Source organism: Peromyscus leucopus, chromosome 4 (genome assembly GCF_004664715.2).
Source record: "Peromyscus leucopus breed LL Stock chromosome 4, UCI_PerLeu_2.1, whole genome shotgun sequence".
NCBI classification, from domain to species: domain Eukaryota; kingdom Metazoa; phylum Chordata; class Mammalia; order Rodentia; family Cricetidae; genus Peromyscus; species Peromyscus leucopus.
Window position 1 is genome coordinate 143122678 of NC_051066.1, and position 133643 is coordinate 143256320.

At 41.3% G+C, this 133643-nt stretch overlaps 4 protein-coding genes across 11 annotated transcripts in view; 2 read left to right on the plus strand and 2 right to left on the minus strand.

The window, feature by feature from the left end:
* The window catches only part of Phactr3 (phosphatase and actin regulator 3), a 232203-nt gene extending 195598 nt beyond the window's left edge, over window positions 1–36605 (plus strand). For all 5 annotated transcript variants that reach the window (XM_028857283.2, XM_028857282.2, XM_028857284.2 and 2 more), the window contains exons 8-13: window positions 4210–4363; window positions 28083–28138; window positions 31336–31397; window positions 32320–32460; window positions 33525–33601; window positions 35841–36605. In XM_028857283.2, the coding sequence (XP_028713116.1) occupies window positions 4210–4363; window positions 28083–28138; window positions 31336–31397; window positions 32320–32460; window positions 33525–33601; window positions 35841–35856 (506 nt within the window). In that variant the 3' untranslated portion in view covers window positions 35857–36605. The remainder of the gene's footprint in view (window positions 1–4209; window positions 4364–28082; window positions 28139–31335; window positions 31398–32319; window positions 32461–33524; window positions 33602–35840) is intronic.
* A 16038-nt stretch (window positions 36606–52643) lies between these two features.
* Sycp2 (synaptonemal complex protein 2) lies at window positions 52644–111069 on the minus strand. 3 transcript variants are annotated; one of them, XM_037205450.1, is made up of 44 exons: window positions 110980–111069; window positions 108049–108110; window positions 106942–107085; window positions 105984–106112; window positions 105186–105290; window positions 104914–104938; window positions 100003–100088; window positions 99370–99455; window positions 99079–99113; window positions 97861–98003; window positions 97725–97777; window positions 95945–95990; window positions 94952–95047; window positions 92845–92905; window positions 86107–86255; window positions 84970–85044; window positions 84437–84580; window positions 83071–83170; window positions 81579–81733; window positions 80382–80448; window positions 79850–79907; window positions 79260–79393; window positions 78708–79126; window positions 74630–74757; window positions 73814–73850; window positions 72644–72708; window positions 72499–72556; window positions 71202–71257; window positions 70727–70784; window positions 67927–68083; window positions 65526–65563; window positions 64471–64647; window positions 62525–62723; window positions 60977–61182; window positions 58563–58748; window positions 57730–57820; window positions 57144–57299; window positions 56512–56621; window positions 55376–55470; window positions 55177–55276; window positions 54749–54807; window positions 54555–54636; window positions 54396–54452; window positions 52644–53307 (listed from the first exon to the last, which is right to left on the minus strand). In XM_037205450.1, exons 2-44 carry the CDS (start codon window positions 108070–108072, stop codon window positions 53233–53235), a joined length of 4524 nt encoding a protein of 1507 aa, XP_037061345.1. In that variant the 5' UTR covers window positions 108073–108110; window positions 110980–111069; the 3' UTR covers window positions 52644–53232. The 3 variants fall into 3 exon arrangements, with proteins under 3 accessions (XP_037061345.1, XP_028713122.2, XP_037061346.1); XM_028857289.2 differs by having other exon boundaries at window positions 80382–80451; XM_037205451.1 differs by lacking the exon at window positions 84970–85044 and having other exon boundaries at window positions 80382–80451.
* Window positions 111070–114892: 3823 nt separating this feature from the next.
* On the minus strand, window positions 114893–118210 carry Ppp1r3d (protein phosphatase 1 regulatory subunit 3D). The gene has a single exon (XM_028857288.2). The coding sequence runs from the start codon at window positions 117891–117893 to the stop codon at window positions 117054–117056; it is 840 nt and encodes a 279-aa protein (XP_028713121.1). The 5' UTR covers window positions 117894–118210; the 3' UTR covers window positions 114893–117053.
* Window positions 118211–118285: 75 nt separating this feature from the next.
* Window positions 118286–125835, plus strand: Fam217b (family with sequence similarity 217 member B). 2 transcript variants are annotated; one of them, XM_028857286.2, is made up of 4 exons: window positions 118286–118367; window positions 120204–120315; window positions 121053–121138; window positions 123782–125835. In XM_028857286.2, exons 3-4 carry the CDS (start codon window positions 121113–121115, stop codon window positions 124902–124904), a joined length of 1149 nt encoding a protein of 382 aa, XP_028713119.1. In that variant the 5' UTR covers window positions 118286–118367; window positions 120204–120315; window positions 121053–121112; the 3' UTR covers window positions 124905–125835. The 2 variants fall into 2 exon arrangements, with proteins under 2 accessions (XP_028713119.1, XP_037061347.1); XM_037205452.1 differs by having other exon boundaries at window positions 123785–125835.
* Window positions 125836–133643: the final 7808 nt, after the last annotated feature.

The following is a 133643-nucleotide window of genomic DNA, read 5'->3' on the forward strand; positions in this document are numbered from 1 at the left end:
CAGGCAGCAGCTGAGGGTGTCTGTGCTTCTGTGACGTCAGGGTGGTGGAGGCAGAGGCTGTCCAGAACCCACCATCTCCCCTCTGGGGTGGATCATGGAGGCTAACGAGGCTTAGGACTTGGGGGGGGGTGCTGAATCTCACACAGTATGCAGCATGTATGGAGTGTGGAAGGCCAGGTGCAGCCCTGTGCAATAGTCATGCATGGAGTGTGGAAGGCCAGGTGAGTCCTATGCAGCATGCATGGAGTGTGGAAATCCAGGTGAGTCCTATGCAGCATGCATGGAGTGTGGAAACCAGGTGAGTCCTATGCAGCATGTATGGAGTGTAGAAGCCAGGTGAGTCCTATGCAGCATGCATGGAGTATGGAAATCCAGGTGCAGCCCTGTGCAACAGTCATGCAAGGATTGTAGAAGGTCAGGTGCAGCCCTGTGCAGTCATACAGCCTATGCAGCATGCATGGAGTGTGGAATCCAGGTGCAGCCCTGTGCAGCATGCATGGAGAGTGGAAGGCCAGGTGCAGCCCTGTGCTGCAGTCAGTTGATGGCTGGTCCACTCTGGTACCCAGAAAGGAGCCAGCATCCCATCTTCCTTCCCAACACTTAGACTTTCAGCCCATGTTTCTTGAATAAACACTTCTACATTGTGGAAATATTTAGGTTAATTCCCAGAGTTCTAAAAATGCCGGTTCTGGAAATTTGTGAATGAAACTAAGTTTCCTTGTTTTATGGAGGAGAAACTTTCCCCAGCATCCTTATCAAAACCACTCAGACACATTCTTCACCTTAGGCCCTTATTTACTTGACACCAGGAGAGTGTATTTATGTCAGGACAAACCTCCAATACAGAAAACAAAAATGAGTGAGAAAAATAATTCTTGACCTGCTTTCACCTTCAATTTTTAGTGAAATTATAAATATTTACAAAATTGGTCTCATGTTCATGTATCTCCATTATAATGTATTTCTCTTTTTCCTTGGTGATGTCATGAATGTTTTGTGTTTCAGTAACATATTTTCTTAGGGTTTCTATTGCTGTAGTGAAACACCATGACCAAAAAGCAACTTGGGGAGGAAAGGGTTTATTTGGCTTATACTTCCATATCATTGTTCATCACTGAAGGAAGTTGGGACAAGACCTCAAACAGGGCAGGATCCTGGAGGCAGGAGCTGATTCAGAGGCCCTGGAGGGGTGCTGCTTACTGGGTTACTAAGCTGCTTCCTTATAAACTCCAGAACCACTAGCCCAGGGAGGGTGCCAGCCACAATGTGCTGAGCCCTCCCCCACTGATCACTAAGACAATGCCCTGCAGGCCTGCCTACAGCCCTACCTTATGGAGGCATTTTCTCAATTGAGGCTCCCTTCTCTCTGAAGACTCTAGCTTGCATCATGTTGGCACAAAACTATACAGCACGTGTCTCTGCCATTTTGAATTGGCATAGAGGAACACAGATGGGAATATGTACCATGATTTCACAGGTGCCCAGCCATGGCTGCCTCCTACCTACCTTATTGGAGAGAAGCCTCCTTTTATGTTCTTGTGTAGATGGCAGGCAGAGTCCATGCTGCCTGTCACCAGGAAGCAGAAGCAGAGGCAGGAATTGAATCTGTAAGCTGTGCTTTATTCAGAGTTGGGTAACAGAGGGTTAACATTGCAAAGGTCTGCCACACTCATCAGCTAGGAAACTGAGTGGGAACTAAAACTGTTAGGCCCTTTTCCTCACTGTCCTCTGTCACTCCTGCCTAGGAGCCTCAAATTCCTCCTGAGGCACCCTCTGGGTTAGAGGTTAGCTCCAAGAAAACAAACCACCAGCAATGTGTGAGAAAGTCCCATCTGCAGCACAGACTACAGAAGTGTCCATAGAACATGAGAGTCCTGTCTGTTCCCTGTCACTTCTCTGATTTGTTTTGAGAGGGTTTGGGATGGCTCCTTAAAAGTAAGATTTCTAGATCAAAGATCAAAGACTAGGAAGAAGTACGTGTGGCCCTAAGTTCTTGGAGCTGTGGAGACAGAAGTCTTGCCTTGTTTTTCAACCCTCACTTTCTGCTCTCTAGTAGACAGTCTATTCTCCAGATACATTCCTGACGACCAACCCCGTCAGATAGAAGGCTCACTCAAATCCACGAGAAGTCCTTATTGTAGACTCTTTTTTCTGGAATATCCCTTTTGTTGTTATTGCCACTTGAGTGCTAAATAGCAAACTCTGGTAGCCTCCAGCTTAAACCTTGGTGAAGGTAGGCCAGAAGTTCTTGCTGTGGCCCTACTGTGTGTCCTGTGGTGGTCCTGGAGACCACGCATACACAGATAAGAACTACTTTCTAATTTGCAAAGATCTCATGCAGGGAAAATTTCTACTTCTGGCCAGAAGTATCAGTAAGAGGACCTCTCAGTTAAGAACAAATCTGATTACATCTGTAGTGATGATACTAAGACAATTATGGTGATATTTTATTTGTGCTGAGATGTGATTTTATTTGTATGTTAATAAATAAAAGTGCCTGTGGTTCAGAGCTAATAGCAAGCCATAGCAGAAGAAGGGTGGCAGTGGCGCATGCCTTTAATCCTAGCACTTGGGAGGCAGAGATCCATTCGGATCTCTGTGAGTTCAAAGCCACACTGGAAACGCTGGGCATGATGACACATGCCTTTAATCCAAGGAAGTGATGGCAGAAAGCAGAAAGGTATAAAAGACGTGAGGACCAGGAACTAGAGCTGGTTAAGCTTTCAGGCTTTTGAGAAGCAGTTCAGCTGAGATCCATTTGGATGAGGATTCAGAGGCTTTCAGTCTGAGGAAACAGGGTCAGCTGAGAAACTGGTGAGGTGAGGTGGCTGTGGCTTGTTCTGCTTCTCTGATCTTCCAGCATTGACCCCAGTACCTGGCTCCAGGTTTGTTTTTATTAATAAGACCTGTTAAGATTTGTGTTACAGACATTCACAGTGACTTTAAGACACACCTCACTAAATTTGAGGATGCCACACAGTCAGTGGAGTTTTGTGGTTGAACATGCTGCAGTGGCTAGAGAATGGCCATTTTTCCTTCACTAGGGAGCAGCCCCTGACATTCATGAAGGCTTCATCCCTAGATCCTTGAAATGTGTTAAGGTCATTAAGTCACTATAGCTTCTGCATCCTTAATAATGGGCAGAAACACCAACTAAAACTGTGTATGGCTTCTTCAGACTGTGAGAAATGAGACTGTGAGGATACCATCATTGGCAAAGCTGGTAAAGCAGACTCAGACTGGAATCCATGCCCAAGTGACTTGCAATAACTTTTTCTTTCTCTCTAAGGCATGTGATGAACAACTTCCCATTAGAAACTCAGGTCCAGCAGAGTTCTGTTTTGTGTTTTGTCTCCCGCATTCCTCCTAAAGGATCATGTTCTATGTATTTGCTTGTTTCGTGTTTCTGCTGCACAGTGTGTGCTGGCTCTGTCTCAGGCTGTTTATTTCTTAAGCGTTGTTTATGGTGTGCATGCGCATGTACAAATGCTAAGATGCAGCTCAACCAGGCAGACCCAGGGCCAGCCTGGTCATTCATGCACTTGCAATATTCTTCAGTGAGTGCCTCTGCTGTCCACATGTCTCTCTGAGGAGAGTGGCTTTCATTGAACCACAGTCTAGTTAGTGAAGGAGACAGACGATGACCAGCGGTTAACAGAGATGTTGGTCAAGGGAAGACAGACAAGGTGCTGGGTCATGATGGAGACTGACCCAGTGGTGTCCTCCGTCCAGAGAGAGGGCATCTATCGGCAGTGTCAGCAGGGCAGGGGGCAGGCAGAGGAGCTTGGGTGGCATGCTCTCAGTACCGAAAGTACACATATGCGGTTAGACAGTGGAAGGCACTGGGGTGAGAAGTCAGCTTTACCCAGGGCTGGAGTCACAGCCACCACAGGTAGAGATTCTCTGCAATTCATGGCCCGAGTGCAGATGGCTTTGAAAGGCAATGTGGGCCATGACCACCCAAGTGTCTAGTTCCTGAATAATCCCTACTGTGGAGCATGTAACCCCTGAATGGGGGCCTAATGACCCACCATGTGGCATCATGCACCTTGCCCTGCCCATTGAGCCTCTGGAAAGCAGCACAGTGTAGCATGTGTGGGCTTCCGGTTTCAGCCCCTGGTCCCCAGTCCAAACTCCTGACTGCATCCACTGAAGGCTACAGGAAGCCAGTCCTCTAAGATATGTTTCTCATCCTGGTGGGTCTCACAGGAACGTTGCCAAGGAAATGCAAGAAGGAGCTGCTGGCGGTGAAGCTGAGGAACCGGCCGAGCAAGCAGGAGCTGGAGGACCGGAACATCTTCCCCAGGAGGACTGATGAGGAGAGGCAGGAGATCCGACAGCAGATAGAAATGAAGCTATCCAAGTAAGTAGTTATATGCAGACTAATGCAGAGGCCTCTGCCCAGTGCTGGGCGGGGCATATAGATAGATGCAGGGTCTGCAGCAGGTCATTCAGCCCTTGACACTGCATGGGGACAAATATCTCTCTGATGGGGTTGCCCGTGTGCCTGTGGCTCAGCAGCATCCCTGGCCTCTGCCTTCATGTTCCCTGGGACAATCAAAACTTTCTCAGTTATCCCTAAAATACCCCAAGGTGAACCAGTGATCTGCATGAGTCAAGGGAGATGTGTGAAGGAGGGAGGGAGGGCCTGGACCAAATTGCTGAGGACATGTTTTCTGTGGTGAGACTGGCTACATACTACTCCACACAGCTTCCACCTAGTTATCTCCCTCTAAGAACATGGGTCCAGCCTTGCTAGATCATCTGAGTCTGTTGGAAAAGCTATACTTACATGAATGTCTACATACAGTGTCACACTTTGGGGGACAGAATGTGCATCACTTCCTATGTGCTACAAGATGAGGAATACACTAACAATCCCTGCACTAAGTCACAGATTGGGCCAGGCTCTCCTCCCCTTGCCTCAAAGTCTTGTCTGCGGTCCACAAGAAAAAGTGATGTCATACAGTCCCTGAAGGCCACCAGGTGACGGTTGCTCGGTAACCTGGTGGTCACTCGCCCTGGATGAGGACAGACTGTGCTGTGTATCGGGTCAGAGGGGAACTGCCTGGTCTTGGAGTACAGAAGGCAGGGTTGCAGGGTTATAGAGGGAGGAGCTATGGAGGGCGGGGCTGTCAATCACCTGCACCCAGTAGGGCTGCACAGCCCCTCAGGAGTGGGACTGTAGAGGGTGGGGCTGTCAATCACCTGCACCCAGTAGGGCTGCACAGCCCCTCAGGAGTGGGACTTTGGAGGGCGGGGCTGTCAATCACCTGCAGCCAGGAGGGCTGCACAGCCCCTCAGGAGTGGGACTGTGGAGGGTGGGGCTGTCAATCACCTGCAGCCAGTAGGGATGCACAGCCCCTCAGGAGTGGGACTGTGGAGGGTGGGCTGCAGAGAAGCTGCGAACAGCTTAGCTGGGAAGGGTGGGCCTGGAAGCTGTGGAGCTACTTGGTTTGGGAATTTCTAGGACCGGGATTCCCCTCTGCTCACAGAACTGGATACTAATTTTAGACTCTAGGATACTGTGTAGCTTTCTCAGTTGCTTGCCACTACATCTGAAAATGGAAAAGCATTCCAGAGTTAGATACAGAGAGCAGCAGACGGTGAGTCTCCCCTGGAGGTTAGAGGTGGCCTCTGGTGTCTCTGTATCTTCCCTGCAGGAACAGTCTAATTAGCCCTCTGCCTGTGTGCCATCTTAGGACCTTCCACATTCTACTGCTGAACAATCCAGCCTCTGGTTGCCATGGCAACACATCATCAATGGTATTCCCAAGAGTGTTTGGGGTTTCCATAGTGTTTTATTTTGCTATTTCAAAATCTTAAAATTTTTATCTTCTGTGTGCTCTGGGGTTTCCCTGAGTGACATGCTCCTTGCCTCCCATCCGTTCATATCCTCCAGGCCCGGTCTGGGTCCCACAGTGAGGTTGGGGTCCCCTCTGTAGGAGTTGAAGGTCTGTGATGATGCCCATCCCTTCCTTCAGGGTTGTTGAGCTTGCCCTTCAAATGCATGTGGGTGAGCGTGCAGGGTCCTGGTTTCACATGGCAGTGTGAAATCCCAGTGTGATTCCTGGGAATCACAAGCAAAGGCCTGTGTGCCCTAATGGAATTAATCCATGGAGATTAGTTATTTGGGGGAGATTTACTGTAGGGTCCAGGAAAGCTGAGCTATATCTCATCCTGAACAGCTCAGTCCAAGATCTCAGCATCCAAAACCACAAGGTATCCAAGAGAGAGGGCATACATGCATCCCGGGTCTTAAGGGTCCCTGGTGACCGTGCCCCAGGAGCAGGTACCTCAAGGTCATAGGCAGGTGTAAGAGCCGCAGCTGCCGCTCTAGGGGCGGTGCTTCAGGGCACGGCTCAGACAGCCACCCACTACAGTGCCCCCTTGGTCCTGTCCACACACCTTCCTCAAAAACATTAAGTATAAAGACACCACGGATAGGGTCTCATATTGTAGCTTGGGTTGTTCTCCAGACCCTCCTGCCTCAACTCCCCAGGCCTGGAGGCACAAGTGTGTGCTGGCTGTCACTCTCGGGTACTGCATGCTGCCAGTTAAGGTTATCTGCTTCCATCTAGGTAATCCTGGCAGCTCCGGAGTGACGGCGAGGTGCCCTCACTTCTTGTTCATTACACTTGGGGAGTGAGCGGGTGAAGTGTCTTGCCAGGGTGCTGTGGGAGGAGAAGTGGGCGTAGGAATCAGACAGTCGCGGAGTACCCAGCCAGCCTCCGGTGAAGCATGCTGGACAGTAAGGCATCGAGGTGTGCTGTCTGAGTCACCAGGTGGAGCTGTCTTCTGTGGGTTTCGGCTTCATGTGGGGTGTGCTCAGAGCCCTGGCCGAAACACTATGTCTGGAGCAAGGATGTCTACACCCCTAGGGGGCAGTAGAAGGGATGCGAACTTCCCCCACATAGGTTAGAGGTGGGAGATACTTTGTGAAAATATCCAGAAGTGAGCGTGTCCTCAGAAAGGTAGATTTAGATGGCAATGCCCTGTCTCAGCCATGGCCAGGGGTTCCCCCACTTTGTAAAGTGGGGACAGTGGGGGCTGGTAGCTTTTTTAAGATTCCAGGTCACTTAAGAGGAACAAGATCACATTCCTGGCAGGAGGTACTGACTGAGAACTGCTACTGTCATGGCCAGGTGTCCTCATGGGCTGCTTGTCATAGGCACAAGCTATAGAAGCCCCCAACAGGCTTCCTGAGAATTGAATAAACAGGGCCACAGGTGCCAGTAACCCAAGTGGCCTTAGAGCCCATGACGGCCTTGTGCCTAGACAGTTAGTGATGGCTTGCCTGGGACGAGACTCTGGACAGGCGCCTCTGGAGTGATACATTGTATGGCTTCTTGTTCAGCTCCCTGGGGGAGGCCTTTGTTCTGGGGCTGAGTGAGAGGCTGATTAGAGCTCAGTAGCCTCCTCCAGGGGTTGGCGCTTAGCACATTAGCACAGCAGTTAAATGATCCTAACTTCTCTCTGTACACTGTGTTCTGCTGCATCCAGAACAGACTGCTACCCCTGGGCCCAGGGAGAACGCAGGGGCTCAAGGAAAACAGTGCCAGGCACACTCGCACCACCAGCCAGCTGCCTCTCACCTTGTTCACCAGAACTCTGCAGCATTTTGGGGGTTGTGTGATGCAACCAAGGGTGGTGTGTAAACTGGGCACTGCTCCCTCGCCGGATGATGTGCTTCGTGGTCACACATTCTGCTGAGGTTGCAAAGGAGGCCAGGCATGGTGCAAGCTCTTGAGTCCGTGGACACAGGGCTTTGGAAATATGTAATCTAGACTTAACAGGAAAAACATCTGCTGCTTCTAGTTGCTCAAAAGCCAGTCCTGTCTGGAGTATGCACATCCACCGCATAGGCAGAGGTTACATTGTTAACAGACTTCAGAGGGTGTTCGCTTTGAGTCTCTCTCCTGCCCTGACGTTGAATGGGTGTGAGCCCAGTTCACCTTGGGTGCTTTAAATCCGGTCCTGTGAACATCAGCCTCGGAGACAGCCATGGTCATAAGGTAGCTGTTGCTCAGTCCATTTTGCTTGTTTGGTGCTGTGTACTCACAATCTCCTTGAAGGCTTGCACACGTGCCCTGGGGTGGGTACTCTGCATAGCTCCAGTTTTCTTATGAGGAAAATGAACACACCACCAAGCCAGGTGGCCAGTTGTGTTAACAAGCTTAAACTCAACACTGCTCCCACTGGAAGCAACTAGACTCATAGGAAAGGGTGTGGCCAAGCAATGTGGTCTCTGCCATCAGTCCGATGAGACAAGAAGCAATGTTGCTCTGAAACTCACTGCTACTTTGTGCTCTGTTGTTATCCCTTTATGTGGGGTGTGGGGTGTGCACCGAGGCCTTTAGCCACTCATCCCTTCACAGGGCAAGCCCCATGGTGCCTCCAGAAGTACATGGCAGGGACTTGGTGGGTAATTGTTCCTCCCATGCTTTCTGGTTCTCTTATCTGGTTCTCAGGAGGCTTGTGAAGTGCAGACCTCCAGAACCCCCTCTCATCTCCTAAGTGGGTAGGATGGGGGAGGGGGCTGGAGGGAGAGAGAGAGAGAGAGAGAGAGAGAGAGAGAGAGAGAGAGAGAGAGAGAGAGAGAGAAGAGAGTGTTTCTGTGAGTATGCACACACATGGAGGAAGCACGTGCCACAGTGCAAGTGTGGAGGTCTGAGGACAGCCTCAGGTGTTGTCCCCACCTTGTTTGATGCAGGGTCTCCTGTCATTGCTACCATTTACACCAGGCTAGCTGGTTTGAACCAGTCTTCGCCTCCCATCTCACTTCAGTGCTGGGGTTACTGATGTGCACCGTGTCTGGCTTTATGTGGGTTCTGAGGACTCTCAGGTCCGTGCCTGTTCAGGACATGCTTCACCCATTGAACCATCTCCCCAGGATCGGCACCTTAACAGGCTCTGCCCCCCCAGTGTCACTGCCACTTTGTGCTCTGTTGTGACCTCCCTAAGACCCCTGGAGACAATCCTCTGAGCTTTAGTATCAAAGTGCTCTGTGTTTCTGCTTAGCCTGTTGCTATTTGAAGGGTAATGCACATTTTATAATTAATTGTGTTAACCTTTATTGCTTTGTCCACAAGAAGTCCAGGGTGAAGTGCACAGCTGCCTGTGACTAATGTGTTCTATCCTGTGAAGTGTGTGCTGTGTTTAAGCTCCTGGTGTAGGCACTTTTTGCTTCTGTTTATTGCTATGGACACAGTTTTATGTATAGTTTCGAAGTCTATTTTTAGATTTGAAAATTTCGATAGGAACACCTCCTCTTTGATGGTGGCCATGTTGGTGTACTGGACACTCTGTTGTCCAGTGTCCTCTAGGCCAAGGCTTCCCTGTTACAGCCCTGCCCCTGGTGTCCATGGGCAACAGTGATGTGACATCATTGCATTGGATAGGAATGTCGGCGTATTTTCTCTCCCAGCATGAAGAGACTCTTGACTTCAAGAACCTCACAGTTCAGATAAGGCAGCAATGATGGTTTGGGAATATAACTGAGGCTTATATATTTTCTTTTTATGGATTGTTTGTGTCAAATGTAAAAATGTTTCAAAATGGTAATGCCAAGTGTTGAAAATATTTAAAACAACCAAAAAACATGTATTTTAAAAAAAGAAAAAAAATAAGAAAAAAAAGGGAGGAATAAGACCTAAATGTGAACTAATTGTCTGATACTACAGTGGACCCCAAGAGACCATGGATGGAGGGTGGTGAGGTTTCCTAAAGGTATGTGTGGAGGAGGCACCCGGGTAACAGTGTACATAAACATTATGTAACAACAAAGGGATTCTCCTGCCCACTTTACAAGACACTTACATAATAGATCTTTAAATGTAATGCTTGAGCAGTGCTGTGTGGACATATCAATTGTAAGAGGGGATTAAATAACAGTGCCCAGCCTAGCCAGGCTGTCAGCCTCCCTGGCTTGCCACTGAGCTGCATGGCCATCTGTGTTAATACATGTGAACTTACCTGTACCCCAGAAGCTGAGAACAGATGGGCAGGAGAGCGTGGAGAAGGGACAGGATTCCTCAGTCATTCATTCATTTTGAGTCTCCAAGGAGACAAAGGAATGTTGTTCATAGAACAAGCAACTTTGATCTTTCCCTGTGGGCTTTGGCCACTCTGTCCTTCACAGGCTAGTCCAGTATTGTCTCTGAGCCTTTCTGGATTTCTGACTTGTACTAAGGTCAATGCCAGGTGAAACCCGTAGTGATTTCTGTTGGGGGATGCATTCCCAGAGCAAGCCTACGAGGTTGACACCATCTTAGCCCTGAGCTGGGACAGCCAGTGTAGATGGGAGTGGTAGGGAACCCCAAGTCCAGGCTTGAAGAGAGAAGTGTCCTCAAGTCAAGTTGTCCTGGATCCTCTGGGTCCCCTTTCTCACTGCAGTGTGGACACCATCCATTCCTGCTTCCACATTGCATCCTCACAAGTGACATGTGTGTTGCATGTGTATAGAATGTGCAGCCCAGACACACGCTGGCTTCTCCTTTGACTTCTCCAGTGCTCCTTCTGCAGATCAATGTCCTATGGGAATAAAACATTGTCAGGAGGTGGCTTCACACCCCACAACTGTCCTTGTGCTCAGTAGGAGCAGGACATAGTGTGACAGCCATGCTCAATGCTTTCGCCTCAGTGCACATTAAGATCTCGAAACAGAACACACTGGAGACAGCCTCCCCCGAGGGTTTGTGATGAGAGACACTGCCTGTACTAGGCCAAGCGGGGGATGATCTGGGTCCTACCAGGGTACTGGTGCTGCTGGGGCTTGGTACGTGACCCTCTGTCCACAGCAGTACTCTTACAGGCTGGCATGGTGCCGGTGGCCTTCAGCTCTGACCACAGCCCTGTAGGGGAGCACCTCTCTTGCTCTGTGGAGGAAGAAAGGACTCGGGTCATGGCCACAACATCTCAGTAAGATCTCTGACCTCAGTGCCCAACTCCTAATCACCAAGCAGCTGCTGATGCTGAGGCTTCAGGAGCTCTGCACACACCCATGTTCAGGCAGCTGATGATGTCCTGTGTCTAAAATCCACAGTCTGATACAGCTATATTAATGGGATTGGTAACATCACATCCTTGTGTACTGGATAGTCTACCAGTGTCTGCAAGTCTGGGACCCCACTCTCAGTGCAGCATGGTGTGGGACATCGTACCTGTGCCCTTAATAATGTCACAGCATCCCATAACACTGTTTTGCCTCTTGCTGAGAAATGAGTGCGAGTCACAGGTGACAGCGTGCAATATGGCCTCACCGTGTCACCAGGCACTAAATGTCACCCTCATGGTGTCCTCCTTCCAGAGGCTGGTACCCTCGGTGGACCCATAGCGGCCAGCCAGAACGTGATGCTCACACTACGGAGAAGGTGAAGGCGCAGGAGAGTGGGCCCAGGTTACCCAACCGTTTCAAATGCCCTTGCATCTGAATGCCTGTCATGGTGTCCACCCAACTACAGAAAGTTCAAGTTCCTGCAATGTGCAGCTGATGGGTGCTAGTGGGCAGCATGAGCAGATCTATTCACAGAGATATCAGTAAGCCACTGCATGTGGGCCAGCTAGATGGACCAGCTGCCTGCAGAAGGCTCCAGGGGGTAAAGATTAGCCTGCAGGAATTGTCGCAGATAAAATATCACGACAGTGGGCATCAGAGGTAGGTGTGATACTCAGGCCTGACTTCAATGAATAGGAAGGTATATGGTCAAGTAATGGGCCTGTGGGCAGCAGGGCCTGTGCCTGCCTGGTCACGGGTAACTGCTGGAGGGTCCATAGGTGACCGTCTCCTGGGGCTCCAGGCATGCACATGCTGCTTCTGGTCAGCTTAACGTCACTGCCCCAGAGAGACCTGTTTTTTTAAAAAAAAAAAAAAAATTTATTTATTTTGTATTTTATGTGCACATTTGTCTCTGTGAGGGTGTTGGATCCCCTGGAACTAGACTTATAGACAGTTGTGAGCTGCCATGTGGGTGCTGGGAATTAAACCCAGGTCCTCTGGATGGAGTGCTCGTAACTGCTAAGTCTTCTCTCTAACCCTACAGATTCCACCCTCTACCCCAGTTGGCATGGCTCCACTCTGTCTCTATCACCTTGTCCCAGCTCCCTGTAACACCCTCAGTCTGAGCATCCTAGCTGGATTCTGCTCACTCTGTACTGCTGGGGACTTGGTACTCTAAGTAGGTCCCTGTAGCTGGTACATTGTTGTGAAACAAGGTCTGAGAAACATGACAGGTTACCCAAAGAGTCCTAACAGAATGCTCCTGGGAAGTGTATGTGTGTGTGTGTGTGTGTGTGTGTGTGTGTGTGTGTGTGTGTGTCCTGTACCTCCATCTTTCTCTCTCTCCTCAGCCATTGTCACTGCTGGTGTAACCCTCAGAAGGGGCCTTGTGGATCTTAGAAGTTTTAGCAGCTGCCTGAGACTTAGGAGCCTCTGTCTGGGAGGGAGCAGTTCAGTGTAGAGGCCGTAGCTACAGAATGAGAACTCAGAAGGAGTGGGAACAGTGGTGAGAGGAGAGGATCTTCCAGCTTGGGGACACGATGTGGCGTACGCCAGAGGAGAATGTAGGAAGGAGGAGGGAAGCTTGAGGGAGGTTGCATGAGGGACAGGAAAATAGGCCTGTGGGGGGCTCTGGCGTTTGGCATGGCTGGGGCGCTCCGTCCAAGTAAAATGAAGCTATGCAGGTGACTGAGCTGGAGATCAGGGCTCCGGGCCAGTCTGACATTTGTTAGATTTCTCATTTCCTCGCACACTTGGTGGGCTGACTCCCACCCCAGCATCTTCACTCTGGTCTAGCATAATTTCTTTGATGATGGACAGTGGGTGATGGCTGTTCATGATCATGACCAGAACCAGCTCCAGGGTGGTCTGGATACTAAACTGTCCATCTCCTGGAAATCATGGCATTTGGCTTCCTTTGAAAATACAGCCCCAGGAAATGCCTGTTGATTTGTCCTGGAAGCCTGTGTGATCCTATCAGGGGGCCTTCCTGAGAGAGTAGAGAGTTCAGGTTTTTCATGTGAGGAGCCATGTGCTTCTGTTTGCATGGCTGAGATGTCCTTCAGTGGTGGATGTGGGGATAGGGACTGAGTTCTCCAGGATCAAAGGCCCAGGGCTCACAAGTTTGACCTGATGCTATGCCAAAGGGTCCTTAGGGTCCTTGTTATTGTTTAGGCTTTAGCAGGGAAGGCATAATGTCCCCAGCATGGACCATAGCATGCAAGACACTCCTTGGAAGAGTGCATACAACTTCCTGATATTTGGATTTCGCATTTTCTAGGAGGATGGAGGCATCCAAGGGACTTTCAGACAGTGAATGAGTTGACAAATCAAGAACTCTCTATGCTCCAAGTAGCTCTTGGACAAACAGCTAACTCAACAGCAGAGTCCCACTAGTAGGAAGAAGTCAGGCAGGGTGAGGTGCTCTCAAGGGTTCACAGTGGCCCCAAAGCTGCAAGCAGCACTTTCCATGTCAAAGCTATGTGCTTGAGAATCTTCTAGGAGCCCCATGCATCCTGCGGGGGCAGCCGTTTCCTGTGCCTAAAGGAACTTCACCTCTCATGAGCCCTGTGTGGCCAGGGCACTTGGTTTATAACGAGGGCACAATGTGCATTACAGCATTCAGTTCCTGTATGATGGGCCTTGTAATCCTGGCTGTATGTGAGAACCTGGGAAAGACTTCTGATAGCCAGTCAGCAGCTGGGTACAGACAAGAGTAGAACCTGGTACCTATGGAGTCCATTTCCTTCATCTTCATGCAGCACCTGGTCTTGTCCCATCCCTGGCTGTCCTCTAGCTTACCTGATTTCCATGTGAGAAGTAGACTGCTGAAAGAAGGACCTTTCTCAGAGCCTAGAACAACATAGGCTCCCAGATAATCCCTGCCCAAAAGATGGGTGGGATAGACTATGCTTGGGAAATGGGATCAAAAGATGAGTTGGCTAGTTGGATGGTACCTGGATGGAAAAAATGGTGAGAGGATGGATGGGTGATGGATCATTGTACAGTTAGATGAAAGGGTAGATGGAAAGACAATTGGAAAAATTAACAGATGAGTAGATAATTTTTAAGTGGCTATATAGAGTGATGGATGGACAGATGAATGAGGATAGACAAATGGATGGATGAATGGGCAAATGGATGGAAGAATGGATGGATTGACAAATGGATAAGTAGACAGGTGAGTAGATATGTGATAGGTAGATGGACAGACATGAATAGTCAAGTGATTTTTGTACTTTTTTGAGGAAGAGGGATGAATTACTAGAATACATCAGTCAGAAGGGACAAGAATTGAGTTCTACAGAATGAATGTGCACTGGATGAATACCTTCCTCTGTGTGGCAGGTTTTCAGGCACATTGAGGTGTGAGGGTCCTGTTTACAGATTTGACATGTGACTGGTGTGTTCAGAAGTATACCTTGGGCTTTCAGTGGACACAGATAGTGGACACACACAGGACTCTAGGGGTGAGTTCAGTTGTAGTAGGTGCACCTAAATTGGAATGGGTATACTTCCTGTTAGACTGAAGTGGTCTTGGAGCTAGCTACACCTCAGAGCTGTGAACCTCAAGTCTTTGATGGGTATATACTTCTTATTTGTTAATATGGATATGTGGGCAACAGACCTAACTAGAAAGTTTTTGTTCTCTCTCTATGTCTCTCTCTGTGTGTGTGTGTGTGTGTGTGTGTGTGTGTGTGTGTGTACATGCACACATGCACACACTTATATGTGCATGTATGTGCATATGCATGCAGGTGCCCTTGCAGGCCAGAAGAAGGATCCCCTTTAATTACAGGTGGTTGTCAGCCACTCCATGCACAGCGTTGGGAACTGAACTCTGGTCTTCAAGAGCAGTAAGGGGTAAGCCCTCCTAACTGCTAAAACAGGGTTTATTGTTACTGAATTTTTAAGAATTTGGGAGTTCTTTATATAAACTGAAGAAACTTACATGGAACATCCTTCATTTAAATATTAAGATTCTGTGTGAATTTTCAAAAGCATTGTGTGGATACCACAGCACATATGGACTGTAGCTGGCCTGGGGTCACACATTGGAATCCATGGAGATGAGCTAGTGTGCATGTAAGTGAGTTTATTTGCATCTGTTAATGGCACAATTGCATGCATGTGTGTAATGCATTTGTTCATAGTCACACCCACCACAGTCTCCAGCCCCAGCCCCTTGCTGTTGCCTCCCTCTCTGTTTCTGAGTTTTCTAATTTTATTTTATTTTTTAAGATGGGCTCTCATTTAGCCCAAGGTAGCCTCACTTTCACTGGGGATGCTCTTGAACTTCTGGTCCTCCTGTCTGTACCTCCTGAGAGCTGGGGTCACAGCTGTGAGCTACCGTGCCCAGCTTGTGTTTCTGTTTTGAGCAGTGTGTTCTTGTCTGGGAGTGAGCAATCTACTCAGCGAATTCTGGAGCGTGGTTGACTCAGTGTGCGGCCTCACCTGGTCCCCACTCTCTTCCCTGAAAGGGGGTGCAGTGTGACTCCCCCTCCTTCAGATCCCAGTTTGCTGGGAGTCTGTGTGTGGTGCCGGGGAGTAGGGCTTGGCTCAGGCAACAAAAGCTGGTCAGCAATGTTGGTTCCTCCACAGCAGGTGCTCACTCCCTCCTTGTAAAGTGGGCCAGGCTGTGGGCAGGATTCTGGGGGACTCCTGCGGAAGAAAACCAGTAAGCGGAGGTGGTGAGAACAGGAGTCGGGCAGTCTGAGCTGCTTTCCTGAGATGCCATCCCTGTGTTGTCCTACTTGGCCTTGCCCTGCAGCCAAGGACAGTGCTGTCTTAGCTGGAGCCCTGTGTCTCGTGTGTCCAGGGCATTTGTGTCCATCCCCAGTCTGTCTGAGGATGTTTCCACTGTGACAGAGAGGAGTCTCTTGCTCCCTAGCTGGAATCCAACCCCCAGAGCAGCACCTAAGTCACACGGTTTCCCAGTTATTTGGAGTGAGTGTGGTGCCTTTGGCCGTCTTTGCCAAACCTTTATGACATCGTGAGCATCCTTGGTGATCATGGCCTTCAGCTTTGTTTCCATTGTCACAGTCTCAGTGTCCAATCCTCTCCCACATTGCCATCGTCTTCATCAATATCTTTATCACATCCTCTTCTTCCTCGTCACCATTGTCTCAGCAACAGCCTCACCCTCATCTTTACCGTACTCCCTCCTGGTGCATCTTCCTGGCAGAGAAAGCACCTGGGCAATGCTGGCTATTGATCTCAATATTGCTCTCAATGCTCAGGGTCCCACCTGTGAGGGGATGGAGCCCATATGTGAAGCCAAGTCAGGAAGCATGTGCTCACCCCTGCCTGGAGGGAAGGGGGCTCTTGGAATCAGTGGGGCAGAGGGGGGACATTGCAGACGCTGGTCTAATCAAGGGTGTAGTGGTGTGGTTGGGAAGCTAGCATCAAGCCATTGGCCACCCTGGGAGGGCTCTCTTCAGTACCTCCATTTTTGTATGTCAGAATGCAAAAAGGAAGTCTGGCTGACCTTTGATCCCAGGCAATCCTGAGCCTGGTTGCTGGGACTTCCAGTTGTTGATCAGCAATCTCCAGCAAACTGAGCTCAGGTCTGCTTCACCCAGGTGTCCTGCCATGGCCTTGGCTCCTTCTCCTGCTCCACCTCCAGGTCTGCAGGCAGGTCCAACCTTCTGACAGTGATGCAGATGTCTACACCGTTCGTGCTCAAAAACTGTGTAATGGCGTTACATGCCCAACCCCCAAAACTCTCATAAGATTTTATTGCAGAAACCCAAAGGAAGTCAGGAGACAAGAATCTTTCTCTTTGTGTGTATGCATGTATGTGTATGTATTAGTGAATATATGCTTGTGTATGAGCATGTGTACGAGTGCATGTATGTGTGTGTGTCTATGCATGCATGTCTGAGTATGTGTATATGCTTGTGTGTATATGTGTATGTGTGTGTGTGCATGTGTATATGTGTGTGTGTGTGCGGGGCAGAGGCAGGCAGCAGTCTGGAAGGACAGGTGAGTGGTGCAGTCTGGGAAGGCAGGACCGCCCGCCCGGGTCAGCAGAGCAGTGAGGGAGCTGGGAGGGTCTGACCTGTTCAGCTCTTGAATGGAGGGAAGCAAATGACAAAGAGCTTCAGGGGAAGAGTTTAGCTGGAGCATAAGCCTAGAACAGATGCAAAGCTTTATCCCTCTGAACAAGAGAGACAGCATGCAGAGAGGGGGAGCCTGCCTGTGCGTGGAGCTCAGGAGGTAGAGCCTGAGCATGTCCGAGCAGAGGAGAGGCCGAGAGCCTTGGTTCAGTATCTGTGCAGTGTCCATGTCCCCTGAGTCCTGCAGAAAAGCCACTTGCTATAGTTTTCCATGCAATTGGGAATCTAGAGGATGGCATAGTGTGTCTGGGAAAAGGGTATAGCATGCCACCAGCTGCCACTCATGTCTCTAAAGTGTGATTCCCAAACCCCAGGGACAGGCGACAGGTGTTTTGAGGCCACCTGTTTGCAAGTCCTGGATGGAGAGAACCCAGGTGAGGTCCCTTAACTAGCTGGAGCTGGCCATATGGGTAGGTGACCCCCACCTGTTGGGACTGACTTTAGCAAAGCCCTGCTCTCCTGGGCCTTGAGACTTAAACCTGTAGGTATGACCACTGTGGTCATGCTCTCAAGCTGACATTTGTTGAAGCCACATGTGCCTTCTCATTTCACTCAATGAGCAGGTGCAAATGCTATCATTAAGTGTTCACAGACAAGAAAGCAGGGGCTCAGAGACACAAAGGGAGGTGTGTGGTGTCTCACAGCTAGGGAGAAGCTGTTTCTACAGAGCTGGTTCTAGGAGGCCTGTGGGGTTTCTATAAATGCTCACCCTGATCTTCATGTACTGCCCAGGATGCGGGTGTCTGGGAGAAGCTGGGGAGGGAAGGAGATGTGGGAGCTCCGAGGACCCTGGACAGCTGGACCAGTGGTGCCTCTCCTCCTTTGAGACCCTTTCTCCATTACCACTGCAATTCGGTTTAGCCACAGAGACTTCCTCACTGTCCTTGTGTGGCCCTCTGTGGTGCATACGGCTACAGGGCAGAGCCCCACCTCAGCTCCAAGCCCTGAAGATCTGTCACTAGGTTGCTTAGGACATGAAATCACACATGGCTGTCCCTGCTTCAGATGCTTTACCCAGCCACACATCCAGTGTTCCAGGTAGGAGCTCCGAGTGGGAACAGCCTTGACACATCTTCCACAAGAGGTGTGAGAGCATGGCCACCCAGAGCAGTCTGCACAGATTGCCCCGGGCATTTATGACACCCCATCCTTACATTCAGCCCCACACTCACCCCACAGCAGCCTTGGAAGCTTCCTAGCCCTGGCTCCAGAGTGTTCCACTTGGCTTTCATAGAAATGACATGTTCCTTTTCTAACCATAGTAAATCAGGCAGTCAATGTACAGAAAGCTTAATTAAATTACCTAATTCCAGCACTAAGCACAGCTGGTACCGCAGGGCTGGGAACAGACGCTGCCACTTGTGGATGATGGGAAAGAGCTGTGGGATCCGTGGCGGGCAGGGATGGGCGTGTAGGACTGGACCTGGGAGAGGACAGGCCCTGAGCTCAGCGTGGCCTCTCAGGCATGTCTGCAGCTGCGTCCACAGATGGACTCCCTCCCCCTTCAGAGCTGTGTCTACGGGTAGACTCCCTTCCTCTTCAGGAACCCACTGGGGTTCCACACTAAGCTCACAGTTTGCTTTCCATTGAGGCAGCTGGTGTGGGCTGAATTGTAGCTATGGATCCTGCCCCTCAACTCTTTGAGTATCTGGTTGGGTAACTGGAGGTGACCACCTTTTCAGGTTGAGATCTCTAACTTGCTCAACTTTGACCTTCAGAGAGAGATGAGCAGGAATTCCGTTCAAGGACAGATAGGACTCTACCATTAATTCATGGAGAAGCCAGTTTTGAGGCAAAGGTTGGGTGGAGCCCAGGTTTCTTTGTGAGTTTGTGGGTAGGGTGGGGTGTGGCTGTGACCACGTGTGTGTACATGTGTAAAGTCAGAGGCCAAATTTGGGTGCCGCCCCCAGGAATGCTATCCATTCACCTCCTTTGAGACTGGTCTCTCATTGGCCTGGGCTTGCCAATGAGGCTAGGCTGGCAGGATGCCCCAGGGATCTTCCTGTCTCTGCCTCCCAGCAGATACCTGGGTAGTAAACAGACGAGCATACCTGGGTTCTGAGGATCTGAACTCAGGCCCTTGTGATTGAATGTCAGTGTTAGCAACTGAGCCATCTCCTGACAGATTTTTGCAGATGGTGTGAGCTTGCCATGACCACTCATTGTTATGCTCTTTTGTTTATTCTAGAGTCTGTCTGTCAAGCCTTCCACACCAGGGCCAACATAGAGGCTCTGGCTGTTTTCACACTGTACCTTCACCATAGTGGACATCGTGTGTGTGTGTGTGTGTGTGTGTGTGTGTGTGTGTGTGTGTGTTTGTGTGAAAGAGGGAGGAGAGTGAGTGCGCATGCATGTATGTGTGTATGTGTGTGATATTATTTGAGATGCTTGGAAAACATGTTCTTGGAATTGGGTCTGGTGATCTGAGAAGAGGTACTTGTATAAATTTTGTTGGTGTCTTTGAGACAGAATTTCACTATGTAGCCTTGGATAGCCTTGAACTCACAACACTTCTGTCTCAGCCTTCTAGATTTTAGGATGATAGGTGGGTGCGATACCTTGCCTGGTCACATTCATCATTTTTGACAAAAACTTACCATGAGAGAATGTACCTATATGGCCCATGTTACGGTCCCACCAGTGATGACTAGGATGTCCCCAGTAGGAAGGGACTAAGCAATGACAGTGGAAGGTCCCACCTCCACTCTTTGCAGCCATGATGGGGGCACCCTGTTGACACCCTCAAGCAGTGATGGTCGCAGGTCCCATCTCCACTCTCGTCAGCTGTGGCTGGGCACCCTGTCCCTCGCCTTGGCAGCACTACCGTACCAAGCTTGCTGCCCTCTGCCACTCGGCAAGTGCCTCTGCAGGACTTGATGAGAGCCCAGCTCCACAGGGCAGGCTGTCTGTGTCCCACGTGCCTGAGACCATGTGTGACAGCAGGGTCCTGGAGGATTCTCTAGTGCCCCTCTGGAGTTCATGTTTGTCTGGGGACTTGTGACCATTTCAGTGCTGTCCCTATTGGGAGCAGAGTGGGAAGGGCCCCAGGTGTTAAGGTCAGGTTGACGCCTCTCAGGCAGCCTGGGACTCGTCTAGAGAGGCAGGTGTTCTTGGCCTGCTGGCCTCTGCCTGGGTGCCACGTGACTGAAAGTGGGATCCTCCCAGTCCTAGCACCTCAGGGGCCTTGACTCCTGCTGCAAGGGGAGAGGGTGACCCAGGCTTCTGTGGGCAGCTTGGAAACACCCTTTTCTCACACAGGATGGCAGGGCCACTGTGTCGGGCAAATGGAAATAGCGAGCCTCACAGAAGCCATAGTACAGCTCAGAGGGCACCTGGGCCCCAACAGACTCCATCCTCCTCTGCCACCACCACTCCTCACTGAGGGCAGGGGTGCGTGGCAGCCATTGGCAGAGCCATCCCTCGGGCCTCTAGGGATTCTGGGATAGGGTCATGGAGGGTCAGTGCTGAGGGCTTTTCCGGTGATTCTGTCCTGATCCCTGGGGTAAGTGTTCTGCAGATGAAGGGCCAGCCCCTGAGCAGTGAAGACTTGCTCCTTCCACTTGAATGTCCCCTCTTGCTCCCAAGAATGTGGGCTGAGGCACATGGACAGACATGAAGCATCTTGTTGGAAAGGTGCTCAGACTGCTTCCTGGAAGACAAGGGCTCTGGATGGGAAGAAAGAGCCTCTTTCTGTCCAAATCCTTACCAAGAATCCTTTCTGTGTTTCAAGAAACATCTGCCCCGTGATGCGATGGCATCCCTCGGGGCCTGGTGCATTAGCTGCTGATGTCATCCTGATGACTGAGGAGGTGGAGCAATGCAGTTTTCATGCCGTCTCCTGATGAGGTCGTGTCTGAGCTCCTGCATAAATGTATTTCCTTTTCTCCATTTCTTCTCTGAATAGGACATTACATCGATGTGTGTGTGTGTGTGTGTGTGTGTGTGTGTGTGTGTGTGTGTGTGAAGGATTGAGGTCCATGGTGTCTTCCTCCATCTCTTTCCACTTTATTTTTTGGGTTTCACACTGGATTCAGAGCTCACTGACTCAGCTTGGCTGGCTGACCAGCAAGCCCCAGGGTCATCCTGTCTCCACAGGCATGACATGCTGTGACCTGTTTTGTTGTTGTTGTTTTTAACTTTTATTTTATATATTGTGCATAAAATTGTGCATTTTATGCACTTATTAGCCATCTGTGGTTTTATGAACTGCTTGTCAAAACATTTACCCATTTTGATATTATTTGTCTGACTAATTTATGTGTTTTTTTTAATGGGTGCTAGGGATCAGAACTCAGGTCCCCACGCTTCCATGGCAAGAACCTTACCAATGAGCTATTTCTCTACCCCTGATGTGTTTTAAAGTGAGCGTGAGGGCTGATTAGAGGTGAAGCTGGTGCGGGTCTGTGTTGTGCAGTGATATAGGTATATAATGTCTAGTAGGGTTGGGGACCCTGAGTTGGGAAGGGCATCCTGGCACCAGGAGCCATTTGAAGCCATTGCTTGTTGTGTTCTATGGCACAGGGCACAGAGCAGAAGCAGAAAGCGATGCAGGAGTCACCATGGACTGCCCAGCCTTGCTGAGGACATTTGGATTGAGTTCATCATGGGGTTTCGTGAAGGCCAGCCTATAGTGGAGCTAGAAGGGACAGAGACTCGGGGTGCCTGTCACTATGCTCAGACGTGGTGACCCCTGGGGTATTGGGAGGGAGTATAATTAGAAACAAAGGGTTGCTGGGTAGGAACAAACTCTAAGACAGGGCAGTGGACATGGAACAAGCCGGAGATATAGGGGTGACATGAGAGAGGTTGGCTTTGGACATGGAAATGGAGGCCTTGGGTCCACACCCACCCTTGTGTTCAGAAAGCTGGGGCAGGTAGCTGCTGGGACAGGATCACCCTAGAGGTTATGTGGGGGGGGGATAGCAGCTGGCATCTCCCTAGGTAAGCCTTCAGTGAGTGGATAGACCACTGCTCAGGTGTCTGTGATTCCGACGTGGGCACACTCTTTCCTCGTGGCAATGTGCCCTTGTCATGTGGGCTGTTCTCCTGGGACCCCTCTGCAGCAGACTGTCCTCTTGACCCCATTCTCTAGGTGTTCTCCTGTCACCCCGTGGTTTGTGTGGCCCGTGCACTGTCGCTTTGATGGCAGCAGGCAGCAGTGAAAGAAGTTTCCACTCGTCTGGATCTGAGCAGTGGTGTTGGCACCCCCTCACTGGGGAATCCCAGTTTCGTAGTGACTCATGGCTAGCTGGGGGGCAGGATCACCTCCCAAAATAGCCGCAGGATCCGGGGGTGCAGCGCTGCCGCCGCCGTCTGCTCTCCAGCTGCAGCCTGTCTCTAGGAGGCATCTGCCTCTTCTGGAAGGAATCTTTCAATGTTGGCCCAACACTTAGTTGATCTGGTGAAACCCTAAGTGGAGTCTAGGTTAGGGTGGCATTGAAACTGGCAGCTGGGAGTCGATGTTTATAGAGCTGTCGTTGGCATCCCTTTGTAAGCAGACCCACTGTGAGGTGAGCCTTTCAAAACTTCCGGTGAACCTATAGTCATCCAGCCCAGAGCATCAGGTCGTTAAGACCATGTGCCGAGCAGGACTTGGAGACTGCTGTCCTCTGAGAGCGTGATGCCTGCTGCCTCAAGCTCCTGTGCCTCAGCTGGTCCTGATGGCGAACCCGAGACATGGTGTAGCATCTGCCCACTGTTCAGAAGGGAAACCAAAACATCAGAGGGATCAGGTACCTTATCAACATCGTAGGTCTAGAGTCAGCTTTCAGGGCATTCATATCTGTCTCTGCCTTGAACCAAGGCCCTTCTCATATAGGATGGATGAGAGTAATGGAAACTGCAAGTTTATACAAGCCGAGGATACCCAGAGAGCTTAGTGCTAAGGTGAAGGGAAGCCATTGCCCAGAGAGGGACTGACAGTATATTAATTAGAATCCCAGGGTGGATTAAGGCTTGAACACAGTAACCTGGGGAAGGTATCCCAGGGAACCATGTGGGGATGACCGTGTCGGGAGGAAGGGCACGTAGGAGCATGGCTGCAGCAGAGAGAAAGAGATAGTAGGCTGTGTGTCCGTGTGCTCTCTGCATGGACCCTCCCAGGTCATCCTCATCTCTGAAGGTCCCTGCTGTGAGGAGAAGCAGTCGGGCTCAGAGATGATCAGGCCTCCTCCGGGGTCCTGGCTGGGCCTGAGCTGCCATGGCTGGGTGTGCACAAGGCTCTTTCCACAGAGTCAACCTTAGGGCTTGCCCTGTTTTCACAGGAAGGGTCCTGTCATTCTGATATGCACATATAATGCCATGGGATGTGTTATAGTAAGAAAAGCATCGAGACCTCTTTGCCCACAAAATCTGATTTCTTGTTTTTTGGATTGGTGATATATCTTGGGATGGTGTTCATGGGCAGACAACCGCTGTACATTTTGAGAGTGTGAAACATTAAGATGTTGTACGTAGGCCAACCCTGGGATTCTTGAGCTGCCAGCTATCATCTCAAACACTGAGTGTGTGTGTGCGTGTGTGTGTGTGCGTGTGCGTGTGCGTGTGCTGTGTGTGCGTGTGCATGTGTGTGCGTGCGCGCGTGCGTGTGTGTGTGTGTGTGTGTGTGTGTGTGTGTGTGTGTGTGTAGATTTTGAATTATACATGATATATACAAATGGCGTTGTCACTGTTCTCATCCTCGAAGGGACAGGGCACCAGGATTTGTTCTTTCATGATGGCTGTGGCTTTGTCCCTGGGCAGCAATCTCCTGTCTCCACTCTGTAGTTCTGTTAGCTCAGATGCTGTAGCTTGCACGTAAGAGTACCCTGACTCCAGGTGCTGACCCAGTGGAGCAAAAGCTCACCAGCCTTCCACAGACAGGAATGTTGAGGTGCAGGCACCCCCTTTATCTTCAGTACCCACCTGTGCATTCCACCCACTGTGTGCTGGCCGCCTCTACCTCCACACTCCATTCCACCTCTGCCACCTCTTCCTCCCTGTGCCCTTACTGCCCATTCCTGGCTGGATTCACAGTGCACGTCAGGGCTGTATGTGGTGGTGATATATTGTTTGTGATCTAACAAATCAAGTTTGCCTGAAGCTGAGAGACAAAAGAGCAAGCCACTACCACCACCTCTTACCTCGCCAACTCCCCCGTTTTTCTTTGCAAAACAAGAACTCATGACCCTGAGATAGTCGGGGATGTAAGAGGTGGTGGCTGTGGCTTGCTCTTTTGTCTCTCTGAGCCTTGGATCACAAACAGCATGTCACCACAGCAGGTGACTTTCAGACTGACAGTTCCAGAAAGCCACTGAGAGGTCACTGTCCTGTTAGTTCTCCTGCACCAGGACCTACAGGGACTCACAGACAGCTGGGATCTGTGATGTTCCTGGCAGTGGGTGAAGTAAGCTGCAGCCCACACTGTTTCCCCCAGCCTTCTGACACTCCCTCCTCTGTACACTGGATGCTATTGTGTCAGGATGCCTCTCTCCTTGGGGGGCAGGGACTTCTGCCCTGTGGTGATGTACTTGTCTACTACATCAAGCCTTACTGTGGGGAGTCAGCTCCAGATGGTAAGTCACTGTCACCAAATCATGGACAGGGCAGTGGCAATGAGAATCATGAGCCAGGCATCCCACTGGTCTGTGATGCTCCTGGCCTCCTTGGCTCCCAGAGCACTTCTTCTGAGGCAGGTTTTTGCTGTTTCCTGGCTCCTTGTCCCTGAGACAATGGCACTAAAGTAGTAGCACTGTCCAGACTGAATGTTACAGTCCAGGGAATGAGAAAAGACCCAGCCCTCATTCTGTCCATTCTTCACCAACATCTGTTGCTGCCCCTCTGGGCTCACTGGCAGCAAGGTGCGCCAATTCCACTATCAGGAAGTTCTAGGATCATAAGGGAGGTGTTCCTTCAGCCCAACCCTCCTTTCCAAGACTGCAGTTCTGACCATAAAATGTCCATGTCCTCATGGCCTGAGTAGCCAGTGCACCACCAGCCAAGGCCTGTGTGCCTCACTTTCCACCAGCCTCAGCCTGACCACCTGTCCTGAAGGTCAGGCTTGTCTGTTCCTGCCGTCTGCTGCCCACTGCTGCTGTGGCCCTCCCTGCTGGATCCAGCTGTGGGTTCTGGTTCCTGTTGCCAGGGCTCCTGTAGCCTGAGTTGAGACCAGGTGTCTGGCTTGTTTCGAATCTGCCACATGCAGACCTGGCAGGTGTTAGGCTCTGAGATGCTGGGGTAGGGTGGAGGCAGGGGTGATTCCTCATTAACTCAGGTGCAGGTCTGTTCCCTGAGCTCAGGTGGTCAGATGCCTCTGTGAACCATCTCTTTCCAGGGTTTTGTACTTGGAGTGGGAAGTCCTCCATCTCATTCCACAAACATTGGTTGAGAAGCTAACAACAGAGGTTGTCATTATAATGGTGACAGTGTTGAAGCAAAGCGGTGGGCTGCTCAGATGGGCTGTTCACCTGACCTAGGGCTGAGCTTTCTCATGTTATCCTAAGGGTACAGCATTGTGAGAAGGAAGAGTCCAACCTCCCACCCCTGGCTTGGCAGATGGCTTGTGACCTACCCAGGGCCAGAGGTGCTCGGTCCTATGAGATACTTAGACTAGCCAGTCAAGGGGCCGTGCGGCAGCACTGCCTTGGTGTGGTGGACCCCAGTGGATAGGGACACAGGTAAAGAGGGGAGAGTCTGAAGAGTCTGGCTGTTTCCAGGCCCAGGCCCATGAACTAATTCCCTATGGCCTCTGCTTCTCTTCTGCTGGGTAGTGAACTTGAAGAATGGCATTTGGGGCTAGGAGGAAGTGCCTGATACAGGTCACCACTTCACACAGATAACAAGAATAATCAGATATCATGGAACAATACCCTGCTAGGATTGCTTTTCTGAAGAAAACATTTACTTATAAATGTCAGGAAAAAAAAGTATGCATTGATGGCCCAAATCCTGATTTCACAAGGGTCATAGAGCCTTTGGGTATGGCCACCCTTGAGGTGTAGGAATTCTTGAGAGATTTCTTAACTCCAAGCAAATGTTATGAAACACCGTTTGGCATTGACTGCATGTACACAGCTCTTTGAAGACCTGTTTTGTTCTCCTTGCATGTGAGAAGTAAGGCTCAGAAAAGCCAAGTGCCCTCCTTACAGTTGCTCAGCTAGAAAATGACAAGCTCTGATCATCAGGGTGTGTCTTCCCTCTTCCAAAGCCCATCCTCTGCCCTGTCATACTGCCTGTGGTCCCACAGCCTGCTTGAGCAATCTCTGTCAATGGAGTGCTTCTTGAGCAGGTTGGAAAGAATGGGAGTACACCTTAGACCATGCCATTCTTCAGCCCCAGAACCGTCAAGATACAGTCTACACGCATATGTCCTCCAAGACCTTGTAGGCTTAACTGCAGCAGGTTGTCATGTGATCTCTCCTTCTTCCCTTAGTCTTCAAGCCCAGAAAGTGAGCAGTTAGGCCCCTTCCTGTCTCCAGGGGCTCAGTGCAACTGCACCTTGCCCAGATCCCCTTGTCCTGCTTGGTCCCTTATCCCTCACTTCATTTGTTCTGTGTGCAGGCCACTGGAAAATGGCTGCTGATTTATTTCTTGTTTATCTGCCTCTCCCTCTGGACAGCAAGCTCTCCCAGGCCTTGCAGGCCCAGCAGTGTGTCCATGGGGCTTGGAACAGTGTCTGATGCATAGCTGGTAGTCCAGGGTCATTTGAGAGGGTTTAGGGCCACAGCAGCAGGGAGCAGGGGCCAGGTTTGGCAGGCTTTACCTAGGGCAGATGGGGAGACTCTTGGCTCTGGTTGCCAGACAGAGGTTGTCAGGGTCCAGGTTCAAATCTCAGAGAACATTAGGAGTAGGACAGAGGCCATTCCCCAGCCCCGAAAGAGCTCACAGACAAAGCTCTGGGTGAGCCCAAAGCAAACTTGTGCTCCAGGGTAGAGGGAGGTGTGGAACAGACACACCACGCCCTGGTCTTTGTGCTGGGACAGGGGTTATAAATAGATACACATTTTCACAGGGGCAAAATGTTATGGCCCCCGACTCTGAGTATTCAGGGATTTGGCTCTGCTGTCTTGCTACAGTGGCTGAGGATCCGGAAGTAGGGAGGCTTCTGGCTCCAACCCAAAGCCATTATTTTAGATAAAAATAATTGGAGCTTGGCATTGATTTTGTCTAATTATGTCTCCCTCTCCTGACAAGCCCTTTGTTTATGTTTTGTGGGGTTTTGATGTTTTATTTTTTGGGCTGTGTTCTCCAACTCCCCGAGCCAGAGACCATCTGAAAAGGAAATAGTAATTTGTCTTCACACAGCACACTGGCACACTCATCTGGGCTGCGAGAGGGAGAAAGGGAGGCGGGAGGCGCATGTGTGGGCGGCTCCCTTCCTAGTTAGCTGGGAGATCCCCAGCTGTCATTGGTGTTAGAGCTGTGTGCTCACTGACAGGAGGCAAGGCCCCTCTGCTGGCCCTAGACACTCCCCCTGGGTGGGGCAGAGCAGAGAAGGCTCCTCTCAGCCTGGCAAGCAGGTGGCTGTATTCCTGGGCTGACTTCCTTGTGCTGAGGATGGAGGATGGAGCTGATGCCTGGAAGCAGGGATCTGGGGGCATGGCTGCAAGCAGAAGCCTGAAGCCCAGCAGTGGTGCCTGCCTCTTCCTAAGCTAATGGGCAGGAAGAAGACTTTCCTGAATGAAGCTCTGCACTGATTAAACATGCATGTGGCTGGGTGAACTGTGCACACCAGGCAGGGGGCAGGTGATGATGTGGAGTGGAACAAGGATTTCCTCAGCACTGGCTCTGTGGACCAGCTTTCCCTCCCATATGGAAGTCTGACTTGATTTTGCCAGCAAGAGGCTCTAGTGGTCCACTCTCGTCTCCCTTTTGGAAGGTGATCTGGAACTACAAGGGTGTATGCCAGGCACCTCTCATTGCACAGACCCTGGGTAGAACTTCCAGGCAGCCACCATGGTGCAAAACATAATCTTAGTGTTTTTCCGCAGAAGGCTGAGCCAGAGACCAGCCGTGGAGGAGCTGGAGAGAAGAAATATCCTGAAACGTGAGTAGCGGGTGATTCCTCTAGAGGTTTCCCTCACATGTGCTGAGGCTGCTTCAGGAATCTGAGCTCTAGTAGCCCAGCCCAGCTCTGCAGACTGAATATGATGGGTTCCCTTAAATCTGAGTAGCTAAGCAATTCTGAAAGAAAGGACTCAAAGTAGCTGCATTCAGAAAGCTCTTTGTAAAATGAAATAAAAATAGCTCTCTTCCTAGCATAATTAAAGATGCTCTTATCTTCAGGTTTATTAGATAGTCCTGTAGACCCAAGGGAAACAAATCATTAACCCTGCACATGTTGGATGCCAAGCAAAGCTTCTAGGGAATTGGCAGTGGGCGTCCTACAGGTGTTAGAAATCACAGACCCAGGCAGGAGTTGTCCCAGAGTATGGTACACCCCTTACTTGTTCCTCCTAGAAGACATAAATGACAGCTCACTAGAGCACTGAAACTTCTGTGGCTCAGAACTTTGGGTTTCAGCCTAGTTAGGTATGTAATTGTAATGTGCCGAATCCAGGTGTCTAACAATAATGTCCACTGTATGGAAGTTTCATGGTCTTTGATAGTGGAAGGTAGTCAAACCCTCCAAAGGTGTACCCTGAGTAGTGTTTCCCTGGCTAACAGACTAGTTTTTAAAGTATTTTCCACAAAAGTCAGTCCAGTAGCATGACTCTTAAGCTTTTCTCCTGCTGTGTGCTGCACACTCCACTTGCCTGCATCTTGTTTGTGAACACCTTTTTCAAAGTTGTAACAGTACCAAGACTGACCGGGTACTATCAGTGAGGCTGCAGAGTCTTGATTTGCACATGCAGCTCAATTCATTCTTCTCCTGTCTTTGCCTCAATACTGCCTTTAACCTTAAAGCTATCCCCTCCTTTGTAGACTGTTGGGGGAAAACATCTAAGATTAGGAATTCTGTTTTTAAACTTATGTGGTGAGTATTTTATGTTGCCTAGACTGTGGCCAATACCATGCTTGAGCTAGTCGACAGGAGTCAAGCTATTTTAGTTAGCAATTATTTGGATATTAAAATATAAAGCCACTTATTTAAAATTTATTCTTATGTCATTGATGCTATTCTAAGCTGTGGTCTAGATTTAGACAAAGCCGTTCTATATTTAGGTCATGCCATACTCTAGGTGTGCTATTGACACAGGAAGAGCCCCAGACCCACTCCCCCCATCCATAGCAAGTGTCTTCTCTTCCATGTGTGTAACCAGGTCCCCCCCAACCCCCACACCTGTGCTTCTAATTACTATATGAAATAAAGAGTGAAGTCTTAAAAATAGACTGTGCTCAGTGAGTGGAGCTAGCAAGCAGCTGGAACTTACTGCACTTACCTTCAGCACACAGAAGCAAAGTGGATTTTTCCTTGTGTTGACCATGGCAACACACTGTAAACACAGCACCTTCACCAGCAGGCCAGATTTATCCTTAGCCCAGAAGCCTTGTCAAGTGTCCTGAGTGGGAGGGTCTGAGGAACCCACTGTTTGATTTGTGAGGTTCTGTTTTGTCTATGGCAAGGATCGGGCTACCACACATGGAGTAAGAGTAGCACACCTAGCTGTGCACACTACATGCAGTTCCACTTGTGATTGAACTTTGTGCTTTCTTCTCTTCAAAGGGAGATGTATGAAATGGCAGTGCATCTGACACACACTCAGAATTCCATGTATTGGTGGCCTAATCAAATATGGTGACTGGGCTCGGTCTGTGCCAGACATGACCTGGAATGTGTTCCTTAATCCTTACCACAAATCTTAGAGCTGGCTGTTGTCCCCATTTTACTAGTGAAGCAGCTAAGGCCCCGAGGAAATGTGACATTTTAACACATGAATACTGTCTCACCGCTCTGGCTGTCCAAGTTCTTAGTCACCACATTAGAAGCAAGCACATAGTCCTGGATACTTACAGAAGATGCACATGGAGCTGTCCAACGTGCTGGTATAACTTCTCCAAACTGGGTTGTAGATGACATTTTCACGACTAAGGGGGAATGGGGGAATCCCGCTTTTCCTCAGTCTTTTCACAAGGAGACTATACTTGGGTTTTGTCCAGGGCCTTTGTTTGTCCAGAACAGCTTTCATGCCATAGCTCCAGCCTCTCAGGCCTGGTATGATGACATTTTCACTGTTTCCTGGTTGTTTCACTACTTTGTGACCATAGCTTACAACAGTGCTTCTTCTATTACCATATATGGCTGAAGAACTAAGCAAGCATATAACATGATTGTGTTTTTGTCTAAAATACTCTAGTCTAAGATAGATTTTTAAATGAAAAAGTATTGAGAAGCACATTCAGATGTATTAAACACCCACATACCCAGTTCCCCCAATACAGGAGTGTTTGAAATGCAACATTTAAATAAATGCAGATAATGTAAAATTAGGTTTGGTGTAGGTTTCAAGGGCTCCCTTCCCCAGACATCACTGCACTGCTATTCTGTGTGCTGGTGGGTGAGATCTTTTTCCTAGGCAGGAGTTCTGTTAAGGTTGGGGACCTGAGGCTTTATTTAGCAACCAGAATGCCAGAAATAGGACTACATTTTTCTTTTTGCATCCAAGGGCCAGGCTTACATTACTACAGTATTTCAACATGTTGGCCTACCTTTAACTCCCAAGTATCGTGTGAACACAACTCAAGAGGCAAAGCCAATTCTGAGGACCTTTGGCCCCTTAGAAGATACTGTCATATACAAGTAGTTATGCTTCAACAATGGAGAAGAAGCTGGGTTGTGAATATGTTCATATTTGATGCTATGTTGCCTAGAATCTGAAGTTCATGTTTTGTACAAGTTGTCTAAAAGGTGTACACATCTGTAAAATGGAAAGACAGAACACAAAATGTGATGAGCTGAGCATATGCTTGATTATTGTGCTATAGCAACTGTATGCTCTCTATGTTCCTAGATATTATAGACTGGTATTTGAGTGGACTGAAGACCAACAGATAGCTGTTCCCCAGAAGTAAGCAGCAACAACATGCTTCTGTATAGGGCAGAGGAGAATTAGATTAGGAAGGATAATCATGCATGACAGCTCAGGCCAGCATGTCCTGAGCAGCTTTTGGGAAAGTGACTCCAAACATAGAAACTATTATGTCAAAAGGTGCCATCTATAAAGCGGCTCTAGGAAACTTGGTGCTTGCTTGTGTGACAAGAAATGCTCAACCTACTTCTATTTCTGTTTTAATCTTTCACAGAAAGGAATGATCAGACAGAGCAGGAAGAAAGGAGAGAAATCAAGCAACGATTAACAAGAAAGGTATTGTCCTAGATTGCTTTATATTGCTGTGTTAAACACCGTGACCAAAAGCAACTTGGGAAGGGTTTGTTTATATTTCCAAGTCATAGTCCATCATTGAGAGAAATTGAGGCAGGAACTAAATCAGACCATGAGGAAGTGCTACTTTCTGGCTTGCTTATTTATACAACTCAGAGATACCTACCTAGGGGTGGCACCACCTCCAGTGGGCTCAGCCCTCCCACATCAGTCATCGGGAAAATGTCCACACAGACATACTCACAGGCCAGCTGGTGGAGGCAATTCCACAATTGGTATTCCCTCTTCCCAGATGACCCTAACTTATGTAGAGTGGACAAAACTAACCTGCACTGGATTATAATCAAAGCACTTCATTTTATAAATAGATAAGAACCAGGGAAAGCTTCTGCAGCATTTTGATGGGGAGTGTAAAGTAACCTGTGACTTTGTGCTTTCCGGGGCAACATGGTGTCAGTTGCTCCAAAAGCAAAGCCTTTTGCACATATCCCAGTGTCTACCTGCACCTAGGTGGCAAGGCCCTAGCAGCAATCAGCTGGGAAGGCAATGACACCCAAATACCACTTACGATTCCTTGACAGAAGGCAACGGAGCATTATTTTTTTACACTAAGAATCACATACCTTTTAGACTTGTCACTCTTAGTTGCCTTAGTTCTCTGATTACAGAATCAGCATCAAGGGTTTATATGACATCGAGTTAAATTTACAATGGCTGGTCTAGGAAGTAACTCCAAAAGCTCAAGTCTACCTTTCATCCTGCTTACTCTACTGCCTAGCTGACCCAGGCCCATGCTTTGTTGAACTTGGAGCTACCAGAACAGCCTTCCAGCTCTTCATGTCTTCTTACTACAAGAAAACAAGTGTGGCATATGATGCCTAACTATATTCATCTTTTATTTTAGCTTAACCAGAGACCCACTGTTGATGAATTGAGAGACAGAAAAATCCTGATCCGCTTCAGCGACTATGTGGAAGTAGCAAGAGCACAGGACTATGACAGGAGAGCAGACAAACCCTGGACAAGACTGTCAGCAGCAGATAAGGTTCGCTGCTTCTGTGCTGGCTGGGGAGTGGGCATCACATCTTATGTTCAGGCTGGGGCTTTCCAAGACAGTGTGAACCACTAGGTGAATTATGTCCCACACCCTGTTGGTTTCATGAAGATAATTTAGGGTGGAGTTGAGCTAGGGGACAGGGAACAGTTTTGTTCTGAAGGACACTTGGAAGTATCATTATACATTTGGGGTTGTCAATGCAAGTGGTACCTGGCATATCTAGTGGGTGGCCATCACAGAGTGTGCAAGCATTTTTCCTAAGAAATGGAATGGCAATTTCCAAGTGCCATGGAAGTGTGAACTGCAAATTTTTGCAAGGATGGTATAAAGGAAATAAAATGACCCAAGCATATAGAGTAAGTGACTGTCCATGTTTGAAATATATTATCTAGTAGGACATAAGCCCAGACGCATAGAGGAAGCTTTCAGAATACTTTTCTTGGAAAAGAAAACTTATACAACCACTGAATTAGTTATTTGTTCTTACACATGCTTAGAAATATTCAGTTATTGTAGCAACCTGGAAAAATGCTGTTACACTGGAGTTGAACATGCTTAGATGATCAAAGGGAGAGAATATCTTTAGCAGTCAATGTTATCTGAATATAGGAAAACAGCTCACCTCAAAGGCTTTCTATGCTTCCAATAGATACTTGTCTCACCTGGACCCTGAAGGGCTCATCTTTGAGACAGTCATGATAGAGTATTTAGGGAAACTAGAGGAGGGCCAGACTAGAGACCCTAAAACAGATGCTCACTCTACTTCTGCCACAGCATAAAACAGAAATATATGCTCAAAAGTTCCAGTGATGTGTGGGTTTTCTGATAGCCCAATAAAAAGATGCTCAAAAGCTGATCTTATTATTTACTGGTTCTCCAAGACTGTGTTAGGTTCATTAGTTAGGGTGGGAAGGGTTGTCTGCCCCATTACAATACAGCAAATTAATTCCTTCCTGATTATTGATCACAATATTTCTGCACATATTAATGGCTGACAATATGTAAAGGTAATAATTTGTTAACTTGAAAAATCTATCCTTTCTAAATTTCAGGCAGCAATTCGTAAAGAATTAAATGAGTATAAAAGTAATGAAATGGAGGTACACGCATCTAGCAAGCACTTGACAAGGTAATTTTCTGTTGTGTGAACTACATGATGTCTAGCCACAAGGAGCTTTATACTTAGTACCACCTCCTTGGGACAAACTGTTACTAAGGAGGGATTGGTGGTGAGAAGGGATACATAGTTGCTATGTTTAAGAAAATTGGTCTCAGATTAAAATATTCTTAGGTACTTAATTCCAATAATAAAAATTAACTTATAGAATTTGCCACATCTAGATTGCTGTGAGAACACTCTACATTTTCCTATCCTGTATCTATATTGATATTAACATTGTTCATCAAACGACAAAGCTCATTCATTTCTTTAGCACATATGTGACAATCTACCATGTGTAGCATAACCAGGTGCTGAGGCTGTGACAGTGTAATATACAAAGGAAGCACCTGCCCAACTTTCCCCATCAAGTTGAGCAGCACATTTTATGCCCACGCTGATGCATGGAAGAAGCTGGAGGAAAACTTTCCTTCTAGTGCTCTGCGTCCTTTCCAAGTCCTTTCTCAGGACTTACAGGCACATGAGAACTTAACCAATAACAATCCCATTGTCCTTTTCCTTGAAGGATGCTCAAACCCCAAATAGAAAAAGAAAAGCAACCCTGGCTCCTGTACACTGCCTTCAACTGCAGTGATGGATCCCAAGTGGCCACTACACTTATTTAAAAGATATGCTTTGCAATCTAACTGTGGCTATGGAACAGAAAGTAACTATGAAACTCCCCGACTTGTGTCAGGGTTGTAAGGAAAGAAAATTATGCAAACAAAAATTTTAAAGTTTCCTCTCATGCCAGACAGGTTAGCCTAGCCCTTATTAGTCTTAATCTAAGTTTAGGAAATAAAATTCTTCTTTACAACACATTTTAGTGCTTATTTTATTTTAAAGAAATAGACAAGCCTGTGTATGGAAATCAACCTTTGTTTCTGTCAAGTTTTTTTTTTATTAAATTTTTTTATTTATTTTACATACCAACCACAGTTTCCCCTTCCTCCTCCCCTCCAGTTTCCTCCTCCTACTGCCTTTCTACCCCCTCCTCCACTTCTCAGAGAAAGGGTGAGGCCTCCCATGGGAGTCAACAAAGCATGGCATACCAAATTGAGGCAGGACAAAGCTCCTCCCTTGCATCAAGGCTGGGCAAGGCAATCCAGCATGGGGAATAGGTTCCAAAAAGCCAGCTCTTTCACCAGGGACAAATCCTCATCCCACTGCTAGGGTCCCCACAAACAGACCAAGCTACACAACTGTCACACACATGCAGAGGACCTAGGTCAGTACCATGAAGGCTTCCTAGCTGTCGGTCTAGAGTCTGTGAGCTCCCAGGAGCTTGGATCATCTGTCTCTGATTTTCCCCATCATGATCTTGACCAGCACCACCCCTGCTCATAGAATCCCTCCTCCCTCTCTTCAACTTGACTCCAGAGCTCAGCCCAGTGCTTGGCTGTGGGTCTCTGCATCTGCTTCCATAAGTTACTGGATGTAGGTTCTATGATGACAATTAGGGTAGTCACCAATCTGATCACAGAAGGCCAGTTCAGATACCCTCTCCACTATTGCTAGGAGTCTTAGCTGGGGTCATCCTTGTGGATTCCTGGGAGTTTCCCTGGCACCAGGCCTCTCCCTTACCCCATAATGGCCCCTTCTATCAAGATATCTCTTTCATTGTTCTCCCTTTCCATCCCTCCCCCAACTCAGCCATCTTGATCCCTCATTCTCCCCCTCTACATATGCCCTTCCCCCCTGCCAGTTTACCCAGGGGACCTCATTTATTTCCCCTTCCCAGGCAATCCATGAGTCTCTCTTAGGGTCCTCCTTGTTTCCTAGCGTTTCTGTAAGTTCTTGATAGCTTTTTCAATGACAGAATTTTAAAGAATGAGCCTCCAAACCTAAAAGTGAGGAAATCATTCAGATTAGCACTTCATAGCAACTTTACAAAGTCAACACAGTATTTGAGCCTCGTGTAATTTTCTTGAATATATTAAGCATTATCATGAATTTAAAGATATTTTCAAGAGGAGGTGACCACCTAGACTGAGTCCTAAAGCTTCTGAGACCCTCACTGGCAGCTTTCACATGAAGTTGTTGATCATGAGGAACTCTGTGAGGCTATTCACCTACAGCAATTCCCTCCTTGAAGTCCTATACATAAATCTCAGAAACTTTGAGTAGCAGTAAATTTGTTTGTGGAAGTTTTTTTTTTTTTTCAGCTTTAACTGTTTTTAAATCATCTAATTTTAAAAATCATTTCTAGATTCCACAGGCCATAGAGATTTTCTTCTGAGAAGAATTTGTGTTTAATTTTTGATACCAACACTGAACATTCATCAGGGAACTTTCCTCAAGACTAACTGCTGTGTTTGTGAGAAGAGCAGAATCACACAGAGGAGCAATCCTGACCACTCACCTACAGAGGAGCAACCCAGAGGACACACTCACTCCCTTCTTTGGTGTATGAGGAGTGTGAACTGTTGGGGTCACTCAAGGCCCAGAGTAACTCTCCCAGAAGAAAACTTGTTTGCCTTCAACCTTGTTTTACAGTTCTGCAGCGTCATGGAGGATGGGCGACATGCATGTGCAGGCTCACATTCCCAGCCTCCGCCATGAGGGACATGTGACCCAGTGTCATTCAGTATTTTGTTGAAAAGACATTTTTATCCTGATGATTTGAAAACTAAGTTCATGTTATAGAGTGATTTACTGTATTATACTTTCTCTTTTTTATATGATGTCTAACAAAAAATACAGCTCCAACATTTTGATTCCTGTTAATTTTGTTCTTTAATTAAATGACTACTTATTGCAGGAAATGAACACAGGCTTTCATTTTCTTGGGGTTGGGATGAGGTATAGGTGGAAACTGTGAAAAAACAAGTCAATTCCTAAAACCTTTGAACCATCAGAATCTAAATACAAGAAAATTCCCACTTTGTTCTCTGTAGATTCTGATGAATACATAAAGGTTTGCGTCTTGAAAAGCTAGTAACCTATTATTTTTTTCAAGTAAAATTGAAAATTTATGAAGGAGTATTGAATGCATTTAATCTAGAAGTAACGTACTGGAAACCCTACCAACATGAAAATCTATGCCCTCTTTAAGAAGAGTTGTAAGTTTTTATTTGCCTGCATTGTCAAAACCCCTATGCAAAAAGGTTTAGATGGAATGGAGATTTGGAGTAATAGTTTACCCCAGTATAAGGAGAGAAAGTTAGCTAATTAACAATCCCCTGCATTAGTTGGTTTTTTTGGGGTGGTGGTGGTTTTGTTTTGTTTTGCTTTTTGCTTTTAAGTCTTTCCAAAAGAAGCCTTCCTTCCCTTCTGCTCAACATGCTAACAGGAAACAATGGCTTGGAGCATGATCTCAAAATTCAAAGACTGACACTCAAATCTAGGCTCTATGCTCTTCCAAGCAAGTGACTTGCTTTTTAGGATGATCTCAGTACTTCTGTAATATATATAAATGAGGTAAAGTAGCTAACATGCTGGTATTAACCCAGCACATTCTCAGCATTTAGTGTGTTAGCTAAATAGCACCAGGACCAACCAAGTGTCCTGCACAAATTCACACATCCTCCACACCTCACTGCTCTCCAAGCTCTTTAAAGACTGCTGGTGGACCATGTTTTCTATGAAACCTGCTTGACATTTGTGGTAGTGCTCTGGCTTAAGAAATTTGTGAACAGTCCTAATACTAGCAAACATTCTATTAGTTGAATTAGTTTTTAAATAAGAAATGACAGCAGAAAGGTTCTAGCTTTACCTCTTCTATGCTGTGTGTCAATTAAAGCCATTGTAACTGGAAGCTACAAACTGAATTTCACATGCATGTAGAATATTTGCATATGGTAGAGTCCATTGATGCTTAGTTGTGGCCAGTTAACATCAAAGCATGTGGCTTTTTGTTTTGTTTTGTTTTGTTTTTTCCTATTTCAAGATACACATTAGCAGCTCCTATTTTATATTTTGCTCAGTTTAAAATGTGAGCAGGTCAAAGTTTCAAACAAACAAAACAATAACAAAAAAAAACTGAAATTTCAATCTCTCAGAAATACCCATGTAATTATTACAGAACAAAGGGGAATCTGCTGCTCTTCTAGAAACTCTACTCACCCACAGTAGACAAAAGACCCACACTGCTTAGAGCAGAGTCAAGTGGAGCCTTTGTAGAGATGACCTGGTGGACACAGAAACCTTTAGGTCTCTGCTCCAGTCAAATCCTATAGCTACAGCTAATAAAATTTTAAGGTATAGGACATCCAAATGTATAGGACATCCAAAGAAGGATTCAAGTTTGGTTAACCTCAGAAGTTTCAAGATGACTAAAAGTAACAGAAAAATTTAATATTAGTGAAGGAATTGGTAAAAGGTCCCAACTTCTACCAGTTTGGCTTTACTGATAACTGTTCTCTAGTTGTACTTCTGTGTTTCATATTCCTATGAGTGTCATAAAGGGAATAAAAGGGTTGACAGATGTGAATCAAGTATGTTTACCAGCTACATCAACTTAACTCCACAATGACGAAGTGTATAACATATGCCAAGTACCTTCCAAATTAGAGGTACACACTATACAGAGCAATTCACAACTCACACAGGCAAGGTGCTATGCATATGCAGTCACCTCTGACACTCTAAGCTTGAAAACAAAATTAATATTCAAGTCCAGAGGATTAAGAAAAGTATTTCTTTTGCCTTAGAATTCTTCCTCATAACTAGTGGTTCTGAGGAGTGAGGTTCTTACGTGTCAACTTACACATCATTGGCTTATATTTTCATAAAATGTGATAAAGTAAAAATATTTAATGCAAACAATGCTAACCTTAAAAAGATTACAATACTTTACTAAAAAATCTGTAACTTTAACATGATTTTTAAAATTTTAAGGAAACTAAAAGTTTTCTTACCTGAGTAATTTTTAGATCATTGAATCAGGAAAATGAAGACCACCTAAGATCAAGAGGTCCATCTTGTGGAGATCTATGGTAACTACAGGCTTAAGCTTACTGTCACATGTAAGTCAGGTTTTAGCTACAAATCTGTCAGAAGCAAATTCAAACCCATTAAAAATATGGGCATCAGAGTGGTGTACTTGTGTAAATACAGTTTCTTGGAGGTTTCAAGAAGATCATGGGTTCAAGCCAGCCTTAGCTACACGAGGCTCTGCATCATAAAAGCGAAACAAAACCCAAATTCATCCTACATCTTCTCAGAACCCATTTACTCAGTTATTTTTCAATGGAGCAACTAAAAATACGCAAATAAAACAGTATATGCCAGTTTTTTTAAAAAGCCAATACCTGTAACTTATTCTTGACTTCTCTCCTGTGCACAGAGAGTGATATAGGAATATAATAAACAATGGGAAACTAACAGTCATGATTCTTTGAAAACAAGTTTTATGTTCAGAACAATAAGAATATTTCAAAAGTCTTTAACCTGAAAATGTGTTAAAAGTTACAGTATCTCATCAATAACAGGAAATAAATCTGAAAGTGATGTCTTTTATTTCTACAGATGCCTAAATGCTATTTATATACATTATCACTTTTAAATGAAGCTTGTTATTTTTCCACAGAATTACAATACATTGGTGTAATTCTAGTGCCTGCTGAGTAAACACTATCCCATTCCTTCCATTTCCACCTGGGAATGTGAAGTATGCATAACGCATGGTTCAGGAAACACAATCTTACTCTTTTTACATTTCATGTTAGGCTTATTTGTTGACATTAATTTCTTAGGTGGTTATTTTGCCCAGAATTCTTTTTAAATCCTTACTCTTACTTCAATGCTTAAATATGCCAAGAAACTTAAAGTGTGTACCCATCATGTATAGTAAATGATTAGATAATCGTTCACAGGGTGGGTGATGGTGATAAAATGGCTGAAGAAATCTATTCTAGCAATTAGAATTTCATACTAGTACTGAGACAGATTTAGCAAAACTACTTAGAAAACTTGGTATGGAATTAAAAGCTATAGAAAAACTTTATAGTCTACCATGAATTCAAAGGCCAAGTTGGCCTATTAAGTTGGTGTGGTATTAGGATTTGGCAGTATTATAGATATGCAGTATAGGAATATGCAGTCAAGTGTTTAAGTTTCTACCTAATTATACTTACATTATTTCTCTATTTTGTCTTCTTTCCATGTATATATCTGGTACAGATATTAGCCTCCATCTGGTTGAGAAGGAGTAGAACTATACCAGAAAAGTAGCAGATTGCAATCCAGGTAAGAAAATCAAAACAACCATTCATTTTCAATAGGTCTGTAATAGATAACTTAAAATTTTAGCAGAATTTTCTCCACTTATACTTGGCATTGAGCAAATGGTCTGTCTTACTATTTCTGTGGAAAAGTAAGAAACAGAGAAAAGCTTTTGCCTTTCTGAGATGGGGTCTTACTCTATTGCTCATATTGACCTCTCCTAGGTTCAACATGTTCTTCCTCCTCAGGTTTTCAACTGTGGGAACTACAATCACAACTGTTTCTAGTTGAATAAAAGTGAACAACTAATAACAGCAAGTTCTGACCTTAAAAAACTCTATCTCCTAAATATGGGGGGTCTATAAACTGTAGCCCACAGATCAAATCTGAACAACTATCATTTAAAATTATCATTAGCTAATGGCTCTGGTATTTTTTAAAATATAAAATACAATGTAAGTTCACTGAAATATGATAGCTTAAAACACAAGATTGCAAAAAAGAATAAGTTTTAAATAGAAAGAAATGGAAAGAAGTGAGCACTTTCACTTATTATTCAGATGATCTTGATCAACAGGACACATTTAAGTAGATATGCCAAAGGAGAAAATTTTTCTTTTATAGATGAAAGATTTTTTTCTATTAATCTTGATAATGATTTCCCCTCCCTCTACTCTTCCCAGTTCCTCCCCACCTCCTCTCTCATCCAGATCCACACCCTTTCTATCTCTTATTTGAAAACAAATAGGCATCTAAGGGATCACAATAAAATATAATAAGATGAAATGAAAACAACTAAAAACAAACAGAAGGAAAAGAGCCCAAGAAAAGGCACAAGAAACAGAAGTAGAGATCCATTCATTTGCATACTCAGGAACAGCATAAAAACACAAAACTAGAAGCCATAATATATATATATATATATGCAAAAGACCTATAAGGTTAGGACAAAAAATTAAAAAATAAAAATATTTTAAAAAGAATTAATAAATGGGACCTCATGAAACTGAAAAACTTCTATAAAGCAAAAGACACCATTAATAGGACAAAACAACAGCCTACAGAATGGGAAAAGATCTTCACCAACCCTAAATCTGACAGAGGGTTAATTTGCAAAATATATAAAGAACTCAAGAAATTAGACATCAACCAATAAAATAATTCAATTTAGAAATGAGGTGCAGATCTAAATAGAGAAACAGAAGAATCTCAAACAGCCGAGAAACACTTAAATGTTCAGCATCCTTAGCCATCAGGGAAATGCAAATCAAAATGACTCTGAGATTCCATCTTACACATGTCAGAATGGCTAAGATCAAAAACACAAGTGACAGCTCATACTGGCAAGGATATGGAGCAAGGGGAACAGTCCTCCACTGCTGGTGGGAGTGCAAACTTTTACAGCTACTTTGGAAATCAATATGGTGGCTTCTCAGAAAATTGGAAATTGATCTACCTCAAAATTGAGATATACCACTCTTGAACATATGCCCAAAGAAAACTCCATCCTACCACAAGGACACTTGCTCAACTATGTTCATAAACAGCTTTATTCATAATAGCCAGAAACTAGAAACAACCTAGATGTCCATCAATGGAAGAATGGATAAAGAAAATGTGGTACATTTATTCAATGGAGTACCACTCAGCTGTTAAAAACAACGATATTATGAAATTTGCAGTCAAATGGATGAAGTAGAAAAAAAATCATCCTGAATGAGGTAACCCAGACCCAGAAAGACAAACATGGTATGTACTCACTTATAAGTAGATATTAGCTGTAAAGTATAACCATGCTACAATCAACAGACCCAGAGAGGCTAGGTAAAGAAGAGGGCTCTAGGGGTATGCTTGGATCACTCTGGGAAGGGAAATAGATTTTTGTGGGGAGGGAACATGAGGAGTCAGGTGGAGGAGAAAGGGGAGAGTACTGAAAGAGACCACTGGAAAAGGGGGCATTTTGGGGTAAGGTAGAAACCCAGTGCAAGCGAAACTCCCAGGAATCTGCAAGGATGACACCAGCTAAGACTCCTAGCAATAGGGGATATGTAGCCTGAACTGATTATCTCCTGTGATCAGGCAAGACTTCTAGTGGAGGGATTGGGACATCAACCCAGCCACATAACTTTTGACCTACAGCCTGTCCTGCCTATGGGATGTGCTGGTATAAGAATGGTACAGAGATTGTAGGAGTGGCCAACCAATGATTGGTCCAGCCTGAGACCCATGTCATGAGTGTGCCTGGAGCACCAAGACACAGAGCCTGGATGGCCCAGAGACCTAGGATAGAACCAAACAAGACTGGCCAAAACAAACAAACAAACAAAAAAGTTAATGTAATGATGCCTAGCAACATTCTGCTCTACTCATAGATTGGTACCTAGCCCAATTGTCATCAGAGAGGCTTCACCCAGCAACTGATAGAAACAAACGCAGAGACCCACAGCCAGGTGGAGCTTGGGAAATCCTGCGGAAGAAGGAGAGAAAGGGTTGTAGGAGCCAGAGATGTCAAGAAAACACATAGAACCAACTAACCTGGGCTCACAGGAGCTCACAGAGACTGAACTGACAACCAGGGAGGCTGCATGGGACTGACCTAGTCCCTCTGCATATATATGGCAGTTGTGTAGCTTGGTCCTCTTATGGGACTCCTAACAATGGGAGTTGGTGCTGTCTCTGACTCTTTTGGTGACTTTTGGTAACCTACTTACTCCTCATATTGGGTCGCCTTGTTCAGCCTTAATACAAGGGGAGGTGCTTAGTCTCACTGCAACCTGATAAGCCATGTTTTGTTGATACTAATGGGAGACCTGCCCTTTTCTGAATAGCAATGGAGGAGAAGTAGATGGGGGGCCAGACGGGAGGTGGAGGTAGAGGGGCTGGGAGAAGAGAAGGGGGGGAAACTGAGGTTGGGATGTAAGATAAAGAAAACTTCAAAACTTGCCATGAACCTTCAAAGATTCTCTGTTTTCTGTTGGCCATCTACTGCTGGGCATGTGGCCTATATTTAAAGTGGTTTGTTTCCCCAATGAAACTCCACTGGAGAAGACTAAATTTTTATCTGCAAGTAGTTATCAATTGGACATAGCTTCTGGGATAGGGATGGGGCATGTTTATATTTCTCCTTTCAGTTCTAGAACCAAATCTGGTGCAGATTCATGCAGGCCCAATATGTTGCTTCAGTTTCTGTGAGTTAATATGTACATTGGTCCTGTTGTGTTTAGAAGACCTTATTTCCCTGTATCTTCCATTTGCTCTGGTTCTAACACTTTCTGCCTCCTTTTCCACAGGGTTCCCTGAGGCCTGAGGGAGGGTATTTTATAGAGATATCCTATTTGGGGTTGAGTGTTCCAAGGTCTTTCACTCTCTATATACAGTCTGGCTGTGGGTCTCTACATTTGCTTCCATTTACTGCAGGTGGAAGCTCCTCTGATGATGGCTGAGCAAGCCACTGATATATTAGTATAACAGAATATAATTAGGAGTCATTTTATTGCTGATATTCCTTTAGTAGAACAGTAGTATTTGGTTTTACCCTGGAGGTCTCTAGTCTATCTATTCTCAGGATCTTGGTTACCTAAGCAGCACTGGGTATGGGTTCCATCTTGTGAAGTGGACCTTAGGTCAAGTCAGATATTGGTTAGTTATTCACAGAAGCTTTGTGCCATTGCACTAGCACATCTTGCAGGTGAAACATAACTGTAAATCAAAGGGTTTATAGCTCAGTTGGTGTTTATGTTTCTCCTATGGTAGTGTGCAGAGTACCTTTCCAGTACCAAGAACAGTAGCCCATAGGGGTGAAGGTTCTAGGTAGGCACCAGACTTAGCTCCTCTATACTCAAAAGTTGTAGAGGTGTTGTCTCTGGCAATAGGGCCTTGCCATTAGTTTGTAGAGAGCAACCTACAGCCCTGGCAGCAGCCTGGGTTATTTGGGGGTTCCCAAACATGGGACCTATTTGGGCAACAACTCCATTAAATGGAACCCATTCCTGGTAGTAGCAGCTTTGTTTGGTAAGAAGAGATGTTCAGTTGGGGCTCTTTGTCCCCTGTTATTTGGAAATTCCATTTAGATTGCCTTCATATATGTGTATGTTTTATGAAGCTTCTACTGTATTAGGTTTACATACTATCCCTCAAATGACCCTTAATTTAGCTATTTCTCCCTGTATTCCCTCCCTTGTCTTCTGTATAGGTAGACTTTTCTTTCCCAGATGCCAGTCCCAAGTAACCACACAGAGGCTTACATTAATTACAAATGCTCAGCCAATAACTCAGGCTTGTTACTAGCTCTTACATTTAAATTAACTCATATTTCTTATCTATGCTTTGCCATGTGGCTTGGTACCTTTTCTCAGAATGGCATGTTCATCTTGCTTTTCTCTCTGTGTCTGCTGGCAACTCTTCTGACTCTGCCCTCCTTCATCCCAGCATCCTTAGTTTGGTTATCCCACCTATACTTCCTGCCTGGCCACAAGCCAGTCAGCATTTATTAAACCAATTCAAGTGACCAGTCTTTACAGTTCACAAGAGGATTATTCCACAGCAGTCCTCCTCTCTCCTTCTCCCCTGCATGGTCTTCCTGTTTCACCTCAAACTTCTTGAAATAGAATACTTTATTTCTTTTAACTAGAAAAAGTCTGTCCCTCTTAGTCCTTTCCTCTATATCTAACCTCTGTGGTTATACAGATTGTGGCTTACTTATTAACTTAACAGCTAATATCCACATATAAGCAAATACCATATTTGTCTTTCTAGGTTTGTGTTACTTGACTCAGTATGATTTTTTTCTAATTTCATCCATTTACCTGTGAATTTCATAATTTCGTTTTTTATCACTAATATTTCATTATGTAAATGTACCACACTTTGTTTACCAATTATTCTCTTGAGGGACATCTAGATTGATTCCAACTCTGGCTATTATGAATAGAACAGCAATGAACATGATTGATCAAGTATCTCTGTGATAAGATGAAGCACCCTTTGGGTATATACTCGAGGGACATACCTGGATCTTGATGTAGATCAATTCCAATCTTTCCGAGGAACTGTCACACTGATTTCCATAGTGGCTATACAAGTTTGTACTCTGACCATCAATGGATGAGTTTTCCCCTTACTCCATATCCTCACCAGCTTGAGTAGTCATTTATTGATCCTAGGCATTCTAATGGGTGTAAGATGAAATCTCAAAGTAGTTTTGATTTGCATTTCTTTGATGACTTCAAATACATGTTGAACATGTGCTTCTTGGTCATCTAAGTTTCCTCTTTCAAGAATTCTGTCTATATCCATACCCCATTTTTAATCAGGTTGTTTTGAGATTTTTTTTTAGATCTTAATCTATATTGCATAGTAACCCTCCCTCAGATGTGTAATTAGCAAAAAATATTTTCCCATTGTTTGGCTGCCACTTTGTCCAAATGACAGTGTCCTTTGTTGTGCAGGACCTCAGTCTCTTAAGGTCCCATTTATTAATTGATCTTAGCACCAGTGTTAATGGTGTCCTGTTCAGAAAGTCTTCACCTGTGCCAGTGCATTCAAGGCTATTCCCCACTTTTGCTATCAGGTTCAGTGTATTTGGTTTTGTGCTGAGGTCTTTCATCCATTTGGAGTTGAGTTTTGTGCAGGGTGGTAAGTATGGATCTAATTAGGATTCTTCTACATGCAGCCATCTATTTTGACCAGCACTATTTGTTGGAGATACTATTTTATTCCACTGTGTATTTCTGTCTTGTCAAAAACCAGGTGTTCACAGACATGTGGATTTATGTCTGGGTCTTCAATTCAATTACATTGATCAATGTATCCTGTTTTTGTGCCAATACCATAATGTTTTTTATTACTATAGCTATATTGTACAATTAAGGTTGTGGATAGTAATAACTCTAGCAATTTTATTACTCAGAATTATGTTAGTTATCTTGTATATTTTTTCTTTTTGTATTTAGATATGAAGCTGAAAATTGTCCTTTGAAGATCTGTGAAGATTGTGTTGGAATTTTGATGGAGTTACATTGAATCTGTAGAGTGCTTTGGTGGGATGTCCATTTTCACTTGAGATCTTTCTATCTTCTTGTATCTTCAATGTCTTATAGTTTTTTACATGCAAGTCTTTTACTTGCTTGGTTAGAGTTAACCCAATATGTTTTATATTATTTGAGGATATTGTGAAAGGTGGTGTTGTTTCCCTGTTTTCTCAGCCCATTTGTAATTTGTATATAGGAAGTTAATTAATTTTTGAGAGTTAATTTTGTATCCTGCTACTCTACTGAAAGTATTTATCAGTGCAGGAGTTTTCCAGTAGATTTTAGTCACTTATGTATACTACAATATCATCTGTAAATAAAGATACTTCAATTTCTTCCTTTTCAATTTGTATTCAATTTATCTCCTTCAGTTGTCTCACTGTTCTAGATAAGACATCATATACTACTTACTATATTGAATAGGTATGGAGAGAGAAGACAACCTTGTCTTGTTCCTGATTTTAGTGAAATAAGTGGCTCTCCATTTAAGATGTTGGCTATGGGCTTGCTGTAAACTGCCTTTATTATATTGAGGTAAGTCCCTTGTATCCCTAATCTCTCCCAGGACTTTTAGTGAAGGAGTGAAGGATTTTGTCAAGGGCCTTTTCTGCAGTTAATGAGATAATCACATGGTTTTTGTCTTTAAGTTGGCTTATACAGTGAATTACATTTATTGATTTACATATGTTGAACATCCCTGCATCTCTAGGGTGAATCCTACTTGATCATAGTAGATAATCTTTTTGACATTTTTCTTGGATTCAGTTTGCAAGTATTTTATTGACAATTTTTGCATCTATGTTCATAAGGGAAATTAGTATATAATTCTCTTTGTTCTGTCTGTGTATTTTAGATATCAGGGTAATTGTGACCTCATAAAAAGAATTGGGCAATGTTCCTTCTGTTTCTATTTTGTGGAATAATTTGAGGAGTATTGGTATTAGCTCTTCTTTGAGCATGGTACAATTTGGCCCTAGGCTTTTTGTTGTTAGACTTTTAAGTACTACTTTTATTTTACTAGGGTTATAGTTCTGTTTATATTGCTTATCTGATCTTGATTTAACTTTGGTAGGTGGTATGCAAAGAGAAAACTACCCATTTCTTTTGGATTTTCCAGTTTGGTGAAGTGCAGGTTTTAAAGAAATGTCTTTATGATTCTCTAGATTTAGTCAGTGTTTGTTACGTCTCCCTTTTTATTTCTAACTTTGTTAATGTGGATCTTCTCTCTCTGCCTTATAATTTGGCTAAGGGTTTGTCAATCTTACTGGTTTTCTCAAAGAACCAGCTCTGTTTCATTATTTGTATTTTGTTGTTGTTGTTTCAATTTTACTGATTTCAACTCTGAATTTGATTATTTCTTGCCATCTACTCCTTTTGGGTGTGATTTCTTTTTTCTTCTACATCTTACAGGTGTGTTGTTAAGTTACCAGTATGAGATCTCTCCAATTTTTTTATTATTAATTTTTTTTATTTATTTTACATACCAACCACAGTTTCCCCTCCCTCCTCCACCTGCATCAAGCCTGAGCTAGGCATCCCACCATAGGGAATTGTAGCTGGAGATTTCTCCAGTCCCACCAGGGCCTGCAGCCACTCAGATCCAAGTAAACACACAGAGACTTATATTATTTATAAAATGTATGGTCGTGGCAGGCTTTTTGCTATCTAGTTCTTATAACTTAAATTAACCCATTTCTATTAATCTATAAGTTGCCACATGGCTTGTGGCTTACCAGTACTTTACATCTTACTTCTGATGGCTGCGGCAGCTGGCAGCGTCTCCTGACTCAGCCTTCCACTTCCAGAATTCTTCTCTCTCCTTATCCTACCAACACTATACTTCCTGCCTAGCTACTGGCCAATCAGCATTTTATTTATCAATCAATCAGAGCAATACCTTCACAGCATCCCCAGCAGGGAACAGATTCCAAAAAGCTAGCTCATGCACCAGGGACAGATCCTGGTCTCACTGCTGGGACCCCAAAAACAGACCAAACTACACAACTGTTACCCACATGCAGAGGGCCTAGGTTGGTCCCATGCAGGCTCACTAGCTGTCGGTTCAGAATCCGTGAGCTCCCACAAGCTTGGGTTAGCTGTCTCTGTATATTTCCCTGTTATGATCTTGACCCCCCTTGCTTATATAATCCCTCCTCCCTCTCTTCAACTGGAAGCTTCAACTGGAGCTTGGCCCAGTGCTTGGCTTGACTATGGCTATATATATATATATATATATGTTAAATACAGGTACTTAGTGTTCTATGGACTTGTCTCTTATAACTGCCTTCATTCTGTTCCATTAGTTTGGGTATGTTGTGTTTTCATTTTTATTCAATTCTAGAAAGTCCTTTCTCTTAATTTTTGTCCTGACCCATATTTCATTCAGTAGTGAATTGTTCAGCTTCCATGAGTTTGTAAGCTTTCTAATGGCTTCTGATATCCAGCTTTTATCAGTGGTGGTAATTTTTCTTGTATTTATCAAGTCTTGTTTTGTGTTAGCGTATGTGCTCAGTTTTACAGAAAGTTCCATGACCTGCTAAGAAAGTGCTGTATTCTATGTTTGGGTGAAATATTTTGTGTCTGTTAGGTCTATTTAGTAACAAAAGGAAAGAGTAAGTCACTGGGCCTGGCTTGAGCTTCTGAAACCTCAAAGCCCATTTGCAGTGACACTTCTACCAACAAGGCCATATATACTCCAACAAAGCCTCACATCCTAATCCTTCCAAATAATTCCACTCTCTATGAGCATATGGGGGCCATTTCCATTCAAAAGGCCACATTCCAACTCTCTGGCCCCCATAGGCTTGTAGTTATATTATAATGTAAAAATGCATTCAGTCCAACTTCAAAAATCTCTATCCATAGTCTATAACAGTCTCCAGTGTTCAAAACTCCAAAACTCAGTTTCTTTGGAGACCCATGGTAATCTATTAACTAAAACCCCTTGTAAAATCAAAATAAAAGAGCAGATCATATACTTCCAATATATATTCAGCACAGGATATACATTATCATTTCAAAAGGGAGAAAAGGGACCATAGTTAGAAAAACACTTGATTAAAGCAAGATTGAAAACCAGCTGGGTAAACTCCAAACTCTGAATCTCTATTTCTGAAGTGCTCTTCAGATCTTTTAACTCCTTCCAGCTTTGTTGACTGCAACATACTTTTCTTGGGCTGGTTCCATACCTAGTCTACAGCTCTCTCTGAAGGTATCCCACAGCTCTGACATCCCCAACATCTTGGAATCTCCAAGGAAATCTAGGTTTAACTTTCACAGCTTCACACAATGGCATCTCTGGTTCTCCATTCAGGGGCATCCCTGACACATGCCTGGCCTCAGCAGCTTTCCTTAGTTGACGAGCGAGATTCCACAATCCCACATCTTGTATCCTTGACTCTAAAGCCAGTACCATGTGGATGAACCTGCCAAGTTCTGTTGCTTGCTGGGGCTGGAACATGGCTCCCTCAATTACATTTCACCAGCTCTCTGTTTTCAATGGTTTCCTTCACTGCCTAAGCTTGGCTGTCCTGGAACTTGCTCTGTAGACCAGCGCTGGCCTTAGACTTTGAAATCTGCCAGCCTCTGCCTTCCAGTGTGTAGATTAAAGGTGTGCACCACCACACCCAACCCTAAGCTTTCCTTTTCTTTTCATAAATTGGAAGCTTAGCTGGGTGGGGTCTTGCTCTGAGGTCACTCCCTTTATTCCACTTAGCTTCAGGCTTTTCTTGAATCTGTTTACACTTCCTGGTGCCCCTTTTCTCCTCAAACTGTACATTTTAGATTTTTTCTTGCTTAGCTTGCTCATTTTATTATAGATCTGCATAAGTATGGCCACTAATAACAAAGCAACAGTCAATACCAGGCTGTCTAGAAATCTCCTCTGCTGAAGATGTTAATACACAGCCTTTAGCAGATTTTTTTGGACAAGGACAGAAAGCAGCCACATTCTTTGCCAAAATATCACAAGAATAGTCTCAAGGCCACATACTAATATTCTTCTCCTCTGAAACCTCTTGAGCCAGGCCTCCCACAGTTCAAATGACCCTCAGCACCACTGTCTTTCATGCTCCTACTCATATGGTATCTTAAACCCCACTTAAAGCATTCTACCGCTTTTCTAATCCAAAGTCCACATTCCTTCAAACAAAAGCACAGTCAAGCCTATAACCCTATTCCTGGTACCAAATCCTGTCTTAGGATTCCTGTTGCTGTGAAGACACACCATTACCATGGCAACTCTTATAAAGGAAAACATTAATTGAGGCTTGGCTTACAGTTCAGAGGTTTAGTCCATTTTCATTATGGCAGGAAATAAGACAGCATGCAGGCACACATGGTGCCAGAGAAGAAGCTGGGAGATCCACATCTGGATTAGCAGGCAGCAGAAAGAGAAAGTGAGCCACTGTGCCTGGCTTGAGCTTCTGAAACCTCAAAGCCCACCCCCAGTGATACACCTTCATCAACAAGGCCACATGTCCTAATCCTTTCAAATAATGCCACTCCCTATGAGCTTATGCAAGCCATTTTCATCCAAACCATGTGCTGAGAATTTTTTTTCTGGCCCAGTCTGTTTGGTGTTCTGCATACTTCTTGTACCTTGACATCCCTTTTAGGTTAGGTTAATTGTCAATGCTTTTGTTGGAAATATTTTCTGTGTCTTTGACCTGGAATTCTTCTCCTTCTATTCCTATCATTTGTAGATTTGGTCTTTTTCATAGTGTCAGATTTCCTGGCTGTTTTGTGCCTTGGACTATTTTAGATTTAACATTTTCTTTGACCAAGATATTGATTTCTTCTATCTTGTCTTCAATGCCTGATAATCTCTCTTCCATCTCTTATATTATGTTGGTGAGGTTTGCCTCTGAGGTTCCTGTTTGAGTTCTTATTTTCATTTCCAGATTTCCCTCAGTTTGGGTTTTCTTTATTGATTCTATTTTCACTTTCATGTCCTGAACTTTTACTCTTCCTTCTACTGCTTGTTTGTGTTTTCATAGATTTAAGGGATTTATTTATTCATTTCCTCTTTAAGGACATCTATCATTCTTATAAAGGCTATTTTAAAGTCTTGTCTTATGCTTCAGCTATGTTCAGTTTCTCAAAGCCCACTGTAGTAGGGTTGCCAGGCTCTAATAGTGACATAATGTCCTGGCTGTTACTGTGTTTTTATGTTGCTGTCTAGATATCTTGGTTTGGGATAATTGTAATTCTAGTTGCTAACATCTGGTCTTGTCTTTGTTGGTTGGATGTTTTGTTCCTTGCATTCTGTTGCCCTCTCTGATTCTTAGGATATGGTGGCTGTGTTACCTGGTAAGGATTTTTTCTGGGATCCTACCAGGTGTGGCCACTGGGGGTTCTGTGTAGAATGTGTTTCTAGGTATTGGAAGTTGATACTTAGTAATTGGGATGGAGATAGATAGGGAGCACCGAGGGGGCCCCACAGGAGGAAGGTTCTACCAGGCTCTGCTTAGTCCTCTAGGAATGGCAGAGAACAAGGAGAGGACACAACAGGTGATCTGCTATAGAGCTGGGGGTGAAACTTGTTAATTGGATTTGGAGAGGAGGGAAGATCTGTAGTCACTCTATCTGATTCACTGGCCAGTGTGGCCTGTGTGCTCCCAAGGAATGCCTGCTGGAGTTGAGGGTTGGGATAAAGGATGAGTCAGGGAGGTTGGAAGAGAAGATCTGCATGGTCTGCTGGAGATGAGGCAGAGAGAAAGGGGAGGCACAGCAAATGGTCTACTACACTGGGACACTAGGGACACTAGGAACCTATCTGGAGGAGAAGAGTAAGAGGTTAGGATATGCAGTTAGCCTACGTACTTCTCTGTCCAGTTCTGATATTTCTAAATGAAATACATTCTATTTCCAAATTGTTTCTTGTCCCACAAATCCTAAAGCATATTATCACATAGAACTTGAATACCAAGTTTCTAACTCCTGGTCTAAATATAAAAATAAATGAATACACCATTAATACTAAAAATGAATGACAGAACAACTCACAGCTAAATTATCAAAACTATTTTGAGTTTCTATACTCTAACTCATAATCAAAATTACTTGCCTAATTTATGCAAAAAATGAGCATAAAGTTGGGTAAATAACAGAGACTATTGCTGTTAAAAAGTACTCCATTAGTGTGACAGCCCACTTCACTAAATTCCTTTTTAATATAAATTTTTGGTATCATAGTATATTAAAGTTCAAAACAGTGTAACCACTGATCTCACTCAAAACTCGTGGTTCATGAAAAAAATGAATTATTTTCTTCTAGGGATTATTTTAGAATAATCTTAAGGATAACTTTTACTTAATGTGCTTAAAAATGCACAACAATTTGAAAAACACTAAAACTAACCATTACAACATATCATCTTAAGGCTAGATGTTGGGGACACATGACTTTAATCTTAGCAGGCAGATCTGAATTTGAGGTTAGCTTGGTTTACACAGACCCTGTCTCAAAAATAAAACATGAGCTACAAAATTAATTGTAGCAAATCTTTGCTGTACACACAACTATCTAAGGGGCTATCTCTTGCTCTTGAAATAGAAACTCCATTATTTTCTTCATAAGTCTTAAAATCTTAGCAGAGGTCAACTGAATACACCGAGAATGTATTTTGTAAGTAACTAAGAAGCCACTTTACCATTATAACATTGAATACTGGTATTGTTTAAATATCCTATACCACCTTGAAACACACAAAGGAGAGCAATGCTGCTTGGTAGTATCCTTCAAGTGTCTGACTGAAGGTGGCTTGTAATTCATGGTTCATAAAATAGAATAGTGATCATAAAGTAATTATACTTACTCAAGTGAAGTAAGCATTTATTTCAAAAATAATCCAACAGAAAATTATATGAATACCAGGAGCTTAGAAAGCATTGGCAAAGCAGCCTGCTTTGGAGTTAAAATATTTATGAAGTAGCTACAATTTTAGGTCTTTAGTCCATTTTTAGTACACTGGAACCATAAATACCTCAAAGTGTAAAGGGACTAACAAGTACACATTTTAAAGCAGAGTTTCAAAGGATGGCTAATATTTTATTACTTGTATATTCCAAACCATCATGCAAATTACAGTATATCTATTCCAAAACTGTATTAATTAAAAAATACAATTCATGTAACTCTAATAAAGACAATAATTTCACAGATAAAAATTAATGTAAATATGATCCAAAGTAAGCCAGCCCTTTTACTGTTTGTTCATAGTATACACATAAGTTGTATTGGAGTCGTTTCTTCATCTCTAAGAAAACATTTGAGTCTGGAGGTTCCTGAACATAATACAGCTGCTTGGATGATGAATATTTGAACGGCTACTTAGTTGTTTCTTTTTTTTTCAGTTATACATAAAAATAAACAATTAGATAAAATGTGTTGACAGCAGCCAGATTTCACACATCATTTCCTTCATGAACCTTGAATAATGATAACAGTCCTCTGCGTATGTTGAGAAGTTCCTCTTTATGCTGTGATCAAGGAGAAAAGAACCATTTGCATAAAGATACAATTAGTGTTCATTCCACCCAGTCCCTTAGGTCTACATGGAGGTATCCAGAGGATTCTCCCATCACTAGCAATATTCATAGTAGTGGAGAAAAGACTTGCAATCTTTCAAAGCTTCACAATTCAAAAACTAAAGAAGAGTTAAAAAAAAAAATCTAGATGGGCAGTGGTGGCATATGTCTTTAATCCTAGTACTTGGGAAGCAGAGGCAGGCAGATTTCCTTGAGTTCAAGGCCAGCCTGATCTACAGAGCTAGTTATAGGATAGCTGGGCCATTACACAGAGAAACTCTACCTTAAACAAACAGATAGACAAACAAAAAAACTATAGAAAAAAATTTTCAATGAGGACCAATTTGGCAGCTTGTTTGCTCAAGTTGTACAAGGCTGACTATAGTTTCACAATCTCTGCACCACTTAGTACTGCATGCCATTAAAGTCTCAGGTATTTTAATACTTTATATAGATAAAGGTCACTACTATTATATACTTAAAACTTTGAGAAAACCTTTAAACATGTCCATGTAAAGCAGTGACACCAGTCTCTTTGGGGTACACTTCATCCTAAAATGTGGCTACTTGATTTTTAGAAAGCCAACTAAGTTTATGCAAGTCAATGAAGTGCCACTGCTTAACAGAAGTGCAGGTTAACAGTTAGTTCTTCCACTCAGTAGTCTGGGTTGCTTGGTTTTGGTTAAAGTATACAATGTTTATAAACAGCACAAACAAGTCATTTCTTCACCTAGTTTTCACATTTGCAAATCATTATCTTTTCCCTCATCCATTCCTCATCTACTCTAACAAGGTTCCCATAATTTAAAGAACTAAGTCACCAGGTTGAACCTGGTTTCTCCAAACTCCCACAAAAAGACAAAAAGCAAACAAGTGTGGTGGTTCATGGCTATAATCTGAGCATAAAATTGGAGGCTGAGGTGAGAGAATCACACATAAAGGCCAGCCTGGACTCAAAAGCAAGAGCCTGTTTTATAAAGCAGACAGGAAGCGGCACAGAAGCTGGCAATTACACAGAAGAAAACACTGAGCTCACTTACCATTTCCTTAAGTAGCTTGTCTTGCAGCATATTCATATTTGCTTTCATCAAACGCATCTGTAAACATATTTCCCTCATGAAATTTTTCCAATTTTCACAACAAAAAGACAAGTTAGACTAACCAACATTAAGGTTACAGATAAGTATATAAATTTATACCTCAGATATAAAAATACTGTCTTCATAAACTGAGTTATAGACAGGAAAATTTTTATCCAGTGAAGTTTTCAAAACACGAAGCCTAATAAATAAAATGATAATTAACTTTTAACATATCAGGCCACATTCCATTGCTACAGCTATGTTTCATCTTTAAGCTTACTGATTCTATCCATTAAGAAAAGTGTACTAACCTCTCCTGCTCACTTCGGAGATATGCCCTCATCTTCTGAACTAATTTTTCCCCGATGTCCTAAGTATTAGGGTACAATAAAACTCTTGTACTTTAACATAATTAAAACCTGGAAGTAGAATTAATGTATTTCTACTACTTTAAATTTAAGTAAAAACTGATTATAGGCTAAGAATACTGCATTTAGCACACACTTTTTCAGATTACAAGTATTAGAAGTAAAATCTTTCAGATATCTCCCACATTATCAAAGATCATCATTATAAATTTGTTGACAATTTCTGAATTCAAATGCAGCTGCTATAAGATAGGGCTATGCTTTAAATAACAACCTGCAACAGTCTCTCAAAGTGGAAAGCACAAAATTTTAAAGAGTTATACATAGACTTCAAACATTTTGAGAAATGTTTAATTTTTAGAAACACAAACCACAAACTCCTTCTCCAAGTCTCGTAAAGTCTGTGAGTCTTTTTCAACTTTCTTCAGCTCATCTAGGAGAGTGACTTGGAATTTGTCGAGATTTTCACCCCTATTAGGAAGAGACAAAATGAGATTGTTTTGAACCATAGGGCCCACAGCTCATAAGCGCACAGATGCATGGCCTACCAGACAGAATTGTGGTACAGACCTGCGTCCCCGAGCTTGATAGGTCATTGTCATTAGATGTTGTTGAGTCAATTTTAATGTCTTTGTAGTAAAATCATCCATGATTTTATGTTGGGTCTGAAAAATACTTTTAACTTAAAATGTTTTTATGAAAATAACAAGCTAACCAAGATTGTATTACAAAAAAGTCTTTCCATAACATAAACAACTAAGAAAATCTTAGAAAACTAAAAATGCAATTATTTAAAGTTGACTTTTTTATAAAAGAGCAGTGGCTACTTGTTTTGGTCAGGATTTGAATAGAGTTCAATTTTCTATTGTTTTAGGAATATTACATATGTATAGTATTTATAAAATTTGCTACTAATTATAGTTTTCTTCAAGAACACAGCTTAATAGAATATACCATTTTTTACAAAACGTACTTTCACCTACCAGAGACACATAACAGAATCTATAAAATTAGAGATTCTCTTGATCTTGGGAAAAATGAAGATTTTAAGAAATTTCAGATCTTATCTTTGGATAGAAAGAAAAGGTAGCCGGGAGGTAGTGGTGCACGCCTTTAATCCCAGCACTTGGGAGGCAGAGGCATGTGGATCTCTGTGAGTTTGAGGCCAGTCTGGTCTACAGAGTGAGATCCAGGACAGGCACCAAAACTACACAGAGAAACCCTGTCTCAGGGGGGAAAAAAAAAGACAGGTGCAGGTACATGTACCTGTGAAGCCAACTCTGAGGAGGCAGAAACAGGCTATCTGGGGCTTGCTGGCCAGAAGGTACAATATAGGTGAATGGACAAAATGTATCTTCATGAAGCGATCATTTCTCAAAAAGAAGATGGAGAACAACTGAGGACACCTAATGTAGCCCTGTGGCCTCCACAAGCATCTATGTGTGAGGTATGTACCTCACATACACAAAAAGCAAAATGTCAAAATGCAAAGAAAAATTGAACAGAAGAATTAGGAATATATATAGTAGAGAGATTTTAGAAGTGATGAGAGGTGTCTTTTATCTGACAATCATTCCAATTTATCACATATGCAAAGTCAGATTCATAAATGAATGTTTTGCTAGCCAAGGATCAGACAAGCCATCCATCATCTACCAGAAACTTGAGGTATATTATGGTACTGTGTGTAATTTGAGGTAACTCACGTCAGTTTTCCTCTTATAGTCTGAGCTGATGTTATCATAAAACATTCCAGCACCTGGTAATTCCTGTTGCCAGTCCTCAGGAATAGAAAAATCTGGTGTTGATAATGAAGCTGTAATTTTAGACATTAAAAATGAAAACAATGAGCTAATATTAAAATATGCATTACTACAAATTTATCCTTGTCTTCCAACTGAAAACAAAATTCTGTGTTTTAAAAAAAAAACAGGTTTGTTTGTTTTTTTATAAAAACGAAAGTCTTCCTTGTTACAGAACCCTTTGATAGGGCTATTGAGGCACAAACAACAACTAAGGTGCAGTATTGGTTACTTTTAAGTCGGATCCACTAACAAGGAAGAAGCACCTGAAGAGTATCTAGTGATACACTACCACTTCAAGTAACTCAGACTTCAGTAAAATGTAAATGTTAAGACATGGTAGAATGATGGGGGGAATCTCTGAGTATTTGAGACCCACACTACAACTTTTATATAAAGTGAAATTTGTGATAAAAGTCCATATCCACCTTGGACTTACCCAGTTGTTTTTTACAAAGAGAGTTGTTTTTGTTGAAGTCAAACTATAGGAAGCTGACCTGAAGTAACTGCAGTCTGACAGGGTTTGATCTGCTTACTTTTGTAGGTGTGAAAATCCAGATCTTCCCTTTGACACAGTCTTTTAGAAAGCAACTGTTCTCTGTCTTCTGCCTCTTCCACTTCTGCGTCATTGGAATTACTTAGATCATCTTCTTCTAGGTACATCCGCCGTTTGCAACTACGTTGACTGGGACCTTAAGAAACCGTTAAAAAATAGTTCTGATTCAATATATCTACTACTTTATTTCTTTAATTAAAAAGCTTTTAAACAACTATTTTAAAGTACATATACTTTTTATTTCTGACAACAAATAATGATATGACTTGAAATGTAGAATTCATTTAAGTATAAGTTCAAAGTAATTAGTAATTTCTTTAAAAGGCAAGGCTGTGACTAGAAAGATGGCTTAATAGTTGAGAGCACTGGCTGCTCTTACAAGGACCCAGGCTCAGTTCCTAGCACCCAGACAGTTGCTCATAACTATCTTTAACTCCAGTTCCAGCATACTTGACACCTCTGGCCTATATAGACATTGCATGCACATGAAGCATATATATTCATGCAGGCAACACACAGAAAACTTTTAAAGTAAGTCTTTTAAAAGCAAGACTATGTCTACAAACCTGATACATGAGTGTTGTCACTGCACATGTCCAACCATATTTTCTCTCTTCTTTCACTAGACAATGACAATGGAGATGCTGCATGACTTTCCTAAAATGAATATTAGAAATTAGAAAAGTAGTATAAACACTTATATTCAACTTTGACTATTCTTTATCAAACTCCCAAGCCAACAGATTTCAAATGCTGCCAAATTCTTTTTCATAGCATTGCCTATCTAGTCTTTCTTTTCATCTTTAAGACTGCTACAAATGAATCTTGATATTAGATTAACATCAATTTTATGCTATTAGTTTTTACCTGACATTTCTTACTGTCAATTTCTCCTTGTTATTAGTGTCTTTATTTATCTGAGTTAGGAAATAGGGAGCTACATTTTCACCTTTAAACTTGTGTTTTACTATTTGAACACAGCTTTTTAAAAATTGGAATTTTACTTAGATCACTACTCTTTATATGTGTGTTTTCTAGCCACTTAAAGGTAGCTCAAATCTTAGTCCCACTCCAAGATACAATACTTTATTTTCATCTTCTATATGATTCAAGTTGTTAAATATTTTTACTTATTGACCATTGGAGTTTTCTGCTTACAAGAAGTTCAGCTAATCAAATTTCTATATAACCATGAAGCCAGAAAATCTTATAAATATATAAACTAAGGGATTTAGCCCTTATATCTTCATTATTTTAAGACTTTCCTTTAAAATTCCCAACTTTTCACATGACTAAATCATTCTACATATTAAAAATCAGATTCTTAAGTCACTGAGATGGAAAAATACATGGTAATATGATTCCTACTGAAGATTAGCAATTTGAATTAGCATATTACCTCTCTTTTGCTTTGCATATGGTTTTCACGACTATCTGGAGATTCAGTTTCCATAAAATGTTTCTCTGAGCTATTACTGCTTACATCTGAATAGCTGTTATAATGTAGGGTTCTTTGATTATCTATCACTGAATTTGTATTTTTTCTATTCATAACATAATTATTCTTGGTCGGAGTGTTTCTGGGCTATGAAAGAATAAGACATACAAAAACCCAAAGGAAGTTAGATAACTACTTAAAAGCAGAAAAAAAGTTGAATGAAATAGTAAGAAACAATTTAAAATTTTAGAGAATTAACACAATGCTAAAATTCAGCATCTACTTAAACAGAACATTAATTAGCTCAATGACAAGCATCTAGCAAAGACCATAAGCAAAGATGCCTGCTAGTATGGCTTCTATACTTCAGAAGTCATGTTATTTTAATTAGAAAAAGAACATGAAAGCACAAGAACTGGTCATCAAATGCAAAAATTATAATACTTTATATAACTGTCTATACAGAAAGTCTATGACAATCTGGGAAATTATAGAATTCAACAAGATCACTCAAAATACAAAAAAAATCATTAATTTTTTATACAAGAGCAAAAAACTATTACTTCTTGGCCTTTTTGTTAAGATAAAATACAAAAGCAAAAACCGCCAGGCAGTGGTGGCACACACCTTTAATCCTAGCACTCGAGAGGCAGAGCCAGGCGGATCTTTGTGAGTTCAAGGCTAGCCTTGTCTACAGAGCGAGATCCAGGAAAGATGCAAAGTTACACAGAGAAACCCTGTCTCGAAAAACCAAAAAATAAAATAGAATAAAATAAAACCTGTAAAACTCCAGAAATGTAAAGTGTGGGGTTTTTGTGTGAAACACATAGAAAAGTGTAAAATTAAACAGTGTGGTATTAGCACAAAGATAGTGACTAATAGCCAGACTCACATGATCAACAAGACTAAGCCTGAGTTAGTTAATGTAAATATTGTAAGTTGAAAACTCTCATCATTCACAGGAAATCCTAGAGAGACTAAAACCTAAAAGTTTAAATCAAAAATAACATTTTCACATTAAAGGGAAATATTTTAAGGGTAATACTTAAGGAAGAATTGGGTCTTACTAATATAGCCCACATTGGTCTTGATATTTCAATCTTCCTGCCTTCACCCTTTGAGTGCTGGGAGTAAAGTTATGTATTAAACATCAAACTACAGGTATGTATCAACCATTCTCACTGGAGTCTTAAACATTCTAAAGATTAGAAATTTTATTTCATCATTTGTCAGATTGGAGTTCTGGATTCCACCAACTGAAAGATACAATGGTATGTAACCAATACAGAAGTGACATCCAGGCCTACAATAAGAATTCCTATATAAAGGCTGAGTGTAGTGATTCCCGCTTTCAATCCCCAAACTTAGGAGGCAGAGGCTAATGGATCTCTAAGTTTGAGGCCAGCCTTGTCTACATAGTCAGTTTCAGAGCTACATAGCAGGACCGCCACCACCCCCAAAATAAAACTTCCTGTAAACTTTAAGATATAGCAACACTTCCATTTACAAATCAGAAAACATAAATGGGACTAGAAATGTAGCTTGGTGAAGAATGCTTATCTAGTATGTACAAAGTACTGAACTCAACCCCTACTAACACAAAAACAAAACGACTAATTCACAGAATGGCTAAAAACTGAAAGTACTCATTAATGCACTGAACCATGAAACTCCAAAGACAGATTGAACTTCATATACATCAGTCTGGTAAAGGCAGAAACATCATGTAGAACTCAGCAGAAACTATGGAAAAGGGGCATAGTCAGTTTCCAGCAAGTGAGTATGTAGCAAACTAAAATTCCATAGAGCATAGAACACATCACAGAAGATAATGAAGGTAGTTAGAATTACCTAGATGTAGACAGACCTTGCAAAATATCGCCTTTAAATACTACTGGTTTGAAATAAAAGGGCCTTTAAAAGCCTCTAGAAATAAAATAAAAAACAAAACAAAACAAAAAAAAACACTCAGCTAAAAGTGCTAGGTCAGATGGCTCAACAAATCAGCAGTTTTGGATCTCTGATACAGGTGTGTTAAGTGACTATTGTACTTTTTTTTAAGTGCTGGTACTGTATCTAGGTCCTCATGCATGCTAGACAAAGGCTCTAAGTGACACCTCCAAGCCCTAAACAGTCATTAATACCATTTTATTATAAGCAATGGTTAGTACCTATGAGTTTCTTCTTTATATAACTAAGCACTTAAGCAATATGGTTTTCAACTACATTTTTTTTCAGTTTTGTCAATTTGTGATTTCAATAACTAAAACTATTAAATGTTACAAACACCAAATAACAAATATGAAATACATATTTGATGAACAAAGTGGCTTACCATTTTCAGAAGCATATGATAAAGAAAATTATATTCTTACCAAAGAAGGTAGTCCTGGAACAGGTGAGTAACTCTTTCTCACACGCAGTGTACTGGTCTCACTGATTCTGGGTGATTTTCCCTGACCTCCAACTTTATTGTTACCATTTAAAGATTCAGATGATGCAGTTTTTGGATAAGGTGAGAAAGATTTTGTGATGTAGTCATAATCTTGAGTAAAATCCCTTTCTGTTATTTTTTCTATACCTAGATTCCCCATAAACACAAACATATAAAACATATAGTATTACTTACTGTTCATGCTTGCTCTAGGAAAGGGCATGATAGATTTAATAATTTATCATTTCTCAAGAATTAGTTGTATTTTTAAAAGATACACTTTCAATAATTTAAGGCCAACTATGTTTGAAATACTAAGACTTTGAAATATTTCCAGTTGAAAATTTAAGAACTTTTAAAAACAATTTAAGCAAAAATACATATAGTATGAGATGAAATATAATGATCAACTTAAGTGTTATCTTAAATATTTTAACATTATAGTAACTATTGTTAAAGTTTTACAAAGTCAGTTAGTCTAAGTTGCTCACTGAAAAACCAGGACAGTAAGGCTGGAGAGACAGCTCAGTCAGAAAGTGCTTACTGCATAACCACAAGGACCTGAGTTAATCTCCTGAACCCACATAAAAAACCAGGCATGGTGAAACATGCCTGTAATGCTAGAGCTTGGGAGTTGGATCTCTGGAGCTCAGTGGGCCAGCTAGCCAGGCCATTCTGTTTGGTGAGTCCAGGTAGTGAGGAGACCCACTTACTTAACAAGTTTCAGGGGGAAGATGTCTCCTCAGGAACAACATTCCATATTCATATGCACACATGCACCAAAATAACAAATGAGGATGTAAATTTTAATGTAAATCAATTCTGTTTTCAGCTCAAATCAAGGTATATGCATTTGTCTTAGCTTATCTAATGTGACAATGATTTTGAGCATTGTGAAAATAAAAGGATTTTGCAGTGCTTTAGGGGAAACAGATACATTATAAGTCTTGACTTTAACTGAAATGATTCACATTTGGAACTGTTTTAAAATAGCCTCACAGGAACTTGGTTTTTGTAAATGAAAAACACACGTAAGTCAACACTCTAAAGAATATGTATTTTCATTACCAACAATTTTTAAATAAAAGCAAAAGCAATTGTTTCTGAAGATAATCTACTGTGAGTTCACAGAATCATATTCCTAGACTTTTGTCAAAGAATTGTATAAAGGATCCAATACAGCTATGTTGTTAAATATTGGAGCTTAAGGTATATTAGAATTTTGATGCTACATTTTCACATTTATAGCTTATGAGTATTAAATATTTCCACATTGAATCATTTGATCTTTAACGTCTTAACATGAAAATCTAGGGATTCTAGTATGTACTCAAGTTGGCAAAAAATATTAGCATTAGCTGATTTAAAATTAACCTTAAACTACCTATCTCAAATTTCACAAAACTAATCATTAAATATTTTCATAGAGTTACAAAGGAAAATTGTTAACTATTCCAGTAAAATGCAAGGGAAATGAAGTAACACTGACATCTCATCACTTCCACAGATGATGGGCTCCCAGACACAGATACAGAAGATAGGCAAAGACTGTCTTCTCTCCCATCTCTTAGCTCAGATGAAATTTTCTGTTTTTCTGATGGCTGTCCTTTTGGTGTTTCTGTAGTCAAGACATTCTGTTGTTTCTTTGGCAGTTTCTTGGTTTGGGCTCTGGAATGGATATTCTCCTCCTAAATGCACCAGTAACTTCAAATTATGCTCAGATACATTTAGATAACTGGGCTTTTAAGTTACACTACAACATTTATTGGTCATAACTAGAGCTTAGATATTATTAGCAAAAATATGTTCTACTACACTAGGAAAATATATTGACTACACAGACAATTAGTGTCTGCAAATAGAATGCTGTGCAGGTTCAAAGCTGATGACTATCCAGTTCAGAGAAAACAGAATTCCTAGATTCCATGGTGCCTGAGACACTAAGAAGTCTGTGTATCAAGATGGTGAAGGGGGCACATACATGAATAAGACTGTGGATCAGATCAAAGGTACTCAGGTCTTTGCTCAGAGTAACAAGTAATAGAGAATTTGCTACAGTTCTGGGTATACACTGGGGAAGAATTTGAAAGGCATTTTCATTCTTTGAGTATCAGAAAAGTTAATTCTCAGGATTTTTTTGTCATTGTTTTGTTTTTTATTTTTAAGGATAGATAGATGAATGGCTTAGAAAGATCTATCTGATGGTGGGCATGGTAACATTAAAGCAAGAAATAAAGAGAAAATATGGTGACTGTTGTCTGGTCCAAAGGAATTTCACTTCTCCAAATTCTGGAGGTTAGAAAAAGCCAGCATTCCGCAGAAAGCTGGTTCACCTCTACCAAAGGAGCCAGTTTCTTTATCACTTGGGGCAGAGAGGCAAATGGCTATCCATGGTACCTACTACCAGACCAAAGTATATGCTGGCCTCCAGGCTCCCTCAATGATACATTTCAGAGTTCATGCTGGCATTCTGGCTCTTCTCATCCCATTCAGCTCAGAATCTTCTCCAGCTCCCCCAGCTTTTCATTCCTCTTATAACCCTACTATTTCAGCTATGTTCTCTCTCCCCCTCTCCTCTTCCCCCTCTCTCATCTCTCTCTGTCGCTCTCTCCCCCACTTCTTCTCTTAGTCCTCTCTCTCTGTCTCCTTTGCCCTCACACTGTCTTCATCTCTGGCCCCCTACCTCCCTCCTCTCATGGGCAAGTCCAGTCTGCTGGCCATGTTCAGCTGAACAGTCTCTCCCTGCTATGGACTCTTCCAGATGCCTCTGGCTATACTCTCCCCTCATAGCTACAGTAAAAACCTTCCATTTAACTATACTTTGGAGCAGACATCTGGTTCTGAAATCCTCAGTTTATACAATAATGTTACAATGTCTTTAAAGTGTTCCAGACAAGAGATAATAGGAACACAAACAAGAGGAAATGGTGGTTAATGGGTTAAGATCAACAAAGTGCACCAGGTGGTGGGGGCATACACTGCCTTTAATCCCATAATCACAGCACAGCAGAGGCTGGTGGATATGTGAGTTCAAGGCCAGCCTGGTCTAGAGTCCTGATTTCCAGGACAGCCAAGGCTGTTACACAGAGAAATCTTGTCTCCAAAAAAACAAAAGCCAAAACCAAACCAAACAATTCAACATAGTGTAGTAGTCAAAGACCTATCTTCAGCACCAGACTCTCTAGGCTCAAATTCTATCTGTACCACTTCCTAGTTACATGAATTTCTCTTTCTTGAGCCTCAGATTCTCACTTGAGATTAGGGTGATAGAATTCACAATAATTAACCATCTACATATCAGATTTTAAGATAAATCTGTAAAGTACTTAAATTAGCAATGGGCATGCTGTAAGTACTATATGCATACATAAAAAATATTTAGTAGTTTAAGAAAACTAAATTTAGATATTATTAATTTTAATTGTATTTATTTACCTTTTTTGGCAGTTTATCTTTAAATAAATATGAAAATTCTTTTTCACTCTCTGATTCTGATTCTGAAGTTGAGAGATCTTTATAATTTTTTTTTGTTTTTGTTGCTCTTCGTGGAAGTCTGGTTCTCCCATCTGCAACTATTTCATCATCCTTTTTGGTAATGTTTTTATTGGGTACCTTTAGAAGAAAGTTTCCTGAATTTTATAATATCGGCAATAGAGGTATCAGAAATATAAAGCTATTTGCTATAAAAATGGCACACTGAGAATTATATATAAAATATATGTAGGAATGAAATGATTCTTCATTGGAAAAACTTAAGTGTATTTTATGTTACCATTCTTGTCATCTTATTCATCCTGTCATTTTATTCTTCCTATCACAATCTCTAAGAGGACAGATATTCTACAAATTTAAACACAAACACACGAGAAAGAGAGAGAGAGAGAGAGAGAGAGAGAGAGAGAGAGAGAGAGAGAGAGAGAAGAGCACACATGTCAATAAAGTACTTGCTGCATAAACACAGAGACCTGAGTTCAAACCCTCAGAACCCATATAAAAAAAGCCAGGCACAGTGGTCAGTTTCTTATAATCTCAGTACTGGAGAGGCAAATGGGGAACTCCCTGGTAGTCACTAGCCAGCTAGGACATAGACAGATAGATTCTATGAGCTCACTGACCAGCCATTTTAACCAAATGGTGAGCTCTAGGCTCAGTAAGAGGTGGAGAAGTGATCAAAAAGGACATCCTAATGTTGTTAACTTTTAGCCTCTGCATATACTGGCACATATAGTACATCTACACACAGGTGCATACACACAGAACACATGTATAACACACACACACACACACACACACACACACACACACACAATGAAGACACTGATTAAAAATAGAATTCATGAGAAAATAATGCAAAGGCAGGATCAAGGATCAGCTATGGAAACTGGTAAGAAAATGAAGGCATGATGTTATTGGTATATATATATATATATATATATATATATATATATATATATATATATTGGTTAAAGGGTATTTTATCTCTTGATTACCGTTATGGATCTTGGCTTCCCCTTTTCCATGGAAGAACCTGCAAAATTCAAGAAAAAAAGATTAAAAATTTCAACTGATAAAATATTCATAATATACATTTAAAATCATAAAATAAGAAGCCCCTTACCCTCAACACTTTTAAACATCTAATAAGCCTCCTTCTATATGTGACTTGAAGCCACTATGACATAGGGACCCTTAATCTCAGCTTTTCTGGAGAATGTGGTCTTCAGAACTGCCAGGCTACTTTGGCGGCATTCCTTCTCCCTATATTTTGTAGCAGACAGACTATACTACATTGTGATGGGAAATACATTATAAATCCTTCAAAAACTTAATTGTTGGAATTGGTAACTTCTTATTCAGTGTTTATGGTGTGAATTGCCTCCCTCCCACTTTTATATTATCGAACTTTTAAAGTATATTAACATCCATGAATCTACCTTCAATTTTAAGAGCCCAAGTAATGAATCTACATGTTCTCTTTTATTGTCCTCTAATCACTTCAATAAAATCTGTTCTCATTCACTTGCTTTAAAAAAAAATTACTTCAGGTATGTGTTTCTATTCAGACACCGAGCTTCATAACATAGAATGTCCTGTGTGACAGCCTATGATTTGCTTTACTTTGTACAACATCACTTTCCTGGGACCGTAGTCACATTACTGATAATAGCTTTAGTCCTGTTTGCTTCTTGCTTTTCAGGCACAATGTTTGCCATCTTTTTACATTTCTTTGGGAGTTAAAAACAGGTAAAGCTAGTGAAGCCACGTGTATTTACAAGAAGACTCCTCTAATGCATATTAACTTACCATCTAACCATTTCAACAAAATAATTGTCATAGAAGTTTAATTTTGTATTTTGGTTTGTAGTACTTTAAAACCCTATCACCACACAGAGATTCCTAATCTTCATGTTTAAAATATACATCTTTCATAGTAGCCTCTAAGAAAGTGTTTGTATCATCCATTTCACCTTAGCTTCTTCTAAACACATTGCTTCAAAGTCCAAACTTGGACTAGATCTAGCCTTATCTTTCATTATTTTGTGATAAATATATTCTGCATTGCCTGACTATACTATACTGTTTCATACTTGTCTTATATATAATTCTGCTTCTTCATGCATCTGGTTGGAATCTTACTTTTTTGAAACATTCACCCAATATTTCTAAACACACACCTAAATTCACATCTATTTTAACTTCTTTCTAAGCCAACCTTTCCTCTCTCACATATCATGACTGGCCATTTTTATTTTGAAATAAAAGCTGATTACCTTGAAATAAAGAAAAGTTTAATTAATAAGCCCAGAAGTTTTTTTGTCTTCCTTTAATAGTGGGATAAAGTCTGCTACTAAGCCTTGACACTGAGACTCAGCCACAAATCAGTAATTATCTTTGTCAAAACCTGTATGCAAAATTCTTAAGTATATTTAAAAATTTATTATCACAAAGAGAACCAAACAGCCACACTCTAGAAAACACTTCATGAATGACTCAAGGTAACCTCTACTAGAAGACATTATTCCATTTCTATATACTTATTTTTGCATCTAAATGAATTCCTAAAAAGTGTATGTGTTAGATAAGGCAGAGAAATGAAGATACAGAAATATACAGACAGAGCATAAATATCAGTAAATAGATGTGTCAGGGTCCAGTCCTTGACTTTGTTTAAGAATGTTGTTCATGAATGTATAATAGTTTATTTTAAAATAACTGTTATCTAAATAACTGAGTAATAATGATCCATGAATAAAATGAGCAATGATAATATGTCATGAACCAAGAATTATGTTAAGTCACATTTGTGTGTACCTAGAGTCTTATCAAAATGAAAATTTAAGATGTTTGGGAGATATCTCAGTTTGTAAAGTACTTTTTACTCAAGCACAAAGACCTGAGTTTGGATCGCCATCAACCAATATAAAAGCCAGGCAAGGTAGTATACAATTATAATCACAGCACAGGCAAACCAAACACAGAAGGAACACTGATCTTGAAGACTGGTCAGTCAGTTAGCCTGGCTGAATTGCCAAGCTTCAAGCTGAGAAACTCTGTTTCAAAAAATAAGGTAGAGAGCTACCACCTTAAGGACAGCTACCACCGAACTTTGGCAAGTTCTTTCTGTGCCTTTCCACCTACCACCTTCTGTCTCTGTCGCTCCCTCACCCACCCACACAAATATAACCATATTAGCAAAACAGTGAAACAACTAGTATGCTGTTTTGTTCTACTTATAAGGGCCTATAAATAATAAAAGTATAAATGATGAAAAGAATAAACAAAGGAAGAATATGGAAGAAAACTAGGATTATCAAGTTATTATGAAGATCAAGAGTATTTTATCAACTAAATATAATTATTTGTAATATTCTCTAAAAAGTAATTTCTTACTTGATTTTCCACTTTTGTATTTTCTTTTGTTTTTATTTCTACTATAATCCATCAGTATTTTTGATTTTGGTTCTCTGAGCCAGCTAATGTCAGTCTTGCTGTCACCACACTCTGTTTCAGTGTCACTGAAAACGGTCTTCTCATGACTTGTTATCATCTAGAGAAAAAAATCCAAAAACGTGCCTCAGTACATGTCATAAACAGTAAGGTAAATGCCTAAATGCTCCAAATAATAAACTAAATGCTGGTGGAGTTTTGCCATTTTGTTGTTGTTGTTTGTTCCTTCAGCACTGGTAAGGGTTCAAACTCAGGGCTTTTATGTGTCAGGCAAAAGTTCTATCACCGTGGTACATCCTTAGGTATCATTTTTAAAAGCATTCAATGACTTGTCAATAAATTGAATTTTATTACTTATATTGTCCTTGATTAGTCAGAAAAATGACACATGAACAAAGTCAATGCTGGATTAATCAAAGTCCTCATTTCCACAACATTCATTTATACAAAGAGAACGCTCAGCATAGCCCACCACAGCAGTCTTGGTTTTCTTCATCTGGAAGTCTTGCTCTAAGTCACTTTCTAGTGCAATACATATTTAGTTACATTCATGACTGTTTTTTTCACTTTACACTCATACTAAACTGAATGACAAACATTATCATATGAAAATTTCTAAAACTCTCAGAAAGCCTCCACACAGAGTTGTCATAAGATAGTCTGTCATCCTTCTCAATCATGGTTTTCAAAATGCTGTTTCCCAGATCCTAAACTTGAAGGCACAGATTAGGCCATTTCCAAAATAGTTTAGACCACTTTTTGTAACTGTTCACTTACTTGGAATTCTCTCATTTCATCCTTAACTAAGGGAGTACAGATCTCACTATAGGTCCACCATATCTTTAATAATCTGTGTTCTGTATTAAGTGAAGTATAAACATCAGTTTGTGGGAAGGTTGGGGACTGATTTTTGGAAAATCATCAAGGTATTGCTGCTCTCTTAATAATTTCATTTTATCTGTTTCTCTTAGTATCTTTCTTGTTGTCATGCAAATTACACGAGTCACCTTTCTTTGAGCCAGCATGGCTTCCACCTTCAGGTCCTTCTCCTAGTCTGTCTCTTTTTAGTGCTTCCACACCTACTCTTATCAAGTGCATTCACACCAGTTTGGTTAGATTGACAATCAAAGACAACAAATTTGAATGATTACATTCTTTCACTGTATTTGTCAATGGGCTCGATATTCTTGGCAGTTGATTTTGAAAGCAGAAAGCTGTCAATACCATATGCAGATTTAGAAGAAAAAGAAGCCTGACTTTACTTTCTTTAGTTTGGCTTTTCTACTATATAGGTTGTGTAGATGGAACAGAGGGGTTTGGAGATGAATTCTTTAATAACACTTGGACTAGCGCAATCTTAACAGGCCATGACCAGAGGTTTTCTGTTACTTTAATGGCCAGCATCTTCTGTGCTCTGGATTCATGATTTAGAAGATATTCTCAGACATCTACAGCTAACGGTAAGTTCTGATTTGTTCCTCACTCATTTTCATAGTTTGAAGGTGGAAAACCCTTATAGCCTCAAATTCACACTCTCCTTTACTTTATTTCCTCCAGTTTATTGGGTATGTTGTTTTCCTATGGATTCCTTGAGCTTTTTTCTGAATGGAATAACTGTTATGATAACCTGAATGCTATTATACTATTAAACTCTATTGTTTCAGAATCATTTCTGCTCATGTGTATGACCATCCATTTGTTAACCTCTTAATTACCTCCATCAGTCCTTCCAATACCAGAATCAAAACCATCTGAAGAGTTAGTTGTTATCAACACTCACATCATGGTTTTATGTCCATGAAAACTTCAAATTGTTTCTCAAAAGTATTAATAACAACTTCTTTGCTAGTGGAATAGGAAAGTTAAACAGATGGACCAGGGTAACAGTGCACACCAATTTTAGGTTGTCTGACTTCACAGCAAGCCCTAATTCCAACAGCAGTACTGTACAGCTAGGCTTTGTTTTTTTTTTTTTTCTCTATATATGCCTTCTATTTCAGTTTTAGTTTTTATTTTATATCCCCTGAAATAATATACATTAAAGATCCTTAGCCCATGACAATTTGACAGAGCTACCTATATTTCTGTTTTAAAGTTGTCATATGGCTATCTTTAGAATTAGCCATGTTCCTTGGATTGAAGGGCAAAGCTTTCTTCATTACTCCATGTACATATAAAGTTGTACTTACCTGCTTCAGATGAAATATACAATTTATGAGCCAAACACAGTAACAAAATCTCAAATCTGAATGTGAACTATTTTTCCTGAACACATGTAAGTGGAACTAAAATTACAGATGATTGTAAGTCTCCTATATAGGTGCTGGGAATGGAACTTGGGTCCTCTGGAAGAACAGCCATTACGCTTCTCAACCTCTGAGCCATCCCTTCACCCTCTGAATGTTATTTTTAAACACCAGCACATATTTTCTAGTTCAATAGTCTCCAGCATTAAAATGTTATTAAAAGAAATATTCTCTTAAAGATGTATTTTTATTTATGTGATGTGTGTGTTTCTATGTGTGTTAAGGCACATGTGTGCAGGTATCTGCAGAGGCCAGAAAAGGATGTCAGATTCCATTGAACTGGAGTTACAAAAGGCTTGTGAGCTGCCCAATGTGAGTGCTTGAAACCAAACTCAGGTCCTCTGAAGAATACCAAGCACTCTTAATCACTGAGCTTAGCTTCTTTTCTAGCCCAAGAAATACTGGTTGATATTGGCATATTACATGCTTTAACTTACTCTTTTGTTTTTTGTTTTGAAAGAAGGGTCATGCTCATCATGATTCCTTACACCTACCCTGGAGAAACAAAAATATGCATTAATTTTAAACATGTATCACATCTGTTTTCTTCAGACAGAGCTCACTGGGAAGTTACTTCTAAGTTTTCAGATTTAACTCTTTCACTCACTACATCACTAGCTGTGTATTTATGGCCAGATTATCCTTTCTGACCTCAGTTTTTTAAAAAATGAGTTTGAATAAAGAACTAATTGTTCAACTCTATGATCAAAGTCATAATATTCAAATTACCAATTTTTACACATTGAATTTAGAAATAAGTGTTGAAGTAGCAACCACAGCTAGAGTAATCATGACAGTAGGATTTTAATCCATTCCTTTCATATGTCAAAAACTCAGATTAGGGGAGATTTTTTATCTAAAAGAAAGTAAATGTTAATGTGACCTATTGAAGTATAGTTTAAAAAAACCTACAATTTGATTGAATTATCCATACTGGCTTCTCTAGTTGTAGCTTGAAATTCTTGGATCTATATGGAAAATAAACAGAAGAAAAAAAGAAAAAAACTACGTCAAAAATAAGGGAAATGAAAAGAAAAAAAGAACACATTAAAATCTATTTTCTCTCAATTCAGAGAATAAGAATTGCTAATTGAAATCAGCTTCCCATAGTACTGTTTAAAGCTAAACCAAATATAGTAAAAGTAGACTGATAAATAAAACAAATCAGAATGTATTTATCACAATGAGGACCAGCGTTTTTCTGTGACAATGCATTATGGTAAAAATCTCTTACAGTCTAAGAAACTAGAATTTTTGCTGGACCTCACTGCTAGAGTTAATACACATTGATGTCACTTAAGACTGTTAGCCCATAGTCTACTCAACCTGTTTGTTTTGCTGGACTTTAAGAGAAGAATGTAACAACCAACCTTACTTGTCTTAGATTTCCCATGTAACCAACTCTCCAATCTAACTAATGAATAGCTGTAGTCTTAAATTATGTCTTCTTCCATGCTCCAACTCAGAACAATGCATGAATACTCTAATAATCACTTGCTGAAAACAGCAAAAATACAGGTTGAAAGTAATCTCATAAAATGAATATCCACCACAAACACTGAACATAATGTTCTTGATAAAAATGTTTTGGGGATCAGTCGAATCCAATGACCAAATCCCTTGTCAAACTCTCTTACGGATTTCTGTAAAGTATCCCTCATTCCTTCCCCATGTGAAGTTTTCTGTGCTGTTCAATAAACCAGACAAAAGCCTTTTGTTAGGGACACAGACACACAGAGAGACAAAGACAGGGGCAGATTCACAAGACAACCTTCAGGCAGGTAAGGATTCAGACTCATCCAACAGGCAGAGGTGGATGGAAGACACAGGGAAAACAAAGAATTCAAATTGAGGTTTAGTCTTAAACAACAAGGGGAAGCACTTTGGTTTCTTTTCTTACTGGAACACCACATTTTTAGTGACTTGAAATTTCTTATTAATACATTCAAACAGATCACAATTTTCTTTAAAGAGCAAGTCTAAAGCAGTGCAAAGCCCCAGTTACTCATTTGTTTTATATTTTTTAAAAATCAGGGGTGGGGGGAAAAACTACCTAGATATACCTATGCTTGCTACCCAAATAAACCATTTAATATTTTTAAACACTGTAAAGTATATCTATCTCAATATGCATCTCAAATATATATTCATAACTGGGTATGGCTGCAAGGTGACTACAGAAGAACAAAATCAGTGATCTCTAGCTTACTCCAAGTTTTATAACAGGTTCATCAGTGCCATTCAAGCTGAAGTTATAGACATCATTCCTGTGGAAAACAAAGACTAATGTTAGCACCACTGCATAAGGAAATTCAGTCTCTTTAAATAACAAACACGTAGGAAAACTTACTTACAATGGACATTCGGAGGTAACATTAACAAAAGTTGTCTTCAGTTTTCTGTAACTTTTTTTCTGAACCTTTTTCAAAATACAAAAAAAGGTTTACATAAAAATATTTAGATATGAGATTACTAGCTCCATCAGACAAGTCACAAGTGCAATTAATTTGTGACATTTATTTTCTAGTTGTGTTTTAACTAATATAAAACTAGTACTTGTAACATTTTTTCAGTGAAAATGAGTCAACTGAATAAAAATTTCTCAATAAAACCACTGTCTTGCAAAAACATGTTTTTTATTGCTGATTTTTTTTGTGTGTGTGTGGTAAAGAAACTAGCAAGCCATTCTGTTTCTATGTTGCCACTTAGCAGAGACCAAAGCAGGTTTCTGAACAAGAGCAGAACATGTGTTTTTTGGACACTAAACAAGCTAGTATTTAAATGTAATGAAGGGAATGTCACAAACATGCTATAAGGCAAAGAAAATTACACAAGACTAGCATAACAAGCTAAGAAGCAGACATCAGACCATTAAAATTTGACAAATTAAGTAAACATATAAACAACAAAAATCACAACAAATTATAAATGATATATCAAAGAGTCTGTATTTTAAGCCTAGATGAAAAGTAAATATTTTAACAAAACCAAGATTTTAGGATTTGTCAGAACAGATGAGATCAACTAGAAAAACAAAACCCACAGAAAAGAGATTGTGATAGACTGAATGCAAACTAAATCATAGACCCAAAGGTGAAAGTACTGGACCCACATTTGAAACAATTTTCATGGTTTAGGGGATGTACCTAGTGCCTCAGGGATGGTACACAAATGCTAGACACCACTCAGGTGACATCCTTAGTCAGCATCTTCTGAGACAAGATCTCACTAAAAGTTACCTAAGCAGGCCCTAAACTTGCAATCCTCAGGCCTTAGCTTCTTAAGTACCTGGAATTACAGGAATGAACCACGTGGGCTAGCTTAAAAAGAACATTTTCTTTGAAAAAAAGAAAGTTCAGGAACTATTTAAGTAACTTGGTGACTAAATTTGTCAGTGTTATAATCCATTTAGTGGTACTCTATAACCTTAAAATCCAATACCATTTTTTTACTAGTATTTCAGTGTTTATAATGAAATATTGAGTCGGATTATGTAGAGTTTGGTGAAGTTAAGCAGCACCTACCTTACTGAACTGTAGGTCAGATTTCTTTGAAAACCCACTATAACAAAGACAGTGACAGTGTTTAAGGAGCACTTAATATTGGTAAAATATTTTTTCATAAATACTATCATATATACTAAAACATATTTGGATCACTACATTAGTGATACAAAAAAAAAAATGGGCACCAACCCAAACCTAAAACAAAATCTCTAGTCAGTCTGATAGTTTTACAATCTCACAGTAAATTGTAACTATCACAGTTAAAATCTAAGTTGTATCAATAATATAGGAGGAAGAATTAAACACTGTAAAAGGTATAGTTATGCAGCAAAGTAATTTTTTTCTTACTGAATAGGGCCAGAGTAAATTTAAATGTGAATGAATAGTCTCACAGCCTATAAATGGATATTTATAACAAGAATCAGCTTTTAAAAATATTGCAAACAAGAATTATTAGTTAATACAGTTATTTCAGTTCACTCACACCCTGTACTTCATTAAGCAATGCATTTTTTGCACAATTAGCTTTAGTCATTACTAGGTTCTATAAATAAAAATCCTAAGATGTTTATATCTTACAGATTTCTCTCTGAATGTCACACTGTACTGTTTTATACTTTTGACACTTCATAATATGACACTTTATGACATAATAAGGTACTGAAATGCTCTATGTCATATAATTTAAATGCGACCATTGCTAACAATTATTAGTAATTATTTTCTACTAGAAAGTTATGTTATTCAAATGTCTCCATAAAACCTTTTTCATACTGTGCAAGCCAATTTAGTGGTTTCTGTCAAAAATCCTCATGTCTCAATTTATGAATATACCTGCTATTCAGAGACTCCTTTAATTTTCTTGTAGACTTCATGCTATCATTTGGGTTGTACCTCTTACTAATTTGGCTTATCAAGGATTCTGCTGCATCAGTAAATCCTTTCCCTTTTGACTTTTCTCTCTGAAACAATTATAAGTTAATTTAAAACTACTAGTTAACTTTCAAGGGAAAATAAAGGCTGAAAGAAAGTTTAGGAAATCTGTTTCTCCAGAGACCTACAAAAAAAAAAAAAAATGAGAGGTCATATTTAAAGTCTGGGCTTTAGACAGCAGTCAAAGCCATTCCATACACAGAGAGCTATGCTGAGTGCTTGGTACATATTTTTTAAAGTTATTATATATGAAAATAAAATACTTCAGGGGAAAAAGACAGTTATTTGAAAAGATCAGTAAAACTGGCAACCTTCCAGCAAAGTTAACTAAGGAATAAAACAAAAAAGATATAAATTGCTAACACCAATAATGAAGAGGCCATCACTTTTAATCACAAGCACATTAGGACAATAATTGAGGAAAATGTATAAGCTCATGTCTCTAACTCTGGTAACAAACGGGCTAATTGAATGATACAATTGTTTTTTTAAACTCAGGCAAGGAGAAATGGGATATTTGAAAACACCTATATTTATGGATCCAATCAATGACTAACTTTACTAAACAAAAGGCACCAGATCCAGGCGGGTTTACTAGTGAGTTAATTTAAGAAAGAAATTATATCAAATTCTCCCTAATATACCCTAGAAGGCACGAACCAAAAACATCACAAAACAGGAAAACTAGCCAGATAGCTCATCAAATCCAATAATGTGAGAAAAGACTTGCATGCCAGAAACAAGCAGTACTTACTCCTGGTATGCAAGGTCGTGTCAACTTTTAAAATTCAGTGCCTACCATCTCTCACCTCAGACAGCCTGAGGGAAAAGTCCTATCAACAGACCAACAGATGCACATGAAGCATCTTACAAGATGATGATTTTAAAAAAAAACCCTCAGCAAACTAATAGAAGGGAATTTCCACCCCTAGATAAAACACACACACCCTAGTGTGCATATAAAACATCTTCCTGGAAGGAAGGCTCATGTGTGGAAAGGTTAGCCCCAGCTAGTGACACTACTGAGAGAGGTCACTGGATCACCACTGTGTTACAATGGATTACTTTATTGATACATTCACAGTTGAATGGGTTAGGGGTAGGGGATGCCTTGATGGAAAAAGTAAATCACCTAGGGATCAACCTTTGATGGGTATAACTTGTCCTCAGCCCCCTTCCTCCTCCTCCTGCCTTCCTTTCTCTCTACTTCTTGGCCACTATGAGGTGATTATCTTTGTACCACCATGTGCTGTCTGCCAAAAGGCCACAGACTGAGTCTTTTAAACTATGAAGCAAAATAAGCCTTTACAAGTCTTTTCTTCAGGTATTCAGATCATAGTGACAGAAAAGCTAACATCTATTTAAAATAATTATGGAAGCTGAGAGATGACTCCGTAGTTAAGAGCACTAGCTGCTCTTTCTGAGGGCCTGGGTTCAGTTCCATGCATGCACATGGCAGCTCACAACCATTTATAATTCTAGTTCCAAGGATTACAACCTTTTTCTGATCTCCAAGGACAGTGCATGTATATGGTCACATACATACATGCAGGCAAAACACTTAACATATTTTTTTAAAACTTCAAAATTATAAAAAAAAACTATCATCACACTTAAGGGTGAGAAACTAGATCCTTCTTTAATAAGATGCGAAGTATTTTGCCTCTCATCACTTGTTTTTAAAAATCACACTGGAAGCCTAGATAACTCAATAATAAGCAAAGAAAGAAATAAAACTTCATAGATAATATTTACAAAACTCCTAAAAATATATAATAAAAATCGTAAAAATTAACAAACAACAGTAAGGTTGCAAGATGCAAAATTAAAACAAAAGTCAATCACTTTCACATGAACCAGCAATTTTCACTAGCAACCTTAAAAATGAAATGATTGTATACATCTACACAAGAGAAAAACTACACAACTCTGATAAAAGAAATCAAAGGAAATCCAAAAGATATTCCACATACATGTTATAGAGCATTGTCAAAGTTGAGACTTAACTTTATGGTTTTAATGCAATCCTGGTAACCTATTTTGTGTTAGAAATAAACTCTACCTCAAAAGCTAATGATAGCCAATAGGCAACAGGAAGAACTGAGATTGCTTTATTTTCACATTGCTTTATTTCCAGACTCTAAAAGTTGCAATCAAGACAGAACTGGAATGCCAACACAGGCAAAAGATCAATACCACAGAATCAAGAACCTAGAATTAGATTCCCTCAACACACAAATAGAGTGAACAAAAGAACAAAAAACAGTTCAATGGAGAATTAGACAGTCTTTTCACTATGTCAGGTCCAAAAGAAACTGGCTAACTGTGGTGCCTATTAGCATATCAAAGCCCATGCTCGCCTCCAAGCTCACTCAGTACTTGTGGTTGTTCTTAGCTATTCTCACCCCATCCCTTACCCTAAAACACTGACCTTTAGGCCATGCACTCTCTTGGCTCTCCTCTTTTGCCTCTCTGCTCTCTTTAGTCTTCTCTTCTTTTAAAGCCATGTTTGTTCTACCACTTTTTCTTTCTGCTCTGGACATTTCCAGATGCCTCTGGCTGTACTCTCTCTTATATCAAAAATAAAAACCTTCCCCTCAACCATATTTTAGAGAAGTCAGTCATGTCCTCCCTTTATACAATGATACAATGTGGTATCATTAATACTAGAATACACTGAACAAGCATATAGCAAGTAGACCTTTGCTCTTCACAGTTTAAAATACAACACAGACCTAAATGTAAACCACAAAACCACTTCAAAAAGATGTTACGTTTTTCACATTATAAATCCTTCAGAGAACTTAAAAGAATAAAAGCTATGTTTCTTCCTCATGACTTCAGAGTCTGTAATTCACAGTCCCTTTGGCCTTGTCACTTTAGGTATGGGGTGAGCTGAAAGTCATGGTGGCTACAGTGTGGCAGAGGAGTCTGTTTCATTCATGGCAACTACAGAACAAGCAAGACAAACAGAAAGAAGAGGCCAGGGTAAAATATACTCTTCAAAAACATGCCCCCAGTGATCTGCTTCCTCAAACCAAGCCTTCTAATAGTCCATTCAGTATAGATGCATCAGTGGCTTTATCCATTGGTGAAAATGACATCCTTATGATCAAATCAACTCTCAAAGATTGGATTCACTAGCTGGAAAGCCTTCAAGACCACAAACCTTTGGGGAACACTACACTACACATAAATCCTAACAGATGCTCAGTTGGGTTTCTATGCTCTAAGAAAAAAAAGAATGACTAGCACATGAAAGTTCTGTGAAGCAGTCTTAGCCTTCTACATAAAAAATGAAGCCAACAACAACACAACTTATTTGTTTACTATTTATCATCTTGAAACAGATGTAGTCAGCAGGAAAGAGGGAACCTTCACGGACCAGGTTGCCTACATCAGATTGTCTGTAGGAGCAATTTCTTGATTAAGGACTGATATGAAAGGGCCCAGCCCACTATGGATAGTGCCAGCCTTGGGAAAGGGGGGTCCTGGGTTTATGTAAGACACAGGCTGAATGAGCCATGGAGAATAAGCCCTGACTTCCCTTCATAATAGACTGTAATTTGTAAACTGAATCAAATTCTTTCCTCCCCAAATTTGTTTTGGTCATGGTGTATATCACAGCAATAGAAAACAAACAAAGACAGTTGTAGGTTATACTTGCAAAGTAACACCATACACAATGGCCACTCATAGAAAAGAAGTATTATGAAAGACCAGTTCAATTTACACTTTAGAAGGATAGAGAAAAATGAATAAGAAATATAAGGTTGATTTATTCATACATATTTAACATGCTTGGTTATACCAACTCTCATTCCATGGGGCTGTGCTAGGGAGGTGAATGAGGAACTTGGGGAAGCATCTAGGAACTGAACTAAAGGACAAGGCATTATCCATGTCAAGTCTGTAGCAATTAGTCAAGCCTCTGTTAACAGTAAGCAGTGTGTAGGAAATGAATACATCCAATACTCACCACTGGTATTTCTTTTAGTGCACATGAATTAACTTCAGAAGTCAGTTCTTTCCTCAATTTTGTACAACTTCTTGTGCTTTTTCTAGAAGGGTTTGTATCACAGATAGTAGTATTCACATCTTTTGACAATACACATGTCTTCTTATAGATGAGCGATTCTTCAGTTGTCTTATTTAGGAGTACTGATTTATAAGTAGTTTCAGATAAACTATGCCAATCACTCTGCTTAGCGTTTTCAGCACTTTTCTTTTGTGAATATTTAGGATGGTTTTGTTGATTGTTGTTTCTTTCACAAACTTCTGCTCCATCTGACTTGTCACATTTGACTACATCTTTCCTGTGTTTTACCCTTTGTGTTTCTTCAGAATCATCATCAGAAACTGATTTTTGTTTAGTGCATTTTTTGTTGACACTAATATCTAGTGGAGGAATGAGAGTCTTTTAGAATGAGTATACTGGTAACATCTAAACTTTGTTGTAACCAAAAGTACTTGTTAGATACTTAGTGTTTCCCTGAACACTAATTGCATTAACAGGTAAGACTATTTTTACCTTGGTTAAAAGTGTGTCCTGGTAAAGCATGGGCTCTCTGGTTATTTTTGCAGAGTTTGATAGTTGTTACAGGTGTCCAACATGCCCATTTGGAATGTTCTTTATTTTTAGAGATGTCTATAATACCAGGTAATCTAGAAAAAATAGTATTTGTTCAAGATACTATTAAACACTACTGCACGACTCTTTAAGGCATGATGTTTATATAAAGTTAATGCTCTTTGAGAACATTGCTAAATGTGGAAAAACTTCTATACAGCATGTGGAAATTATATAATTGATAAGATTAAAAATACTAGAAAAGTATCATTACTGTTACTACACTGCCTTATACCTAAATAAATGTTGCAATCCTAACATATCTTATTGTGAATTTAAACCAAGGTAAAAATTTCCACACTAGTATTGTAAAGATCTTATGGCTGCTTCATATGGAAAGAAAAAGAACAGCCTATCAAATGATTATAAATGCTATGATTGATCTTGCATTCTAATAATAGAAATACCTTTCTTTCAAATCTGTATAGTTTAATTCACCCAAAATAATATGAATACATGCTAAGTAGTCTGAAGGATTCTCTCATACTCACGCAGGCTCATCTACTTTTCCCATTGCATACACATCAGAAAAAGTGTCCTCAATTTCATCTAAATAAAACAAAATCATAGTTGTTTTGGTGGAAGAATGTGGTTGAAAGTATAAAGTGAGAATATAACCTTATATAAGCAGACATTTGAGGATAGGAATATTGATTTTGCCCTCCTCCCCCTCTGACCCCAAACTTCCCAGGATCAGAGGCTATATAGTCTATTTTATCATCATACCAACATTTCTTTATATAACACCAGCACAGTTATTATAAACTTATTATTTTCAAATTAATGAAATCCACTGGGGCTAAGAAGGCTAGAATGGGCTCACTTGTTCTTTTTCTCCCTCACACATTTGCATGTACATACATATATACATATAGACACACAAACAATTACATGCACACACACTTGTATGCACACACTTGTATAGTCACACATGCACATGTGTGCACTACATATACACACACTTTTGCAGGTGCACTCACAGTGACTAAAATTAATCTTAAATTAATCCACAAAAGTACTTACTAAAATTTTGGTCTGGGGATTCACTGTCCTCATTTTCTTTGTTTTCTACAACTTTAGTAGTTTTGCTCTGCTATAAACAGAGGAAATATAGATGTAAACATAAATTAAGACATTGTATGAATTCAGCTTTTCAAAGACCACTAAGGATTGAAAATATAAGTTTGCCTTTGTATGAAAATTAGTATACATATTTCATGAACATTATGCACACATTCTAGACTATTCGTCGACTAATATTGAAATGCACAAAAAGTAACTTTCGCTGCAGACAAAGAGGCAGAGATTCCACAAATTTGCTAATCTTGTGTCAGAGCTACTACAATTAAGACTAATGATTTCTAGATTCTCCACATATGTCTCTCCTGTTGCCATTGACTTCATACTCTATTCTCTTTTACTAAAATTCAAAGAGCTGAAACTTATGAAGTGTTAAATCATTAAAATTTTTTAACCACTTTCCAGGTAATTCTTCTCCTGAATCAATACTTCTTTCTACAGCCACAGATTCATCCTAGATCCAGATTTAAAAAAACAAACTAACTAAACAAAAAAACCTGCCATCACTATCAGCAAAGTACATTGCCTAGCTATAGATATTTTACCTTACCCTTAGTTGTTGTCTTTGGGATGCCAGTCATCATACAATACTCAGAACCAAGCCACAAAATCGGAAAAATAGTGACTTTATTAGTTTGTAATATATTCAAATCTTATGCCATTTATCTCTTTCTGCATCCACTAATTTAAGTAGCTTTTATCTTTGGGTTAGGCTCCTGATTCTTCATTGTGTTCTTACTACATCCTATGTGTGTATCTAAGGACACATGCTTATGCTTTAACTGTATGACAATCTTATTAATTTGTCTAATCCTATGCTAGACTTTCAGTCACTTCAAGACATACTCTGTTGTGATCTCATTCTGTGTCTTCTCACAGCAGACACAGGTTTGTATAATCAAGAATGACAGAAAGTTCTTTTCTCTTAGTAATGTGTAAGTTTCAGGTACAGTGAAACAGGCACTTTAGAATTTTAATGTAAGCACAGTGGGTCACATGCCAGAAGGACCCTTTCAAAGATAACTGTTATTTAGAAAAACATATCACTTTCTAAATAAATATTGTACTTGGAAAAGAAGGCAACTCAGTATAAATTTCTGAAATAATTTGTTAAAATTTATTTTAACAAAGTATCCTTACTTTGTCTCTATTATTCCATATATTTCTTCCATCAGATTGTCTAGATTTGAGTGACACAGCACAGTCCATTCTACTTTCTGCTGTTTTAGAAACATCAGCTTTTCCGGCAGGATTTATCGCTTGCAGTGGTGCCCTGCTTCTTCTTCGGGGCGTTGCTAAAAGAACAAAGACAGCAGCTATTTTCCCTCTTGTTACAGAGGTAACTTTCAGGTGAGGAAGTTGATAGATGAAGGGTCTCAGGACATTTCCCAGGCTTCTGGCTTAAATGACTAAATGGACACTATGCCATTTAACAAAAAGAGAAAAAAAAATCATCAGGAAGGATTCAAATCTGAAACTACTCATTTGAGAAAATCTGTCATGAACAGGGCTGTTACCCAATGGGCAACTAGATTTTTTGGATTGGAAGGCCACTACTAAGTTATCATCAAAGCAACAAGTAAGCCGGGCGGTGGTGGTGCACCCCTTTAATCCCAGCACTCAGGAGGCAGAGCCAGGCGGATCTCTGTGAGTTCAAGGCCAGCCTGGACTACAGAGTGAGTTCCAGGAAAGGCGCAAAGCTACACAGAGAAGCCCTGTCTCGAAAAAACCAAAAAAAAAAAAAAAAAAAAAAAAAAAAAAAAAAAAGCAACAAGTACTAGAATGTGCCAGGTACTATGTCAGTAATTCACAACATTATTTGTTGAATGCTTTTTATGTAATTCTGTAACAAACTGATAAGGTATTTTTGTTCCATGGGTTGAAAAATAAATTGATTCTGAATTTAGCTAGAGGATATTGTGTTTCAGATACAAAGCTGGTAGTGAAAAACTAAATTCAAGAAAACTGATGACTCCAACACTGTTTTTAATCACTGTTATGATGCCTCCTACTTAAATTATTGAAAGACCCCAGCATACTAGCTTAGCCTAACGCCATTTCGAGTAGGGTATGAAAAGCACGGAGTGTCTACGGCCGGCACCTGGCCCAGAAAAGGTACTAAAGTCAGAAAACAACTTGGGCCAGACAGCAGGCGGGTCGAGCTCGGGGGGGAAAAACCACGAGCTGTCCTGAGTTTGAACCTGGCCTCATTTGAATCGTCCAATCAGAACCCTGTAAACCATGCTTCTCGTGCTCCTGCTGCCAGACCCTATAAAAACCCTCCACTCCAGCCCGTGGGCGCGCCAGTCTCTTGAGCCTCTTGAGGGACTGTGTCGCCCCGGGTACCTGTGTTCCTGAATAAAGCCTCTTGCTGTTTGCATCTGACTTATGTCTCGGTTGATCTCTGGCGAGGGTCTCTCAGAGGAAGACTACCTTCGGGGGTCTTTCATTATGATAAATCATTAACACAGAATATTAATATTTTAAGAACTATTTAAGTCAATACCTTTTCTTCTAATTAAAAGATAGTATGATTGATATTTTTATCAATTTTATATCCAGAGTTTCCCTGAACTAAAAATTCCTCCCCTAAAAACTTGCTAAAAATCTTTTAAGAATGCATAGCACTTACATGTGTTGATTAAGAGTATTGGACTTCGCACAGTGTATCTGTCTGTATCGGGAACAATCATTGATGCTTCAGACATTTTCTTTCTGCTAGGTGTAGTTATCTTAAACCATGAGAAAAAGCCACAATAAAAACACATTCTGTTTAAACATTAAATATCCTACAATTTTATTCCAATGTTTTACCTTGACTACATGTAAAAGGTTAAGTATTTTTAAGTAAATACAATATTGCACAAATTTCTGTTTTAGGCTGACTTATTTAAATGGTTTTATCTTCATGTTTGGTAATGACAAAAATACTGTTTTAAAATATTTATAGATCACAGTGGGCTTATACAATATAGTACCTTTATATACTAGCTGAAAATATTTTATAGATATTTAGCTGACAATTTGTGATTTCCAACATTTCATGATGATGGTGTTTGCATGTATAGGTATTTAAAACCATTTTGAATACTTTCAAAATGTCAATCATTTCTCAGTATTTTCCCTCGTTTACTGTCATTTAAAGTAATAGGAATTCAGAGCCACCAATTCTAATAAAGGATTGGATTGCCCCACATCACTAAACTAAAAGTAACAGAAATTGATAAGTAGAAGTAGGGAATACATGGGATACAAGTTTCAGAGAGTGACACATAAATAAGATGATTCGATGTATGAAAAAGAAAAGAACCTAAAAACTTAGGACAGTTTAAGGTTGTATTTTATGTTAGAACCACAGCAAAGATATGATTTAAAAAAGCATTAAAGTAGCTATTCTATGTATCTGCAATTTAGAATTTACAAGTGTGCTATGGATATCACTCTTGCTATGGCTATCGCTCTGTATAAATAAAATGCTGATTGGCCACAGCCAAGCAGGAAGTATAGGCAGGATAAGCAGAGAAGAGAATTCTGGGAACAGGAAGGCTGAGTCAGGAGACGCTGCTAGCTGCCGCCATGAGTACCAACCTGTAAGATACTGGTAAGCCAAGAGCCATGTGGCAAGGCATAGATTTATAGAAATGGGTTAATTTAAGATGTAAGAACTAGATAGCTAGAAGCCTGAACCATTAGGCCAAACAGTTTAAATAATATAAGAGTCCGTGTGTTTATTTTATAAGTGGGCTGCGGGACTGCCAGGGCTTGGTGGGAGCTGGAGAGAAACTCTCCAGCTACACAAGTATACAACATAACAAACATGACTTGCTGATTAAAATTAAAATACTTGCTTCTGTTTGCATTTGTAAAAGATGGGACAAAAACTGAAATGCTAGATCAGGGCAATACTGTATCCATTCTAGGTGCCTTTGCTCTCTTTCCTTCAGCAGTGACTGATTTGTGGTAGTTTAATAAGGTAACTCACTCAACACCATGTTTACCTCATCCTGGCTGCTTGTTCTGTCTTCCTGGTTGCTGCTGTTGTCTTGTTTTGGAGGATTTGCAAGTCTCTTTGGGAGGTCAGATTTCTCTTTTAGATGATGGTCTTCTTTGACTGAAGATGGTTGACTTTCTGGCACTAGAATCTGTTGAATTTAGGATGCAGAAAATTTGACTTTAAAAAACCTCAAGACAAATGAATATCTCAAAAATCACTATATTTTTGCAAAGCTTCTGTCCCTCTTACATTCACACTATCTTCCTTTACTAGGCATTTTCTAAATTTCACAAAATGACCCAACAAAACAGTAATCTTTGCAAATAAGCTCTGCTACTCACAGTTCTCATTTTTAAAATAAATTGTAGTTTTCAATAATCCTTTATTCTATAATGAAATTATCATTAACTAAAATATTTTATTACAGAACTATTTACATTGAGACCATTTGCTTTCACATAATCACCCTCTAAAATTAGCGTTACCACTGTATTTTTATTTAGTGTTGAATAAAAATTAAATAAGTCAGAGACATACCTGTGATCCACTTGCATCAAAAAGTATATGAATAGATGTTTTGGCAACTGAAATGCCTTGTTTTCTGGTAAATTCCTAAAATTCAATTCAAAGTGATGCTATTGTCTTTCTATTTAATGCACTTATCTCCTACCCATTTTCTTCCACAATTTCCAATTATCCCCCACATCATTACTATGCATACATAAATGGTCTAACTTAAGAGCACCTCAATTTCTTAGTGCTATCCAGTCTCAAATTTTCCATTTTGCTGCCTATGTAAAGGTCCCTTACAAATATATATCTTTGACATATTTTTTTAAGAGAGGGTTTTGTTAGGTAGTCCAGGCTGGCATTCAACTCACAAAGATCCACCTGCCTCCTGAATATTGATGTGCATCACACCCAAGCCTGGCATGACATAAATCTTTTACATTATCCAAATTTGTTAAGAGAGTATCTCCCTAAAATGTTCCATAAACTGTCACCTTATATTTTCAATTAAGCACTGATGGCTTATATAGCCTTCCATAATACTATTTCTCCATAAGCTATTTCAAGTCCAATCTCCATAATCACGCTTTGCACTATAACTCTCGATGAATATTCTCCAGTTTACATAATTTTTCCATAGGTTAACTATATACTTCTATCATTTCTATAATTCTCAAAATGTTTAATATTTTGAAAATGTTTTATTTCAGTCTTGAAATACATGGTGGTAACTCATCAAATGATTTAAGCAGCTACTGCCAGCTGATTCTGTCATTTGAGATACTTTATAAAGGCATCACAAAGAATATGACTTAATGAGCCAATAAGAACTCCACAGTACAGCTTAAAAATCACATTATTTGCTGGGTGTTCATGCACATGTGACAAAGTGCACATGTAGCAGTCAGAGGACAACTTGAGAAACTAGTCCCATCATTCCAACAAAGATGGAAACTGGGGATCAAACTTTGGTCTTCAGGCTTGGTGGCAAAGTGCCTTTATCCACTGAGCCATCATGCCAGCCCTTCACAGTATAATTGTAAAGAGCTAAAATCTATGCCATTTTAAGATTTTGATAACAGAAAAAGCAATGAAACTTATAGCCCCCAACAGTTTGTAAAACCATGATAATACTATTTGTTGAAGGAGATTTTAAAAGCTTACCTTGTACTTATTTCCACCAAAAATTTTTTTAGTCACATTGGTGATTTCTAATGATGCATCAAAATACAAAAGTAACTCTTTCCCTTCTTTCTTACTAATTCTTACTATATTTTTCAGAGTTATAGTCAATAGCTTCTTTGATTCTTTAACTGTATATAGAAAACAACATTAATGATAATATATTAATCTCTATGATACTAGTAGGTAACTATACTTTATATATGCAGCAAACTGAATCAAAATTCAAAGTTTAAAATTGGATGTTGTTTACTCAGCACAACTACTAACTATACAAACAAATCTGTCAACTTATATTTCAGTTTCAGTGTCCGTATCTAGAAGTCATATTACAATGCCCTAACTATTGAGATAGGTCCCTGGGATAGTTTCCAAGCCCTAGTGAATTCTTAAAATATTCCATGAACATGCCTGAAAAAGCTGCTTCCTTAAAGAAAACAACTTGAATCTATAATTACATTATTTCTAGCTATCACCATATATACAAAGATCTCTGTTAAATCAACACATTGACTGTTAATAACATTTTGATAAAAATTCCTGAGTATTATGGAAAAGGATGTAATCCTCATCCTCAAGGAACATTTCAACTCAATAAAAAAAATCATACTTTAAGTCCCAGTTGTATGAGGTGTCCACACTTGATACTCCAAGGAAATATAGAGAGCCAACCTAGCAAATAATGAGTTTGCCTATATTATAGAGTAAATCCCCAACATCAGGAGCAACTGTGCTCTGGCTTACCTCTGGTGAGGCTCCTATTATTAGCTGAGAAGCCTCCCCACCTCTCTCCCAGAGAATACTTTTGGGCCAAAGGAAAACAGACCACTCAAAGTAAATAATCTTATTTCTACAATCATGTAGGCGACTCTGCGATCTGCCCTAAGGGGCAAATATTTTTGCAAAGAATAGATTTTTAAAACTCTTACAAGGCTTGCCCAAATACAAAATGCCTTTCTTTTGTACATATGTGGCATTTTCCATAGTAATGGACTTTGTTGGTACTAAGAAATAGCAACTAACAAAAGTCCTGCTATGTTTCTCATCACAATAGTACAGTTAAGAATTTTAGTTCATGTGAGCCCAACCTTAAATTTTCATATTACAGAGGTAAAAACTGATGTGGCTCTAAAGACATTATTTCATGTTTTGATGAAAAATACCAATGCATTTATAATCTTTATGGGTTTTTACTAATAATTGTTTCATGTTTTTAATCTGCATTTGACTTTCTCTGTAGTTTACTGAGTATCTATTCAATGCATTATTTTCTTCTACTACAAACCAACAGCATTACAATTATAATTTTGAATAATTCTTTGTACAAAGATTCATCTATATGAGTTGTGACCATCAATACAGTAATACAACTTTGTTTGCTTTACTTTATTATTTTGTTGAGATTTCTGACATTTGCTCTGATGTCCTGAACTGTATCATAATTTACTTTGCTTTTTAAAATTAGTAAACTTACTAAGATTGGAAAAAAAAAACTTGTTTGGTTTCTTGCTCAGATATCAATAGGTTTGGCTTTATAACATGTCAAGATGTTATTATATGATTCCAGTATGAATGTAATAAAGTGCTTCATCTGCAAAATCATTTAAAATGACTTTTAAATCCATATATAAAACTAATATTTAGTTTTCTCATTAATCACCATGTCATGGTAATCAAACTAGGAACAAAGAAAGGGGACAAATACAAAATACATAAGAGGTAGAACTAAGAAGAGGAGGAAAGTGGTAAATTAGTGGGGAGGAAACAGTCAATGGCTTTTAGGGCTGACAAGATAGAGCAGATGATTGCTGCCAAGCCCGAGACCCTGAAACTCAAAAGCCTCAGCACCCACATAGTGGAAAGAGAGAACCAACTCTCAAAAGTTGTCCTCTGACCTCCATGTGCACCATGACACTCACACATGCTCCTAACCCCCTTCTACTATTAAACATGCAATAAAATTCCCCAAAGAAGAGATTTCCAAGTTTTAAAACAAAGAGTAGCTTCTTTATTTGGGGTTAAGAAAGCAGTTTTTATCATACACCATTTGTTGGGAAATAAAGAAGCTCTTTAGGATAAGATTATGAGAACAGTAGTGCTCACTCTACATTTGGAGCTCAGCTGAGAAATTTTAAAACACTTAAAATGTAGTCACCAGTGTCAAATGTGGGGAAGACAATGTAAGGACACATGTGCGCGTGCACACACACACACACACACACACACACACACACACACACACAAATTTTAATTAGAGGAGTTAAGAATCTTGACAGTAAAAACTTTAGAGATGTACAATAGAATATAACAGAACAGAAATTAAGAAGGTAAAGAAAAATGTCATAACTATTTTTCTAAATTGGCTATGAACAGAGAAAGAACAAGAAGAAACCATAGGACCAATCCAAGCTGACTTTTTGTGGCCTTATTTATATTCTGAGGAAAGAGATATTGAGAGAATTGCTGGAGTAAGTATCTGGAAAACATGAAAGATGAACCCAGATACAAGGGGAAACAAATCTCTCTAATTTCCAGAAATAGAAAATGGTGAAAAGATACTTGTAGATGAAAGTGTGAAAAGCTGAAATTTACAGCCATTTTTGGCTGAAAATTCATATTTTTGTGAATTACTACATAGTAGTATAAAAAAGGGAAAAACTCTCTTGAAGACAGTTATAAAGACTAACATAGCTACCACTGAGAGTACTAGGCAGCTAGGGAGACAGTTCCATCAGTGAAATACCTTCTGGCAAAGAACAATGACCTGGGTTCAATACTCTAGCTATAGATATGGAGAATATTATCAAATAGCAGGTAGGCCAGAGTCTTAAGTCAGAAATGTCTACCTCTGTGTAAGATGCAGTATTTTGTTTCAGGACAATGTTTTGCTAGATCAGAAGGATTTTTTTTTAATTCATATGTCTAAAGGTATCAGAGTTCTGTGCATATACATGATCTCCAGCCCTGTGTTCCCTAGAGACATCTTGTCATTCTGATTGTGGGCTTAGGAAGAGAAACTGCTAGAACAAATAAGACATTAAACATAAATTTACCAGTAAGATTCAGAGTCAACAAACATAAAATGTGGACTTTAAAGGAGCTGGACTATGTTCTGAGCAGCAAAAAGAGATACACAAAAATAGTTATTGAGCTCTGGTAGGCTTTTCATATCTGATTTTTCTGGCTAGGACTTCCCTGGATGCACATGTGCCAAAATATGCTGTGCCTCCTGATTATGTACAATTATTAAGTAATATTTAAATTATTTTAAAGTGAGTTAATTCTCTAACTACCTCACTGGCTTAGATGCAAAATGCTTCCTGAAACAGGCCAGCCTTAAATACATGATCAGTTCCCCACTTACAATATATGCTAGAGTTTGGACTAAATGGCTGGTGAACTGAGCTAGAATTTTCTATATACAATTTTCTAAATACAATGTCAATCATAAAGTGACTTGACAGGAAATAAGTACCAGTATATCACTGGAATTAAAGAAACAAAAGACTTTAGAAAAAGGCCAAAGACAATTAAGATACTATAGCTTAATAGATAGGTGATTAAAATTTAAAAAGATAATTTCAGGAGGTAATTCTGTAAAATAAATTATTTAAGATATAAATGAAAAACTGCCAAAATGTTCTATGGTATGACTATGATTCACTGTCATTAAAACTCAGGTTGAAAATTCCTCATTCTGGCAATGCTGATGGATGGCACTCAGTGGCAGATGTTTGGCTCATGAACAGATTAATGTCTTCTCAACTTTAATGGAGTTACTATAGACAGTTATATAAAGGTGAGTTCAGGTTCCTCAAATTACTCTTGCCACATGATAGCCTGCTTTCCACCATAAGGCCCTTTGCCAGAAATTAAACAAGTACTGCTGCAGCTTGATCATGAGACACCCAGCCTCCACTGCTATCAGCCAAAATTAACTTTTTCATATGTTATTTATTACATTCAGTCATGAGTATTTTGTTAAAAAATAGGAAACAGACCAAGACAAGGTATAACATGTCATGGTGAGAAAAAGGAATGTTTTTACCATTCTCCTAACACCAGAAATAAGGCAAAATGTTTATTTTCATAATTTCTATTAACAATGCAATGGTAGTTCTTATTGCTAGAACAGTGAGGCAAGAGGATTCGACAAAATTGAAATTATTTTCTTAAAGTGATTAGATTTTAATCTGTATATGTGTATGCACACATACATGAATACATGTGTGGGTTATCTAGGCACAAATGCATGGCATGTATGTAGAGGTCAGAGAACAATTTCCAGGGGTAGGTTTTTCTCTTTCCATCATGTTAGGTCCTGGGGACTAAAACTCGCTTTGAGGCCAGTGCCTTTAGCCATTGAACCATCATCTTGCTGGCCCAGAAACTGAATCTCTTACATACAGATTAAAAACCTAAACCACTGAGATTACTTCAGCCAATACTTTAGACATTTCTAAACTTGAATAGGTATGTAATTACCTCTGGTATAACACAAGCACTGTACTCCTTAGCAATTGGCCCAAGAGAAATAAATTATAGACATACAGATTATACAATATTCACAGCAGCATTTCATAAGAGCTAAAACTCCAACATTCCAAATCCCAAAAGTTCGCTGGGCATGGATTAATAAACTGAGGTATACTCATTCAGTGGAATACTATCCAGCAATAAAAAGAAACTATTGATACATGCCACAACATTGTAGCTAAAACAAAAGTTTGAAATAACAAACAGAAAACTGTTATATAGCATATGATTCCACTTATATGAATTCTAGAAAATATACACATCTATTTTAAAAGAAGCAGCAGTGACTGTCTAAGGCTCAAGTAGCAGAAGAAAGGTTTTAAATGAACAAGTACAAAGATGATTGGAGGGATGGACATTTACTAACTTCAATTACTCATGATGGTTTCATATGCAGACAGGAATTCTCATTAGCCTGCTCAACATGATGCAGGGTATCCACCAGGGCATTCAGCTAACACATCACTTTTATAGTAAGTTGATATATCTTCTTTCCCCAAGCCACATTCAAGAAGTCTACAAGATAGCCATTTTGTACTACCTCTATTCAAAATTGTACTGGAAGCTTTCTCCATTTCCATGAAGAGGAAAAGGGGTAAGGAAAAGGAGGAGAGAATATAACAAAACTTTCACTATTTGAAAACAACGTAAGTAACTGATTCAACTCCCTCAGGAATATATATAGGTATCATAATTTAACAGCTAACTTGGCAAGGTTGTAGGATATAAGGAAAGTATCTTTTTTAAACCATTATTTTACATACCAGTAGAAAATATATGAACAGGAAATTAAAGATTGTGTTTATCATCATAAAAGGCAAAATTGAGTATTTGGGAATAAATTCATTAAAATATCTGTAAGACATATATTGAAAAATATAAAATACTTTTTAGAGGAGTCCAGAACCCAAATAAAGAAGAACTGCATCTCTGTGATCTGGATTCTAGTTCTAGTATTCCCACAACTGACCTACAGTCACAATTCCAGGAAGTTTTCTGGAATGATTAACAAAACCTTTTTAAATGTATATGGATAATCCAAAGGCCATGTTTTTGAAAACTTGACAACGTCAGAAAATAAATTAGCTATGTTTCTGTTAAGCATGAACACAAAATGCTGAAACACTGTGGTACTGGAACATAATATGTAAATAGATCTAAGGAATATATAACAGCAGCAAGACACAAGTCTACTCTTAACAGAGCCAGACGACTTAACAGATGAACCACAGAGGGCAATAGTCAGTGGCACAGCATGTGACCAGGAAAACGAACTCAGAGAAATTAAAGCCATTTCAGCAAATAATCCTAGACTAGCCATACGTTCACACAATCACCTACAATTTATGACAACCCAAACAAAAATTAATTTGATTTAGATCACCAAAACTTTAGCACAAAAGCTAAAGCCAAAAGTCAAACAGAAAATCACTGTGACTAAGAACTAGAAAAAGTGACAAATACACAAGGAAAACAAAACAGACCTAATCAACTAGATCCCAAATTTAAAAGCCTTTCTTTGCTCTACAATCCCCCGCTCAAAAAAAAATGAAGCAAGATACAGACTAAGAATATGTTCACAAAAGTTATGTGTCAAAGAACTGGTATTCTAGGATACACAACAGCTTCAAAATTGAATAAAAAGACAGTTCAGCAAAAGACAGAAAGTGCTTAAGCAGATGTTCTACAGAGGACAGCACAAAAAAATAGCAGAGAGCTCATATATTAAAAAGTACTCACCATCACTGCTCATTAGAAAAAATGCAAATTAAACCATGATATATGTATACACACATACATATACTTATATATTGTGTATACACATATTTTCAATGACTTAAGCATGAGTTAACTTACTATGAACTTCTATCAGTCTACTAGATGTCATTAATGAGTGTTGCAGTGCTAGCTAACCCTCTCACAGGAATGGAGAAATAATGCTTTTGGATTTAATAAAACAAATGGGATAGAATACAAGAACCTTGAAAATACTGACATGAGACTGGCCAGACCAAATATTGTGGTTTTAGATGAAGAAAAGTGGGGTGGAGAATGTGATGACTTTATGAATGTGAGTGTCTACAGATCTTTTCCATAGTCTATCTTATTATCTTGCAGTTTCTATTCTTTATGACAGGAACCAAGTAGAGAATTATAAGAAAAAAAAAGCCTCAAGTTTAGTACCTTCGATGTAGTACATCTCAACTTTTTCTTCCGGTACAGTGACTGCTTCCCATTGATGATCCTTAAATTTTGAAAAAAAAAGATCTTAAGTACAAATTTATTCCTGAGTTAAAACTTTTGATATCAATTTACGTTTAACTATATGTGACTTAACTTTCTCCTATCTCCTGTATTTTCTATCACTAAACATGAATCTTTCTGTTCCTCCAATACTTTATTTATTCATTCTAAAAATAACAAACCCAAATACCAGGTATAAACAAGAAAAAACACATTCTTGATCTTTTAAGAGATAAGAAAACAGAATTATTTTTAGTAATTACTATAAGGAAAAAACACTGGACAATGTGATACATAACTTGGTGGCAAGGCTACTTTATACTTAATGACCAAAGAACCCATTTATAAGCAGATAATATTTTTACCAAACCCTAAACTGAAAGGAGCCATCATAGCTGAATTTCTGTTGGTGTGATAAAGTATCCTGACAAAATGCAACTTGGGGGAGGAAGGATTTATTTGACTTACAGTTCTAGGTTACAGTTCATAACTGTGAGGAAGTCAAGGCAAGACCTTGAAGCATCACATCCACATTCCAGAGCAGAGAGAGAATCAACACATAGATCCTTGCTTGTTCTGTACTCTGCTTACCTGCCCCCCAACCCCCGCCGCCTAGGGAATGGCACCAGATGGCTTCCAACATTAATTAAAAATCAAAACCATCTTCCCCCTCCTCAGACATGCCCACAGACTGACATAATCTAGTTCCTCATTAAAACTCTCCAAGTAATTCTAGGCTATGTCAAGTTGACAGTTAAACTATCACAGAAACTAGGTTTCAAGGATCTGCAAAAGGTGTCCCTAGGGCAAAAACATCATGTAAGATTTGAAATGTGGTGGCTTGAAGATGGAGAATGCTATGATATCTCGGAGGGATATCCAGGTACCAAGGCTGTAAAATCCTTTATGCTACATTAAAGAGATACAGAAGGGGGTGTAACTTGCCACTATGTGGAGAAAGGTTTCTAGGGAAAGTAAGGAGTACAGGAAGAACATATTACTACAGAGATTGAAAGAAAAGAGAATTAAAAGTGTAATTCTGGGAAGAATGTCCCAACATCTTAATCGGTATTTAGAACAATTTATAGATGGACTTATACATTCCCTATTATGTATACTATAGTATGATTGCTTATTTTCTGTTCTAGATCATCTAGTAGACCAAATGGAATCAAGAACAAGACTTTATCAAAAACTACAATAACTACACTCTAATAGTTGCTGAAAATAAGCATTCTATGAAGGTATTCTAAAACGTATGCAAAAACTCTAAAAAGTACTAGCTAATATTCACTTATAAAAAATTTTATGTATGAAGGAAGTAGGACTTTAAAGATATATTTAAAAAGTTAAGAGTCTGCTTACATCAGCAGCCACAACCAGGTTAGTATGTGCTGATCAACTCTGTCAGAATTTGGGAGTGACTACACAGTCTGAGCCAGATGTATGCCACTGTACCAAATACGAAGTGATAGCTAGGAAACAAATAACTCTAATACCTTTCCCCATATAACAAACAAGACAACAAGAAATATCCCACTTCCAAAGGCTATGATACAACAGAGAGTTAAAATTCACATTTATATGCCACTATATAAGTAGAGATTCCCTCACTTCTTCCCAGGAGGTTTCACGATTGAGTAAGACCAATTGTCATCTGACAATGCTGTTCTCATGGAGTGCCTGAGTGGCCAAAGGCCTTGTGCCTGCTAAGCACTGTACCACTGAACAGCCTCCATGCTGTGTTTTCTAATGCTGATCATTTTGTTCATGTGACCAAAAGAATAAATACTGTCAACATCCATTTTTGAAAGGTTTTTGTTAAAATAATGTTAAAATTTATCTCTCATTTTATTATAGCAAAAAATCAAATAATTTCATTTTAATTAGCTTGATAGATTATACATCCTTAAAATAATAAAAAGCTAATGTTGACATCTATCAAAAGAATGGCTCTAAAGAGTATACAAACACGCATTCCAAAAGTAAATTTCAAGAATTTTCTTCATGTGCATAGAGAGTAACATAAAGGGGGGTAAGAGCTTACATCATCATCTCCAGCAATGTAGAATGACAAAGTCTGGCTTCCCAGATTAAAATCGATCCAAAATTCCTCAAGTTTTTCATCTGATGGTATCTGCAACTAATATAATACATAAAACTAGTATATATTATGCTTACAAAACCTGAAAAATTGCCATCAGGTTATAGTCATGACTGAATGATTTGAGGTTTTTTAAATTCTAGAATCTGTCAAAACTTGTATAAAGTAGAATAGTCCCTGAATACTTTCAATAGATAAAGTGTAAGAAGATGAAGACAGAAGAAATGCATTAACATTTAGATAGTTTAGAACAGGAAAATGCTACTTAAATGCTTTACACAGACATTAGATCCAAAAATTAAAATATTTTAAGGATTACTGGAGATTGAAAACAGTTTGAATATACTTATAAATGTGTGGAGCCGTTCTGGGTTCTCGTGCTTTACCAGCAGGTCCGAATAGAGGATGATCAGGACACGGGCCTGATGCAGTGTCTGAGATGGCTGCACTTGCTGTGCTGGGGAGAGGTCTTTTGCTCCACCCCTTGGTGTCTCTATAAAAACCCTGGGCCAGAGACAGTCGGGGCCCGTTGGAATAGGTTCCAGGCCCTCTCGAGGCTGTCCTTTCTTTTCTATCTGTTTATCTCCACAAGATTCTCCGCTATAAATCCTTCTATCTAATATTTCCTGCTGCTCGCACTCAAGAAAACTCTGGGAAGCTGTGGGGGTGGTGGGTAAACGCCCCACATAAATGTAAGCAGTAATGCCTTTAAGGAGAGGAGAAAATGCGGAGAACTACAGCCTTGCTCTTTTTCTTGGCTAAGGTGAGCTGGTTCATATTTTTCCTGCTGTCACTATAATGTACAGGACCAGTTAGCTGTAGCATCATCTAAATCTAGTACTTTTAATGTTTTAAATCATTATATAATCCATAATCCATTTAATTTTTACATAAAAAGTATCTAATAACTCAAGTTTGGATAAATTTAAAACTTACCTCATATTTATCAAGAAATGCTGACAAGCAAGGAAATGTAAAGACTCTAAAACACAAAACAGTTTAGGAAAAAATAAATCTACCTTCCCAGAATTAACTTGTTCAAGCATAAAAACAATATATAGAATTGAAGATAAATCAGAAACTGGTTATAAAATTTTAAATAAAATAATCTCTTTAATCCAATTTTTGAGATAGTCTCACTGTTGTCTGGGCTGGCCTCAAATTTGGTACCCCTGCTGCAAACTTGAAGCAAGTAGCTGAGGTCAATAGGTAAAAACCACCAAGCCAAGCCAGGCCATTACTACTGTAAACAAATATTTATTGGAATTTGTTTAGGTAAAGAAAAGCATTATTACTTTAAAGATACTATTTACTTACCACTTTGACTAAAGGAATTACACCAATTTTAAAAATATACTCCTTCAAATATGAACAAGTATTTCTAAATTCAGTATGTATTAATACAATGGAAGATCCCACAGGACTTGGATGGGTAAAAAGTAGATATGAGTCACTGACAGTAAAAGTGGTTAAATTCTTAGAGCATTTTCATGGCAAGATACTATGTATGTTCTGTCAGTCTCAAACAAACATAAGCAGTAAGGATTATTAGTATTCTTAAGATTCAGTGAAGGAAACTGAAGATAGTAAGGTTCAATAACTTACAGAATAGAACAGACATGAACTTATGATTCAAATGCAGGCAACATGACTCATTGACTTTAACTCTAACCCTATCTTTCACTTTCTTAGTAAATAAAGCAAACATGATTTATTTCAGAACATCATCCACTGGAGCCAGGTATTATCATGCTGTTGCTCTGGGCTGGAGAGATGGCTCAGCAGTCAAGAGCACTTGCTGTTCCTTCCAGGGCACCAGAGTTCAATTCCCAGCACCCATATGGCTTCTTACAACCTTCTGTTCACTCCATTTCCAGCTGATCCAACTCTCTCTTCCTCCTGTTTCAGAACTGCATGTACATGGATGTGGGAGCCCATTTTCAGGTTTCCTAGTAGCTTTACCCAGCAGGTCTGCATAAAGAGATGATTGGACCACAGGCCTGAGTGTAAGTGTTTTGTAACTAGCGAGGGGGAGGCCTTTTGTTCCACCCCTTGGCATTGTTATAAAGAGATTTTGGGAATAAAGTTCTGGGCCAGTGGATAAGGATCCAGGCCCACCTGAGTCTATCCTGTGTTTTCTCTCACCTCTCTATTTCTAACTAAATCTCTTATCCCTCATTTCTCAAGAGTCCCTGGGGGAAATAATGGTGGGGGCTGGTCCCCCACACATAGAGCACATACATGCAGGTAAAAACACCCATACAAATAAATTCTAATGGTATAATTTATATTTTCTATTAGTTTATGCTCGTTTCTGGTATTAAATATTAAAAATTCTACTTATGTTACTTAAACAGTAGGATGACTTGTTTACTATACATTTTCACTCCAGCATGTAGATATGTAAACTGATTTTTATCATTCCTCAAACACCAAATAATAATATACATAAAATTCTGAAGCTGAGTAAACCAAATTTGGACACTCAGTTACTAACATGAATTAGATAAAATGTATTTTTTCTTCCAAACACAAAGCCAAATGAAGCCATCAGAAGAGTATTTCAGGTTAGCAGTGTGCTAATTTACTGTATGTTAACATAAATACTGTCTTGAATAAATATTCACAGTGCAATAAAAATTGTATTTATAAACACCCTAACTGGGCTCAACTCGACTTCCTTACCAACAATGGCTATGTGCTGCATCCAGCTTACCTTCTCTTATCACCAAGCATGCCATTTACCAAGTTGAGAAATATCCTGCAATCCTAGTTTTCAAAAAAGAAAGATGGTTTTAAAAATCAAACTTACACAAAAATCTTTACTAAACTTATTATTTTATACTACTTACTGTTTCAAATTCACAGTCTTTAATTTCTTTAAATGCATTAGCAATAAAATCCATGGAAAACCACTGACGTGCCAGTTCTTGTCTCCGTTTTTCTGTAGTCATTCTGCACAAAGCTTCCACGATGCCTACCTGTAATTCATAGTCTTAAAAAATTGTTAGTCAATGTAGAGTTCAAAATTCTTAAACATTAAGCTTATAAAACTTGACTTTGTAAGGCATAAAACCAAGAGAAAAAGAAAATATTTATTTAGTTTACTAAATTATTCATTTTTTGCCAGGCAGTGGTGGACCACACCTTTAATCCCAGCACTAGGGAGGCAGAGGCAGGCGGATCTCTGTGAGTTTGAGGCCTGGGCTACAGAGTGAGTCCCAGGAAAAGTGCAAAGCTACACAGAAAAACCTTGTCTCAAAAAACCAAAAAAAAAAAAAAAAATATTCATTTTTTATAGTTAATTTTTTAAAAGTCAAAGAAACCCCTAAATCTTCTAAGACTCTACCACTTAATTATAATTGCAAATTGAAAAACAATTTATACAACATGAAAAATTTTTGTTATGATGTTTAGAGTTATCCTGGAGTACATATTAAAGCCATACTTTACATATAAATCACTAAGTCAAAATTTATTCACAGAAATCTTATGAGAACTTAAGTTCTTTGAAGTAAATATATTGTTTAAAAACTGTTTATCAACTATAAAAATATCAGACATTATATTTCAATAAGAGTCATTTAAGATGGGGCTGGAGAGATAGATGGCTTAGCGGTTAAGAGCACTGACTGCTCTTCCAGAGGACCCAGGTTCAATACCCAGCACCCACATGGCAGCTCACAACTGTCTGTAACTCCAGTTCTAGGGGACCCTCACACAGACATATACACAGGCAAAACACCAATGCACATAAAATAAATGGGAAAAAAAGAGTCATTTAAGAAAATTTTTAGCACAAGTAATTCTAATAATTGGAACATTAAGTTACCATCATAACTATCACTAGGCTCAATTACATTTCTCTAATTTTTGTTGTCATGACATATCATATTATTTGTTCCAAGACATGCCTTTATACTAATCTAAAATTTTTCCTTTGGTTTACATAAACAGATTATAATTCTTTTGGTGTATTATCCTAGTAACATGAAGGCTAATAACATTGTCAAAGGTATATAACATTCATAAATTTGAAGTGATTTCAAATCTTGGAAAGAGATACTTACCTCCTACATTTAAAATCCTTTCTCCCATATTACTCCTGTGAATTAAAATAAGAAAGTATATACTAAAGTAATATTAATTAGATAGAAAGCCCATTATGTTTTGGGGGAATAAAAACCTTAAAATTTACAATTGACAAGTATAACTGACTTTTGGAGAAAATATAATCACTATATTATATCAAAAATTATAAGATCGTCAATCTTGATTATTTAATTCAAACTGTGGCTGTCATGTTTCTTACAATTGCTAAATTGAACAATTAATCAAAACAAGTTATTAAAAATTATTACATGAGAGTTAGTATTTCTTGGTTAGAAAGTATTTTGTTGGCATCTTGAGGTATTCTGTCAAGCATCAAATTCATTTTTTTTAGAGCCTAGAAGAGAAAAAAAAGTAACTTTGTTTTCCAAGAAGCATTTGGAGAAATAGGTATATGAACTCAAAAGTCCAGGTTTTCTCTTATTCATGCTTTCTAAGTAGGGAGCATAAGTCAGGTGAGGGAAAGGACATCTGGCCTAAAATGCAACTTCAGTGCAGGATGACTCCTTTACTGAAGCTTTCACACCCACTGTAAAGTAACACGTTAACTATTCTAATATCTAAGGGAACAAGGAAAAGGTTACCTACTTTTTGCTCTTATGGTTATACATATGCATGTACACATATAATTTTACTACATGCTATTTTGGCATTTACATACTAGAGAACTCCTAGGACCCAGGACCTAGGAGTATAGGGTCTCACATTAGTGATATACATACATAAATCCAGTTATGGATTTTTAATGAATATTTAGAATATACATTGTCAAACAATGAGTTATTCAGACAACAGAAATGAAATTAACTTAAGAAACTTAGTCTAAGTTGTTTTTTTCATTTTATCATTTACTTTCTCATTTTTAGGTTTTAAAAGACAGTTACCTCCTGCTGAATACAAATATTCACTCTTGAATCAATAACCAGGGCACAGATGTGAGGTATGAAACTTTCCAATACTTGTTTTTTACCTGAATAAAAATGATAAATTATTAGCAGATGCTAATTTTAAATCAATTTAACAGTCACTTGTTATCTGAGGTGTTTATGAAACTAAGCTCATTAACTTTTAGTCATACCTCAAACATTTTATAAAAGAAAACATAACTCTCATGAATCTATTTCTAAATGACTTGAGATTGAGGGTTTTTTTTTCTTTTTCTTTTTTTTGGTTATTGTTGTTGTTTAATCCTCACCTGTTAGCTATTTGCTTTTGATACCTGCTGGGAAATCATTTTTGTTGTTGTTGTTTGGTTTTTTTCCCCAAAGGAATGTTACTGGGTATTATCAACTACACCCCAGGCAGGCCCCATGCCCAGGAGTAGGGGATCAACATAAAATCGACTTCATGTTTTGTTTTGTTGGGAAGGCACCTTTTGTTTTCTATTATTACTTTCATTTTTCATTTTTTTTTCTTGAGGGAGGGAGGGACAGAGAGAAAGAGAAAAATGAATGAAGTTGAGTAGACAGGGAAGTGGGAAGGATCTGGGAGGAGTTGACAGATGGGAAAACATGGTCAAGATATAGTGTATAAAAAAAATTAAAACAATTTAAAACCTCTTCTTTTGAAAATGGGTTATTAATAATAAATGTATTCAGAGGAACTTACTACATGCCGCTTAATAACAGATTTGAAAAGTTTCAGCAATGAAAATACTGCAAAAGCAAAATTACAGTTTTTCAAAGTAACCATACTCAACAAAAACAACTCAGATGAAAAGCTATATGATTAACTTTACAGTAGGAGGGGGCTTAGTTTACAATGTTAGTACTCTTAGGACTGTTTTTCTTGAGAATTTAAATTGTTATGCTAAATATAAAAACACAATTAACGAAAAGGTAGCATTAACTATTATTTAAATCATTAATTTGCTTAACACATTTTGCCTTTGAGAACAATAAATAGCTATGTAAGTGATTAACCAGCCTCAGTTACCAATCATGAGGAAGTCTACAGGTAGAAGAAATAATAAGTAACCTGGACCTAGGTACTTAGCACAATAATAGCTGTCTATATAAAAGGTGACAAGCTGTAATATAATCTTCACTCTTTTATCACTGAAAATTTTGTTCCATTAGTTCAAAAGCTGACAAGTTATGTAAAATAAATGAAAAAACATTATTTAAAAAAGTTTTAAAGATTAAAATAACTTTTGTTTGCCTCAGCTTAAAAAAAAATAAAGCTGACAAACTATAGCATACAAATTCAATTCTGCTGATTTTGTAAAGCAGAAATAGTTTTGAGCAGGCACCCTGTGGAAAACATCTGTATCTATCCCATTTACTAAAAGTAGTACCAAAGGCAAACTTCATTTTTATCACAAATAGTACCTGAGATTCTTGCCTGCCAACCATACAGCAGACAAATGTCCCAGCACTGGCAAACTTTATCATCTTTCATACAAAAAGCCAGACTAAAAATTATTCTCAACAAGATCCATCCTCAACCTTGTTACCAACTTTTGTTAGAACCGAGAATGTTGGTTAGTGAATTTAACTTCCAATCATAAGAGGGCACAGTGCTTGTGAATCTAGAGTGCAATAAAATTGTTTTGGTAACTGGTGTTACTGAATGGTATTTAGTAACACCATTGTTAAGTTCAGGTGGTCTACCCTAATTTATACATGTTGTACAACATATCCTGCCCTGAGAGACTGGTTTACTAGCAGCTAGCAGCATTTGATTCCATTTGGAGGACAGATGACTCTACACATGGTGGACACACTGACACCACCATCCTTCCAGTGTCACCCATAAGGTACAAGCATAACTTATTCTCCAAAGCACAAAGAGTGGCACTCTATACATTGATTCAAGTAAATTGAGACTGTAGAAGTAAATGGGTGTATTAAACTCCTATCGGGAAAGCCAGGCCTGAGAATTTAGTGACATAGCAGACTGAAGAATGGGTGTGACTGTCTCGCTTCTAGAAGACACCTGACATTCTGATGGGAACACCAGCCTGATCACCTGGTTTTTGTGTCAAAGAACTGACAAGGAACTTCTTCCTGACTGCCCCAGGGACCTCATCTTGGCTCCATCCCCATAGCTGACATGGCCTAATTATATTGCAACCTGTCCATCCTCACTGTCTGTCAACCTATTCATTCATCTGGACCTGGGTCTTGTCCCTTGTCTCTATAAACTCCATCATACCTTGTTCCTATAGTCTATGGCAGCAGCAGAATCCCACCAGCCCTGCAGCCTGGGTTCATGAACTCATTATTCCTACAGAGACTCTGCATCCCTATCAGTCTCCCAGTCTTGACCTCTTAGAACTTTTTGCAACTTTGTTGCATCCCCTATAACACTTTGCAGCCATTATGTAACCTACACATACATAAACATACTCATGTGTGTGTTTATGTGTGATAGGTAGAGTGTGTGTCATCTGAGGGTTTAAATGTTTCTAACAAAGATCGAAATAAAAAAGACCTATATTTGCCTTGCTCAGGGCTATCAAAGAAAGCAAATTACTTGCAGATTGCTGCCAATGAATCTACCATACCATGAATTTATTATTCAACAAATTGTGACATTGTAGAAAGGCAAATATACAAGCTCACAACCACCACACTGCTTTACACATTTCCCATACTACCAAAAGGTAAAGTGAGAAGCAGATCTGTAGATATCAGGCTATATCCTACTCTCTTAAGTTACCCCACATTGTAAGAACAAAACAAAACAGCACAACCTGTTTTTTCAGACTCAATTTATTAGCAGCTTTTGACTCCATTTTGAGGGTGCAGGATAACTGATTGCCTATGTGGATGCATGAACAGCACCCCAAAACAAATTATTCCTGAGTATATAAAGGGGACCACTCTTCAATTTTTCAAGGTGTGTCAAGGCTATACAGGCCCATGGATGTATTCAAATCTATCAGGGAAAGCCGGCCCAAGAACTTATCAGCTAGCCAGACCAAGGAAAGGGTGCAAAATTCCCTCACCTGGCCTCCATAAAGTGGGAGAAATTTAGCACTGTTATAGCAATGGCCCCACAACTGAACTGTCATCTGATGCCCGATATATGGGTCAAATACCAACAAGCAGAGAACTCTCAGCTATCCTTGGTAATTTAACTCAGTATCCCACTGCTAGGGTGGTCTATTTGACTGCTGTCTGCCAATCCACTTGGCTCATTCAATCTGGACCTAAGCCCCACTGCTCTTGTCTCTACAGTTGGCAGTATCTTTGCTCTCAATCCTGACTCTCCCATGACCTGATATTTAAGACAGCAGTGTCTTTCCTGGTGGCAGTTTGGATTATTTTATTAACACAGTGCCTATTATATTTCCATCAGAGCCCAGTTCTAAGATCTCTTGAATTCTGCTGTATTCATTCTGTAAAACACATATGCATAGATAAAGATATATTTATTGTGTGTTAAGTGATATGAGTAAATAGTAATTAAGAAGGAAATAAAAAAAACTCTGCATTCACTGTTGTGAGATATTTGTATGCTCCATAAAGATATATTGCTGTGATTGGTGTAATAAAAAGCTGAATGGCCAATAGCGAGGCAGGAAAGTATAGATAGGACTTCTGGGCAGAGAGAAAACTCTGTGAAGAAGAAAGGCAGGGTTGCCAGCCAGACACAGAGGAAGCAGGATGCCAGCCAGACACATGTGTTACAGGACCTCGTGGAAGTATGTAGATTAAAAACTATGGGTTAATTTAAGTTCTAAAAATTAGTTAGTAAAAAGCCTAAGCTAAGGTCAAGCTTTTATAATTAATGTCTCCATGTCATTATTTGCAGGCTGGAGGTCCCAATGAAAAAGTACTACAATTTACCTTGACCACGCTACCAAGGTAAGTGGATTATCTGGCAAACGACTGCCACTGAAGCCACTCTACTTTTGTGAACACATTTCACATTCACATTTTGACACACTGGAAAGGCATTACATGTTTTCTATGTTTCTGAAAGAGTGAACACATGAAAATATCTCAGCCAGGCATTTTGGACACATGCCTGTAATCCCAACACTCAGTAAGGTGGCAGCAAGACAATCAGGAACTAAAGGCCTGTCAGCTACATAAGGTGGCTTGGGCTATGTGAGATTCTGTCTCAAAGCGGGATATATATATAATGATATAATCATTCCTTCACAAATATATGCAGAGGGCATTCTGTTTTTTCCAAACTTGAACTTGGAGGTCTGTCAATATTTTGGGACATTGATTTTAGTAAAAAGTAAAACTGCCACATTCAAAGTCCATTTTATTGTGTGGTTGAGGAGCTTCCATATCACTTTCAGGGGAAATAATTACTTTATTGTAATGACATTCTGAAGAGCAGAGATTCTAAATAGCAAACATTTCAGAGAGTATCGGAATTTGATTAATACTTCTAGGTGATGGTCATTTTCAATTAAAATATTCCTCAACTGACAGATTTTTTCCTAAAGATAAGGCCAAATACTGGAATTTTCTATGTGATATACATAAAATTTCATTATAAACACGTTAATTTTTAAAACAAAAACTTTGATCCCTAAGAAGATGCAAAAATACTATTTTCTGCCTCATTAGCAAATCCATAATACAAAACATTCTCAATTGTATCCATAAATCAATTTTGAAATTTGTTTTCTTATATGAAATACTTACCTAATGTCTGCATTTTTTTTTCTCTTGGCCTACAAAGTCTAAAATTTTACTACCTGGTCCTTTACAGAAAAAGTCTGATTCTTTAATTAGATCCTGAGTTCCTCAGACAGTATTATACGTATTACAAAATTATACTAAAAGTTCCTGGTAAGTTGTTTTGATGGAAATAAGATATTTTACCTTCATCGTTGATGTCATATACAACCTAAAAAAAGTAAATATATCATTTATAATTTAATATTATAAATCATTACAAAAGCTATTAAAATTTTTAATTCACAACATAACTATTTAATATATTAATAAATTATTTAATACTAGCCAGCTTAAATGCTTTATACAGTCTGGACAGATTAATCCAAGTCACTAGCCAGTCTATCAATGACTCTTAGTACCAAAATAAATAGTTTTCTAATAAACACATGCTTTGTAACAATCAATGTAACTTTTACCATCAAAAGATCAAATAAGTCTTCTACCATATTCATAACAGCTTCATCTTTTGATTGTCCTTGGCTCAGAATAATCTCCTTGGACTTTTCAAACCAGGAAACCATGTAAAGATGAATACATATATTAGTTATTTTGAATTCCATTTTAATAAAATTTATGTACTTGTATTTGTTTACTCGATAAACCTAAGAATAAATAATATTAAAAATAAAATCTCCAGTATTGAATCAAAGAAATTTTACATTTTAAAATGTCTTATATTTTTTAACTTACTTTTTCCTCACTGTTTAAAATAGGAATGAAGTTAATATTAATTTCATTACAAAGACCTTCCCTCTTTAAATTCCTATGACAGATACACTTGTTATAATTAGCTAAAACTATCAAGATGATTTATATTATTTGGGTATTTTTAGAATTAGTTTACCTTAATTTGATTCAGATATGAGTACATAATATGTCCGAGGTACTAATCAATGTGCTGGCTATATACAAATGAAAATACGAAAATCACTGTCTTATATTTTACTGTGGGGGTAAGACAGTAAACAACCTAAATGACTTAGCTAACAGAAAGTAATTCAAATAAAAGCCCACTGGCATCAAATTCACATAGTTGTCTAGGAACTTGTGCAGTTTTCTTCTGACCTTTGTCCTTATAGCATATACCCATATCATAAAAATACATACTCTCAAAAGTTCTATATAAAGTTCCTAAATTTACTTTTAGCAGTTTGGACGTTTTTTTTAATAGACATTTTTATAATTATCAGATTCCCCTATGAATATGTACTTATCTTTTGGACTAATCCTTGTTTTATCATGGTTAGAAGTCCAGCTTGTCCCAGTATAAAGATATTCTTGCTACATCTTCCAATAGATATCAAGATGTTTGAAATAGCTTGGACATCCTTTTTGTTGAGTTCCTAAAACAAAAGGTATGTATTTAAACTGCTGCAAATAAAAAGTAGTATGGGGTAGACATTGTTCCAAGAGCAGAATCAATTTATAATCCTCATAAATCCTAAAAGGGAGCCATTCTTATCTTTATAATGGAAAGGGTGAGGAGATGGCTTAATAAAGCAACTTGTCTCAAACCACCCAGCTCATGTCAAAGGGTGGGTTGTAACCCTATGGAAGCCGTTGTCCCTTCCATCTTAAAGAGTTAAACTCAAGACAGACCTTGTTTGAGAGAACAGGGTCTAGCTGAGACAGGTCTGAAACTTGTGGCATTCCTGCTGCCTCAGCATCCCACATGCTAGATCACAGGCAGGAGCTACCACAGGTAGATTAGAAATTCCTATTCAACCAATAATTCATCACCAATCTTAGATACCTGGAGCCAATTTGTAGTTACCTTTTCTTAATATAAATACATTTCAGAAATGTTAAGTCAAATCCAAGGTCTTGGATTGTTTTGTGATTATTTTTTAAATCACCAAGCACTGTATACTACCACAAATATGCTGATGGGTCTTCAAAAATAAAGTTGTTTATAGGTAACTTTTCCTCTCAGATTAATGATGGTAGCCTTTGGAACATAGATTGTTATAAATTTTACTTTAGAAACAAGTTCAATGTGTTGAGATGCCTCAAATAATAAACAAATTGTGAGATAAAACAACATTTAAATAATTGTAAACAGTCTTGTCCAAAGTTTTTCTCTGTTCATATTTTTTTTGAATGGAGCACTTCCTAGAAACTAAAATCATATGTAATAATTTTAAGAACAATTAAACAAAAATGAGTGTTTACCCTGCATATTAAGTCATCCAACTTGTGGAGGAATTGTTTGCTGCATTTAATCTTCACATCTTCATAAATATCAATTTGTAAAAGTATTGTCAAAGGTTTGAAGTCATTTTTTCTCAAGGCATCATCAATAAACTTTTCCAACTGCTGCAGAGAGATAGTTAACAGCACAGATATGCCAACAATATTAGTCACTTTATGCAATTAAATTACCAAAGGATGGTTTCTGAATGAAAATAAATCAGCTCATAAAATATCTTTTTAAAAGCCTATTACTATTCAGAGTTACTAAATTAAAGATTTTCTTTAGTAACAATTTTAGATAGAAAATATTTTATCAAAGTTTCCATTATATTTATATCTTCACTGACTCAAGTAAATCACAAACTAAATGAAAAATCAAATCAGCATTATAGTAACTATACTTACCACCATCGACAAAATCCTAGCATATCTGAGTACAAACTTCATGATATTTAAAAATAAAACTGCATCAAGATAAATTTACCCTTTTAAAATAATATACATTATTAACCTAAGTATTACCCTAATATGACTTTTATCAGATCTGCTATCCCCACTACTTTTGTTTTGTTTTGTTTTGTTTTTTCGAGACAGGGTTTCTCTGTGTAGCTTCGCGCCTTTCCTGGACTCACTCTCTAGCCCAGGCTGGCCTCGAACTCAGAAATCCGCCTGCCTCTGCCTCCCGAGTGCTGGGATTAAAGGCATGCACCACCACTGCCTAGCCCTATCTCCACTATTATAGTACAGCATAAGTAAACTTTCAGACTGTAATCTGATCACTAAACAGATTTATTGGTAAACTACAAGTATAAAATGTAAGATCATTCAATTTATAACTTTAATCTATCTACGTATAATACACTAATCAGTGAACAACTATTTTCAATACTGAAAGCATAAAGAATCAATACCTTTCATATTTTATGTTCTTACTATACTTTTATTTTAATAAAGGAAACCATATTTAAACTACTCTTCAGTATTTCTTAAAAAATTAAGTTTGTCATTACTAAAGATATAGCAACAGATAGAAGTACACAAAGTTATTTGAGTGATTAAAATGATTGTGGTCTAGGGACTACATACTTGGAGGTCTGGTCTCACAGGCATTTTTACTTCATTTAAGAACAGCAGGAGAAGACGGACACCTATGAAAGAGAACATTTTATGTACCTTATTACCTGTTCTATATGTTTACAGTTTAAAGATCTTAAATATATGAGAGTAATTGTTGTCATACCAACAGACTAGTTTCTTAAAATTCCTTTCTGGATATTTATCATATACTTCAGTTAAATTATGTATCTTAGCCAGGTGTTGGTGGCACAAGCCTTTAATCCCAGCACTCAGGAGGCAGAGGCAGGCAGATCTCTGAGTTTGAGACCAGCCTGGTCTACAGAGTTCCAGGACAGCCAGGGCTACACAGAGAAACCCTGTCTCACTGCTCCCCCCACCAAAAAAAATTATATATCCTGTCATAAATATGTGTTTAGTTTTGTTCCTAAGACATAGATTAAAATAATTCTGAAGAACTGAGGAATCAAGGAGAAAATGAACATGAAAGTGGAAAAGATTAAGAACAAGTCATTCAGAAAAGGAGAAACTCAAAAACTCCAGGGGCTAACGAAAAAGGAAAAGATGCTACCTCTACAACAGAATTTGTAATTAGAAGATAACCAACTGCAACATTCACTAGGCTGGCAAAAACTATAAAAAACCTGATAATGTGGAAAATAGAAAATGATGGGTATCAATAATGTCTCTACCCTTTTCAAAGTGCAAACAGAAAAAAAATTGTGTTTCACAACATGTAGTTCCATTTCTAGTTTTACAGAAACATGGAAGTACAAAAACAGTATTTTTTATTGAGGCACTGCCTCTAACAGCAAGAGGAAAAAAACCCTGCCTTTGTAGGTGTGGTGGGGACCAAAGTAGGTAAATAAATGCAATGTGCACAGGATGCAACTGGACACTTATACGTGTAGTTTAATCAACTGCTCTTTATCTCAGAATGAGGCTCATCTTAAAACAGGGTAAAAACAAAAGTGAAAGGAGACACAGATGATCTCTCTAGAGCATGTTTATGAACATTTTAAACTACATACATGATCAAGCTATATTCTGTGAAGTACATCTGTGTATGTGTTGAGAATAATAAAAGTGTGGAAGGATTCACACAGTGGATCTATGAACAAGGGTTATTTATACCAATAGTGAGAAATAAAATAGTGAGAGTAGGAATCAGGAATAAAACTGACCAAAAGAAAGACAAAATAAAAAGGGTTTGGGAAGGGGCAGAAGCTTCCTCTACATAAACCTGCCTCTTCTCTTCGTTCCTCAAGAGACATATTCATTTTATTCCCAAGCTCCCTTTTCCCAGATCATAAGCTTTCTCTTTCTTTTTAATAAAGTCTCTTTTATCTTATATCTTAAGTTACTTCCATTGAAAATTTATGTTGGTAGCAGTTAGCTAGCAAGCAACTATTAGAATATTGGGTAAGCTCAGTACTATAAAACAGAGTAACATTTATTCAAAAATGTGAGTTGCTAAAACATTTTTAATGATAATATATAAGGTCAATAGTTAATTCTAAGAAAAATTCAACATACCATAAAATATTTTAAAATACATGTTTTTATGAAAATATACTCATTTAACACTTTGAACATAAGTACTGTTTCAATCCTAATGATTGTCAAAAAAGTGGTTATGACAGTGATTGTTACAGAAAATGAGAATATATAAAATGTAATTTATAAATTAAGTAGGTCTTTATTACTTATCCAAAATCACCAGCCCACTATCAAGTATCCATAATGAATACATTCAGTTAGGGCAACTATTTTGCAATAGTCATAAAAACACCTTTTCATCCCCTTTTCCATTTTTCTGCAGTTAAAATGTATCTGTGAAATTGAAGACTGAAACATTTCATTTCCAGTTTAAAAATGTGACTTAAGACATTATTTAAAATATATTGTAGAGACGTTTGCACTTTGTTTCCTACGGGCCAGCAGCTGTCAGCAGCCCTGCCATAATGTTCCACAAACGACTGGAAGTAATGCATTTTCCCAAAAGTGCTCTAAGCCATGACACACACAGCACAGAAAAATTATGTCAAAAAGACGTATTATGCTAGCCAGATGGTTCTATTGTCTATTCTTATTTTTCCGCAAAGGCGCCAACCAAGGAAAAGGGAATTTTAATTAGTATCTATATAGGTGGACTTCTTTTATTCTTTTTAAGAAAGAAAAATAACCCAGTTACCCGCCCACCGCCATTGAAAGAATGCTGACTGCAGTAAAGCCAAAAAAAAACAGTTCTATGGGCTACAAAGTCAAGCAAGCATATCAGAGGGAAAGCTACACAAAAGCAACCAGCTTCCCCAGCGCGAGGAAACGTTAAAAGATCCTTATGGAACTCATAAGGGAGCTAGGGAAGCGCGCACGAACAACACTGCTCACACACAGGGTTGGGCCCTGGACAAGGGATGCCGTGACAGGGGCTAAGGCAACAAACACCCAAGCGCGTGAGCGCGCGCTTACACCACGACGTGAGCACGCGCTTACACCAACGTGAGCACGCTTACCACGACGTGAGCACGCGCTTACACCACGACGTGAGCACGCGCTTACACCACGACGTGAGCACGCGCTTACACCACGCACGCGCACTCTCCTGACAAGGCCAGGCCGGCCCGGTCCTCAGTCAGTCCCCACAGGAAGCACAAGTCACCGGTTCTGTGACACTAGGGGCCAACCCAGAGCCCAAGGCCCTCGTGCTCCCGTCCCCCCCACACCGCGCATGCTCAGGGGCCGTCGGCCTCGCGCTTCCCTCGGCCCTCAGGCCTCCCCCAAGGCCCCGCCATGTGGTCACGCTCTTCACCACGGTCCAGGCCGCTCAGGCCTCGGCCTCTCAAGCTCCTCACACACTCCTCCCTGTCCCGCCCCGCCCCGCAGCCCCGGCCCGCCCTCGGCCCGCCCTCCCGCACATCGCCCCCCTCAAGCCCCGCAAACCCCAGCTTGGCGGCCTCCTCCTCCGCGGGCGCGGGACGTCGAGTGTGACCGCGCCTCCTCAGCCTCCGGGTCTCCAACGGAAAGCGGGAAACCGCCCGTCCAATCAGCGCCGCCCAACCGGACCACGCCCCTTTCTTCCAATCAGCGCCGCCCGGCCAGGCCACGCCCCTTTCGTCCAATCAGCGCCGCCCAGCCAGGCCACGCCCCATACCCTCCAGAGACACTAGCTAGGGTGTATCTGGGAAGAGTTGCACATCTCTCCATCCCACTTCCGATGACCCCTGCCCTGTCCATGGTTGGGAGCCGGAAGTGACGGAAGCAGGGTCGATGGTGGTGTGCAGCTGCTTTCCTATCCTGAGACTCAGGCCTCACCAGGCGCGGTGATGCCGCGCTGTAGGGCCGCCCGCCAGCAGGGGGCGCCCACCATGTCCCGCCTGGTGAGAAAACACAGGCCTTGAGGAGACAGAACCTGCAGGCAGTGGGGCTCCACCACCCCTCAGTGAAGCCGTTCTCATGCCCCTAGATTCCAGCCATAGGGGCAGTGCTGTGGCTCCTCCATTTTCTCTGTGCCCTAAATTTATGGTGGCCCCACCTTTTTGACAAATTGCACAGGCGTGCATGATGCTGCCTGCTTTGCATCCTCATGACAGACATTTCGGCTTTATTCAACCCTTGGGTTATCCTGCGACCTAGCCTAGTGGCAGCTCTACAGCTCCACACGAGGAGAGTTAAAAGGCGATGGTACCAAGTCGGAGTTTAAAATGGTATTTTTAGTAACAGCTTGATTTCCTACCTGAAAATCAATTCTTTAAATTTTTATTTATTTATTTATTTATTTTAAATCGGATGACTGGGCTAGGGTGCAGCTCAGCTGTGGTCAGTATGCAGCAGACCCGGGTTTCAGTGGTGTTTTCTTAACTTTTCCTGGGGGATGAGATCAGATGTCTACTCCCCGCAGATAGGGCTCCAATAACAGACCAAAAGCTGGGTTCCACCCACGTCTAGCTTAGATAACAGAGCTTGCTGGGCTTACTTACGGGAAGCAAGTGATCTCGAAGTAGCAGCGTCACCGAATAACCTAAGCTTAGCATGGACGATTAATGACGACTTCCTCATAATTGCACCACCAGAGGCGCGCTTCTTGAGGCAACCCTCCACCCCTTATATACGCTGGCACGACCCAAGCCCAAGCACGTTCAATTAGAGCAGAATGACAGGTAGCTGGAGAGGGGCGTGCAAAGAGAGTGGCTGAGATCTCAGGTGAGGGCCCAGTGACCCACCCTACCCAATTCCCTGAAGGAATGTCAGCAGCCAACAGGTTAATCTTACCCAGGGTCTTACCGATGGGAACCGCTATTCTCCTGAAGGTGATGGCTGTTAGGCTCAGAGGTTAGCCTTCCACAACAAACGGCCAGCATACAATTCTGACTTAAATGTGCGTTAGAAAGCACTTGGAAAATACACACACACACACACACACACACACACACACACACACACCAACCAAGCAAAAAACCCTGAGTACCTAAGCAGTTCAAATCACACAGAACATAAACTGCAGTGCTTCTTAGCTAGAATTACAGGCATCATGACAACTTTGTGCCTTGTTAAATTGAATTTTGAGCTAATTCTTCATTGAACCCAAGGCCTCATGCATGCCAGTAAAGTGATCTCCACTGATTTATACTTCAGGCTCTCTTTGTACTTTCTGATACAGAATCTAAGTTGCCCAGGTATGCAACTTGAACTTGAGATCCTCCTGTCCCAGCTTCCCAAATGGCTGGAATTACATGTAGGTCCAGGGAGATCCTAATTTAAAAAAAAAATTTTTTTAAACAACATATGCAGTTGACAGGCTTCTATTGGGTATTCAAGACATTTAGTTTGCAGTGCTTTTTGAATTATTTATACACATAAGTACTAATAGCATATAATACAAAATGCAAGGTCAGAGCGTGTCAGCCTCACGACCCGAGACTTGCATCATTGTCTTCACACTCTGCTTTCTTGTAATAGACTTACCACCATCTTCCATGATGCAATCTAGTGGTTGCCCAACCAGCAGCTTGTTAGGAGAGGCACAAACGTGTCTTCAGACAGTTGCATGAAGGAACAAAGTGTATCACTCCTGTTCCCAGGCTTTTGTCAACTCAACCCAAACCTAGACTTATCTGGAGGAGGGAATCTTAATTGAGAAAATGCCTTCATAAGATTGTCCTGTAGGCGTCCGTGGGGTATTGTCCTAACTATCAATTGATGGGGGAGGGTCTAGCTCACTGTGGCAGTGCCACTCCAGAACAAATGGTCCTGAGTCTATAAGAAAGCAGGCTCAGCAAGCCGTGGGGAGCAAGCCAGTAAGCAGTACTCCTCCATGGGTTTTGCTTCAGTTCCTGCCTTGAGTTCTTGTCCCGACTTCCATCAGTGATGGGCTGCAATGCAGAAGTAGAAGGAAACAACCCTTTGCTCCCTGAGTATCTTTTGGTCCTGGTTTTTATCACAGTAATAGAAAAGTAAGACAACCCATTTATTCTTACCCAAAGTGGTTTTACTTAAAGGTTTTAAACTGTAGTGTTTGAAAGAAAACCATGTCAGTCATTATTGAGATTTGGTTTCTGGTCACCTATGTTCTTTACAGGGCCGGAGTTCAAACCTCTGGCCTTGTGTGTGTTGGTCAAGCTAAGAGCTGCATCCCCTCACCCTTTTCAAGTAAATTTAACTAGCTCTTATTGGAAACAAGTTGTGGGCCATATCTTCTTGTGAAAGAGCATGGAGCTGGATAGCTGGTTGAATGCTGAATTTGAGGCCAGCTGGCTGTGGAAGAGCCTCTCTTTTCAGCTAAGAAAATGGGGGTTGTCACCAACCAGACAGCACGACTGGTTAATTCCAAACACACCAAGAGTCCAGCATCTTGGCTGAGCAAATAAGACAAGGCATGCTGAATGCCAGTTTTCTTCCTCCTTAATGGATGTAAAACTTTGTACTTGGTGGAGAGTTTCAGTGCAGGCCAGGCTCCACAGGAGTCAGAAAGGAATGTAAGAGAAATACAATGACCACAGCCCCTGAACTCGGCCTATAGGGTAAGATGTTTACTTTATAAACACACACTGCTGTACAGGATTATCCTCCAAGCCAAACTACTGCCATCTTCATGCTAAACATCATCACAGCTGGTCTTGTTGATTGTTGACCTTTCTTCTTGAAGGGGTATCGGACAGGGAGAGTGATAGAATCCTCGCCTGAGTGCAGCCTGCCACCCCTCCTAACCAACTGTATGCAGTTCTGCCCCAATTGCAATAGCCTGAGTCTCTGGAAAGGGCTGGAGCAGCAGTTTTTGACCTGAGTCGTGACCCCCATATATCAGATATTTACATTATGACTCATAACAGTATCAAAATTATAGTTATGAAGTAGCAATGAGGTAATTTTTGGCTGGGGGTCACCACAACATGAGGAACTGTATTCAAGGGTCACAGTGTTAGGAAGACTGAGAACTACTTAGGCTAGAGGGTAAGGGTGGGGAAGGATTATGGGAAGGAATCTATCTGCACAGACCTGGAGACGTCTTCATCACTGCTGGGTGCAGATCGCCCTGTATGACTCCTTTAAGGCCACCCCGGCCCTGCCATAGCCCCTTACCCATTGCTCCAAAATAAGCCCAATGAGTGAGCTCTGGCAAAACTGTACTTTGCCTTTTTATTGGGACAGGAGGAGGGGTGGTGGATTTTAAGTCTCCTCAGAGAAGGTGTTTTAGCAACACCTACAACATCTGCTACGGATGCAGGAGTCCCTTCCAAGAAGGCCCAGTACTCATCCATGTCTGAAGAAGGATGAGACTTCCATGTGAAATGATTTAAACACCAAGATGTTCCAAAACTTTGTCTTCTACAAGACACACACCAGCTTAACAAAGGGACATTTTTACACATGTACTTTAATATTTAGGCTTGAGTAAAATAATTTTAAGTGACAGGCAGTAAAATACATTTGGGGGAACAACACAACACAGTGCACAATCCACACAATTTTAACATCTCAACAGTCTAAGTATGTCTTAGAGTCAGAAAGTTCACCCTGAAATGTCTTACAGCATTTATTTATTTTTTTAATCAAGCAGAACTGTTTTTAAGCTTTAGATTTCAAATTGTTGGTATGTCTTAAAAGGCACCTTAAGGTTCTCTCAATTTTGATGATATATTATTTACTTTTCTGTAATTAGACCCTTTGGACAAGTGATTGGCTTTCCCATGGACTGTAAAATTCTCTACGTGCTTTGAAGCAATAATCCTCCAGACGGGTCTACCTTTTACCTGAAGAGTCTGGACCATTATCTTGCATTCTGGACAGGGGCCAAGGACAGAGCAGCCATGACCCCTGGGGTTTGCTGACCTAATTGGACAGTTCGTTAAGCAGCAGGAAACGCCTCTGGGCTCCTCTCACTCTTGAATGTCAATGTAGTGCAGAGTCCTAACAGCCAAAGGCTGTGTCGTTTCATTGTGGAATTTTAAATCAAAACTTGTCTTAATCCAGAGGTACCAGAGAAAGCCAACACTGTTCTTGGAATTTTAAAAGGCAGAAGTTTCAAGCATCAAAACCAAACAGGTTAAAGGGTAAAATACATCTTTTCCATGCTGATTTAACAAACATCAGTAATCAAACACTTAGCGGTGACAGATGTCACCAAGTCCATCACAGGACTTCCACTGTCTCAAAAGCAAAAGCCACACCTGGGAGGTCTTGTCCACCTTGGTCTGTTTTGCCTCAGTTCTAGCACCCGCTGTCAGAGAGGCCACAGCTCAGCACCAAAAAAAGATTTGCTAGCCCCTCCACAGGGGCTTCTAAGCAGCAGGGACATCCTGCAAGAACAGTGAGTGGTCTGGACAAAGTCGGAGGTTTTGGTGGTTGTTTTGTTTTTAAAAGCATTTAACATTTTAAAACTGGGAAATAAGCCCATAAAAATGTTAGCAACTTTCCTAACTGAAGGCACAAAGAATAAAGTGGCGGGTAGCTGTGAGACCTGGCATAACTGTACAATTAAAAACCCATCAGGTGTATAAAAACCTGTGAACTGTTTTCCTCAATGCCCTGGCTATCTCTGAAAACACCATCCAGGTTCATTTGAAAGTTCACTTCCAAAATAGGAAGGCTGGAATCTTCCCATACTTAGAAATAAAAAGTCATCTCTTTCGTGGAAAAGGTCACCGGGAAGGGCACTCCTGCCTCAATCCCTGTGGCCATTTGAAAACGGAAATAACTTAAGGCAAGATCTTTTCAAAGGTTCAAGTAGTTTCAAACCTAAACAGAAAATGGCCTGTTAAAGAGCAGACCCAGTACCAGACCAGAAGACAAATACATGAACGGTAGTCCCCGAGAAAGCACTGTTTGGGCCAAGGTGCACGGTTGGAAGCTTTCCAGTCCACTCCTCCCCAGCTGTTGATGTGGGAGGTACTGCCTAACCAGGGCAGCCTCGAAGCCCAGAAATGGTTGTGTGATGACAGATGAGCTGTAAGTTTCTTGACTATTAATAGTTTCTACTGTTGGGAGGCTACAAACATTGGCAAGCAAACATGGTCTCAGGTTTTTAACCGTCCCAGGGTAGAAATGCCTCGAGGGACCATAATGTAGGCCACACTGTGTGGGTGCAAACAGACAGCAGGCCTTCTTTAAGCTTACTAAATCTAGAGTATTCCTGAAAAGGCATCCACTATGGGTGGAAGGCTAACTTCACATAATAAATAACGCCTACTTGTGTTTAGACACATTGAGGAGACATGCAAAAGGCCATCCTTGCAAAACACCGACCTGGGTCCTCCTGAAATTAAGGACCACAATCCCATGCATCTACCCTCCCACACCCTTCCCCCAAACACACTACACAGACTCCTGTTCCTCTGGCCACCAGGCTCTCCAGACAATTCACAACAAGACACGGCAGGCCACTGCTGCAGGGCTTCACTGCAAGAAATGAGACCAGACTACTGGGAAGATAGAGTGGGGTGGGAGGCGGCCACTCAGAGATCAGCATCCCCGTGGGGAAGGGCTGCTGAGATGGACGCTCCGAGTTCAAGGCCAGCAGCTCAAATGAAGTGGATCCAGCTCTCTTCGCACTCCCCGCGCGGCATGTGCAGGGCATGACTACGACAAGTAAGGCTATAGTCGCGACCATCGTTGTTGTCCCAGTACTCAGCACCAGCCACACGGTAGCGCAGTGCGAAGAGCACGTGGGAGCCGAGCTCCAGGAGGAAGGGTGGCACGGGAAAGCCGAAGGCGAAGATGTCCTCGGTCCCCTCGGCACCCGCAGGCCCTCTCCAGCGAGCCACAGCCTCATGCTCACTGCGCCAGCCAGAGAAGGTGTAGCGTACTGCCACCTGCTTCTCGAAGGCCACGTTGCACACGCGCACTGTGCCGCTGATGCCCAGGTCCGAACAGGTGACACGTTCCAGGCACACGAGCTGCCGTGCCAGGCGATCTCCGAAGCCCGGGGCTTCGATGGGCGGTGGGAAGTCGGGAACCAGGCATTGCAGCTTGAACTCCAGCTCCTGGCTGCTGCAGCACAGGTCCGAGTTGATGGACAGGCGCGACAGCACGTGCAGCGGCACGGATGGGTCATCCCCTGCGTTAAACACTTTGACCTGCGTCAGCTCCAGGCCCAAGGCGTCAGCGAAGCGCACACGGAGCTGCCGGTTGCAGCCAGCTCGGCACGCAGCGCCGGGAGCTCCCGCAGCCTTGGCACGGCGCTCGGGGGAGCTGGGCAGCGAGCGCGCGCGCCGCTGGATGATGGGCTGCAGCTGAGGGTCGCAACCCGGGGGTCTGCAGGGTCGCGGATCCAGCTCCGAGAGGCAGCTGAGGCTCCGTGGCGCCGGTTTCCGTAAACCCGGGGTTGGGGCCATCGGGGCAGAGCCAGGACCTCTTGACATGGCCCAGCCGGGGGCCAGGGCGGGAGTCCAGGCTGCGCTGCTTCTGGGAGTCCCGAGGCGCCGCACCCTGCAGGGAGGCTATGTGCTCGCGGCCTGGCTCGGGTCTCAGCGGCTGAAGATCCTTTAGGGCCGACCGCACTCTCCAGAGCGGCTTCCCGGGGCGATGAGCCCTGCGAGGTGGCTCCTGCTCTTCCTGGCGTTTACGGGAATGCTGGGGAGCCCCGCCGCCCCGAGACTCAGCCGCCTGCAACTTCTCTAGGCGCAACTTCCCGGCGCGCCCCGGCGCGGGGCCCCGCCCCTCGTGACGCCGCCCGCGGGCGCGTCCCGCTAGCTTGCCCCGCCGCCCCGCGTCGCCCCACGCTGCCTGCCGGAACCCCGCTGCCCGCGCCAGCCCGGCCGCCCGCACCCGCCCAGCCGCAGCGCGCAGCAGCCACCCCCGGGATCCTCGTCACGTGCGCTCGGGCCGAGGAGCAGGTCTGCAGGGCGTCCTTGGTGCGTGTGCCCGCGCGCTGCACCCATCCATCAGCGATGGTTTCTGCAGCAGCCGAGGACGCGCTGGGTGCTTGCTGCGGGGCCTTGGGCTGGAGGAGTACCGGGTGGGGGCGGGACAGAGTCCGGCCTGGGTTGGCCTGGCGGCGAGCTGGCCCTAGGATTAGGGTGAGCGTCCAGCCAGCCAGCTCTGGTCACCTATCTCCAGCAACCTGGACCAGCGGCCAGTCCTGGAGAAGCTTGCAGCTGAGGGAAGCATCTTGCCCACACCTCCCCACCATGCTGTGCTTCCCTATTGGCCAGGCAGCCAGTTCCCTGGGGAGGAGGTGCTTCCGTTTGCCGGGCTTGCGGCCAGAGAGGAAGACTGGGAACCGGGGCTAGTAATGTCCAAGATGGATTGTGCAGCTGCCCGAATCCAGCTTCTGGCTCTTGAGGAGCATTTTTATAGCCAGAATTTCTCGAGCTTTAGTTTTGCTGCTATGCAAGCTGAAACCATGCGTTCTCTGCCCCCCCCCCCCCCGCGTCTCTCTGTCCACCCCTCCCCCGTCCCCATTCCCCACCCCTGCATCCTGATTGCACTTTTATTTCTCCCAGGAACTTCACACACTCATAACTCGTCCATGTGTCGAGTTTGTCAGGTAGATGAGGGGCCAGGATGGCACCACACATTTAAAGAGCGCCTGGGTCAGACATTCCTTCTTGGTTTCTTTCCCACTTTACAGCAGAAAGAACAGGGTAAAGAAAGAGGGTGGCCAACGAACATTTTCTGCGTCTAAAAGGAATCAAGCCTGTTGGTTGTGGGGTCATTAACCGTAAAAGGCCACGATAGGATTTTTGTTATCTTCACATGCAAACCTAAAAGTCTTGCATGATTGTGGTGGTTGAGGAAAATCTCCCCTGAGCCCACCTCGTTTCTATTTGGTAGAGGCTGGGGTATTATGAGAGAGAAATGTTCAGTTTCTTAGGCACGCTCTTTCAACAAGCCCCCTCAAAAATAACGGGAATTATGACTGCCTGTGGTGTGAGGACCTGGGCTTCATAATGAGACAGATATAACCCGTAATGGGAGTTAATACACTGATGGTTCTTTACACTAAAAAATTTACATGTATATGTATACACACAGGTGCTCTGGGAGGCCGAGGTGGGGTGTCTGCCTGGAACTGGAGGTACAGGCCCCTGTGAGCCACCCACACAGTGCTGGAAACTTACCTGGGGTCTGCTGGCGGTATGACAGAGAAGTTAGAAGGATTCAGAGGGTGCTTCCCCACTAAAGTTTTATCTCGGGGGATGAGGGCCTCGTGCACAGTCTTGGTATATTTTAGACTGTCTTGTAGTACTGGATGAGTGAATGAATGGACATGGGGGCTTTAGGGTAAAAGGTGAATTTAATTGGCATCATTTCCAAGGAGTGAGCGTGTGTGCATGTGTGTAGGTGGGGGTTCAGGATCCATTCACAACACTCAGTAGTCACGAGGCGGGGGTGGGGGTGTAAGTGTTCCCAACACCCATGTCCGGCAACTCACAGCTGCCTGTTACTCTCGTTCCAGGAGGTCTGATGCCCTCATCTAACTTCTGAGGACATCCACACTTGCATGTGTGGGTTCCCCTACCACACACATCTAATGTATGATAAATACTATCAAAGTGTAGACATACAACAGTATCCTCTCCCATTTCTCATTTCGTAGTACAGAATTCTGAGCCACTGCACAGTCAGAGCTTCAAGGTTTCAGTGTGGTACAAACACTTAGATCAGAAACACAGGGACAGGCAACCCGATGCAGTCGGAACTCACCGCCAGTGTTCTGTTGTTTCCAGTTCCGGTGGCTCGAAGTCCTTTTCAAAGATAAGGGGAATAAAGAAGTCACCTCCCCAGCTGTCATCATCTGGCAGCAGATTGAGCAAGACTCTTCTGAGCACTGCAGAGAAGGTGATGTAACTTTGAGAGGAAATCTTGCTTAGATTTGTCTTGGTACTCTGTTGTTACATGCTTCAAGTGTGCATGTGTGTGTGTGTGGGGGGGGTGTTCTGTTGCATTATTTATATAATATTTAAATTATTTATTATTATTTTAAAAACCACTAGAGAGGATGTCAACATACCAAATGAATAGTTTCATTCAAGTCCATTCCGGTGAGCCAGTGAATTTATTGGGGTCTCTTAAAGGTATATGAGCGACTTAAAGGCAGCCACATTACCAATAGTCCCACTCCAGCATGAGGGACAACTCAAAGAGTAGCATCCCTGGAGTCCCCACCCCAGGGAGCCTTCCACCTCCTGTGACCTCTGCCGCTCCCTGAGACCACATGCTGTTGGGGAAGTAGGTGTGATGTGCTATTGGCAAGGGCGAGACTGGAGAGGGGCTCTTAAGTGCTGGTCTGACAACTTGCCTCTCCAGCGCCTTCGGTGGGGAATGTTGATAAGCTCTCTCTTTTTAGGGTGTTCCATGACTTCTTTTTACTAGGGAGACTAATAGGCCTGACCTATTAGACACAGATTTCTCCTGTGGATGATCAGCTGCTCTGAGTCAAAACAGTAACAGTCACATCATGCCACAAGGATAGTTCTGCTACTGTGTGTGTGTGTGTATGCGAGTGTGTGCTTACTCCTGCACAGGCATGTGAGTTCACGGTACTTTCTGATCAATAATCTGTATTATTTTTTTAGACAACCCATCTGCCCTCAGATGATGAGCAGCCCTGTGACCTGTTCAAGAAAAGGAATAGGATGAGTGACTGTCGTCAGAAAAGCAGGTGACTGATTTCCAGACCCCGTCTCGTTATGCCACGGCATCCTTCAGTTCTCCCGAGCTCCACCTGTGCTTTGTCTGTGGCAGGAACGAGTAGACAGTGTCTTTAGGCATCGTCAGCTGCTCTTTGTGGGCTTCCTTCGCACAGAGGGAGGGAAGCCACTAACGGCTGGTATGTGTGATGGCAGCTGGTTGTGAACAATTTTTTTTAAAGATTTGTTTATTTTTATGTGTGTGAGTATTTTGCTTGCACGTACCTCTATGCCTGGTACCTGGAAGGTCAGAAGAAGGCACTGGATCCCCTGGAACTAGAGTTAGAAGTGGCCCTGAGCTGCCCTGTGGGTGTTATTCTGAACTGCCAAGCCTACTCTCTAATCTGTAAACAAAATGCTAACAGTTGTGAACCCCTAATGACAGCCATCTCCGTTTGTTCCCATTGCCTGCTTGCACTGATCTGACATAGTCTGTGTTTGTTAAGTAAGTGTGAACCTTTTCAAATAATTGATGAGAACGCGGCACAGATGGACCTCTCAGCTTCCAGGAAAGTACACTGACCCGCTTCTTCTCCCACAGCTGGCTCCTATCCTAAGGAAGTACTATTAACTCTAGTTAAATAGTGTGTGGCTGGGAAGTAAACCATAAAGAAGTTATTTCATCTCCTGTAAGATCCCACCTCAGCTTAGAGTGCTCTAGAAGGACTTCACTGGCCTATTAGAAAAGAAAATAGGTGTTTCCTCTCTTTTCTTTGCCGGCTGTTCCCAAGACAGCATTCATCCTGTTTTCCATTTGTGTTGAATTATCATGGTACCGCATGACTTTATTTCTATCCTTTTTACGTTTTGCCTATTTTGTGTGTATGTATATGTGTGCACGTGCATGCATGCCACAGTGCATGTGTGTTTAGAAAATAAGTTAAAGGAGTTGATTGTCTCCTTCCACCATGTGGGTCTCAGGGATCAAACTCGGGTCATTAGGATTGGGGGAAATGTTTTTACCTGATAAGGCATCTTGTCGGCCCCTTCTCGCCTTTTAAACACAACTTTTCCCGAGTGTTTCCCACTTGAAAAGATGGTAATAAACGTTTGACTCCTGATATATGTTGGAATGAACAGTGAAAAACCTACATACTAAAATTTTAGTTGTTTCAGAGTCTCTACTAGTTGGTGATTAAACAGTGAAATCCATGCTGGGTATGGCTTAATGGTATCAGTACTTGCTGGGCAAGTGTGAGGACAAAAGGTCCCTAGAAACTCGGGTAAATGCCAGGCTGATATATCAGCTACCTGCAATGCCAGCCTCGGAAGGCAGAAACAGGAACCCCAGAGCAAGATGGCTAGCAAGACTAGCCATATCTGCCTGGAGAGATGGCTCAGTGATTATGAGTGCACACTACTCTTGCAGAGGACCCAAGTTTGGTTCACAGCACCCATATCAGGTAGCTCACAATCTTCTGTAACTCCAGCTTAAGAGGGATCTGATGCCTCTGGCCTCCTCAGGCTCCCTCAGTCACATAATGTGCACATAACCACCCACCCACTCTACACATAATTAAGAATAATAAAAATAAATTTTAAAGAAAGACTAGCCATATGGATGAGCTCTGGGCTTGAATGAAAGACCCTACCTCCATGATTAGGTGGAAGGTTGATCAAGAATGATTCATGACATCAACTTTGGGCTTCATGTGCATGTGCATACATTGAACCCATATACATGCGAAAACATGTATATACCCACACATTAAAAGAAAAAAAACAGCAGTGAAACATTTTCAAGGTGCTTTAAGTACCAGGGCTTAAACCTGGGACTTTGCACATATATGGCAGACAAACAGTCACTGATCTGCATCCCAGCTGCAAAACTTGAGTTGACATATCTACACATTCCCCTAAAATATGTCTATGAAAGGAGGTTTAAGGGTTTATTTCTGAATATTTCTTAAAAGATTTGTTGTTGTTGTTGTTTTGTTTTGTTTTGAGACAAGGTAGCTCTGGCCTTGAATTCACAGAGCTCTGCTTGTCTCTTATCTCCTGAGTGTGGGGATTAAAGGCATGTGCTTCCAAGCCCAGTTGCATTTCTGAATATTTTCAAACACTGTTGACCACTAATAGAACAGACCAAGAGTCTTTTTGTTGTTGTTGTTGGTTTTATTTTTGTTTTTCGAAACAGGGTTTCTCTGTGTAGCTTTGCGCCTTTCCTGGGTCTCACTCTATAGACCAGGGTGGCCGCCAACTCACAGAGATCTGCCTGCCTCTGCCTCCCGAATGCTGGGACTAAAGGCGTGTGCCACCACCACCCGGCAGACCAAGAGTCTTATGACAGCCTTTAAAAGTGATTTTTTTAAAGGTATACCCAATTGCTGTGAAATTATAGGACAAAACACATTGAGAAATGGTTAAGTTTTTAAATGCTCACCTTTGTTGTATAGGTCTGTCCACATTTGGGGCATGCATTCTCTACTGGCCCCTGACTAGAGTACAGAGGGAAACTGGATTGCAAACCCTGCTTCTATAAAGCACCTGGAGGCCTCATATTAGTAATGGCTAAAGTGTTAGCAGAAGACTACTGTTTCTCTTATCATCAGTGATTAGACTGCAGGTTTGTTTGTTTGTTTATTTATTTACTTATTCATGTATTTATTTTTCAGCAGTGTGAATGCCGGCTCATCTTGGAATCAAGTACAACATTCAAAGACTTCTGCAGGAAAGAGGCAGAGTAGATCCCACCTGGGAAGCAGCCTCCTTGGCATCTCCCAGCCTGCAGCAGATAAACTCATGGAAACCATTTCCACGGAGGGAAGACAGGAGCAGACTGTGCTCAGCTCCAGGTATCAGGCTGCCTCTGGAAGCAAGCTATTCCTTGACTTTCAGTCCATGAAAATCATGAAGGAGGGTGCTGACGAAGACAGTGCAAGTGACCTGTCGGACTCAGAAAGAGTGGCCATTCCTCCTTCTCCATTCACGCCTCCCGACCTCAACCTTCGAGCGGAAGAGATAGACCCAGTTTCCTTCAATCTTCACCCAGACCCGAGCCGGGCAGAACCTGAACACTGCTACCCTGACTTTCTTCCACCCCCTTTCAACTCCTGGGACCTCCAGGATATGGCTGTGGTTCTGAACACAGAGTGCAGGAGTGAGGCCCTGCCTCGGGCCACGGGGTTCCTTGGGAAGTACATAGACAGACTTCTTCAACTGGAGTGGCTGCAAGTCCAAACTGTGCAGTGTGAGAAGGCCCGAGCCGCCAAGGCGAGGCCCCATGGGGCCTCTGGGGTGCTGAAAAGCCCTCGGCGGGGTAAGCTCCTCACCAGTGCACTGTCCAAGCCCTTACTGTCCCCAGAAGGGATTCCAAAGCCAGGCCCTTCTCGAAAGAAAGGTTTTCACCTCGAAGAAGCCCACCCCTCTTACTATGCGTTTGAGACTTCGCCCAGATCTGTAGATGCCCCTGCTCGCCCCAGGCCGTGTTCTCAGAAGCAAGCCCCTGAACTGAGAATGGAAAAGAAGAAGAAACCAAGTAAGGATCCCAAGCTTCAGCTCCGTGCTCCACCCTGCGCCGAGGGCAACCCTGCAATGGAAGCCAATGGTAACATCCGAATTCCCAAGCAGTCCCCAGTGCTTCTGGACCCAATGGACTCCTGTAGGACCTCCAGGACACAAGCACACTCGGACCTGAAGAAAAAGGGAAATGCAAATAACTGTGGTCTCTCCGCTTCATCCAGTGAGAAAAAACTCAAAACCGGTGGAGCAAAGCAAGGCACATATAAGTTAAAGTGACCGCTGAGGTGAAGAGTCTAAAAAGGGGGCTCGCCCCAAAGTGATGGTGAATTTGAATCCATTTGTGATCACTGACTCAAGTAGCCGGCTGACTCTCCAGCTACCCCCCCTTCCCTCCCCCAACACTTATTTTCAGAGGTCTCAGTAAGGCTCAGTAAGCTGTTCTTGGTATCCAGTCTTAAGCATTTGAGGGACCAGTAGGTCAGAGTTAACTCATGTGTCTATGACACAGAGGATTGGAACGGCAGTGCCGGTCAGCCATTGTAGAATTGGCCCCAGTGTCCCTGTCTCTGGAGGGTGGGAAACAGTGTTTACTGCTTTACGTGACAGAAACCCTGGAGCCTCACAGAAGAAAGGCCCTGCTGGCTCACTGCCGCCTGGTTTTGCATAAACCCTCAAGCAGAGTTTCTGCTGTTGAGTCTTTGTCTCATCTGCTGCCCACCCTCCTCCAAGCCTCAGGTCCACTCTGTTTGGATCACATGAGTTTCTATTCTGGGTGTCATTTATCTGAGCCAGTTCCTTGCCAGAGGCAAAGGCATCTAGATTGTCTATCTGGTGCATTTTAAAAGGTTTTAAATCCAGAGGTAGTGCAGTAGCCTGTTTCTGAGTTCTCTTAACTGAAGTTAAAATCACTGGTAGGTTTTCCAGAGGGAAGGTCAGCAGGCCCGACCATGGTTGCTGCTGTTTGGTGAGGCAAGAAAGAATCATCTGGCACCTTAGGCCTTTGAGGAACCAAAGGAATACTCAAATGTAAGTTGTTAAGGTACTGACTAGGGACCCATATCCTGTTCTCAGTCAAAACTCATAGTCTGTTTCCATTTGTAGGAGCAGGGTTTTCTAATCATGCCTGGGGAGAAAGCAGACACATTTGTGCTCTCTCTCTCTCTCTCTCTCTCTCTCTTCTCTCTCTCTCTCTCTCTCTCTCTCTCTTCTCTCTCTCTCTTCTTCTTTTCTTTCTGTCTCTCTCTGTCTCTCTCTCTCTCTCTTCTCTCTCTCTCTCTCTCTCTCTCTCTCTCTCTCTCTCTCTCTCTCTCTGTGTGTGTGTGTGTGTGTGTGTTTCTTATCTGCTTGTGGCTTCCTGGCTCTCACACGGTCGTCTTCCTCGGCTGCGTTTGAGTCTTATCTGCCCCGGGAGCTTTCCGTCCATGTGTATCTGCAAACCCGCCCTTGGCTGCAGCTTCTCAGGCAGTGAAACAGCTATTGGACTTGGGGGGGGGGGGGGGGCGGCATTCATGATTCTATTGTTTTTGGGGTTTTTTTTCCCCCTTTGGGGAAAAGGACCAGGGTAGCTTGCTGCAGTTGGAACTTCCACACAGCCACAGGTAATAGCAGAAGGGTAAGAAAGGATTATCCTTAAAAACAGTTGCTAAGTCAGAATGTCAGGGTTGTTATGTAAGGCCTGATGTCAGCCATATCAAACAACACACAAGCTTTTTTTCTCTAGCCTTTTCCTTCAGGACTTTATTTTCAGATTCTTTTTGCACTGTCCTGGAGAAAGCACTGCGTTTTTATTTTGTTGTTGTTGTTGTTTTGTTTTTGTTTGGTTGTTGTTTGTTTTTTTTTGTGTTGTTTTGTGTTGTTTTGCTAGAATCGGAGTTTCTCTCGGTAACAGCTCTGACTGTCCTGGAACTTGCTTTGTACACCAGGCTGGCTTCAAACTCACAGAGTTCCACCTGCCTCTGTGGCCAAAATATGTATACTTTGCAGGCAGTCCACAGATGCACTGTCCACACTTGCCCGTTGTGTGCACCCTGTTTTGGGAGAACACTGCCACCCTTCACCCCGTCCCACCCGAGTGAGGCCCTGTGTGTCCACTTCCCTACTCCTCAGAGCTCAGATGATTTTTACCATAACCAGCATCTCTTTATTCCTTCTCTAGATTTTTATGCAGATCTTTAAGGAAGCTTCAGGGCCAGTAAGTGGAAGCATGACATAATATACACATATGTACTTCTATGCTCCTTGGAGTAGCACTAACTGGCTCCTTTTCCTGTCACATACCTGTGTGGGTGCTCTTAGAGACCCTGACATGTGAGAGTGAAGTTTCTTTTCCCTTGTGGATGTGTGTCTGAGCTGAAACTCACTACTAAGGGATGTAGAGATGGTGCCTCATGCATCTGTTCCCAGCACACTTAATGGAAGTTGGCTCCTAATCTGGGGACTAGAATTCCTGTTCCGTGTTTAGACAGCCCTGGAAGTCTGAAGGTGTGACTTTGTTTACCTCTTTGCCTGAGCTGATTGTCCATGTTAAACAGTATTATTGGATAAGACAGAAGTGCTATTGAACAATGCAGTTTGTCACAGTTACATTGACTGCCGTTAATCAAGCATAGCTTTCTCTATGATCTCTAAGGACATACCCCCAAGCAGGCAAGTGGAGAAGCTCATTCATTTCAAGGCCAAACCAGAGAATCCTACTACAGTGACAAATCAGTGTACTTCTGGAAGCACCTCTCATTTCGGAGGTGTTTGCATAGCCCTCAGATCCAGCAAAGCCAAGAAGAACGTAAGGAAAACAGTATTTTGGGCTTAGTGACACGGTGGGTGGAGAAGGGACACAAAGCACTGCAGGTATCCATCCACTCATGCCGTGCTTTGGACTGTTTCCCAGATGACCAAAGGGCCGAAGATCTGTAACTGACTTGAAGCTTATAGAGTTCCTGGCTGTGCCAGACTTTGGGGGAGACAATAGACATCATTGGTCTTCACAGAGAAGGAAGGTTTGTTCTGATCCTTTGTCTTCGTGGGGTCATATATTCTAGAAAGACCTAAGATGAGCTTCTTACATGGCTTACACATTCTTTTTTTTTTTTTTTCCATTCATATACTTGCACAGTTAGGTAGAAGTCTGAACCTTTGGTGGTACTGTATTCAAAACAGCAGTATTTATTGTTTAATTGTGTACATGTAGAAGGTCCTGTGTGAAGTGGCCTGAATATATTCAGCATGTTCATTTGTTGTTGTAATGCTGTATGTTTGGTTTTGTATGAAGCAAAACAGAACTCATGTAAGTTTTTGTGGACTTGGACTTTTTCTTCCTTGAGACTAATTAAACAGAACAAATATCTAGGTTTTTCTGGCTTGGTATGATTTCTGTTGTTATTTTTTTTTATTGCAGTTGTCTTTATTTTCTCTGATTATTCCCAAGAATTGCTGAGGATGGGATTCTGTTCCCCTGACCTTCATGCCGACACTGTCCAGGAGGAAGGCCAGCTAGTGCTGCTCCGGGCCTCAGAGACACATGGCTGTGAACCGCTGTGGAGGGGTAGGCAGGTGGGGAGCAGGCTGTGGATTCGCTGTGTGCCTTATGCCGGACTATCCTCCCGCTTCCATCTTCCTGAATTCAGCTGTGCCCACTTGCAAAGGATCACCACAGCTGGGCGCCGACTCTTGGCTTCCCTCAGAGGAGGAGGGTGAGGAAGGTTACGGGGCCCTCACTGGAGTAGCCAGACAGTCCTGACCACGTGGATGCAATTCTGCTCTAATTGCACTTGGCTTGTGGGGAGGACTAGAGGATACAGGTCGGGAAGGATGAAGGAAGGGACTCCATCTATGCCACCATGGAAGGTAGTCCATGCTGGGTGAAGACCTTCCAGTGTAGCTGCTTTGAGGTTGCCAACACTATTGCCTGTCACCACCCTGGCCCTGAAAGGAAGCCAACTCATTGGTCCCCAGAGTGAACTCTGGTGGTATCCTACCTTGGTATATCATTGGGACTTTGGGAGGATGGGTAGACATGGTTCACATCTCTTCCAGGGAAGGAATTTTAGCAACTGTGGCACAGTGAGCTCACACCTTACCCGGGTTTGGAGGGAGTCCTGGGAGAGGCAGGGCCTGCTGCAAGCCTTCCCAAAGGCCTTTACACCTCTTCCTAAGCCCACTTCTGACAGTGAAGTATGTGCCTCTGAGGATGCCAAACTACGGCAATCCTGGGGGTGGGTTAGAAACGGTTCTCGGACATTAGCCAAATTAACCAAGTTGGAGATAAAAAGAAAAAGCAAAGCCCAGGCTTGGATTGTGCATGAATGGCGGATATTTGATCGGTTGTTACCTGATCATCCACTAGGTGGCGACCAAACCTTTTGAGACCCTGGTGAATTTATCTTGTTAGTGTCTTCTGATGGAACACACCTTTGTACTAAGATCAAAAAGGAATGCGAGAGAAAAGGACTGCTTGGCTCCCGACACAAAGCAGGTTCTTCACTTACCTGTCCTCTGCCACCAGAGAGTAAATGAACTGTTAGCTGCGATTAACTACAGTGGAGGATTCCCTGGTGTTCCTGGAATGTTCCCTAATCACAAGGCCCCGCCCAGCAGATGTGAAATAACAAGTCATTTATAAAAATCTTCACAGAGAATCCACTTCCATAAACTATCACTCAATATGCCCACCCTTATCCATTCAGTAGTTAAGTAATTAGCAACAACAACACTGTGAATACATGGGGAATGTTCGAATGGGTCACTGTGAATGCAATGGGAAGCTTGAGTATTGTAAACTCACGGGGTTTAGGTGTAAAGCCCTGAAGTGTGGTTCCTTGGTGTGCTAACAGTGCTATAAAGGAGAGGGTTTCATAAGCAAGACCTTTCCGGCCTGATCTCTGCACCCTTCTCCCTGACGTGAGCCATACAAACTAGAGCCTCAAAGCAGCTGGAAACCTGTGAGTACTTCTCTCCCCTTCACTGCCTTTCTATGCCAGAGCGGCCTGAGAAGATAGTCTCCTGCCCTCAAAGATACCTCTAGCCTCCCTGGGTACTGCATGCACATCGGTTACCCTGGAACTGGAGTTACAGACAATCGTGAGCCACCACATGGGTGCTGGGGTCTGAACCCAGATCCTCTGCAAGACCAGCAACTCAAACCTATGCACCAGAAAGGCAGCCTTCTCCAGCTTCAGTGTGCCAAGGATTTTATTAAAATGCAGACTGTCCCATGGGTCTGGGGAGGTCCACAGTATGAGTGGCATGAAACTCGGGAGCTTAACAGTAGCTACTGTGAAGCATTCATTACTGCTTTCCCTGTGAAGGCAGAAATGTGTGATCCCACGGTCACCCAGGACAAGGGTCAGGGCATACACATGAAACAAGATAGGCAACACAAAAGCACACAGCTTTGCTAGTCTCCTTGACCAGGAGCCTTCAGAAGGGCCCAGTAGCCTACTGTTTTGTCAAGGAAGCCTGCACAGTTATGTAGAAATGCTTATGTGGCAGGCTACCTGGGTTCTGTCTTTGAGGGCATGCCACTGTTATGGAAAGCAGAGCTCTCATTTACATTTGTGTGTTTGTTTTGTCTATTCTTGAGCTGGGGAGACAGAGCAGTCAATGTAAGGACTTGAGTTTTCACGTAAGTGTCCAGGCGTGGGCCAGTGAGATGGCTCAGTGGGTGAAGGCCCTTTCTGTCAAGCCCAATGACCGGAGTCTGATCCCTGAGATCCAGATAATAGAAGGAGAGAACCAGCTTCAACATGTTATCATCTGACCCCCACATGTGTACTAATGAACACATACACATGATAGATAGATAGATAGATAGATAGATAGATAGATAGATAGATACATGTGTACCATTAATGAACACATACACATGATAGATAAATAGATAGATAGATAGATAGATAGATAGATAGATAGATAGATAGATAGATAGATAAATGTAACCCAGTTATGGCAGTCCTAGCCATCCTAGTGCTGGGAAGTGGAGACAGAAGGATCCCTGGGACTTTCAGACCAGCCAGCCTAGGATAATTAGTGTACTCAAGGCCAATGAGAAACCCTGCCTCAAAAAATAAGTAGGGTGGGGTAGCACACACTGTAGTCCCAGCAATTGATAGACAGGGACAGGCAGATTTCTTTGAGTTCAAGGCATGCCTGTGTAGGGCCCTGGTGCCCCGTTTTGGGTAGCTGTTGCCTTGCTTGCCGACCTTGACCAGATGTCCTCCCTATGCTGATTCCCTGCCAGTTTCCTTCCTCCTGAATGCTCACAGGAGGTTCCTTGTTTGTATATCCTGCATATTGGGTGGTTAACAGCTTAGATGTAAGATTGTAAAACATCAGTAGGATCTTCTGCCCTCCGGGGTTCTCCCATTGTGCTGTAAGCCTGTATTTAAGGTCTCCTCCCTCCTTCAATAAACAGCATTCTGCATTCTGCTGAGGGGAATGACCCACTGTCTCTTGGCTCTGTTTTTTTGATCCACAGCCCCTCGATCAGATATGATGAACAGGTGGTGGTAGCGCTGGCGTTACTGCTACGTGCCTGGTCTACAGAATGAATTCCAGGATAGCCAGAGCTACACACTGAAACCATGCCTTGAAAAACAAACAAAAATAAGGTAGATGGTTGATGAGTGCAGACACCCAAGGTTGACCTCTGCCCACCACACATACATGTGACATTCACAGATCTCTTCTTGAGATTTCTGAGGAGCCAAGCTTTACTTGTGACCATGAGGAGCTGGACATTGAGCTCAATGATTGACTGGTCATGTGTGGACATTCCTACAAGTCTTGAGCAGTGGATGTGCACAAGGAGCCATGTTTGAACCACACTCCTTTACTCTCAGTTACCTTATCTTGCATACATTTTCCTCTAGTCACTCTGGCTGGCTGAAGAAGTCTAGTTTATTAGGTTTATTATTATCAACGTTAATGTCAAATGTCTCTCCTCCCTATGAGTAGGCTGGCCTGGTGTCTTACCTTCCATTCCATTGTGAAGGAAGGATGGCAGGCCGTGGTTGCTCACTGGGATGTCTCTCCCTGTTCTCTGGGTTCCAAGCGCTTCCCCCTCAAAGGCTGCAAATGAGTGGGGAAAAGAAGTTCTTCCAGGCTTCTGCTGCCTCATCTTGGTGGAGAAAGCACCACGTGCCACGACAGACCCCTCTCCATCTGAGGTAATGTCCTCCGCCTCCTGAGCCAGCAGGAGCCCCACTGGAGGCAGGAGGGAAGCTCAGCTCCAGCCCTGGCCGCTCTCTGGGTGTTGACTCATCTACACAAGCAGTGCCCATGCTGACAGCATGGGCGTGTGTCCTTCTCCAGTCTAGCTGTCCACCGCAGGCAGCTCCCATCCCACAAGTGGTCTACTGTCTCTGCAAAAGTCCAGGGCAAGCAGTCAAGTGTGTACTCACACCCATTCTTCAACAGCGAATCCCAGATGTTCCCATCTGGCTCTTGCATGAGAAAAGAACACCCAGGCCTCTCCTCCAGGGCCCAGGGAGGAACCCTGGAATTAAGTAGCAGAAAGCAACATCCCTTCCTTCACTCCTGCCATGGCCGCAGAGGTGGGGAGATCTGAGACTACGCTGAGAAGCGAGGGGGGGAGGGGGCTGGATGTCACTAGAAATGCAAATGTTTAGAAAGCACGCCCCCTAGTTCACATTAGCTGGTGTAGTTGGAGCCTGACATGGCCACAGCCTAAGGGACAAGGGCTACCTCATATCCAAATGGCATTGGGCCCAGATATATTTAAAAATGTTTAAAATTTGTTCTCTCCTAATATATTAAAATGCCATTCTTTTCAACTCAAAACAAATATAAAGCAGAGCCATTCCCAGCATCCTTGGATTCCTTCCCAGAGTATTATAACCTATAACCCAGCCTCATTCTTCTCCCATGGGGCTCTGCACTGCACTTGCCCAGGTATGGCTCATGCAACTTGACAAACTCCAAATTTGTGACCCTGCTCGGAGGTCTCACAGGCTGGGTGCAGAACAATCCGCTTGCGCTGAAGTGAGCACAAACTAAACGCGGCCACTGTTACCCACCTCTCCCTCTGCAGAGTGACACTAGCAGCCCACTTCTCTCTCTGCCTGGGAACACCTAGCAGCCCGCACTCTGCACAGGAACACTGGCAGCCAGCCACACTGTTGACACTTCCAATGGCAAGAAGATGAGATGAGCTAAAATGATAACAGTTCAGCACACACAGTCAGCTGCAGCTCACACTCTGAGAACACAGGACGCTGATGAGGGTGATTACCCACTTTACCTGCTGAAAGCTGGTCATTACTTTAGGCAAGATAAGGAGAGAACAATTCATTTATTAAGGTTGCCAAAGCTCAAGTTCAGATTTTACTTCAAAATTTGCTCCTTCTCCATCTCTCTGCCCACTCTTTAACACCATCTAAGTTCATAAGAGGTTTGGGTAGAAATGGTTGTACAGTCCAGAGCCCAGATATGCTTAGAATAAAGATTTTGTAACGTGCACTGGGAAGTTGTAGAAAGTGACTTATTTCTCTGTGCCAGTGGCAGAAGGAACCCAGGGCCTTGCCATGTGCATGATGGGTAAATGCTCTACAGGAGTCTCATCCCAAGCCTCCTTCATTTCTTTCTTCCTTACACATCTTCCCCAGGTATAATTATATGGGGTTCCACTAGAATGTTGTCACCCCAAGACAGGATTCTTCCCTATTGTGCTTCCTGCTGTGTTCAGTGCCTACTGAGTGTCTGTCCCAGCAAGTGTCCAATTAGAAAACAGAAAAGGGGACTGACTAGGACATTGGTTAAGCCATCACCATGCTCACTCCCCCCTCCCTGTGTGTGTGTGTGTGTGTGTGTGTGTGTGTGTGTGTGTGTGATAGCTCTGTATAATTTATTGGGGTTGTTTTTCCAGTTTTGAGTGTTTGTAAGAACCATTAATTGCCCTACTATAGAGGGATTATTGGACTTGTATTTAGAAACTAAAAACCAAGCAAGAAACAAAGAAACAAACCCCGTTTTCCTGTAGGTGCTGGCTATCTTTCTTCT

Bases quoted from the DNA above. Each gene is read 5' to 3' on its own strand.
- Sycp2 (XM_028857289.2), bottom strand. From the start codon at position 108,072: ATGCCTGTGAGACCAGACCTCCAA. The intron at 86,256-92,844 runs GTACTAAACTTG...TTCTATATACAG, and splicing joins TGAGATGTACTACATCGAAG to TTAAAGAATCAAAGAAGCTA. The intron at 56,622-57,143 runs GTAAGCAGATCA...CTAAAATTACAG, and splicing joins GGATTTTCACACCTACAAAA to CTTCATTATCAACACCAGAT.
- Ppp1r3d (XM_028857288.2), bottom strand. From the start codon at position 117,893: ATGTCAAGAGGTCCTGGCTCTGCCCCGATGGCCCCAACCCCGGGTTTA.
- Fam217b (XM_028857286.2), top strand. From the start codon at position 121,113: ATGAGTGACTGTCGTCAGAAAAGCAG. The intron at 121,139-123,781 runs GTGACTGATTTC...TTTATTTTTCAG, and splicing joins GACTGTCGTCAGAAAAGCAG to CAGTGTGAATGCCGGCTCAT.